The 122,208-nt window shown below is 32.0% G+C and overlaps 13 protein-coding genes, 2 long non-coding RNA genes and 2 pseudogenes across 16 annotated transcripts in view; 6 read left to right on the plus strand and 11 right to left on the minus strand.

Annotated features, from left to right (window-relative positions):
* Positions 1-1,180, plus strand: part of LOC122609531 — a 3,205-nt gene extending 2,025 nt beyond the window's left edge. Inside the window, exons 4-5 of the mRNA XM_043782567.1 lie at positions 1-90; positions 171-1,180. The exon at positions 1-90 is cut by the window's left edge and continues 332 nt beyond it. Of these exons, the coding sequence (XP_043638502.1) occupies positions 1-90; positions 171-977 (897 nt within the window). The 3' untranslated portion in view covers positions 978-1,180. The remainder of the gene's footprint in view (positions 91-170) is intronic.
* Positions 1,181-8,193: 7,013 nt separating this feature from the next.
* LOC122609514 (wall-associated receptor kinase-like 1) lies at positions 8,194-8,991 on the minus strand. Its single transcript, XM_043782554.1, has one exon. It carries the CDS (start codon positions 8,989-8,991, stop codon positions 8,194-8,196), a length of 798 nt encoding a protein of 265 aa, XP_043638489.1.
* A 389-nt stretch (positions 8,992-9,380) lies between these two features.
* On the minus strand, positions 9,381-12,967 carry LOC122609515 (wall-associated receptor kinase 2-like). The gene is made up of 2 exons (XM_043782555.1): positions 12,063-12,967; positions 9,381-9,537 (listed from the first exon to the last, which is right to left on the minus strand). Exon 1 carries the CDS (start codon positions 12,965-12,967, stop codon positions 12,167-12,169), a length of 801 nt encoding a protein of 266 aa, XP_043638490.1. The 3' UTR covers positions 9,381-9,537; positions 12,063-12,166.
* A 7,807-nt stretch (positions 12,968-20,774) lies between these two features.
* LOC122608670 lies at positions 20,775-21,638 on the plus strand. Its single transcript, XR_006325282.1, has 2 exons — positions 20,775-21,072; positions 21,201-21,638. It is a non-coding gene; the product is annotated as an uncharacterized LOC122608670 (long non-coding RNA).
* Positions 21,639-26,080: 4,442 nt separating this feature from the next.
* LOC122609516 (wall-associated receptor kinase 2-like) lies at positions 26,081-34,867 on the minus strand. Its single transcript, XM_043782556.1, has 3 exons — positions 33,956-34,867; positions 27,896-28,108; positions 26,081-27,583 (listed from the first exon to the last, which is right to left on the minus strand). Exons 1-3 carry the CDS (start codon positions 34,851-34,853, stop codon positions 26,403-26,405), a joined length of 2,292 nt encoding a protein of 763 aa, XP_043638491.1. The 5' UTR covers positions 34,854-34,867; the 3' UTR covers positions 26,081-26,402.
* A 4,813-nt stretch (positions 34,868-39,680) lies between these two features.
* On the plus strand, positions 39,681-40,913 carry LOC122607457. The gene is made up of 2 exons (XM_043780434.1): positions 39,681-40,078; positions 40,591-40,913. The coding sequence occupies exons 1-2, from the start codon at positions 39,722-39,724 to the stop codon at positions 40,879-40,881; spliced, it is 648 nt and encodes a 215-aa protein (XP_043636369.1). The 5' UTR covers positions 39,681-39,721; the 3' UTR covers positions 40,882-40,913.
* Positions 40,914-47,363: 6,450 nt separating this feature from the next.
* LOC122606578 lies at positions 47,364-48,331 on the minus strand. Its single transcript, XR_006324949.1, has 2 exons — positions 48,237-48,331; positions 47,364-47,975 (listed from the first exon to the last, which is right to left on the minus strand). It is a non-coding gene; the product is annotated as an uncharacterized LOC122606578 (long non-coding RNA).
* On the plus strand, positions 47,409-48,844 carry LOC122606577. Its single transcript, XM_043779419.1, has 2 exons — positions 47,409-47,806; positions 48,321-48,844. The coding sequence occupies exons 1-2, from the start codon at positions 47,450-47,452 to the stop codon at positions 48,762-48,764; spliced, it is 801 nt and encodes a 266-aa protein (XP_043635354.1). The 5' UTR covers positions 47,409-47,449; the 3' UTR covers positions 48,765-48,844.
* A 1,093-nt stretch (positions 48,845-49,937) lies between these two features.
* LOC122606575 (pentatricopeptide repeat-containing protein At3g09060) lies at positions 49,938-52,622 on the minus strand. Of its 2 annotated transcripts, none has more exons than XM_043779415.1 (2): positions 50,499-52,622; positions 49,938-50,128 (listed from the first exon to the last, which is right to left on the minus strand). In XM_043779415.1, the coding sequence occupies exons 1-2, from the start codon at positions 52,562-52,564 to the stop codon at positions 50,092-50,094; spliced, it is 2,103 nt and encodes a 700-aa protein (XP_043635350.1). In that variant the 5' UTR covers positions 52,565-52,622; the 3' UTR covers positions 49,938-50,091. The 2 variants fall into 2 exon arrangements, with proteins under 2 accessions (XP_043635350.1, XP_043635351.1); XM_043779416.1 differs by having other exon boundaries at positions 50,454-52,622.
* Positions 52,623-54,621: 1,999 nt separating this feature from the next.
* LOC122606576 (laccase-4-like) lies at positions 54,622-57,296 on the plus strand. The gene is made up of 6 exons (XM_043779418.1): positions 54,622-54,797; positions 55,129-55,280; positions 55,370-55,614; positions 55,745-55,873; positions 56,012-56,938; positions 57,042-57,296. The coding sequence occupies exons 1-6, from the start codon at positions 54,687-54,689 to the stop codon at positions 57,170-57,172; spliced, it is 1,695 nt and encodes a 564-aa protein (XP_043635353.1). The 5' UTR covers positions 54,622-54,686; the 3' UTR covers positions 57,173-57,296.
* A 321-nt stretch (positions 57,297-57,617) lies between these two features.
* LOC122606846 (sulfoquinovosyl transferase SQD2-like) lies at positions 57,618-63,539 on the minus strand. Its single transcript, XM_043779724.1, has 11 exons — positions 62,995-63,539; positions 61,242-61,308; positions 60,849-60,919; positions 60,576-60,693; positions 60,420-60,493; positions 59,821-59,876; positions 59,289-59,372; positions 59,083-59,170; positions 58,832-58,909; positions 58,652-58,708; positions 57,618-58,322 (listed from the first exon to the last, which is right to left on the minus strand). The coding sequence occupies exons 1-11, from the start codon at positions 63,378-63,380 to the stop codon at positions 57,812-57,814; spliced, it is 1,590 nt and encodes a 529-aa protein (XP_043635659.1). The 5' UTR covers positions 63,381-63,539; the 3' UTR covers positions 57,618-57,811.
* Positions 63,540-72,873: 9,334 nt separating this feature from the next.
* LOC122608633 lies at positions 72,874-73,612 on the plus strand. The gene has a single exon (XM_043781724.1). It carries the CDS (start codon positions 73,019-73,021, stop codon positions 73,454-73,456), a length of 438 nt encoding a protein of 145 aa, XP_043637659.1. The 5' UTR covers positions 72,874-73,018; the 3' UTR covers positions 73,457-73,612.
* A 3,764-nt stretch (positions 73,613-77,376) lies between these two features.
* Positions 77,377-78,522, minus strand: LOC122608259 (annotated as a pseudogene).
* Positions 77,441-79,922, minus strand: LOC122608260. The gene is made up of 4 exons (XM_043781344.1): positions 79,870-79,922; positions 78,726-79,016; positions 78,543-78,621; positions 77,441-78,454 (listed from the first exon to the last, which is right to left on the minus strand). The coding sequence occupies exons 2-4, from the start codon at positions 78,893-78,895 to the stop codon at positions 78,389-78,391; spliced, it is 315 nt and encodes a 104-aa protein (XP_043637279.1). The 5' UTR covers positions 78,896-79,016; positions 79,870-79,922; the 3' UTR covers positions 77,441-78,388.
* Positions 79,923-84,708: 4,786 nt separating this feature from the next.
* On the minus strand, positions 84,709-86,864 carry LOC122607007 (protein ENDOPLASMIC RETICULUM-ARRESTED PEN3). Its single transcript, XM_043779924.1, has 2 exons — positions 86,170-86,864; positions 84,709-85,939 (listed from the first exon to the last, which is right to left on the minus strand). The coding sequence occupies exons 1-2, from the start codon at positions 86,636-86,638 to the stop codon at positions 85,002-85,004; spliced, it is 1,407 nt and encodes a 468-aa protein (XP_043635859.1). The 5' UTR covers positions 86,639-86,864; the 3' UTR covers positions 84,709-85,001.
* Positions 86,865-87,531: 667 nt separating this feature from the next.
* Positions 87,532-93,621, minus strand: LOC122607006 (glycerol-3-phosphate 2-O-acyltransferase 6). The gene is made up of 2 exons (XM_043779923.1): positions 92,943-93,621; positions 87,532-88,510 (listed from the first exon to the last, which is right to left on the minus strand). The coding sequence occupies exons 1-2, from the start codon at positions 93,564-93,566 to the stop codon at positions 87,635-87,637; spliced, it is 1,500 nt and encodes a 499-aa protein (XP_043635858.1). The 5' UTR covers positions 93,567-93,621; the 3' UTR covers positions 87,532-87,634.
* Positions 93,622-112,341: 18,720 nt separating this feature from the next.
* Positions 112,342-117,167, minus strand: LOC122609517 (annotated as a pseudogene).
* Positions 117,168-122,208: the final 5,041 nt, after the last annotated feature.

Below are 122,208 nucleotides of genomic sequence, written 5' to 3' on the forward strand. Positions count from 1 at the left end.
CATTTGGCTGCAAGATTGGCACCTTCAAACAAATTGAATCTTATATCAGGTGCCGCTTTGCAATTACAACGAGAACTCCAGTGGTTTAAGGTAATAAAGTTGTTTGACTTACTAGTAATTTGTTTATTATATATCTGCATACAAATTAACTAATAATTCTAATCTTGTAGGAAGTAGAAGGATTTGTACGTCCCTTAAACAAGATCCAAAAGAACTCTTGTGATGAAACACCCGAATTGGTATTTACTAGCCAACACAAGAACTTGGTGATCGAGGGAGAAAAATGGATGAAGGCAACTGCAAAGTCGTACACGATTACAGCTGCTCTCATCATCACAGTTGTGTTTGCAGCGGCTATTACAGTGCCTGGAGGAAATGATGACAAGACAGGGAAACCTAGGTTTTGCCCAGGAAAGGATGACAACGATGACGGCTGTAATTACATCGTTGTTGCATCAAATGACACGACATGGAAACCGCCTAGGTTTTGCCCAGGAAACGATGACAACGATGCCAGTTTTCATGCAAACATCACATACACACATATATCTATATATACATCAAATAACAAGACTAGGGAACCACATATTTCATGCAAACCAGCTTTCAAAGTATTTGCAACATCAAATGCCATATCATTATTCACGGCTGTTACATCGTTGCTAATGTTTTTATCGATCCTCACCACTCGTTTTGCTGAACGTGACTTTCTCTTCAAGTTGCCTAGAAGGTTGATCATTGGTCTTGCTGCCTTGTTCATCTCGACGACAGCCATGATCATAGCTTTTGGTGCATCATTATACCTTCTGTTTGAAGAAGATCAATATTCATGGCTTCTTTATCCCATAGGTGCATTGACATGCCTACCAATTACTTCATTTGTGACGTTGCAGTTTCCTCTTGTTGCAGATCTCATCAGTTCTACGTATGGTCGTCGTATCTTTGTTAAAAAGAAATCTCATGACTACTTCTACTGAATCTTTTGTAGATGTAGTAATGGTCATTCCCCAAAATGATTGGCCAGAGAAACAAGTTGATTGCGTAATGTTGTGTTAACTTACATATTACTCGTATTGTTTTGCGTCATTCTCGATCATCAAGTAATTAATTAATGGGTTTTTATGTTGTGATTAATTAGTGCATTTATTTAAGTGAAATAAAATTTACCTGTTTTGCCTCTCGTATTATGTATCCAACTTTACGAACCTCTGTTGTATGTACTTTTGTTTTTCACCATTAGTGTACCAGGTTATTTATGTCAAAAAAGAATACACACAAGGGCAAAGATCACAATAGCCAAAACATGAATACATGTCATAGCAATATGGTCCAAGTTTAAGACCCTGTTTTATTTTTTACTTAATACACCTAATAGTTAAAAACTTAATCATTCAGTCAAATTTCATATATATTTTTTTTTTTACTTAATAAACAAAAATAACTGTCAAATACATATATTTTACTTAATACATACAGATATTCTTAATGCATTTAGTCACTTAATACACTAATTACCTAATGACTAAAAAAAGAAACAGGCCCTTACGACATATAGCAAAACGAACAATAGAGTTTACAATGGAAGCTGCAAGTTGAATTCATCAAACATAGGAAAATAATAGTTCGATACACACAATTAATGTAGAATTATAGATTTTTAAAGCTTAGTAAATATATATAAGAGGAATAAGAAAATGTGGCTATCATGTATTCAAGTTCAGGATTAAAACCCCCTACATTTTAATATTATAATTAATAAAAAAGATGGGGTCAAACATTTATTCATTATATTATACTATACAATAAATGTTAAAAAAAAATTATGTGAGAGATTTTATACTTAAGCTTAGATACATGACCATCAAGCAAAAGTTACTGTAGTATATATATACAGAATTTGAATGCCTAATGCATGTTGTGAATGTTATATATATATATATATATATATATATATATATATATATATATATATAATTTTTTGCAACATTTTTAGCAAGCAATAATGACTCTTTTATGTTTTAACAAATTTGTTTTTAAAACTATTTGGATCAGTGGACCATGATCTCTAGAAGATCAATACTTACATCTTAACATAAGCTTTTATCTTGTACCTCTCCTAATTACAATATCTGGGATACTTTGACTCTATCATTCTTTTTGTGTGTAATAGGGTAGATTGTTATTGAAACTCATATATAACAGACACAAATGTTACATGCCATGATTGTTGCAAAACTACTGTATTAGCTAGATAATTTCACCACTTTCGTCAAAGAGCTAACATTTTCAAATCTGTCTCTTTTTTCTTTTTTTTTCTTTCTTTTTTTATGTGTGCATGAAATTGATTTGATTTTATGTGAGTTAATTTGGTAAGAATAATACAGATAAATGAATCAAAAGAAGTATATGAAAACCATGAAAATGTTATCATGGTACCTTGAACAGTATATACGAAACCTCCCATTTGACCCGGTACATCTATATATAAAATACTTCAACACGGAGCTTAATTGGAGGTTGGATATATGGTTAAGTAAATAAAATGATCACTATTTATAAAACTGTTAACACGTCATTTATACATGTGTAAGTAAAACGGAAAGAAAATGTGTGGTTGGTTCTTTTGGTCTTTTTGAAAAAAGTGTTCTCAATCTAACGTTTTCCTACATATATATATAGGGATGAAAAATATAAGACTGTCAGGACCTATGCTTAGGTGTTGAACACTTAGATACTTATTTTTTAATCTATAAAATTCATGGGAACCAATTATTTTTCCATTAAATCAAAAAGTATTATATTATTAGTATGTAAGCGGTTACACATCAATGTTTAGGTGTTAGACAACCTTATAATCACTTTTCCATATATATATATAGGAAAAGAGATGAGATATGAAAAATTAATACTACTTCCGTCCCATTAAAAACGTTTTATTTTGAATATTCAAAGCCTTTATTCATAACATTTGACTTAAATAAATATTTTTCGGTTATATAAAAAATTACACCAATAAAATCTCTTCTAAAACACAATCAGTACATGCAATAGTATCAAGAATAATCTACCACAAGTAAAATTGTTTAAAGTTAAAGTTGAAAAAGTTGTACATTGAAAATTCAAAACATAATATTTTCAGATAACCACCTCTTAAAAATATGCAATAACTGTTGAAAATGATTCATATCTTAAGTCACGTGAGTGAGAAGAGGTCTTCACATGTAATGCTAAAGATCAGGTCTAAGCTGAAATAGTTGAGGAATGCAGCTTTTTCTCAGTAGTTTATTTCTTTATATTTGAATAAAATTGTTAGTTTCTATCCGGGTCTATAGGATGTAGCCGTTTGACCTTTGGGTATTTATATGTTACTTCTCTTCTTAGTTTTGTATGCAATTTCTATATTAATAAAATACAAAAGCTGCCTTTGTTCTCTTTCATTATTAAATATATATTGTGAGTGTTGCAATCCATTTTTTCTACAGTGGTATCAGAGCGTCATACGATCTCTGCGACCTATTCATTTTTCATTTCCCTTCATACTCATTCACTCATCAATCGCTGAACAAACTAGCACCCTTCCTACTGCACCCACACCTAATCCTGTATTCAAAGGAGAAGGATACGACCATTGGAGTATCCGGATGAAAACCATTCTGAAGTCAAGAGACCTGTGGGACTTGGTAGAAACTGGTGTAAATGAAGAAGAAGCAGACGCAGCTCAGCTTAAAAATCAAATGAAACGAGATGCACATGTTATGGCCATTATACAACAAGCTGTGCATGATCAGTTGTTTTCTTGAATTGCATCAACAGAATCTGCAAAAGAAAGTTGGGAGACCTTGAAGATGGAGTACCAAGGTGATAGTCAAGTAAAGGCAATCAAGCTGCAAGGCCTAAGAAGAGATTTTGAAAACTTGGCCATGTGAGAAGGAGAGCTTGTGGGTGACTATTTTCTCGGGTAATGGCTATCGTAAGCCAGAAGAGAGCGTATGGTGAACAAGTTTCAGATCAAAGTATTGTTGAGAAGATCTTGAGGAGCCTCACACCAAAGTTTGACTTTGTTGTTTCTCCCATTGAGGTATCTCTTGACCTCTCAAAGCTAACCCCTGTTAAACTAATGGGCTCTCTCCAATCACAAGAAGAAAGAATGAATAGCAGATCTGGACAAACTACCGAAAGAGTTGAAGACCATGCACTACAAGTTATTCAAGAAATCAATCGACCATCAGCCGGTACCTATGGAAGGGGTCGTGGACGAGGTGCATTCAGAGGTAGAGGAAGGACTTTGGATCGTAGCAAAGTACCCCAATGTTATGTGTGTAAAAAATATGGCCGCATAGCTAAGGATTGTTGGTATAATCCCGAAGAGCCTCAAGTCAATGTAGCAACAGAGGCAAATACTCAAGTTCATGAAGACAACACAGAAGATCAACATCTTTTCATGGCTATTATAAGTGAAGAACCACATGCTCTCATGACAGATGACAGCAATGTAAGTGATAACAATAGTTTATGGTTCATTGACTCAGGCTGTTCCAATCATATGTCTGGGTCAAGGAATAACTTTACTACTTTAGATAAGTCATTTAAAATGCATGTGAAATTGGGGAATAAAAAGAAGTTGGTCGTGGAAGGCAAGGGTACAATCAAAATTAGTACTGGAAAGGGTACCTATAAGCTTCTAGGAGATGTGTACTTTGCTCCTGAATTAGAGTACAACCTCCTAAGTGTTGGGCAACTTATGAAAAAAGGTTACTCATTGCATTTCGAAGATGGAAAATGCATTATCAGTAATTGGGGAGCGGAGGTAATGAAGATTATGGTATCCTCCAACAACATGTTTCTTTTAGATGCAAGTAAAGCCCATGTTCAAACTACCAGTCCTCATTCAACCTCTCACTTATGGCACAAAAGGTTTGCTCACTTAAACTTTGACAGCCTTAAAGTCTTGCATGATAATCACATGGTTAAGGGACTTCCAAAAATAAGAAGCACTGAAGTGTGTGAAGGATGCATAATGGGAAAGCAGATACGACAGCCTTTCTTATCTACTTCATGGAGGGCATCTCAAAAGTTAGAGTTGATTCATGCTGACTTGTGTGGCCCTATGCAAGTTCCCAGTCTAGGTAAAAGTCTTTATTATTTTCTGCTTATTGATGACTTTACTCGTATGTGCTGGATATATTTCATATCAAATAAGTCTCAAGCTTTCCAAAAGTTTAAAGTCTTTAAGCAGCTCGTAGAAAAAGAAAGTGAGCATGTCATTAAAGTTCTTCGAACCGATAGAGGTGGCGAGTTCTGTTCAAATGAATTCAATACTTTCTGTGAAGAACATGGAATTAAAAGAGAGTTGACTGTGCCCTACACACCTCAACATAATGGTGTTGTAGAGCGCAAAAACGAAACCATCATGGGAATGACAAGAAGTATGTTAAAAGGTCATGATCTTCCTAATTATCTATGGGCAGAAGCAGTGACTATTGCTGTTCATGTTATCAACCGATCTCCAACAACTGCTATTGAAGGAAAAACTCCCATAGAGGCTTGGTCAGGAGTGAAGCCGAAGGTTGATCATTTGCGCGTGTTTGGATGTGTGGCTTATGGTCATGTCATGGTTAATGGAAGACATAAGCTTGATAGCAGGTCGAAGAAGATGATATTCATTGGCTATACTTCCAGTGGCACTGGATATCGGTTGTTTCATCCAGTGACAAAAGAACTCCAACCACGACGTGGTGGTGATATTACTTTTCTTGAAAGTGAAAAATGGGACTGGAAGGAAGCATGCAAACTTGATCAACAAGCTTATGAGAGGATGTTGGCTGACCCGTTTCCTGTCGACACATGTGAGTTAGGTTCCACTTCTAACTCTAATGATGTATCCTCGGGTAATGAAGGATCTAGTCAGAATGTTGAACCCCAAACACCTCTAGTATCGCAAGCTCAAAGTTCTCAGTCAAGTTTCTCAAGTGGTGGTGGTAACTCTGACTCAACACCTCCTTTCCGCTATAGAGATCTTGTTGATGTCTACGCTAATACCAGGGAGATTGAAACACAACTTGATGAATGTCAATTTGCTCTAAACATATCTGATCCATGCACATACGAGGAAGCTAAGTGCAATAAAGAATGGGAGCATGCAATGATAGAAGAGCTAAATGCCATTGAAAAGAACAATACGTGGGAGCTAGTCACACTACCCACTGGTAAAAATGTTGTTGGGCTGAAGTGGTTATACAAAACAAAGGTTGGGCCTGACGGAAAAATCCTTCGTTACAAGGCTCGACTTGTAGCTAAGGGATATTCTCAGAAGAAAGGGGTGGATTTCGAGGAAACTTTTGCTCCTGTGGCTCGTTTTGAAACAATAAGAATGGTGCTTGCTGTAGCAGCTTCAAGAGGTTGGTATGTGCATCAACTAGATGTCAAATCAGCTTTTTTGAATGGTGACTTGACTGAAGAGATCTATGTTGAGCAGCCAGAAGGATTTGAGAGGCAAGATAAGGAGGAAGTGACTAAAGTGTATCGACTCCACAACGCTTTATATGGATTAAAGCAAGCTCCCAAAAGTTGGTACTCAAAGATTGATGGCTATTTTTTGCAAAATGGGTTCAAAAAGAGTGACAATGAACCTACTCTTTATGTTAAACAAAGTTCAAACAGTGCATTGATCTATGTTTGCCTGTATGTGGACGACATTATTTGTACAAGCTCATGCTCTAAGATGATTGAAGAATTTAAGCAAGGTATGAAAAATGTTTTTGAAATGACTGACTTGGGGTTTTTGAGATACTTTTTGGGCATGGAAGTAAAGCAGACAAGCCAAGGTATTTTCATATGTCAAAGTAATTATGCTGTGAATTTAATAGATAGATTTGGAATGAAAGGATGTAAAGTAGATCAAATTCCTATGTGTCCATATGAAAAGTTTCAAGTTGAAGATGGTCAAGACAAGACTGATGGTACTATGTACAGGAGCCTAGTAGGTGGGTTGATATATTTAACTCACACTAGGCCTGATTTATCATATGGGGTTGGTGTCCTTTCCAGGTTCATGCATGCTCCATCAAAAAAGCATATAGGGGCTGCAAAAAAAGTTCTTCGTTACATTGCAGGTACAGTCAATTTTGGGTTATTTTATAAGCGTACTAGTGAAGTTGAGTATAAGGGTTATACAGATAGCGACTGGGCAGCAAGTTTGGAGGATCGCAAAAGTATCTCGGCTTATGTATTCACTCTTGGAAGTGCTGCAGTGTCTTGGTGTTCCAAGAAGCAAAACACTGTAGCCTTATCAAGTACAGAAGCAGAGTACATATCAGCTACAAGTGCAACATGTCAAGCTGTGTGGATGCGTAGAATGTTGGAAGATCTGGGAATTCATCAAGGTAAGGCTACTGTGATCAAATGTGACAGCAAGTCAGCAATTAATCTATCAAAAAATGCTATCATGCATAGCAGAACCAAACACATAGAGCTCAAACATCATTTCATTCGTGAGTTGGTCAATCAAAATCAAGTACTGCTGGAGTATTGTAACACTAATGATCAGGTTGCTGATGTATTAACCAAGTCATTGTCCAAGGAAAAGTTTGTGTACATGAGGTATCTTCTTGGGGTACAGGAGTATGAATCAAGAGGGGGTGTTGAAAATGATTCATATCTTAAGTCACGTGAGTGAGAAGAGGTCTTCACATGTGATGCTAAAGATCAGGTCTAAGCTGAACTAGTTGAGGAATGCAGTTTTTTCTCAGTAGTTTGTTTCTTTATATTTGAATAAAATTGTTAGTTTCTATCCGGGTCTATAGGATGTAGCCGTTTGACCTTTGGGTATTTATATGTTACTTCTCTTCTTAGTTTTGTATGCAATTTCTATATTTCATTATTAAATATATATTGTGAGTGTTGCAATCCATTTTTTCTACAATAACAAGCTAGATTACAAACGAGATAAATTTATTTAGAAGATCAGAAGTTTTGTCATCATCTAATTAAATATACAAATAAGTTTCAATACCAACATAATTCACGAAATCAAATCAAATATACCATTATTATATTAATATGAGATACAAATATGAAAAACACATCATGTGCATGCATGCAGCTGATGCGATATGATTTAATGACATGATGATCGTATTCCCTCCAACTCTGTTGCAACATCTTTCATAGTTGGCCGTAGTTTACCGTTCAAATTTAAGCATCTTTTTGCAAGCTTAGCAACTGCCATAAGCTGCTCTTTTGGACCATCCGACACTCGCTCATCAATGTTTCCAATATAAGCCCTTCCTCCATTGACAAAATCAATGTTGCCAGGCTTCTCGATTCCCCTGGGCCTGCTGAATATATAGGCTTCTTTCCAGTTAAAAGCTCAACCAAAACAATCCCAAAGCTATAAACGTCGCTTTTTTCTGTGAATTGGTTTGATTGAAAGTACTCGGGATCCAAGTACCCGTAGGTCCCTTTAACTATAGTGCTCAAATGAGTTTGATCCCCAATGACAGACTTTGATATTCCAAAATCGGATAGCTTTGCTTTAAATTTTTCATCCAAAAGTATGTTGGAAGATTTAATGTCTCGATGGTATATAGGAACGGAAGTGGTAGAATGCATATAGGCAAGAGCTCCAGCGACCTCAGTAGCAATTGTTATCCTGATACTCCACAAAGTAGGAAACTCGTAATTTTCATCGTGTAGGAATTGGAAGAGATTACCATTAGCTACAAATTCGTAGACGAGAATTGGGACTTCGGTTTCCAAACAACATCCCAATAGCTTTACCACATTCTTGTGGCTTATTTGGGAAAGTAAAAATACCTCATTGATAAATGACTCAATTTGAGTTTCATCATCCACCGACACAGACTTCTTTACAGCAACTATTTTTCCATCTGGTAACATACCTTTGTACACTGTTCCTTGCCCTCCTCGTCCTACTACTCTGTTGTCGTTGTATCGGTCGGTGGCTGCTTCTAATTCTCTGGCTCTGAACATTCTTATCCTCTCAATTGCATCCTAACCGTTTGATGTTTGTTGTTGTAACAACAATCCGCCGTTTCTTTTGAAGCGTTTCTCTCTAAGTGTCTTATCGTTCCTCTGGGCTACCCTTTGGGCTACTAGGTCCTTCATTCCAATTCCTACAATTACTAATCCAGTGCCCAATAAAGCACCTGATCGAACAAACACATCTTTTTAATTAAACTTGGAACGGCAGAAAGGAATTTTATATACATAAAAAGTTGCTAGAATGAGTTACATGCAGTTTGCAAAGGACAAAGAGCACTAACAATCAAACCGATAAACAGGACACTACAAATAATGTTGCACGGGTATTATTTGAGCGTAATAATTTTTACAAAGTAGTTTTGAAGAAATTACCTAGAATGTATACTACGGGCTTGTTTGAGCCTCCAGGACAACCATTTTCTTTTGTCGCATTACCAACAGATCCCGATGGACACGTACAACTGTAACTCCCTAGAGTATTATTGCAGACACCGTAACAAGGGTAGGTTCCTGGATCCTCGAATTCGTTGATGTCTATATAATAATGAAAAGAGTACGGAAAGTCAATCACACGACACCATTTAATTAATTGTTATTTGTCAAGTATAATAACATATAATAATATCTGTCCCTAGCAATTGTAGCCAGGCGCGCCATCGAATATTTCATAGTATATTGGATGCAGATATACCGATTAATTATTAACACATTTGTTACCGATCGATCGATCGATGTGCCAAGTTTTTGCTTTCAAGTTTTGATTATACATAATGGTTAATTAAAACAAAATGAAAATTTTAAAAATTGCTGATCAAATAATTAGATCGACATAAATAAAAGGCAAGTTGTTCAATTCTATATAGCATACTAGTCTTAATACCCGTACGATGTATGGTAGCTATATAGATTGTACCATAAAGAAATTCGAATATGCCTCATACATAATTCATGAGTATGAAATAAATTGTGGTTAAAATAAATCGATGATCGAAGTTAAATTATACGAGTAATAAACAGGTTTGATATATATATATATACAAGGTTTTTTACCCGCACGATGTGTGGATATTAAATTTATTTTTTAAAATTTTTAATATTGACATTGAAATCAATAATATATATAATGTTCAAAATTTAAATACCAAAAAAAAAAAAAAATTAAACTTAGTTGAACATATTTAGAAACCTAATGGTGTCGTGCTACTTGGATAGTGAAAATTAGTTTAAATGAGATTGACAGTATCTTGTGGCTGCATATTTGCTCTAAATATCGTATTTGATCAGGAATAATTGTAATTACAACCCATGTATTTATTAAAACAATTGCTATCCATGAAAGAAATGAACCCGCATAACCCGTAACTTCAATGAATCAAATTGTGATATCATTATTTAGTTAGAAATATTTAAATTCCTATAATGAAACGATTTTGATAATATACGATTTGATTAACTGAATCCAAGATCAAAAAAGTTAGATAAGGAATATTGCCTTTACAAGGAAAAAAAAGATATATAGAAAATTTAAACTCATATTTAAGTTTATACGGTTTTAGTTTTCTTTTTTGTATATAGGATTTGTTTCTTAAATATAAGGGATTTGGTTTCTTAAATTTGTATATAAATATCTTTTTTATTTAATATTTAATGAATAAAGATTGTCAAAAAAAATGTGATAATGACACATAGGATTAAAACATATGTGGCAAATTTTAAAAATAGCTTTATATTGAGGAGGGCTTTAAAAGGTTAGGATTCCTATTATTTTAATCAATATAAAGAAATTCGAATATGCCTCATACATAATTCATGAGTATGAAATAAATTGTGGTTAAAATAAATCGATGATCGAAATTAAATTATACGAGTAATAAACAGTAATTATATATATATATATATATATATATATATATATATATATATATATATGTTTAGTTAGATTTATAAATTTACCTTAAAATTTTACAATCACATTAAAATCGAAACTAATAAGCATAGTGGATGATTACAAATAGCCTTGTGATTTCGGATCGTGATTTAAGTTTTTAAAGTCTTTATGTTAATAAAAGAAAAAAAACAATTTTAGTAATGAGAAAACGATTTATCAAATAAGGTTGTAATGTATTTTGTATCTATAAGTCAAGAGTTAAAGTTTTACTCTAAGTCTAATAAGGAAATTAGATGTATATAAGATTAGAAAAACTAATTTAATAAAATAAATAAATTAAAAGGACATGTGTTGAGTCATGGATGCGCTGAAGACTTGCTGAGTCACGTACTCGCTGAAAGACATAGCGAGAGGCTCTTTCAGCGATCCCTCAGCGACCAAATTTATCTTTAAGTTAAAGATAAGTTCAATGACTCATCACCAACATTTGTAAGTCAAATATAGGCGAGAATATGAAGATAAGAAAACTGATTCCCAATGACACGTGTTGATTGAGCAGATAGAAGACATGTAACCTTGTACCAAGATGGTACTAAGGTGTTTCTCTTTCATACCGTTTTGGGAAAGAAACAAGATGAAGAAAAGAGATTCCTGCATATCTGATTTATCCTCCAATAGATGGTTGACAACCTTCATGTGTCAACATCTATTGGGTTGTCATGTGATGTCTTTTCTCTCCTATATAAGATATCACTTGACCTAGCGGCAACCTGGTTGGTGTGTTCCACATTTACACTTAGTGTGTGTTTTACATCATTTGTATTTTGTTAAGTATTTTTTGTGTGTCAAAAACTTAACAATATTTTCTCTTTTCTTTTCTTATAAACCGATCATGTATTCACTGTTTAAATAATATCACATATAATTAAACTGTTTATTTTTCTATTTTCTGTTCTTTGTGTAATTTATATCGGTTGTTAATTACATAATTGTTGCAATTGGAACTTTCAACATGTGTCGATCAAGGATTACGTCACGTGTCGTTTCAAGAACATCTCAATACTCTTTTAGTTTATTGGTAGATTGAGTGACAAATATCTTACTTACTAGAGTATAAATTATATTAATGATGATTTTGGGTTAATTAAACTTTAAACTAGTACAGACCAACCTTGGCAGCCGCCTGAATCGTGTTCAAGATATGGATTACCCTGGTAAACTTGTTTGCATCTGCAACGATACCCGCCACCTTCTTCTTTATCAACATCATAGCATTCACTGTACATGCCTTTGCATTCTGTAACCTCTGGTGAGCAGCTTTTGTTGGGTGCAATTACGTACCCAATCTACCACTACAGGGACAGTGTCCCATATCCTCTTATATAACCCCCTAATATTTGCTAAATCAGTAGCTCCACGAAACTCAAAAGTACCGTTCTCACCAAGAAATGCTAATCCAAATTGGTTGAAGGACGAAACATCTGTGTGGTTCCCAAAGCTATCTAGTTCAAGGCGCCAATCTCGGAGACCCTTTGGCATAGATATCTCACAACAGCCTTTTCCTGAGCACTTGCCGTCTTTAGCTATACCCGATTGGTCGTTGATACATGAAGTAATACAGCCACTTGAAAAGTCATCTTCCAATGTCGGTGCTTTTAAACTTCTGCCTTTGATCAATGAATAATCATCACATCCGACGACCGTGAACTTGTTCTTTTCCGATAAAGTGAACCGATCATCTTCTAACATACTCCAAGCACTCATGCTATCATATATACTCCCATCTGGATTGTACGATCGATAAGCAACCCCAATACTCCCAGTCTTGATGCGCAGCTCTGAATCTGAAATGCTGTGTACAAAATTTAAGTTGAGGTTTGATCCTAGATACAACTCTGGGGCCGTTCTATCAGAAGAAGTGTTGCATGTCAAGGAGAACGCGTCGTTTAGAGAACAACTTCTGTCGTCACCCTTGGCAATACCGAAAGGGAATGGAACTGTTATATCGCCACACTGCTTTTCACATCCTGGCCTTACACCAGCAAAGTTAGCTGTTGCTCCGTTGCTGGCCGCCATTACAAGAGGATTAATATTTATTAATAATGAAAATTGACAAATTATTATTATTAGCAGGCGGATCATGTAATTATAAAGAATACTCATGTTTGTTTGTATCTTTTCTATTCTAGCTATTATTAATTATTAGTTATGTTGCGTTACCATATCAGTCGTCATTGCTATTTATATAGACGTACTGCCAATTTCCTAAAGAAATAGCATGCAGTTGACTGCATATAACCTTTTTGGGGATCGAGTGAGGCTATCATTTTAATTTTATTTATTCTTTTGTATTTTTTTTAAATGATAAAATTTGAGTTGAGCGGTAGTAGTAAATATATATATATATACTAGGACTTTTTATCCGCATGATGTGCGGTTATTTAAAAATGTTGTTTTAGTTATACAAATATTTATAATAACTTTTAACAACTATACATTATTTAGGCATGTATATATAAATCTATATTATCATTAAATGGAAATTTTTACATTTATTAAAATAGATAAATTCAAAATATAACTTTTATTATTTATGAAAATCTTTGCATTTATATAAAAACATACGTTATCAAATATTCATATTAACTATCACATATTATACTTCATGGAATACTAATGAACATAGAATGAAGTTAAAATGTAAATATAATGTAAAATCATAACAATCTTTTATTTTTTGCAAAGTGATATGTGACTTATTAGAATTTCATCACACTCTTTCAAAGAAAATAGTTTCATAAAACTTACTTCATCAAATAATAAACTTCGTAAAAGTTGAAAAGCTTTAATTAGATATAGTTAGAAATCAAACTCAAATTATAATTAGATTACAAAGAACAAACCTATGATTCAAATTACGTTGAATTCACCTAGTAATTGATAATAGGTTTTATAAAACATAAAATCACCACCACGAAAAGGATAAAAAACTATATTATAATGTGATATATAATATTGATTATATTAGATAGTAAAATTAAGAAATAAATAATTTGAAAACAAAATATTTTTCAATTTTAAAAATAGATTTTAAATTCATACGGTTTCTATTATGATATAAAATGTTATTTTTTACTTTTATTTTTGTAAGATTTTGTTTATATATAGATTTTATTTTTATTTAATTTAATAGTTTTAGATAATATAATTTTGTAGATTTATATATTGTAAAAAATTATAGAGATGCCACATAGGATAAAGACTTATGTGGCAATTTTTAAAAATAGCTTTAAATTGTAGAAGGCTTTAAAATGCTAGGATAACTATTGTTTTAATATTTATATATATATAAAGTTATATATATATACTAGGATTTTTTTACTCGCACGATGTGCGGCTGCTTTAAAAAGGTGTTCAATAAAGTGAGATTTGAGTTAAACTTGCTTAAAAAAACATTTAATGAAACGCTTAATATGTGAACAAATGAGTTAATAAAATGGATCAATAATGATCGTAAAAAAAACATATGGACGAACAATTTATTTAGTTTCACTTAATTAAATTAGCAATAACGTATTCATTATCCAATCATTAAACTAATTGTTATATACACTTGTTTTGAACTAACTCTTCGTCCACCATCATAATATTTTTCTCATCATCACAATGAAAAATTGTATTGTTAAAAAACAAAAAAAAAAGAGATTATATTAACCATTATCATAAAATTCAAAAAAAGATAAAAGAATTAAACCAAAAATTGTACATAATTTTCATAGTGATATGAACGAAAGAATTAACATAACTATTTCAGAAAGTTATGATATTATATAAAGCTCTTAACTCATATAAGATGAATATAATTTAGTGGTGATAAAAAAAGCTTATAAACTTTAAATATTGCCACTAATGATTAATGCGATGAAAGTTCCAACTAACCAATGGCCTGAGCAAACTTTCATATAATCACCATAAAAAAAAAAAACAAAAGGAACCTCATATAAATGTTGAATAAAAAAGATAATGAAATATCATTAGGTATAGACGTGATTTTTTAAACTAAAGAGAAGATATCATTTTATCTAAAGAGAAGATCTTAGATTCTTACAATATATATATATATATATATATTTATTTATTTTAACATATATACGTTCATTTGTTTTCTAAATATATAGTTTATTTAAAGAAAAATATGGAGTTGGCACATATGATAAAATCTTATGTGGCAATTTTTCAAATTAGTTTTAGATTGCAAGAGGACTTTATAATACTTGATTAAATATTGTTTTATAAGAGTTATAGATATATGGTTGGGTTATTTATAGTTCATACATTAAAAAAAACTACAAAAATTACATGTGTTCACTTACACATGTGTATATAACTTACACATGTGTAAATCTCGTCGGAGATAGAAGGAAGAATAAGGAAGTAAGTTAACTTACACATGTACTTTTTGTACTTTTTTTTAATGCATGTACTAAAATTATCTTTCCCCTATATATCTATATATATATATACAAGGTTTTTGACCTGCGCGATGCGCAACCGTTAAATTGAATTTATAAAGCTTTTATTATTGACATTGATAATCAATAAGATTTATAATAAACAATATTTATATATAAAAAATATAAAAGTAATTGAATGCATATAAAAGTCGAACTATCGTAATAGTCAAATCCATGAAAAAACATGTACAAAGAAACTATTCAATTGAATAATTAAAACAAATAGAAAATCTAGAAAACTTTCAAAATAAACAATATGCAGAGGTAATTACTTCCACAATGAACAAAACATCAAATTCTAGTTTGCTTTACACTCAGTGATACAATCTATATTACCCAAATCTACAATTAGTATTGTGTAAATAGAATTATTAATTAACTACAAATTTAGATATATTTAAGAAAAAGAGAGAGAGAGAGAAAGACCATTGATTACTATCTTTACTCCATCTAAGCACCCTTTTGAGTCTCGTACTATAACACAATAAAATTTGAATGAAAAATAAACTAACAATAAAATAAAATATAGTTATAAAAAGACATCCATTTATCTTTGATATGTACGGGCAATTTTTTAACATATACCGTAGAGAACTTTGACCAAGATTTTCATAAAAATCAATTTGAACGACTATCAATAAAAAATAATGATTAGCGTTTTTTTTTTTTTCAATGATTAGCTATTTTGATAAGGGGTATTATTATTTGATCATACTTTTGGTTTATCGATTAGTTTTGATCAATTTTCTTCATGTATTAATGAACAAATTAATCATTTTTACAGAATGGCAAATCTTTTTTAAATATGTTAGAGGATTTAACTTTTCCGGATCTAATTAGTAAAATACATATCTTTTCTACTTTTCATATGTTTTGTACGGTAACTAATGAGTTGTTATATTATTGGATTTATGAAATTTTGAAATATTTCTTTTTGATATATATATAAATAAATAAATAATAATAAATATCGTGAAAAAAACATGGAGATACTACATAGGATAAATCCTACGTGACAATGTCTAAGGATAGCTTTGAATCGAGAAGAATGGCTTCAAACGCTCGGATAACTACTCTTTCATATATAGATACTCAACTCCGATTTCAAAAGAAACCCAGTTATTTCCGGTGTCTCCAGTCCGGGAAGCATATTGCTTACACGCACCCATATTTGAACCCAAAATCTTAGTTCTTTCAAGTATCTATTCATCTATTGATGGTCGGTATCCTCTCTTAAACTAAAGATGTAAAAGCTCAATAATTAACCAACCCAGGGTGTTTCAAGAAAAAAGATTAGAGAAAAAAAAGACGTAGTGTAAAGAAAATAAAATGAAAGGGAACTAGTCATTGTTCCTTTATAAGACAACACTTTCATAAGAGAAAAAAAAAAGTGCGATAGATACAAAACATGGTACTACATGACATTAGCTTTTTATTATTTATTTTTTTAGAAGTCAATTATATTCTACACAAATTTTATATACATTTACAAAATGTCCCCATAAAAGTTGAGCCTATAATGCCATTATTTATAGATTAACAGGTCCTCATATCCTTAAAACGATAACAAATAGTTTAGCTTATGTGTAGGATTGTTAATCCATGAATCATTCATCTAAATCCAAATGCCTTTGTTATCTATCCAAAAACCTAGTAGCATCAATCATGAATTGTTTATGCAATTACCATGTATACGTACAGATTTTGAAACAATTTGGTTAATTATAACTATAATAACAAATAAAATATAGTTGAAACTAAGGCCGCTAAATTTGGTGCACTCTATGGAAAGGAATCATATATTGAAATCAAAATCACAATGCTAGAAGTAGGAGTGGTTAAAAACCAAACCCATAATCTAAACTTCGACCAAATCATGAAAACCAAATCGAAAAAAATTTAAAAAAAAACAAAAACGGAACTTTTTCTTTCGGTTGTTGGTTTCATATGAAAAAAACCAAAAGTGTATATATTTTAGTTTATTTTATATTTATGTTATATTATTTGTTATATTTATTATTTATGTTGAGTATATATGTTAATGTGTTTGAACTTTTTGCACAAAACAATTAAGTTCAACAATATATATATATATATATATATATATATATATATATATATATATATATATATATATATATATAGGGAAAAGAGAATATAAGGATGTCCGACACCTAAGCTTAGGTGTGGAATCCTTCACATTCTAATATTTTATTATTTATTGTTTAATGAATAAATGTCTGGGCCCTATGATTTTTATGATTTAAAAAATTGATATGTGAGTGCCCGGTATCTAAGATTAGGTAACTAACAGCCTTATATTCTCATCCACGTATATATATATATATACTAGGTATTTTACCCCGCGCGATGCGCGGCTAATTAAAAAAGTTATTTTATGCATTAGTAAATAGTTAATCTACAGGTTTATCTTGTGGAAATCAATTATGTTATAGTTCATGCCTTCATGGTTAAATCCTGGAACATTCTGATCACCTTTTATCTTATCTGACATCACAATTGATATCACAGTCATTTAATTTACTTTGGTGATTACACACCTTTAATAATCCTAAATACAATTAAGAAATAAGGTATTTTATCTCCGTTAATCCAAAACCCATTTGTAAAACTCAAGTAACTATTGTTATTATCATTATATTATAGACTTTGTTTTGTGGTTAGAATAACAACCAATTTGATTACTTTATTTTATGTGTTTCCGCCAAGAGAACGAAGGAGAGAAACAACACAATTGTGTTGGACAACTTTTTATTCTTAATTTAATATTGAGTTTTGGTTTTTTTTATATCTTATGTATATAGTTTTGATTTAATATTTTTATATTATATTTAATAAAATAAATTATATTGGTTTGAGAATAAGTATTATAAGATAAATATTATGAAAAAATGTATGGAGATGCCAAATAGGATAAAATCCTATGTGGTAATTTAAAATTGATGTATTATCACAAACTTAATTAATAAACATATTCATGAGTATTAAATTAGAAACCATAAAAAGATGGTATAAATGTATAACATACCAATACTAATAGGTGAAGCCTAAATGGGGTTTCTACGGTTGAGTTAAGGTATGATGATGTTCATGGATATATACAACACAATGGTTGCCCGCTTCGACTACCATTAAGTGTACAGTCTGTAAAACCACGAACGGTTTGCTTTCAATTTTCGGTAAATTGCTTATAATATATTAAACGTTTGATTTGAGGTGATGAATAAATGACCATAACTCGTGGGTCTTTGAATGGTTATGCCAAAAATTATATACACATTATATGTTTTAAGCAAATATTATCAAATAAGGATATTCATGAATTTTACGTTGTATATAGCATATATGTGAATGATCACAATCCATAAACAGTTTGTCAAATATGTTTACCAAATTTAGATCTAGTGGATCTAAATTTTCAAACAAAGGGTGCTTCTTTTTTTATTTACGTACGTAACTTATTTTTTTAAATATTGTATGTATATAGTTTATATATATATATTTAAAATTTAGTAATGTATTTAATTTAAGATAAATATAGTAAAAAAATTATGAAGATGTCACGTAAGACAAAATCCTATGTGGCAATTTTTAAAGCTAGCATTAAGTTGAAAGAAGGCTTTAGAAGACCATGATTCTTACTGTTTTAATCCTAGGTATTTTACCCGCGCGATGCACGAGCTGTTATAATTAGTGTCCAAAAATATTTAAAAATAAAAGTTCAGATGTACATATATTCATGATTGGTTCATGTTGTTTTGTTGTTTTTATTGTTATATCACCATATTATACATAACCATTTGGTAGATATTTCTAAATTATACAAAATTCATAAGATAAATAAAAAAAAAGAAACATTAACGACAATCACTTGTATTTTTTTTCTGTGTGGCTCCATCCTAGGATTGGTAAACAACTATCACTTGCAAATCACAAATAGTAATTCTCTATAATCTTGAGATTTCATGATATAACTTCCAAGATTGCATTTTTTTCCCCATACACGTACGATGTTTTTTTTTTAAAGTAACAGGATTTCCATTGTTAATTTTGTATTATATAGTTTCATTTATTTATTTAATATTTACTGTATTTAACTTTAAAGTAATAAGTTATTCTTGTATTTAATATTTAATTTGATTAAAGATATATAAATATTGTCAAAAAAATTATAAAGATGCCATGTAGGTAAAATCTTATGTTGCAACTTTTTAGTATAGGTTTAGTTTTGAAGATGTCTTTAAAAAGCTTGGATTACTACTTTTTTTAATAATTATATAGATATATGTTATAAATGGAAAAGCACATAATCATCATTTCAGTTTAATAAAATTATACCAATTATTTCAACACCTTAAAAAATATAATTAGTAAAAAAAAAGCAATTGTATATTTAATTTCTTTATCATAATTTTTTTTGCTTAAAATGGCATATTTATTTAAAACTTAATAAGCTCAAAGTGTTGGGGGGAAAAAAAATCACGGAACCAAAACTAAAAATCGATCCAGATTGAGCTCAAAACCGAATGGTTGAAAAGTTGAATCAATCAATATAACAAAAACAAAAAATAAAAAATCGAAGTAATCGATAAATTTTAGTCTGGGCCGAAACCGAACTAGAAGTCAATGACATTTCATAACTACAAGATACAAAACCTTTTGGACTTAAATATATATACCGATATACATACAGTACCGAAATACAACACATAACATCAGAAAGTGTTAATAAATAAAGTTACCAATAGTAAAATAAGACAGATAGATAAATTTTCTAACCATAAAATATTATATATCTACAATAAATACAAGGCTCCAATAACTTGTAGACAAAGTCCCCGTAAATTATAATACTATCAATTATTGAAAAAACTAAGGAAACAAGAAAAGGAAAGGAAAAAGGAAAGTACTTGAGGCATTCATGATAAACTTACATGACTTTAAACCGACAATTCAGAGAGAGATATGAGGTGGTGGAAATTTCAAGATAAAAAAGATTCGACGGGAGATGGGGTCGGTACAGTTTCTTGATTTAAGCATGAGGCCGGAGAAGGAAGTGGGGAAAACTTAATAAGGATGGAGACTAAAGCAAGTGGCAATCTTAAAACACTTTCATATTGACGAAGGGATTTGTGAAATGTAGCTTAGGACAATGTTAATTAAATATACATACATGTTTGACTGCAAAAAAAAAACATATACTGTAATATTGTTACCAATTATCTATCAATACTTTTGAGTTTTTGCCCTTTCACGCTTTTTAGGATTTTCATCAAATCCATTTTAATAACCAAACCACCACTATTAATTCTAACCGTTCGATTAATAATATCAAAGATTCATATCTATACTGTTTGAAAATGTAATATGAGAATGTACGAAATTATCCCTCCTTCTACCCTTTCCTACTCAGACACGCTCTAATGTTGTCTGTCTCTACCTCCTGCATCTTAATTCTCAAATATCCCTCCTATGTGACTATGTCCATTCCCGACCGCCGTCAATCACGATGATCACAAATCAACATCACCACCGATCACCACGACGCTTGATCCGGCGACCCCTTCCCCGTGTCTCTCCCTCATTGATTCACCGACACCACCACCAAATGATCCGCCATCGTCACCGCCATCAAAATCGATAGAGGTATGATTTTTTTTACAGTAATCTGTTCATTACGTCATCAATCGATAAAGGAATATATTAACTTTTTTTGCAACGATCTATTAATAACCTGTTATTCACACTTATATAACTTTTTTACATCGATCTAGGGGAAAACCAATCTATCGCAACCACCGTCCATTTCCATCACTGTCCATCTCCACCGCCGTCCATCATCACCGCCGCGCCAACAGCATCGTTGTGAATCACCACTGCCGCCCCAATTCAATGTCGTAAAGCTTTGTCTTTCTCTTACTATCTTGTTCTATTTTGCAGACATGGGCATACACTTGTGTAAAACACGGGATGGCTGATGGAAAATGTTGTATTGTTCAATTCGGGTAATAATAAGTTGAAGCTTTTTGAGTTTTATTTCAATCTTTATTGAAATATGATTGATTAGAGGGTACACTTTGGTTTGTAAAGAAGCTTTTGTAAAACACAGGATGACGGATGGAAAATGATGTTTTGTTTCCATTGTAACATGTTGTGTTGTTTCCAATGAACTAATGTGGTTGGTTTACAATTTAAGGTCTTTGAGTTTGTGATTTTGGGATAAAAGATAATGTTCTTTTTCAAGAATACAAAGTAGTAGCTAGGGTAATTCATTTTTTTATGGCAATTTTTAGTTCCTATCTGCAACAGAAACAATCTTATAAGACCATTGTTTTAGTGGTTGATAAAAAGCGATGCATGTTTAATTCAGTTCCTATCTTATATTTAGATCTGAGTTTTTAAACTCCGTTGATGTTAATTGCAGGATCATTATGGATATGGAGTTATTTTTCTCTATAGTTTCACTTTTGTTGCAATTGAGTTGAGTAAATTTTCAGTTTTTGTTCTTATGATTTCCAGATGGTTCTTACGATTTTCAGATGGTTCTTGGAAACATGTTAAGCTACTTCAATTCAATTTCCTTCAACTTTTTGGATATCAAGTATAACAAGGTGTATTACATATGTAGATATCTGATTTTGTATAGTATATATATTCTTTGAGTTGGGAAAAAAAACAATTGGGCATTATGATACACAGGTAAAAGATCAATATGTTAAGGGGATGGGAATATAACGCTGTTGGGTATCTAAGCTTAGGTGTGGAACATTCACATATTATTTTTTTAATCTATAAAAATTATGGGGGCCCATGCATTTATTCATTAAACAAGAAATAATAAAATATTAGTATGTGAGGGGTTCCACACCTAAGCTTAGGTGCCGGACAGCCTTATATTCTCTTTTCCCATATATTAAGGGGGATGGGAATATAAGGCTGTCGGGTATCTAAACTTAGGTGTGAAACACTCACATATTATTTGTGGTATTTTAAAATCTGTAATTACTATGATTATAAGTTATTGCAAAGATATATCTTTTTAAAATCTGTAATTACTATGATTATATGTATTACACTTACATTTGTGGCATTTTAAAACTTTCATATTTAATTTGTCACACCACATTTGTCCATACTAACTAAATATGTGGCGGGAACAAATGTGGTGTGACAAATTAAATATGAAGGTTCACACTAAAATGTGTGAACTTTTAAAATACCACATTTCAAGTGTGGATTAATTTCTATACACTTTTAGTTTTTCATATTTTTACACACATAAAAGCGTTACAATTTTTTTAATTTGTTCATGCTAACTAAAAGTGTGGACAAATGCAATATTATTTGTAGTGAGTTCTTATGTAACTCTCTTTCTCTCTGTATATATATATATATATATACACAAAGTTTCATGGTACGAGAATTTTTTTTTAGCGACAAAAACTTTAAATTTTTTATTACATACTTCTTATTGTCATATATAAATGGTACATGTGAACAAATCCATTTGCATATAAATTGATCAGTTATACAAAATTTTCATTTGTATATCTCTTTAATTTGGAAAAAATAATCATATGAACTTTAATTATGTTTTCAATAGGAATAAAGTCTAAGTCATTTACATGCATGTGATCTAATGTATATTAGAAAAGATTTTCACAATTTTTGTAAAATTAAAGTTCTCAAATAATGAAACCTACCAAATTATAAAAATTAACTCCTCAAATTAATCTATAATACCTTATAAAAAGAATGACATATTCTATGTTAGGTAATTCTATTTTTGAATTATCAGATTTGCCCTTAGACTTTTTTATTTTTTTTCTTTATGTAACTACCCAAAATCTCTAACAGACCGTCTTCCCCATTACTGCCGCCGTATTGCGCAGGTACCATGCTCGTTAATTATTACGTCTTCCCAACAATCTTTTTCATTTTGTGCTTTGGACGATATCATTTGCAATAAATTTTAACTGTCGCAAGATTACCGATCACATGCGACAATAACATCAATTATTTGTTCTAATATATAACACACACATAGATTTTATAATTTATTAAACTAATTAAGGTTTAAAACATATCTTGAATATGTAGTATATTATCTTAAAAGTATTGCTTTTATGAACTAAAGTTTGCAACATTAAAAAGAGTGACATTACATCTTTAATATTTGATATATGCACCACTTTTTCTAAAATGTTACATTCTATTTTTATTTTGCAATATTTATTTATGTGTGGCTCTGTAATCAAATTTATCTAAAAGGCAACAATAAAACATATGTTGCATTTGATTCATTTTATACTAGTGATCTTCGTCAGATTAAAATCAAAAAGTGAGGATGAAAGCACACCAACCCGACATGTTTAAAAAAAAAGAAAGAAAAAAAAGAGAAAGGTAAAGGTAAAGTGAAAAAAAGAAAGAAGAAAAAAGACATCCATATACCCCTTATAATACAAACTACAAATCTATTTTAAGAAGTTTAAACAATTTTTTCAATATCTTCATATTACCCCTAATTCACACATTACCTCTAATTATAGAGTATTTTTAAATACAATCAAACAAACACTCTACCAAAATTTAACACACAGTCACTTTTTTCTCTTCTGCCTATTTACACTGCACACACGCATATCAATTCCCCCTAATGTTTTGTATTATTATCACCGTATAACCACCACAACGTGTGGATACCAACCCTCGTTCTTTTATATGACAACTTTCTTTCTATTAAAAATGTAGCTAATGAAGGACCGAATATAAGATATTGAACCAAACAATAATTTTTTATTTAATAGCAACTACATTCTATACAAATTCAAGGTATATTTACATCGTGTCCACCATAAAACTTACATCGTGCCACCACCCGGGTTCCAATCCGGGTTGGGATCTGATTTTTAGGAATTTATTTCAAGATGAACCGAACAGGTTACAAAAAGCCGGTCGACTCATTGGTTCCCCGCCGGTCAACGGATTACAATGCCATGGTTCTACCCGATTAATATGGGTTAGGAAACCTTTTAAAAGACTGAATCAGTATTATTTGTTGGACCAAAGACGTAAGGGGCATTCCCCCACCCTTTATATGTTGCACTCGTCCTTGACGTGGTTGTGTGAGAGACTGAGAGGTGTGCCAAGGGGTGTTTCATATGAGAGAAAAATTCAAAATAACCAAGTTAATTTATAAACCTATTAAAAGAGAATACTGTGAAACTTTGGAGAACATTTTGCTTATTACCTATCATCCACATCATCTTACCGTCGCAACGCGAGGATATTTTCTCTCGTTTTATTCAAAGTACATAACAATTACAAGTCACAAGGGCTGAACCATGCCGATTGTTGGGCTAATTTAGCCCACCTTTACTTTCAAGTGTATACCATTTTAATTACATCACCAAAAAGATAACAATTCAACAAGCCGATGTTATAAATATTGGTATATACCCGGTAATACTGTTATCAGAGGATACTCTAGTACAACGAGCCCTGTTATTTTTCCTTTATTTTCTCTATGTATTACCGCCGATATTATCCTGTATTGTAAAGCCGGTTTTCTCATTTTTTTTATACTTTTTTTATAAAAAAAAATTAAAATAATTTTTATGATATTTTGATGTTACTTTAATTTTGTTGTTTGTAAACTTTAAAAAAAATATATATTTTTTTATGAAATACTTATTTTGATATTATTTTTGAATGTATTATAAGTGTATTTTGAATATTTTTGTTAAACTATAACAAGTTTTGTATAACTTTTATAAAATTAAAAATTAAATATAAAAAAATACCCCGGTAATACCGGTACCAAATACCAGACTGATACCGGTATTTATAACATTCCAAAACACCAGATTTTGAAATAACTTACAAAAAGGCTAAAAAAAAGTCATTTTCCAGTTAATGAAATGCCAAATCTAAAGCAACTTATATCCTCTGAAGCATAATGTACAACCAGTTAAACATATAGTGCTTTGGCTTTGGTAAAAATTCTTTTGGAAAATACTTTGACACCAAAACAAGATAATGTATTGCATTTGGTTCAAAGAAGCTGTGCGACTGTTTCAAAACATAACATAAAAGATAATTGATATTAGTACCACAAAAGTTGATATATTTATCACACAGTAAAATTATTTCAGTATATTGTACAAGTCAGTAAAACATGTTGATGGTAGATTAATCAAACGTTGTGGTAGGAATATCACTTGGTTAACAGAAAACATAGCAAAAACGTACCATGATTAGCCATACAAACAATTTTCACCATTACAAAACATGACTAGCTTTTTTCATAAAACCGATTTCTTCATCGAGAACAAAAACCACCATTAAAGGATACTGTTTGTCTGCAAGTCGAAAAACTCAGACACGAATACTGAGTCATCATCACCAGAACACTCACCTGAAGGTTATGTTACACGAAAACAAGAGCTTCTAGCTAGACTTGTAATGCTCCAAGCCCAAAAACTCCGTCTTACTACCGATTACTTGGATGAAGGATCGGAATATATCTTACAAAGTTTGCTGAAGAAGCCAATCTTTAGTTTGACCAAGACGGATATATTTTTTAAGATATTCCATGATCACAAGCCCATGAGTTAGAAATTGGTTCTGTATTAAATAAACTCCATGTCTAAGTAGAATAAACCATTTACATGGTGCAAATTAAATAAACTTGAGTTTGGAGTGTAATCTAAAAAGTTCAAACAATATAAACGTAATACAGACATTACATGATACAATTACTTTAGTTACTACGTACTACTTCAATTCCTCTAGCTAGCTATACATAAATGACATACATCACATGATAACATATATATTACATACATCACATGATAATTACATCCTACAATATATAACACATAAATGACATATATAGCCGTCAAATGAAAGCTTTATTCATTATCTATATGTTTAAATGCCACTTTTGTATTCGGAGCATCATTCAGTACGTAGTGCTAGAAACTGTCTCCAATAGTATCACTTGTAGGCATCGGCGGAAGAGTATCGGGATCAGTTTGTTCCATATCAATCATATGACTGCAGCTCGTTTCATCGTAATTGTCTTCACTAACCAAATTAGTAGGCTTCCCAGACTTTCTCAAAGCGTCGAGCTCCATAGTCACTTCTTTCATGCCAGGTCTGTTCCCGCCTACTTGGTTAAGACACCTACACACCAGGATGCTTATTGCTTTAAGTTGCTCATAACCCGCCTCCTTTACCACACCGTCTTCAAGAATATCAAGTAACTTATTTTCCTTGACAGCCTTCAAAAAATTTGTTGCTAAATTTCGCTCCTCTGGACATTTTTCGATACTGAGGGGTTGTTGCCCTGTTAAGAGTTCTGCAAGAACCACACCGAAGCTATAGACGTCACTTCTATCTGTCAAGTGGCCGGTATGAAAATATTCTGGATCCAAGTATCCGAGCGTTCCTTGAACCAGAGTTGTTACTTCATCATGACCTAAGGGAACTAGCCTTGAAGCACCAAAATCTGCGATTTTTGCGGTGCAATTTTCATCCAACAAGATGTTAGTGGACTTCACATCTCTATGTATGATGGACATTCTAGTATCTGTGTGAAGATAAGCGAGTGCACCCGCGGATTCATGTGCTATCCTTAATCGAGTATCCCAAGACAATCTCTTTGTGCCAGTTCTTACATTATTATGAATGTGGCGATGAAGAGTACCATTTGAGACAAATTCATAGACTAACAACGGGACCTCGGTTTCCAAACAAAATCCTATTAGTTGCACCACGTGTGTGTGATTAATCTGAGTGAGAATCACCATTTCGTTTATAAATTCCTCCCGTTGTCCTTCATCTACTCTTTGGGATTTCTTGATTGCGACAACACGCTCGTCTGTTAGAGTTCCCTGGTACACGGTACCATTGCCTCCCTTTCCAATAACCTTACTGTCTGCAAAGTTATCAGTTGCTTTTTTAAGTTCTTGGACACGAAAAATGTACATAGAACTCACATCGACGCCACCCCTAGTTGTTAGCTTCTCTTTTAATAGTGCCCCCCCATTTCGCTCGTAATATTTTTCTCTTAGTTTTGCTAGCTTCCATTCCAGAGCCGTGAAGTACAAACCCAGTAATCCAATCACCATTAAGGGTAACGCAAGTCCAAAACCTACATATAATCAGCGACGAATCGATCAATGATTAATGTAATTTAGATGCATGGAATTATAAGAGTACAATTATAATCATAATTACTTTAAAATCATTTACGAACAAAATAATAACAACATACAAAATGTGAATAAATGAGTAACAGTAAAGTTTTTGTATACGAGTTTAAAGACACGATCACCGTCCGGCTCAGCTATACGACGTGGCCATCATGCTTAAGGTAAAAAAAAAAAAAACTACTCCTTTTATGTATGAAATAAGAGTTTTGTTAATGACAGTCGATATTAATTAATTAGTATTGAAGAATTACCTAGAATGTATACGGGCTTGTTTGAGCGGGGGACTGCTGCAGGTTCACAACCAGAGGTTGCATTACGAATGTATTCGGGAGAACAAACACAACCATTTTCTTTTGTCGCATTACCAACAGATCCCGGTGGACACGTACAACTGTAACTCCCTAGAGTATTATTGCAGACACCGTAACAAGGGTAGGTTCCTGGATCCGCACACTCATCAATGTCTGTAATAATGAAAAGAGTACGGAAAGTCGATCACACCTTTCAATTGTATAAGTATATAACATAAAATAATATCTGTCCCTAGCAACTGTAGCCAGGCGCGCCATCAAATGTTTCATCGGATGCAGATATAATTATATCGATTATTAACACATTTGTTACCAATCAATCTATCGTTGTGCCAAGTTTCGATCATACATAATGGTTAAACATAATGAAAATTTTTAAATTTAAAAATGATAATTACATAATTAGATCGACATAAATAAAAAGCAAGTTGTTATATATAAGAGATCAAATGAAAATGTGTTTTAAGCAGAAAATGGAGAAAAGATTATATGTATAATCAGAACGTGACATGTGGTTTTAAAAAAAATATGGTGGCATTTTGGTAAATAAATAAACTTTTGTGAGGTGTAACATTCCAATATTTTAAGGTAATAGAAAATTAACCCTTTTTGTAGTTTTGACATTAAATTAATTTCCTAGTATTTTGTTTTGAGATAAGGGGTTAATAGCCGGAACTTTAGTTGTTAGCGGGTATTATACCTACAAAAATTAAAATGGAACGTGGCATTAGGGGAGAATGCACAGCCATTTCAAACTTGATGATTCACAATTTCACTAACACTTATTCTTTCAATTCCCAATCCTTCCACTTCTTCTACTCTATCAAGATTTTCATGCAATTCAATCCCTCCCAAATCTAATTATCTAAATCTTCCTAATAGTTAACAAAGTGAGGGTTTGTATTGAATTAAAGAAGGCTGAATTTAGCAAGGAGAAAAGGGGAAAAATCTAGAAATTTAATTGTGATTGTTCTTGAGGTAAGAATTCCTTCATTTTTCAATTTCAGAATTTAGGGTTTTGGATATTGAAATTAGGGTTCTTAGTTGGAATTGGGAAATTGGTATTTTGGGGATTTTGATGATGAAGCCTAATGAAATTTTAAAAGGAGAAGCTTTGGGTAAATGCAATTGAGTTTTTGTAATGAAACTCAAAGTAATAAACATTATGTCTTGAATGTTTGGCTAAATTGTGATATGAAGTTGACTATAGAAAATTGTTAAAATGTTTTGTAATTTGCCAAACACCATGATAATAGAATGCATGATGAATTCAAGTAGATGTTTGTGAAAGAGTTGAGTTTATGGAACTCATGGATGTATATATTGTATTATGGTGGTGAAGATCATCTAGTCGAGCTTTTAGCCATAGTATCTAATAGCCATAGTATCTAATAGCCAAATTTAAGATGAGTGTATATGCATATAATCATGTTCTTGTTATGAGAGGTCATAGGTGGGTAAATTCCTATGAACCATTTGATCGTTGTTTGTTAGAACTAGTAGGTGGGTAAATTCCTACTAGTCAATTTGTTTGCAAGAGCTAGTAGGTGGGTAAATTCCTACTAGCCAAATTGTCCATGGCCATGTCGAAAATGATTGTGTGATGAAAGTTATGCTTGTGATTGCTATGATTGTAATGGCTAGCTTGCTAGGCTTTATGTGATGTTTGATGCACAATGTTAAAATAGCATGATTATGATTATATGTGTATGCACTCACTAAGCGTAGCTTACCTTTTTAGCTGTTTAACTCTTTTATAGGAGTTGGTAGTAGCAAGAGCAAAGAAGTGATAGAGTGAAGTTCAAATTGGAAGTTCTAGCCATCTCAAAGGTTGGCATTTGGGTAACTAGGGTAGATGATCCCTTTGATACATGTTGGCTCTTGATACATTTTCCTTTTGGTTAATCTAACTTTGGTAAAATTCTGAAAATTTGGTTGATGTGATGAAATGTAAGCTTTTGGTAAATTTGTGAATGACTTGACAATTATCCAAATTGGGCAATTGGCCCGTTTGTTGAACTATGTAGTTGTAAATTGTGTATAAAAGGTAGAATTTTAGTGTAATGGTGTTTTTACATATCTTGAATGGTTCGGAATGGTTTTTGAAAAGTTGGAAGTGAAATGGTGTTTTTGATTCAAACTATTTTGAGTCCATGTGCAGGAGAATTTGGTTTTTGAACAAAAAGGGTTTCCTGCAGGTGGTCTCACCGCACCGCAGTGGGAGACATTCCCAGCTCACTGCGCCGCAGTGAGCTTTTGATCTTTTGTTGCCGGGATTTTCCACTGCGCCTCAATGGAGGTATTTCGACTCACTACGCCGCAGTGGGTTTTTACATTTAAAAGGAATGGAGTGGGCTGATTTCAAGATAGTTTTCTTTAAAGAATTTTGATCCGAAGTCGATGTGACTAGACTTAGGAGTGAGTTGATGAATGACTCTGAAGGCACCTTAAATGTAAATGAATTCCGGGTGCAATTTCTGGATAGCTGTCAAATCGCGACACGAAGTTCTCAAGCGAAATTCACCTTTAAAAAAAAATATAAACAAGAAAGCCATTGTGGAGTTCACTCATTATATATATATATATATGATCGATGAACAAAAAAAAAAGAGTGGACTTGGTCATCGCTATTAGTTTTCTTTATCTCTAATTGGATTTCCTTTTCTAACTGGATTTTATTCCAAAGACATATTAGATTGTTAGTTTAGATAACTAGATCTAGCTTGTTCTAATCTCTCTATATAACTAAAAGAGAATATATATTTTTGATTATGTGATAATTATTTTTATTTGCCCACTTAGGATTTTAACTTAGGTGTCATTTTTTGGTTTTTTTAACACTTTTTCTTAAAACTAAGATAGTTATCTATTATAAAACTAAATATAAATATATTATCTATTACTTAATTAATTAATTTATCTTTACATATATACTAGATTTTAGACCTGTGACAAATACATAGGTTTAACAATATTATCAATTTAAGATTTAAGATATGGAACAAAAAAATACTTGTACACTAAATGTAAAAATAAAAGTATTTTATAAAAGGAACTGAGACATTCAAATATTAATACTGAAGGTTAAATCATATCAAAGTTGAATGGTGTAACAGAGTTTCTTTCATTCAAAAGAGAAAAAATATCTTAACTTTAATTACACAATTGACCGAGTTCCCATTAATGTCTTATAAATTATTAATGTTAGTTTGTTATGATTTAAAATTTAATAGACTATATTTAGTGATAAAAATTTGATCTATTTCTTAAAAGTTTGAGTTTTATATTTAAATATTTTTTGAAAAATATACCCATTGAAGTTCTTCTTATTTACTAAAAAACCTTCAAAAAAGGATAATAATACATATTTGAAGTTTTTTATACGTTCTGTATGCATATTTTTTTTTATTATATACTACGTAGAGCTATCAATTTGTAGATAAAGTTCGACATAAATGATAAATAAGATTTATAATATACTTAAAGTAATTACAAATGGTATTTCAAAATCAGGGAATATAGTTTATAAAAATCGTAATCTTAAAGTCTAACTACTAAGTAGAGTTTTTGGTTTGTAAAATAATAAAAGCTTTATTGATCCAAATCCAAATTTAAAGATAGTTAGTATTGATCCAAATTAAGCTACGTGTTGGTTTTTTTTTATCTTTTTGAAATTCTTTATTTTTTCTTCATTAAATTATTTCTTTTAAAAAAATAAATGATGATATCATCAAAGGTCAATTTGATGAAATTGAGTGATTTAATTGATTATTAGTTCAACTGTCATATAGTATATATTAAGATTAAGATAAGGATTAGTTATTATTTTTTTAAATACAAAAACTCTATATTTTATTATATCAATATTAATTTCACTTTCATTTTTTAATTTATTTTTATCTATTCTAAAACCACAATTATTATTTCATGAAACTATTAACTTTCATTGATAAAACTTTTATATAATTAAAATAGGATATGTTTTATATTATGTGTAAAAGTGTCATTTTTTGGTTTTTTTAACACTTTGAAAAAAAAATAGTTATCTATATTTTAAGAATTTATAAAAAAAAAAAAAAACTCAAGAACCATTTAAAACCACACATTATTTCTCTTTTTCCCTCTCTTCAACTAAATAATAAAATTTACTCAAATCATTCAAAATGTTTTATCTCACAAACCGTAAATCGTTAGACGAAACAAAAAGCATAGGTAGTCTTAAAATTTCGTCATCTTTCATTAGAAATCAATTCGATATACTTTTGACGACTTTTTAATTTTCATTTTCTTTTTGATACTTACACATAACTTACACATGTGTAGGTTGAACAAAACTTATGATTCGGAGCGGGCTTCGCCCTTAAGGATATTCATAAACCAAAGTTGGTGGGAGTGATAGGTCATTGAGGGTGATAGGTCAAAGTGTGATAGGTCATAGAGGGTGATAGGTCATAGGGGGTGACCGGGTGATGGGTGATCTACCTAACGCGCTTCGCCCTTAGCCGCTATGGCTCTGCCATAGATTGACGGGATCCGCCCTTGACCTTCATTGTTGTGTAAATATGTTCATTTACTAATTTAAATGTGAAAACAATGATCCTACACATGTGTAGGTACACAAGTATAAGAGGAAAAAAAACGAAAATTAAAAAGTCGTCAAAAGTATAATGAATTAGATATCTAATGAAAGAGTACGAAATTTTAAGACTACCCATGCTTTTTGTTTCGTCTAACGATTTACGGTTTGTGAGATAAAGCATTTTGAATGATTTGGGTGAATTTTATTATTTAATTAGAGAGGGAAAAAGAGAGAAATAATTTGTGGTCCAGAATGGTTCTTGAGTTCTTTTTTATTTGTAGGTTCTTAAATAACCCTTCATCTATCTATTATCTCACTTAATTAATTAAGCTTTAAATATAAATTAATTATTATTTCTTTAAATACAAGAACTCTATAATTTATTATATCAATATTAATTTCACATTCATTTTTTAACTATAATTATTTTTTCTATATATTCTAAAAGCATAATATTAGTTAATTTATTTTTTGATAGAAGTTATGGTTTGTTTAGGATTAAAAGTACGATTAATAAGGAGCTTATTCAACCTATGTGTTTACATATTTTTGATATGGAAAAAAAATCTTTGTGGTACATTTATTTAGATGACAAATATTAGTTAATTTATTTAGTCTCTTTATATTTGATGTGAATAATTCATGACTAATACGACTTGAGTCTTTGAGTATCAACTAAGTTTTTTGCTTATTTGTTATTTTTAATGTTTTCTTTTAGTATTTTATGATATTATTTAAAATAAATACTTAGTCAAAGCTATTATTTAAAGATTATATGATGAATTAGAACTTAAATATGATATAGTTGTTTTTTTATCTTTTGAATTTTAGAACATCTTATTTTACTTTTTACTTATTAAAAAAAATCAATCTTTTACTTAAGTTCAATTAATTATTTAAAATTTTGAAATTAACCATTTCAGTTTTTGCTTTATGTATTGAAATTTAATTTATGTTGATGATTTATTTATGAAGAACATTATTCTTTATATTTCATTTTTTGATTTCATTTGTTGTTATATGGGTGGGATAAATTTGAGTCTAGGTCTTAATTTGAATCAAGATGGTCCATAACTTACACATGCGTAAGTCGTAGTGACGGTAGTCGTCGTCGCTGGAAGATCATGGTGGTAGTCAGAGATGATGGAGGTTTTATAACTTACACATATGTAAGTCGTGGTGACGGTGGTCGCCATCGCCGGAAGATGATGGTGGTGGTTGGAGATGATGATGGTGGTCGGAGGAGGTGGTTGGGATTTGAGGAGAGGAAAGAAAAATGAATGTACCCTTTAGACTCAAATTAAGACCTGAACTCAATTTATCTTTTTCATATATCTGACTTAATTAATTACTGTACTTGCTAGAGTATAAATTATACTAATTACGATTTTGGGTTAATTAAACTTTAAACGATCACAGACCTTGGCAGCCGCCTAAATCGTGTTCAAGATATGGATTACCCTGGTAACCTTGTTTGCATCTACAACGATACCCGCCATCACCTTCTTTATCAACATTATAGCATTCACTGTACATGCCTTTGCATTCTGTAACCTCTGATGAGCAGCTTTTGTTGGGTTCAACTACCCAATCTACCACAACAAGGACATTATCGTTTATCCTGCTATATAACTCGTAAAAATCTTTTATATCACTCTCGCCATGAAACTCAAAAGTATCTTGCTCACCAAGAAACGCAAAGCTGCAAGGGTTGAAGGACCGAACTTCTTGTGTGTTGTTCCTTAAGGTATCTAGTTCAACCTCGCAATCTCGGAGACCCTTTGGTATAGATATCTGACAACAGCCTTTTCCTGAGCACTTGCCGTCTTTAGCTATACCCGATTGGTTGTTGATACATGAAGTAATACAGCCACTTGAAAAGTCATCTTCCAATGTCGGTGCTTTTAAACTTCTGCCTGTGATTAACGCATAGTCATCACATCCAATCACCGTTAACTTGTTCTTTTCAGATAAGGTGAACCGATCATCTTCTAACATACTCCAAGCACTCCAGCTTCGATACAAACTCCCATTTGTATGGTAGCAACGATAAGCAACCCCAATACTCCAGGTCCTGATGCGCAGCTCTGAATCTGAAATGTTGTGTATAACATTGCTTCCTAGGGACAACTCTGGGGCCGTTCCATCATCAGAAGAAGTAGTGCTGCAGGTCAACGAGAACGACTTACTTAGCGAACAGCTTGTGTCGTCACCCTTGGCAATACCGAAAGGGAATGGAACTGTTATATCGCCACACTGCCTTTGACATCCTTGCTTTGCAGTACCAGCAAAAACTGTTCCTCCGTTGCCCGCCGCCATTGCAAGAGGAATATTTATTGATAATATTGAAAATTGACAAACTATTATTAGCAGGCACATGTAATTATAAATTAGAATAAGCATGTTTGTATCTTTTCTTTTCTAGCTATTATTAATTATATATGTATGTACGTGGTGAAAACACCTACCTACTTTGCTTTATTAATAATAATAATTGTGAATATGTTTCATTACCAAATCAGTCGTCATTGCAATTTATATAGACTGCCAATTTCCTAAAGAAATAGCATGCAGTTGATTACATACATGAGTCAGTACGAGGAAAAATTTTCAAATAGGACAAACTTAAAAAACTTATGAAAAATAAAATTAAAAGGGGGCAAAATGTTAAAAACCTATAAAAAATTTATAAAAATTTATAAAAAATTTAAAAATACATGACAAAATTTAAATTTGGAGGAGGACATTGGACCCTCTTGCCCCCCTTTAGTACCGCCCCTGACTGCATATAACCTTTTTTAGGGATAGAGTGATCAGGCTTTTTGGTTCAGTTTTGGTTTCATAGGATAAAAAAAACCAAGTATATAGTTTAGTTTATTTTATATTTATATTATATTATTTTGTTATTTATTATTTATGTTGAGTAAATATGTTAATGTGTTTGAACTTTTGCCCAAAACAATTAAATTCAACGATATATATGTTCTAAATGGAAAAGCACATAATAAAAAACAATTAAATTCAACGATATATATGTTCTAAATGGAAAAGCACATAATCAATCATCATTTCAGTATGTAATAATTAAAGGGATTAGTTTCCTAGAATTAAAGAAACTTTGAATGAATGTCTATAATAGGTAATAACTAAAGTTGTGTGTATTATATGTAAACAACTTTGAAATAATGTTTATTATATATAAGAATTTCGTTTCAACCTATTACAATCTGACAAGTGACACCTGTATATGTTTGCCACATATGTTTTCTTACATACAATAAACATTTTTTCAAGTTGCTTACATACAATACACATAACTTTAGTTTTTTCCTACTATAGACATTCGGTCAAAGATAGTTACATTCCAGGAAACTAATCTCATAATTAAATTATACCGATTTCAACACTTTAAAAAATATAACTAAAATATAAGGTTTTTTTTTTCGTTAAGTTAGTTTCGATTCAGACGTGCTGGAAGCAATTTTAACCAGCGAATTGCTGGACCTCCAACCCCTTCCTCATGAAAAATACCTTAGAGATGAGAAACCCAAGACTCGAACCCAGAAAAACTCACCTCTGTGGCCCAAATAGTGGATTTAGAGAAATACCTCTGGCCAACCCACCTAAGTGGAGTTGGTTAACTAAAATATACCGTAATTAGTAAAAAAAAAATCAATTGTATATTTAATTTCTTGCTTAAAATGGCATATTTATTTAAAACTTAATAAGCTCAAAGTGTTGAAAAAAAAAGAAATGGAACCAAAACTAAAAACGATCCAGATGAGCTCAAAACCGAATGGTTGAAAAGTTGAATCAATCAATATTAAAAAAAAAACAAAAAACCAAAGTAATCGATGCAAATTTTAGTTTTGGGCCAAAACCGAACTGCCTCGTACGTCCCTACTCCCAGTCCATGACAATTCATAACTACTAGATACAAAACAAAAAAGTATTAATAAATAAAGTTACCAATAGTAAAATAAGACGGATAGATATATTTTCTGACCATAATATACTATATATATCTACAATAGTTATAAGGCTCCAATAAGTTGTAGACAAGTCCCAGTAAACTATAATACTATCAATTAATGAAAAAACTGAGGAAAAAGGAAAAGAAAAGGGAAAAGGCGTACGTGAGGCATTGAGAAACTTACATGACTTTAAACCGACAATTCAGAGAGGGATATGAGGTGGTGGAAATTTCAAGATAAAAAAGATTCGACGGGAGATGGGGTCGGTACAGTTTCTTGATTTAAGCATGAGGCCGGAGAAGGAAGTGGGGAAAACTTAATAACGATGGAGACTAAAGCAAGTGGCAATCTTAAAACACTTTCATATTGACGAAGGGGATTTGTGAAATGTAGCTTAGGACAATCTTAATTAAATATGAGGATGGTAATATAAGGTTTTCGGGTATTTAAGTTTATGTGTGAAACACTTACATATTAAAATTTTAAACTATAAATTTCATAAGGGCCTAAACATGTATTCATTAAACAAAAAATACTAAAACATTATTATGTGATGAATTTACACACCTAAGTTTAGGTACCATACAGCTTTAAATTTACTTTACCATTATATATACATACATATTTGACTGAAAAATGTCAAAAATATGCTGTAATATTATTACCAATAATCTATTAATAATTTTCAGTTTTTGGCCTTTCACGCTTTTAAGAACTTTTACAAATCTAATTTAATAACCAAACCACCACTATCTATTAAAATCGTTCGATTAATCAGATCAAAGATGCATATTGTTCATGGTACAAGAACTTTTTTTTTCGCAACAACGGTGAGAACTTTAAAATTATGTATTACTACTTGTTATTGTCATATGTGAATGTTACATGTAAACAAACCGATTCACATATAAATTGATCAAGTTTTTTAAAATTTTCATTTGTATATCTCTTTTGAAAAAAAGTTATCATATGAACTTTTATTATGTTTTCAATATGAATGAAGACATTTACATGAGATTTAATGCATGCATATTATAAAAGTTTTTCACAATTTTTGTAAAATAAAAGTTCTCATGTGAACCCTACCAAATTATTAAAATTAACTCCTCAAATTATCACGTCTTCCCAACAATCTTTTCATATTGTGTTTTGGACGATATCATTTGCAACAAATTTTAACTGTTGCAAGGATCACCAATCACATGCGACTAAAAATAACAACTATTTTTTTAATATATAACGTACACACACAGATTTTATAATTTATTAAACTAATTAAGGTTTAAAACATATCTTGAATATGTGGTATACTATATTATAAAACAGATATCCCTTGTTTACATTTTATATTTACTTAACACAATTTTTCTCTATTCAAATCTCAACCAATCATTTGTTTTCTCTTTCCTCTATAAATCATTTATTCCTCCAATTCATTCAAAATATTTTATCTCAAAAATCGTACATAGATAAATTATAAAAATTATATGGGTGTTCTTAAAATTTCATGCTCTTTCATTAGAGATGTCATTCGATATACTTTCGACGATTTTTTAAATCTGAGGGCGGAGCCCGTACGGCTAAGGCATTTAGCTATCACACTCTATGACCTATCACCCTCATCATTTCACTGCCGCAACGCGCGGGTACTTACTCTCGTTATCTCTTAAAAGTATCGCTTTTATGAAGTAAAGTTTGCAACATTAAAAAGAGTGGCATTACATCTTTAGTAATTGAAATGCACCCTTTTTCTAAAATGTTACGTTCTATTTTTATTTGCAATTTTTATTTCTATATTGCTCTGTAATCAAATTTATCTAAAAGGCAACATTATAAAACAAATGTTGCATTTGATTCATTTTGTAATAGTGATCTTCGTCAGATTAATATCAAGAGACAGAGAGAGAGAGGTAAAGTGCAAAAAAGAAAGAAAAAAAAAAGACATTCTTTTATATGACATCTTTCTTTCTATAAAAAAAATAGCTAATGAAGGACCGAATATAAGAAATTGATCCAGACAATAACTTTTTATTTAATAGCAACTACATTCTATAAAAATTTCTACGTATATTTACATCGTGTCCATCATAAAACTTACATCGTGTCCACCACCCAGGTTCCAATCCCAGTTGGGATCTGATCTTTAGAAATTTGTTTCAAGATGAACCGAACAGGTTACAAAAAACCGGTCGACTCATTGGTTCCCCGCCGGTCAACGGATTTCAATGCCATGGTTCTACCCGATTAATATGGGTTAAGATACCTTTTAAAAGACTAAATCAGTATTACTTGTTGTTGGACTAAAGACGTAAGGGGCATTCCCCCACCCTTTACATGTTGCACCTGTCCTTGATTGGAACATTTTTTTTTTATATACATATGCTAACGTGAATAATTGGAAAGAAAGATAGTTAGTCAGAAAAATTCAGAATAACGTGAATGATTGGAAAGAAAGATAGTTGCACCCAACTTGATGGGATACCTTTTACAAAGTCTTTCATACGAGAGAAAAATTCAGAATAAATAAGTTTATACACCTATTAATTAAGAGAGAATACTGTAAAACTTTGGAGAACATTTTGCTTATGCCTAACAAAACAACAAATCTAAAGGAGAGGGTAACAAAGTCAAGAATAGTTTCAGTCTTGTATTGTGTTTTATTAATCCATCAATAGGTCGTATCAATTTTGTTTCAGCGTTGTAGGATGATCTACGCTACTTGCTTTTTGGATAGTAGATTTGGAAATATGAGTCGGTCTGTCGGGTACTCGGGTGTCAAATAAATCAAGTTGGGTAAAGGAATCATCTTAAGCACTCATGTATGGTAGCTCTATTCAAAGTATATAACAAATACTAGTCACATGGACTGAACCATGCCGATTGTTGGGCTAATTAGGCCCACCTCTACACTCAAGTGCATACTTTTCAATTAGGCCACCAAAAAGATAATAACAAATCAATAATTCAACAAAAACCAGATTTCTAAACAACTCACAATAAGACTAGTGTCATTTTTCCAGTTAAAGAAATGCCAAATCAAAAACCAACTTATAACTTCTTAAGCATAATGTACAACCAGTTAAATATGTAGTGCTTTGGCTTTAGTACAAATTCTTCTGGAAAATACTTTGACACAAAAACAAGATAATGTATTGAATTGATAAGAGGTTCAAAGAAGCTGCTTCTGTTTCAAAACATAACAGAAAACATAGCATGATTTCATTGAAAGCCATACAAACAATTTTCACTACGACAAAACATGACTTTTTTCATAGAACCGATTTCTTCATCAAGAACAAAAACCACCGTTCAAGGATATTGTTCGTCAGCAAGTCAAAAGACTCTGATACAAATACACAGTCATCATCACCAGAACCCTCACCTGAAGGTGATGCACGAAAACAAGAGCTTCTAGCAAGAATTGCAATGCTCCAAGCCCAAAAAGTCCGTCTTACCGATTACTTGGATGAACGATCGGAATATCTTACAAAATTTGCTGAAGAGGCCAATGTCGAGTTTGACCAAGTAGGCGAAAATGCCCTCAAAGAACTTGAAGAAGCCAGTGCCAGGGTTGTTCCATCTTCTTTGATATGATATCCGTCTTTAACATATCTAAAATGTATTAACCAATAATGGAAAGTACTTGCATTCCTTACCAATTTAATTATCTCTTGCACCATAGGCTTTACGCAAGACAATTTCCCACATGAACAAGCAACCTCTAGCTACACATTTCGTCTAGAAGTGAAAAAAATGAGTTGGGTAATTTGTCAAAAATGTTTGTGTTGGGTTGGCTAAAACGGATTTTGTTCCTGCATATTAATTTTTTAGGGGGAAGGAAAACTTATTTAACTTTTTATTACACAACAAGAACAGATATACACGATGCTACAAATAAGTTTTCATTCTATAATAAAAATAATTCGACATATGTACTAGCTACATAAATTGAAAGACATGAATCAATAAAACGAAGCCTTGGGGATGAGAGTACTTACATGTTAATGAGCGATTTGCTTGTGTTCTCAAAGTATATTATTACTCCATAACTGAGTCAGGTTTTCCTTGTCTATTATTCACAGATAATGGGGAACATAGAAAGCCAAATGCAAGCGTTTGAAGAATCAGCAGAATCAAACAAGCTGGAGATAGAAGAAAACCAAAGGAAAATAGATGAGTTTGAAGTACGGTTCCAGAATGAAGTAAATGAAGGTCTATTCTTCAAAAACTTGGGGCAAAGTAAGCCTGTTGATAAAACACTGGCAAAAGAGGAAGCTGAAAAGCTCAAAGAATTGACCAAGCAAAATGCAGGAACGAAAACTAGAAGAAACATTTACCTTGCATTGATCGGCTTGATTAGCATCTCTAATTGATTCCTTGATCGCTCCGTCTTTGATTGGAGGAAAGGTGCAATTCTTGGTGTATTTTGGTTGGTTTGATTACACAATTGACCTACGAGCAAAAGATGTTAGGAGAAACACAGAAAACAGAAAGCAAAAAAAACGATGATGAGAAAGAGTGAAGTGACTTTTTGTAATTATAGTTTTGTCTTTGAGTAATTATAAATATGGCATGGTGAATAACCCAAAGTATTATCTCAAACTCTTCGGACTGATATATCATGCTAATTAACTTTTGCATCATTATTATTCTGGTGATATATGTAGTCACCAAAATGTCATTTGAATAAGATGATGCTAACATTGAAAAAAAAAAAAAAAAGAGGTTTGACTGAATGAAGGTATAAAGCCTACATGGAAGAGAGGGTATACACATGCAAACTTCAAAACAGTCTTTTTAGAGTAAGAGTAAAAATTTCTTATCATAGTGCAAGGACTAGATTTTTGTTATGGTAATGATTACCCAGTCAAAATCCTAGACCTGCATCGATATAGATAACAGTTTTGACCCATTTACTTAGCACGTTCCAATTATGCTTTTTCCAATGAGTAGAAACATGGTTAAAAGTTGGCCAAGGTGTATTTTTAACGCATAAAAACTCGTAAGTCATATTATTATACTTCAAACATTAATGTAACATTCAAATGCATGAGAACTGTTCCGTTCATATGACGACACCTAAAAGTTACCTGTTTTGACCAGTTAGGCCATTACCACTTTCCCAATCCCCCCGACCCACTGCCACTTCTAAATGTGTTTCGACTTCTTTGATTTCTAAGAAATGTTGATACAATTTAGAAGGAAGAAAAAGAGTGAGACTTGTAATGAATCTTTCAATGAGAAACAGGTATAGTATGAGATATAACCCAAAGTATGACCTTGCTACTTTGAGCTATACATCATACAACTTCACTTTAGCATCATCATACATTGTTGGCAACATCTCTTTGACCAACAACCTGCAATACTGATGCATCCTTCCTTATTTACTATACTTGCATACGATTCTATTAGTCTATTAACAAAAAGTAGATAAATGAAACCATGAAACCCAGTACTTCATGAAAACATTTTTTCGAAATGCATATTGTGTACAAAAGAGCAGTACTTAAAAAAAGACACCCACTCATATCCCCTTTTACGGGTTAATTTTATTGGTCCTTTCCATTCACATATTACAATGAAGGAATGATACTTCATTCTACAGATGCAATCAAATAATCAAAATAAATTCACATGTATCCAACTACAGTATATAACAAACCTTGTTCTTAAAACAGCCCTAAATAGAGACTAACAAGTCCTTATGTTGTACTAAAGTATATAATAAGTTACGTAATACTTTTGTATAAGGAGTACAGGAGCAAGATGCAACGCCGAGCACATCATATTCGAGCTTGGTCTTTGTATTGATAGCAACGACCAGCATCTCAACCATTACTCCAGACGAGTTGCGCAGCTCTTTGTCACTGAAATGTTGTGTATAACAAGATTTCTTCCAGAAACAACTCTGGGGCCGTTCCATCATCAGAAAAGTAGTGCTGCAGGTCAACGAGAACGACTTACTTAGCGAACAGCTTGTGTCGTCACCCTTGGCAATACCGAAAGGGAATGGAACTGTTATATCGCCACACTGCCTTTGACATCCTTGCTTTGCAGTACCAGCAAAAACTGTTCCTCCGTTGCCCGCCGCCATTGCAAGAGGAATATTTATTGATAATATTGAAAATTGACAAACTATTATTAGCAGGCACATGTAATTATAAATTAGAATAAGCATGTTTGTATCTTTTCTTTTCTAGCTATTATAATTATATATGTATGTACGTGGTGAAAACACCTACCTACTTTGCTTTATTAATAATAATAATTGTGAATATGTTTCATTACCAAATCAGTCGTCATTGCAATTTATATAGACTGCCAATTTCCTAAAGAAATAGCATGCAGTTGATTACATACATGAGTCAGTACGAGGAAAAATTTTCAAATAGGACAAACTTAAAAAACTTATGAAAAATAAAATTAAAAGGGGCAAAATGTTAAAAACCTATAAAAAATTTATAAAAATTTATAAAAAATTTAAAAATACATGACAAAATTTAAATTTGGAGGAGGACATTGGACCCTCTTGCCCCCCTTTAGTACCGCCCCTGACTGCATATAACCTTTTTTAGGGATAGAGTGATCAGGCTTTTTGGTTCAGTTTTGGTTTCATAGGATAAAAAAAACCAAGTATATAGTTTAGTTTATTTTATATTTATATTATATTATTTTGTTATTTATTATTTATGTTGAGTAAATATGTTAATGTGTTTGAACTTTTGCCCAAAACAATTAAATTCAACGATATATATGTTCTAAATGGAAAAGCACATAATAAAAAACAATTAAATTCAACGATATATATGTTCTAAATGGAAAAGCACATAATCAATCATCATTTCAGTATGTAATAATTAAAGGGATTAGTTTCCTAGAATTAAAGAAACTTTGAATGAATGTCTATAATAGGTAATAACTAAAGTTGTGTGTATTATATGTAAACAACTTTGAAATAATGTTTATTATATATAAGAATTTCGTTTCAACCTATTACAATCTGACAAGTGACACCTGTATATGTTTGCCACATATGTTTTCTTACATACAATAAACATTTTTTCAAGTTGCTTACATACAATACACATAACTTTAGTTTTTTCCTACTATAGACATTCGGTCAAAGATAGTTACATTCCAGGAAACTAATCTCATAATTAAATTATACCGATTTCAACACTTTAAAAATATAACTAAATATAAGGTTTTTTTTTTCGTTAAGTTAGTTTCGATTCAGACGTGCTGGAAGCAATTTTAACCAGCGAATTGCTGGACCTCCAACCCCTTCCTCATGAAAAATACCTTAGAGATGAGAAACCCAAGACTCGAACCCAGAAAAACTCACCTCTGTGGCCCAAATAGTGGATTTAGAGAAATACCTCTGGCCAACCCACCTAAGTGGAGTTGGTTAACTAAAATATACCGTAATTAGTAAAAAAAAAATCAATTGTATATTTAATTTCTTGCTTAAAATGGCATATTTATTTAAAACTTAATAAGCTCAAAGTGTTGAAAAAAAAAGAAATGGAACCAAAACTAAAAACGATCCAGATGAGCTCAAAACCGAATGGTTGAAAAGTTGAATCAATCAATATTAAAAAAAAAAAAAAACCAAAGTAATCGATGCAAATTTTAGTTTTGGGCCAAAACCGAACTGCCTCGTACGTCCCTACTCCCAGTCCATGACAATTCATAACTACTAGATACAAAACAAAAAGTATTAATAAATAAAGTTACCAATAGTAAAATAAGACGGATAGATATATTTCTGACCATAATATACTATATATATCTACAATAGTTATAAGGCCCAATAAGTTGTAGACAAGTCCCAGTAAACTATAATACTATCAATTAATGAAAAAACTGAGGAAAAAGGAAAAGAAAAGGGAAAAGGCGTACGTGAGGCATTGAGAAACTTACATGACTTTAAACCGACAATTCAGAGAGGGATATGAGGTGTGGAAATTTCAAGATAAAAAAGATTCGACGGGAGATGGGGTCGGTACAGTTTCTTGATTTAAGCATGAGGCCGGAGAAGGAAGTGGGGAAAACTTAATAACGATGGAGACTAAAGCAAGTGGCAATCTTAAAACTTTCATATTGACGAAGGGGATTTGTGAAATGTAGCTTAGGACAATCTAATTAAATATGAGGATGGTAATATAAGGTTTTCGGGTATTTAAGTTTATGTGTGAAACACTTACATATTAAATTTTAAACTATAATTTCATAAGGGCCTAAACATGTATTCATTAAACAAAAAATACTAAAACATTATTATGTGATGAATTTACACACCTAAGTTTAGGTACCATACAGCTTTAAATTTACTTTACCATTATATATACATACATATTTGACTGAAAAATGTCAAAAATATGCTGTAATATTATTACCAATAATCTATTAATAATTTTCAGTTTTTGGCCTTTCACGCTTTTAAGAACTTTTACAAATCTAATTTAATAACCAAACCACCACTATCTATTAAAATCGTTCGATTAATCAGATCAAAGATGCATATTGTTCATGGTACAAGAACTTTTTTTTTCGCAACAACGGTGAGAACTTTAAAATTATGTATTACTACTTGTTATTGTCATATGTGAATGTTACATGTAAACAAACCGATTCACATATAAATTGATCAAGTTTTTTAAAATTTTCATTTGTATATCTCTTTTGAAAAAAAGTTATCATATGAACTTTTATTATGTTTTCAATATGAATGAAGACATTTACATGAGATTTAATGCATGCATATTATAAAAGTTTTTCACAATTTTTGTAAAATAAAAGTTCTCATGTGAACCCTACCAAATTATTAAATTAACTCCTCAAATATCACGTCTTCCCAACAATCTTTTCATATTGTGTTTTGGACGATATCATTTGCAACAAATTTTAACTGTTGCAAGGATCACCAATCACATGCGACTAAAAATAACAACTATTTTTTTAATATATAACGTACACACACAGATTTTATAATTTATTAAACTAATTAAGGTTTAAAACATATCTTGAATATGTGGTATACTATATTATAAAACAGATATCCCTTGTTTACATTTTATATTTACTTAACACAATTTTTCTCTATTCAAATCTCAACCAATCATTTGTTTTCTCTTTCCTCTATAAATCATTTATTCCTCCAATTCATTCAAAATATTTTATCTCAAAAATCGTACATAGATAAATTATAAAAATTATATGGGTGTTCTTAAAATTTCATGCTCTTTCATTAGAGATGTCATTCGATATACTTTCGACGATTTTTTAAATCTGAGGGCGGAGCCCGTACGGCTAAGGCATTTAGCTATCACACTCTATGACCTATCACCCTCATCATTTCACTGCCGCAACGCGCGGGTACTTACTCTCGTTATCTCTTAAAAGTATCGCTTTTATGAAGTAAAGTTTGCAACATTAAAAAGAGTGGCATTACATCTTTAGTAATTGAAATGCACCCTTTTTCTAAAATGTTACGTTCTATTTTTATTTGCAATTTTTATTTCTATATTGCTCTGTAATCAAATTTATCTAAAAGGCAACATTATAAAACAATGTTGCATTTGATTCATTTGTAATAGTGATCTTCGTCAGATTAATATCAAGAGACAGAGAGAGAGAGGTAAAGTGCAAAAAAGAAAGAAAAAAAAAAGACATTCTTTTATATGACATCTTTCTTTCTATAAAAAAATAGCTAATGAAGGACCGAATATAAGAAATTGATCCAGACAATAACTTTTTATTTAATAGCAACTACATTCTATAAAAATTTCTACGTATATTTACATCGTGTCCATCATAAAACTTACATCGTGTCCACCACCCAGGTTCCAATCCCAGTTGGGATCTGATCTTTAGAAATTTGTTTCAAGATGAACCGAACAGGTTACAAAAAACGGTCGACTCATTGGTTCCCCGCCGGTCAACGGATTTCAATGCCATGGTTCTACCCGATTAATATGGGTTAAGATACCTTTTAAAAGACTAAATCAGTATTACTTGTTGTTGGACTAAAGACGTAAGGGGCATTCCCCCACCCTTTACATGTTGCACCTGTCCTTGATTGGAACATTTTTTTTTTATATACATATGCTAACGTGAATAATTGGAAAGAAAGATAGTTAGTCAGAAAAATTCAGAATAACGTGAATGATTGGAAAGAAAGATAGTTGCACCCAACTTGATGGGATACCTTTTACAAAGTCTTTCATACGAGAGAAAATTCAGAATAAATAAGTTTATACACCTATTAATTAAGAGAGAATACTGTAAAACTTTGGAGAACATTTTGCTTATGCCTAACAAAACAACAAATCTAAAGGAGAGGGTAACAAAGTCAAGAATAGTTTCAGTCTTGTATTGTGTTTTATTAATCCATCAATAGGTCGTATCAATTTTGTTTCAGCGTTGTAGGATGATCTACGCTACTTGCTTTTGGATAGTAGATTTGGAAATATGAGTCGGTCTGTCGGGTACTCGGGTGTCAAATAAATCAAGTTGGGTAAAGGAATCATCTTAAGCACTCATGTATGGTAGCTCTATTCAAAGTATATAACAAATACTAGTCACATGGACTGAACCATGCCGATTGTTGGGCTAATTAGGCCCACCTCTACACTCAAGTGCATACTTTTCAATTAGGCCACCAAAAAGATAATAACAAATCAATAATTCAACAAAAACCAGATTTCTAAACAACTCACAATAAGACTAGTGTCATTTTTCCAGTTAAAGAAATGCCAAATCAAAACCAACTTATAACTTCTTAAGCATAATGTACAACCAGTTAAATATGTAGTGCTTTGGCTTTAGTACAAATTCTTCTGGAAAATACTTTGACACAAAAACAAGATAATGTATTGAATTGATAAGAGGTTCAAAGAAGCTGCTTCTGTTTCAAAACATAACAGAAAACATAGCATGATTTCATTGAAAGCCATACAAACAATTTTCACTACGACAAAACATGACTTTTTTCATAGAACCGATTTCTTCATCAAGAACAAAAACCACCGTTCAAGGATATTGTTCGTCAGCAAGTCAAAAGACTCTGATACAAATACACAGTCATCATCACCAGAACCCTCACCTGAAGGTGATGCACGAAAACAAGAGCTTCTAGCAAGAATTGCAATGCTCCAAGCCCAAAAAGTCCGTCTTACCGATTACTTGGATGAACGATCGGAATATCTTACAAAATTTGCTGAAGAGGCCAATGTCGAGTTTGACCAAGTAGGCGAAAATGCCCTCAAAGAACTTGAAGAAGCCAGTGCCAGGGTTTGTTCCATCTTCTTTGATATGATATCCGTCTTTAACATATCTAAAATGTATTAACCAATAATGGAAAGTACTTGCATTCCTTACCAATTTAATTATCTCTTGCACCATAGGCTTTACGCAAGACAATTTCCCACATGAACAAGCAACCTCTAGCTACACATTTCGTCTAGAAGTGAAAAAAATGAGTTGGGTAATTTGTCAAAAATGTTTGTGTTGGGTTGGCTAAAACGGATTTTGTTCCTGCATATTAATTTTTTAGGGGGAAGGAAAACTTATTTAACTTTTTATTACACAACAAGAACAGATATACACGATGCTACAAATAAGTTTTCATTCTATAATAAAAATAATTCGACATATGTACTAGCTACATAAATTGAAAGACATGAATCAATAAAACGAAGCCCTTGGGGATGAGAGTACTTACATGTTAATGAGCGATTTGCTTGTGTTCTCAAAGTATATTATTACTCCATAACTGAGTCAGGTTTTCCTTGTCTATTATTCACAGATAATGGGGAACATAGAAAGCCAAATGCAAGCGTTTGAAGAATCAGCAGAATCAAACAAGCTGGAGATAGAAGAAAACCAAAGGAAAATAGATGAGTTTGAAGTACGGTTCCAGAATGAAGTAAATGAAGGTCTATTCTTCAAAAACTTGGGGCAAAGTAAGCCTGTTGATAAAACACTGGCAAAAGAGGAAGCTGAAAAGCTCAAAGAATTGACCAAGCAAAATGCAGGAACGAAAACTAGAAGAAACATTTACCTTGCATTGATCGGCTTGATTAGCATCTCTCTAATTGATTCCTTGATCGCTCCGTCTTTTGATTGGAGGAAAGGTGCAATTCTTGGTGTAATTTTGGTTGGTTTGATTACACAATTGACCTACGAGCAAAAGATGTTAGGAGAAACACAGAAAACAGAAAGCAAAAAAAACGATGATGAGAAAGAGTGAAGTGACTTTTTGTAATTATAGTTTTGTCTTTGAGTAATTATAAATATGGCATGGTGAATAACCCAAAGTATTATCTCAAACTCTTCGGACTGATATATCATGCTAATTAACTTTTGCATCATTATTATTCTGGTGATATATGTAGTCACCAAAATGTCATTTGAATAAGATGATGCTAACATTGAAAAAAAAAAAAAAAAAGAGGTTTGACTGAATGAAGGTATAAAGCCTACATGGAAGAGAGGGTATACACATGCAAACTTCAAAACAGTCTTTTTAAGAGTAAGAGTAAAAATTTCTTATCATAGTGCAAGGACTAGATTTTTTGTTATGGTAATGATTACCCAGTCAAAATCCTAGACCTGCATCGATATAGATAACAGTTTTGACCCATTTACTTAGCACGTTCCAATTATGCTTTTTCCAATGAGTAGAAACATGGTTAAAAGTTGGCCAAGGTGTATTTTTAACGCATAAAAACTCGTAAGTCATATTATTATACTTCAAACATTAATGTAACATTCAAATGCATGAGAACTGTTCCGTTCATATGACGACACCTAAAAGTTACCTGTTTTGACCAGTTAGGCCATTACCACTTTCCCAATCCCCCCGACCCACTGCCACTTCTAAATGTGTTTCGACTTCTTTGATTTCTAAGAAATGTTGATACAATTTAGAAGGAAGAAAAAGAGTGAGACTTGTAATGAATCTTTCAATGAGAAACAGGTATAGTATGAGATATAACCCAAAGTATGACCTTGCTACTTTGAGCTATACATCATACAACTTCACTTTAGCATCATCATACATTGTTGGCAACATCTCTTTGACCAACAACCTGCAATACTGATGCATCCTTCCTTATTTACTATACTTGCATACGATTCTATTAGTCTATTAACAAAAAGTAGATAAATGAAACCATGAAACCCAGTACTTCATGAAAACATTTTTTCGAAATGCATATTGTGTACAAAAGAGCAGTACTTAAAAAAAGACACCCACTCATATCCCCTTTTTACGGGTTAATTTTATTGGTCCATTTCCATTCACATATTACAATGAAGGAATGATACTTCATTCTACAGATGCAATCAAATAATCAAAATAAATATCACATGTATCCAACTACAGTATATAACAAACCTTGTTCTTAAAACAGCCCCTAAATAGAGACTAACAAGTCCTTATGTTGTACTAAAGTATATAATAAGTTACGTAAGTACCTTTTGTATAAGGAGTACAGGAGCAAGATGCAACGCCGAGCACATCATATTCGAGCTTGGTCTTTTATTATTGATGCAAGTGACCAGCATCTCAACCATTAACCTTTAGACGAGTTGCAAGCAGCCACTTTGTCACTGAAAGTGTCATAACAAGATTTCTTTTCAGAAAACAAATCAATCTGCAGGAAATCAGACACTACAAAACTATAACTGATTCTGGAACTTACTTCATGACCACAGCAATTCAACATACATTTATTTAATCACCCAAGTGACTTCCTTAACATAGCTGATTCAAACTTAAGAGTCGGATAATCTTACATATACCACCATAATCATTCTAACCTCAACTCCTTATCATCTCACCATGTATACATAAGTACTATGGTTATAAAACTCATTCACTTTCGAATGGAATAACTACAAATAACAAATTAAATAAAAATAAAAATAAACTTACTTTTACCACAGTTAATTTCCGCATTACCACAACAAAGGTTGTTACCTCAAAACTGCCCTCACAAGTATATTCCATGTAACAGCAGATGGTACAATCTCCCTCACAATCGCATCATTCAAAAAACAAATCGCATCTGGTATCTTATTACAAGAACAGAGGCCCTTAAGTACAATGTTATACGAGATGATATCAGGCTTAAAGCCACTTTTCAATATCCGGGCCCAAAAACTTGATGCCTTTACACAATCCCTAACTTTGTAAAAACCTTCCATTAAAGTGTTGAAAGTAACAAGATTTGGAACACATTTGTGTTCACCCATCTTTAAATACAGCTGCAATGCATATTCAACATTTCCTACCAAACAAAGCCCGTGCAAAATAATATTGTACATAATTACATCAGGTTTAAAACCATTGTCGATGACCTGATGCCACAACTTAAGAGCCATCTCCACCTTTGTGTCTTGACATAAACCACGCATTAACAAACTATTAGTGATCTTATCGGGTGTCAATCCCTTTTCCAGCATTTCCCTCACAAGGCAATAAGCTTCATCAAAACGTTGTGCTTTGCATAATCCATCAATTAGTGTATTGTAGGTGACAATAGTTGGGGAGCTACCCATACTCACCATCTTATCAAAGAAGCCGATAGCATCCTTGATTTTACGAGCTTGAATAAATCCTTTAATTAGTGTGTTACAAACATTTGTGTTTGGATTATAGCCGTTCTTAACCATTCCATCTAACACGGAAAGAGCATCATTCAACCTCCCAACATTACAAAATCCGTTGATCATTGAAGAAAATGCATAAACATCAAGATTATTATCATTTATATCTTCTGCTTCTTTTAAAACTGTAAAAGCCTTATCTACATACCCGTTCTGACATAAACCATGGATCAAAATGCCATAGGTAGTCGAATTCACACTGAAACTATTTTTTTCATGCAATTGCTGCCACAAAGAAATTGCTTCCTCCACCTTCTTATTTTCGAACATCCCCTTAATAAATATATTAAAACTAATTACATTCCTACAATCATCCTTCTCCATAAGATCCCACAATTCAAAGCATTCGTTAATCATCCCAGAACGACAAAACCCATTAAGCAACACATTATATACTGCAGCATCAGGACACACTCTTTTCGTTACCATCTCCCTAAAAATCATCATACCCCCTTCAACATTCCCTGACTCACAAAACACATTAATAACCGCACTATACGTAAACAAATCCATTTCCCTCTCATTCCCCTTCATTCTTTCCCAAATCCTCAAACTCTCCTCAACTTTCCCACACTTACAAAAACCACTAATCATAACATTATAACTACTTACATCCGGATACACATCCGACGACCTAACTAACCTCTCCCACACCTCACACGCTTTCAAAACCTCGCCTTTTTCAAAAAACCCATCAATCAAAATATTAAAACACATCACATCTGCTCTCACACCTCGTTCAGACATTTCATCAAACACCTTAACCGCGTCTCCCATCTCCCCATTCTTAACCAACCCATTAATCAACGTCCCATAGCTAACCGAATCCGGCCCCATTTTCCGCTCCCACAACCACTCCAAAACTTCCTTAACTTTCCCAAATTCCCTCTTTTTACACAACATTTTCATATAAAGATTGTAACTTTCCAAATTTGGAACAATACCCATTTTCCTAAACCTCTTAAAAAACAAACCCGAGTGATCGAACCTGCCTGATTCAATCAAACTATTAAGTACAGTATTATAAGACCTCACACCAGGCTCACACCCAAAAATTTCTTTCATTTTTCTAAAAATTTCCAAACTTTTATCAACCATTAAATTATTAGCATACATTTTAATTACAATTAATGGAATATCTTCATTACAAATGCATTTCTTGGATTGAATTAAAGATAAGATTGCTGGGATTTTTGTCAGGCTATTTTGATTTGGGGATTTTGAAATTTTTGTTAAAATGTGGTGATAGATTGTAGGTGTTGGATTATAATTTGGATTGTTGTTGATAAAAGAATTGAAAAAATTGAGAGATGAAATTAGGGTTTTTTGGGATTTTAGGGTTTTAAGAAGGGGTTTTGGACTGTGTAATTTGGCCATGAAAATGAGGGAATCAAGGTTTGTTTTGTCTAGTCATGTTTTGTGTTATGAAGATTAACGTTTGACTGGTCTAATCAGGTGTTTTTTAAGTGATGATCGGACTTTTAGAAGAACCGTTTCTATCTTTTACACCGGTTTGGTTTTTTTTTTGTTTGTTTAAATCAGTTTTTATATTTTTTTTAAATAATTTTTTCCTTTATTAAAATAATGTGTATCCTTTAATATTATTTTTATTATTTGAATTTTTAATTTTTCAATAAACTCAAATCAGTTCAACAGTCCGATTTCCCAATCCACCTGGGTGAACTTGATTGTTCGCTTTGACCAGTTCCATTATAAAAAAAAGGTTTTAACTAGTACTAAAATGATGATATACTCAAAAACATTTTAATTTTTGAAGTCATATATAAAATCTAAAATCTATATACACATAATGTATAATGTATAGTATATTATACGCTGATCTATTAACTAGTTGTTGACTAACATACAACTATACTACCTTTTTTTTATTAAAAATATAACTATTGTTACAGCTTTAGTTATTTTATACAAAAAAAATGTTGTTTACATACTTGAATTTGTTAGAGGACATCAGTCTTTTTATCCGGCTTGATATGTAAATTTGAATCTTCTGAGTCAGTCTTTGTTTGGGGTCATGATTGTAATTAACGCATATGTGTCTAAAAACAATCTCATGATGCCTACAACTCTCGTTGTGGACACGCGATACATTAATATTTTTGTTTCAAAATCTGATGCATGAGGCATATAGTTTTAAAGAACTAAAAGATTGTTTTTTTATATGTATTATATTGCAACACAAAGGTAACAATCAATATAGTTAGATTATACTTTTTTATAATTTTTTAGATTGTCAAAACATAATCATTACCTCTTTTTGGTTTTGTTATCATAACAACTTTATAACGAATTCAACTAATTAGTGGTTGTAGTTGATATTCCCCAACAATAAACCATATTATTCTATTTCTTTTTATTTACCCATATTAAAAATCTAAAAGGGTGTTTTGTATTCGATACTGTGTTTTAAGCTAGTCACTGGTGTATGATGGGTTAGCCGAGCATATGTCAAAAAAATTTAGGTCAACAAGAAGTAACTTTATTGTGAAATTGATTGATCTTTTTTAATTTTAAGCAAATAAATAAGTAACATTAAGTATCGTCTTTTACAAATTTAGGTTTCAATACCGTTAACAATGAAAGAAATTGAGATTTAAACGATTTTTAAGTGTTATCTATAGCTAAGGTACACATATGAAACCGGTCAAAGTTATTATTACAATTGAAAATACATTTCAACATTTGTTAGTGGTCTATATTCGCAGCAAAATGTGGGCACGATTTCCTTGTTACAATACTACAAACAAATTAATTGGTTATTGGTGTACAAGTTGAATTGCTTTATACTGAAGTTAATAAAATCTCTATTATTTTTCAACTAATTTCTTTAACTTCTGTTTGCTAAGAATCATCAACACATTTGTTTCTTTTTTTTTATACTAAGTCATAAAAACAAACATTTTGATTGTTCATTAAGTAACAAGAAAACAAACAACACCTAAGTTATGTACACATTCTTTTTCTATCTTAGATGGAAATAACCGGAACCTCTTCCATTTAATTAGGTGTTTTTAATATATCAATTCACTGAGTTTTTGTTAATGTTAATCACTTGTTATTAACATGACAATAAATTAGTTAGTTATATATATACTATCAAACATATATCTTTTATGTCTTTTTCACGGTTAGTGAGCATATTAAAAGCATAATACATATATCTGGAAAACAAATTTCAGGAAATGATTGTAACAAATATTTAATACTTACTCTAACCAAGAATTTGCTTTCATTTAAAGAAAGAAAGCAACCAAACAATTAACGTGTTATCTCTATCAATAACCAGTAGCCCACACCTAATTTATTAACCAGCAAAAAAATGACATGACAACGATCATATTACAAACCTTATTGACTTATATATATATAAGCTTGAGTTGGCTTATAATGGTCATATATATCTCAACATTCTCTGTACTTAATACATTCCATCACTGGCAACTACTTGATCATTAATTACATCTAAAACAAAACATCAATGGCGGGTTTGCATTTTAACGTTGGTGGTTGGGTTCGAGCTTTCATGGTTGTCGGGTTCATGATCTTGCCTCTTTTGGTCGATGGCAGAGTTCGTCGTTACAACTTCAACGTTAGTACTACTGTATCTTTTTTGTGTTGAGTAATCGCATTACTTCTTGGTTACTTTCAACTATTTATATATATGCTATTTTTGGAAAGGAGAATACATTGTCATGCATGCAGCAATGGAACTCTTTCTATATTTATGTACAACTTTCACTACCTAAAAATTGTATAACTAATGTGATTAAAAAAAAAGCATTTTGTATACCTTTAAAAAGTATTTACACTTGTAGAAGTATAAGTTGCATAGTCTTATAAAGCAATATATATGTTACTAGCTACTGTATGGAAGTGTCTACAAAAGTGTATACACTAACTAATAATTAAAATATATGTAGGTGGTGATGAAACAAGCGAATAGATTGTGCTCGAAGAAGCCTATCGTAACGGTTAATGGTCAGTTCCCAGGACCAACACTTTACGCTCGAGAAGGTGACACTGTTCTTGTTAGAGTTGTTAACCATGTCAAATACAATGTCTCCATACACTGGTACATACAGATAATTCATCCTTTTTAACCATCTATATGTTAATTCGGTCGTTAGTAGATGATAAAGTTTGTTTGTATGTATTTGCCAGGCATGGAATACGACAACTACGAACAGGATGGGCTGATGGGCCAGCATATATAACACAATGCCCGATTCAGCCTGGACAGAACTATGTTTACAACTTTACCATTACAGGGCAACGTGGCACGCTTTTTTGGCATGCACATATTCTATGGCTTAGAGCAACCGTCCATGGTGCTATTGTCATTTTGCCTAAACTTGGAGTTCCATATCCTTTCCCAAAACCTGATGTTGAACAAGTTGTCATCTTAGGTGAGTCATCTATATATAGTCCGAAAACATAGCCCCTCTGGTAGAGAAAATTAGTACTGCAAATCAAACTTACCAATACGGATTTTTGAGTTAGAAAAGGGTCTAATATGATCATGTGTGTTTATTGCAGGTGAATGGTGGAAATCAGACACAGAAAAGGTGATCAATGAAGCTTTAAAATCTGGTTTAGCCCCAAATGTTTCTGATGCACATACCATAAATGGCCATCCAGGACCCATCAGTAATTGTCAAACACAAGGTACATATACTACATATACATATACACATACTATAATATGGAACTTAACAATAGTTTTTCAAGGCAAACTTCTAAGATGACCACCAAATAAAACGATTCAAGTTCTTTAAAGTATAACAGAAGTTCTGATGTTTACAGGAGGATTTCAGTTAAGTGTTGAAAATGGAAAGTCATACATGCTACGTATAATCAACGCTGCACTTAACGAAGAACTCTTCTTCAAGATCGCAGGTCACCAGCTCAAAGTGGTTGAAGTCGATGCCACCTATGTAAAACCCTTCACTACCAACACAATTGTTATTGCACCGGGCCAAACCACTAACGTCATAGTCACCGCCACCAAAAACTCTGGCAAGTTTATGATGGCAGCATCCCCATTTATGGACTCACCAATTGCAGTCGACAACAAAACTGCTACAGCCACACTACAGTACACCGGAACCCTTGGTACCACCACCACCACCCTAGCTATCCCACCTCCTCAAAATTCCACAGTCACGGCTAACAACTTTGTAGATTCCTTACGTAGCTTGAACTCGAAAAAGTTCCCAGCCAATGTACCATTAAAAATCGATCATTCTTTATATTTTACAGTCGGGCTCGGGATCAACCCTTGCCCGAGTTGTAAAGCGGGCAATGGAAGTAGGGTAGTGGCTGGTATTAACAATGTTACATTTGTTATGCCCACCACAGCTTTACTGCAAGCACATTACTTTAATAAGAAAGGAGTTTTCACTACTGACTTTCCAGGTAACCCACCCATTGTGTTTAACTATACTGGCACCCCACCCGCGAATATGGCAACGACTAGTGGGACTAAGGTTTATAGGTTGAAGTATAACTCGACGGTTCAGCTTGTGTTACAAGATACAAGTATTATTGCAGCGGAAAACCACCCGATTCATTTACATGGGTTTAACTTCTTCGCAGTGGGTAAGGGGTTAGGCAATTATAACCCTAAAGTAGACCCGAATAACTTTAACCTTGTTGACCCGGTGGAAAGGAATACAATTGGTGTACCTTCGGGCGGATGGGTTGCTATACGATTCCGAGCCGATAATCCAGGTAAACTTTTGTGCATGTCTTTTCTTTTCCTGGAGAATAATAGCATTATCTTTTTTTTCTTTTTTTTTTTGTCACTTTTACATTGTTTTGCCCTTTATTACAGGCGTTTGGTTTATGCATTGCCATTTAGAGATTCATACAACTTGGGGCTTAAAGATGGCATTTTTGGTGGATAATGGGAATGGACCAAATGAGTCAATATTGCCACCTCCGAAAGATCTTCCTAAGTGTTGAAAGACTGGGGAGTGAATATTAGAAACATTTCGGTTATTGTCTAGAGGATTTATTTGTTTCTTGAGCAGATAAATGATTTGCTCAATCAAAGACACAATAAAACTTGATGTATTTTTTCTTGCAATACTGATATATTAAACCAAATTATTATGTGTCTCGTGGAATGCTTTACGCTAGCTCCATCTTTAATCTTTTAACCAGGCCAAACCAAACATTTTTTTTCAAGGGTCACACAAGACATGGGCCAAATACAAATTTGGTTAAGCAAACTCGGTCATAGGCTAGCTCGGCTAAACCTACTATAGCCTGTTATAATGGCCGAGCCATGCATAGCCATAAACAAAATTTAGACATTTTTGAGACCACCATAACCAAGATCAAACTTTTATGAGATCTGGATCTAGAACCCGGCCTTGAGACTATCTTTGTTAAACAGAACAAAATATACTTGAAAAGTTTGTTATTGGTATTATAAAGAAAAAAAATTTCTGGATAGTCAATTAACGCATTTCTAATATTTTCAATACTAATCAGAACTTGCCTAATAGATACAATAACACCACCTATGGAGATTCTTGTGGTTTATATCGTACAAATCATTATAATTAATAGAATTAATAGTGGTTAACGAGTTCATGGTCACAAATCACCTGCCTTTAACTTCATATGTGTCTGAATCGGTAACAAGATCTTTGAAATCCATTGCAATGGTTTCAACAGCTGAGCTCTCTTCTTCCTCCAAAACCATATTGCAGCATTGTATTGTTGGTTACGTATAACTTTTGTAGCTGCCCGCCAACCAAACTTTTCCATTTCCAGTCGGGCAGCCTGCCCTATGATTTCACGCAACTTGGCATCATGCAAAAGTGGAACCAGTTTGTTTAAGCAGTCGTCAAGATCTCCAGGAGTGTAGAGGTACCCGGTTTTTCCTTCCTGTTCTTCAGGGATAATGTCAGGTATACCACCAGCTCGTGCAGCTACCACAGGTAGCCCAGATGACATTGCTTCTAAAACAACAAACCCGAGGGTTTCAGATTCTGACGGCATTACAAAAACATCACCACTTGCGTATGCTTGAGATAGCTCTTCGCCTTGCAACATTCCTGTGAATACCACCGGCATGCCTACAAATAATTTTTCCAAATCTTCCCTGCCAAAGATCATAAGCTTCTAGATCAAATTCAAGTTTGTACTTTACGTGATTGATACAAATATCTCTGAACCCATGTTTGTCACTTAATAAAAATTTGACCCTTTCAGAGATATTAAGGCTTCCACATGGTGGTTGTTATCGGTAGCCCACAACATAACTTTTAAAAAGCTCACTATAAAAACACCAAGGGTAATGCGGCTTAAAAGAAGCCTTTTCAGTTTCTTAAATATTTGTTTGTACAACTTTCACAATTTTAGGTTTTCAAATTTAGGAAGTTGATATCATAAATTAAAGAATTAAAATTGACAAATTTTGTAACTAATTACCTGTGTGGACCATCACCAACAAAAGCTATCCTTGCTTCCGGGATCTTTTCCATGACACTGTATTTTAAAAAATCGACAAAAATTACTGTCAATGAACCCTTGGTAGATGATTGACTTGTGTTTGGACAACCAATCTCACAACTACTACGACAGTATATTAAAATATACTAATATAGATACCCTTTGAGGAAATCTAAGCTCTTCTCGACTCCTAGACGTCCAACATGTACTATCAATGGCCGGTCAGGCTCACCATTCCTGTTTAATGAGATCAATGTAATTCTCAAAATTGATAAACTGATGGGGTTTATAGCTGTTTTAAAAAAATTGATTAATCTCATAACATGTTTGAAAGTTGGAAGGTTTCGGTAACAATATGTAAAGTACAATGACCAAAGGATGAAATTTAAGTGTAGAAATAAGAATCATACGTTAGTCTAACTCGCATTTCATGAGAACGGAACTTTGGATGGAAACTTTCTGAATCAACGCCCTTATTCCATAACCGGATTTTGTTAGCTGAAAAGCAAAACAAAATTTGTTCATACAACCCTTTGTGCAAAAAAGGTCCATATTTGAGAGTAGCTCTTTAGTTATCAAAATTCAAATCTTTAGTTAGCCTTTTGCAAAGAATTACCTGCTGTCACTCTTGCTTGACGAAGATCCTGTGCAATAGCAGCCGATGGCACCAAGGTGAGGTCAGCTGCCCTGTGAAGAAACTCTGATAGGAGAAGAATATTGAAATCAAATTCTTAAACTAAAGCTAGAGAGACGTTGAAGCTAGAGGTGGCACTATGGGGCAGTTGAGCAGGTAACAGAGTCAAATAGATTCGGGGCAAAATACGCTCAAGGTAAAACAGGTCAGGTTAGATTGACCAGTAAATAATTTTTGTCTGATTAAAAAGTAGATTTATAAGTAATGTATTAAGTATGACTATAACACTACATAGTTACAAAACACTCTAAATTAATGAAAATTGAAAAGATACATTCTGGGTGATTTTCAAACCACTGGTCCATTTGACTCGTTTGCATCTTACCAATTTTATACTCGACCCATTTAAGATAAAACATAACCAAACCTGTCCTGCTCGTTAGTATATGGGTCAATATTACTGTCTGTGGCAAAACATAATAAACACAAGCATATAGTAAGAGTCATCGCATACTTATAACTAACCACATTGGCTTGACGAGCCAGCTAAATGTGTATCTTGGTATGTAACTGCAACAAAATTACAAAACATATTCAAACCAAAGCATTTGAATATGTGTATTCTAAGATATGCAATCACCGTCCCATGGATATTCCAATGTGGGATGACACGTGAGAGTTGCAAGTCGCCAGTATTTTGACCATAATCATCAATAAAATCTATTAAGATAATATCGCATTAACTAAACAAAATTCCTAAACATGTTAATGGAAGAGTGTTTTAGGGAGTCTTTGGATGTGCATTTTGAAAATCACATGGTTAGGTAATTTTACCATTATCTCAATAGTCAATATTCTTAGACAAGCTCATTACTTGATTATCTAAAATTGATTTTTATCAGGAAAAAATAATCATAAGCAGTTTAACCAATCATCCAACACTAATCATTGCGACTTTGGATGGCAATAATCAGTATAAAAACGCTTCCAAACACCATCTAAGACATTTAAAACATTTTTTACTAAACCTTGTATTGAATCACAACTTGCCCTTTTTACAGGACAGGCAGTGCATTATGCATATCATTAAATGATAAAGTAGCTTATGCTTACACAGGTACATGTGTATGATAGGACATCACAATAGGAACACACAGCAACTTGGCAATAAGGAGTGCCCCAAAAACCTAATGATTAGCACAACAACCATATTAGAATGTAGAAAAAAATACGAGCTTAAAGATCAGAGAAATATTAGTAAAAACTTACCATAATACCAGGAGATGATGCATGAATGATGTCTGGCTTAAACTTTTTAACCTCATTGATTATTCTAGGGCTCAATGCTAGGGAAAGTGGCACATTTTGGTACCATGGAAGAGGAAAGCTGCACGAGAAAGAATCAATAAATTTTAAATATAACTACATATTCCAAAAGTGTCACTTTTGCAGTGTCAAACACTGATATTATGCTGATTATTGACTTCTGTGAACGAAAGGCATTTTAGACGTTTGATTAATAAAAAGAATTAAGAAACCAACCTTCGTGAGCCAACTAACTTTGCTCCATGGAACTCTTTAGGCACCCCTTCATGAGTTGTTACAACCATCACCTATACAAGTGGATTATGAGTTTACTAAATAAAAGGTGACAATTTGTAGATTCCATATTATTTACTTACTTTATGCTACATAGAGGCAAAACTGTGATAATATGCGATATGGTTTTATTTCATTTCCAATTCGGTCACTGAACTCTAGAAATCATTAATCATAAGTGTCGGACTGTCAGTTAATATTATATCTCTCTGCCTTTCAATAGAATAGTGTAGAAGTTAAGGTAAACAAGAGGTAACATGTGTTAACAAATAAAGTAAAAAAAGGCGTGCAGTTTTCGATGGTTTAATTTGCAGTATTAAATGATAACGAACTTACCTCGTCTCCCATCTCTCGTAGATATTTAATGAAGTTTTGGAAACGATTCTTGTACCCAGAAACGTACCTATAATCCAAAGGAACCATAAAGTTTGGTTAGTATATAGGCTACACCAAAAAGTAAAATCGACCTCATTAGCCGTGAATGCATATATTGTTGTATGCTTACCAAATAATCCTGCATAAACCTTTGAGGTTTAAGAAGTATCATTAAAAAAACAGATAACTAAATTAATGTTAAAAGTATAAACATAAAGTCTTTATTGGCATAAAAGTGTACGATGCACGTGCATGCTCTTAAAATCAATTTGTAGATCCTAGATGCAGTTAACTGCAATTTATGGTCAATCACTTTCCAGACACAAAGGCATAATTCTAATGCTTGGTTCGGTCAAATATTAGAAGCCTCTCAAATTTTGTATAAAATGAACAAATAAACTAGTAATTGCAAGCAAATGCTTTCTGAGCACTGTGCCTTGTAAATATATTATGCAAATTAGTATTAGCAAGCAAAACAAGATTTTTGTATTTTATTTTTGTCCGTAGGATAAAGGTTGTCTGAACAACACACGAACTTGCAGAAGTCAATGAATAGGTACAAAAAAAGTTCCTAAAGGGAAACTTTATGTTTATGCTTCCAAAGTTTTCGTTGCACAAAAGACACATTATAACCATTATAAAAGACGTTTCTTACTGCTGACAATTGCTGTGTTACATCAAAATACACAAAAAATTAACTAGGCAGCATATAATTGAACCGGCAAATTACCACTTTAAACCATACAAAGATGCATATAGATATCACTTTGGATCAGATCACATCAAAAAAAACCCATGATTTCTTTTATAGATTACATGAAAATTATAATATATCCATCAAGACTGAGGCAAAACACACACCATGATTGTGAAATACACAATCAAGCAATTTTTTCATTACTACCTTAGAAATGGAAACTATTCATCAAATCAAGTGTTCACGTGTTTTCTCGTGTTTCAGTAGTGGCTAGTTGTATCGGATTAGGATCTTCTCATGTTCCATCGAAAAGAAAAGATATATATTTAAGACCTACTTTTGGTTCATGTTATGGGGCCCACTAATTTGTATAGTTTGAATACATGACCGCTCATGTTGGCCTCAACATGCCAGGATCTAAATCTACTTATGTTTATAAGTATCTCAAATAATCCGTATGGTAGTAGCTACAACAAACTTGATTATTTAAACCATAAGACTAAAATTATATAAACAACCCTGTTTCATGATTTAGGATATACAAATGCCCAGAAGCATTTATCTAGCATGATTATTCGCGACACATAATCGGTTTCAAATAACATAGCACATTCAAACACTCCTCCTAAAGTTGTAAAGGGGTGATATGTACACATCACAACTTAGCCATACACAACAGGTACAAATGGTATACGACACAATATACAGCTTATTAAGGGCAATATAATTAACTTTTGTTGTGTAAATACAACTTCCCAAAGTTATAGAACATCGTTAACTCCGTTAAGCAAGCTCATAAATAAAACTATCTAATAACATGAAAACTTAGTAACAAAGACAACTTCACAGGGTCAACAACAGCAATATATCAACAATATCAAGGTTGGGGGTTCTATTCATAGTTTCAGTATATTGGTAGTTAGTTGGAAACAACAATATAATAGATTATCAGATAAAAAGCCAAGATTGAACAAAAAAATAGCAAAATTTCGAAACTTTTTCGAAAGAGGGACTCACGAAAAAGGAGAGGGCTCAACAAAGATAGCAATACGCCTTGGTTTACTATTAACTTCAGATTCAACTTGAGAAGGAGGACCCTCTTCTTCATCATCATTATCTTTACTAATTTCCACAAATTTCAAGTCTTCAGATACACAATTCAAAATGGGGGTTCTTGTTTTTTGTTTAATACAACAAAAAGATTGAATCTTTTTTGTTTCAAAAACATAAACACATGAAATTCTTGAAGAACTCAAATTGGGTGTTCTTGTTTTTTGTTTAAAGTAATAAAAAGATCCAATCTTAGAGCTAATTGGCTTTGTGGGTGTTGTTTCATTAGCATTAAAATATGAAATTCTTGAAGATTGAGGTGATAAATTTAAAGAAAGCGATGGTGTTGGCATGTTGATGATGGTAGTGGTGGTGAAATGTAAATTTGAGAAATTGGGAGGTTTTATTTAGGAAATTTGGAAAAGGGAATCAAAGGGATTTGTGTGATTGGATTAAAGGGATATTCCTTTTTTGAGAGTGAATGGTTGATGATGAAGAAATTTGGGGGGATAATATTTTTTGTTGACGGTTTATAAGAGCATATGCTCGTAACATGTTGCTATTTGAAGATGGAGCTATCAATAGGTAACGGACAAGGTAGTTGACATGGGAAACATGTGTGTTATATCTTGTGTGGCAGCTCTTTTGAGGTTTTCATTTTTAAGACCAAAACTTGTAAGACTCGAATCAACCTCAACAAATATGAATACTCCAAGTTTCTTATAAGCTTGTCATAGATTGGTAAGTCATGTATTACGTTCGACTCATAAAAAAAATATATCATTAGCAAGACTATTTTTACGATTACTTTATAAATTATCATTAGCAAGACTATTTCTACGATTACTTTATAATTGAGGGTGTTAAACTGTTAATAAAAATCATCCTAACCTCCCAAAGAATGAATCTATATCCATTTCTTTAGGGTCATTTCCCCTTACAAAATAGACCCACGGGTTTTAATATTTACGATCTACATAATTGGTGTAGCACCTAACTTTTATTAGGGATAATTGCATATATCCCCAAATATGACATAAATTACAAATTTCCCCAACTAAAATTTTAAATAACAAATATACCCATTATTTTTTATTAAATAAACATATTTATCTATTTATATCCATTTCATCAATTAATTTTTATCTTATGACCATTTTATCCTTCTTTACTTAAACATTTTGACAGAGCACCAGCCACTAAGATCAAAAACAAAAACTTACGAACTCCTTTGGAAGCCAAATTCTATGTATGCAGTTAAAAAAATCCCTATAATAACTAAAGTTTCAAACTTATTAAAAGTCCACTAGACCATCAAAAATCAATCTATAATCAACCTATCAATCCTATAAAAAAAAAAAAAATCCATCGCTATATTATCAAGGAGTCAAACACCACAATCGATATAGAATCAATTCTGATTCAACTAATTCTTTTGAATCCTATCATCATCATTATAATCAAGTTTTATAAATACATTGTTTTATAGAACCCATTAATCTATGTGTTTGACCTTCAACAACAATCATATCCTCCTCCAACTGCGGTTGTTTAATACCCGACACCCCCAACTTCTATCCCACTGCTGCTATGTCTTATATATAGATTGAATGTATGTATGAATCTATATATTGATGATGATATACACCCATGTAATTTATATGCACAAATTTTTTGTTGTTTGAATGTATTCACGTACATATATGAAGTAAGAGACCGACGGTGGATGTTGGGGATAAATTGATAATGTTGGTGATGATAAAGAATAAAGATTTGTTGTGTATATCTTTGAACATCTTTTATGTGTTTGTAAGTATATCTGCTTGGCACAATTTCTTATTTGATAAAGGGTATGATTGTCTAATTCATATTAAAAAATAAAATTGAGTATGTTTGTAATATAAATTTTTTGTTGGGGAAATTTGTAATTTACATGTTATTATTAGGTATATATGTAATTGGCCCTTAAACTAGACTATAATACAACTTAATAAACACATTAGTAAATAACCATCTTAAAAAGTTAAAAGTGATTACCTTAAGAAATTAATAAGCTCAAACCGACCCAAATACAAAGAAACTTGGGCCTATTTTGAGAAGCCCATTTAAAAACATCTAAGTATCTAACAATTCAACCCATTAAAGAGCAAGGGATCAGGCAAATTAAAGGGCTATAAGCCTATAAGTAAGAAGGAGTCAGACGAAATGATTAGCCCATTTTTATTTTTTTTTTTAAAAAAACAGGGTAACTTGGTGGTGGGATAAGATCTTGTAACTATAAGGTCATGGGTTCAAAACCTATATAGGGGGTTTTCTCATATTTATTGAGTTTCCTACTGAATTGGTGTATTGACATTATTGCTTAGTAGGGATATGATCGGGTGGTACCTTGATGGCACAACGATACTCCAGTGTTCCGTCAGTGATCCAAATTTGCCGTTCAAAAAAACAAACAAAAAAAAAAAAACAGGGTAAGGGTAACGATACACATACTATGTCTTTTTTTTCGTACAACATCAATCTACGTGTTATACATCTGATGATATAACATATAAGAGGGTTGGCAACCCACCTCTCATTTCCTTTTTCACCACTCACTTCTAACCAATCACAACATGTCACCTCAACTCCACCACTCACTTACCACTCATCCAAATTTTGTTGGCATCCGACCACTCACTTCACTACTCATTTTACAATTTTCATTTTATTTAAACATTAAATTTTCATTAAATTAAAAACATTACATAATAAATAAAATTAAAAATATATTGATTAAGCAAATCCATCTTTTCACGAAGATACACGAGATACTGACTTTCGTTGCGGTTAAGAACCCTATTGGGAGCCGCCAATCGGTCGATCTGGGCTTGGTAAGCCGCCTTATTTTCAGACACGCTCTGAATGACGTTGTTTACTCCAGTGCGGTGGCTGGATGCGTAATTCAGGTGGACTTGGATCGCCATTTTAACATCATGGAGATTCATTGGACTGTTAGCCATGAGAAGGTGGATTGTGGTAAAATGAGATTTGTATTTAGGAGAAAGTATTTAAAATTAGAGAGTTGTGTGTGTAAATATGTAGTATGTAGTATATATAGGAAAGGTGAAAAGGTTAAAAAAAAAAGCTAAAACATTCAAAATCCAACCGTTGGAACACACAAATTCATGCATCATTTGAGTGGTCAAGTGTGTGGTCACACCACGCAGTTTCATGCCACGACGTGTGGTCGTGTGTTGAGTGGTGGTGCCACGCCCATAATCCATCCACCATCCATCTATTGCCAACCCTCTAAGTTAATGACATAGGATGGGTAAAAGATATAATTGTCGCCTATATACGAATATAAATCAAGACTAATCAAATACTCCAACCAATTAACAACCCAACTTTGTAAGATATTTGAAACAATCAAAAATTCATACAAACATATTTGAAACAAACAAATGAAGCATTGTCTCATGTAAAAAAGGAAAAGATTTTGACAAGTAAGTTTTCTTCCTACCCAACTACCAACATCTTTACCCATCTCCAATGTTCTTTCTGGTTTTTGGTAAAGAGATTAAATAATGATTGTATTTATAAACTTTTAGAAGTTTTGTTTTCTTTGTTTTTTATTCAATTAAAAAAACTTAAAAAGATGAAAAGAAAAATCACCTCTAATGTGGTCTTGTGTTTAGCATCTTAATATCTCTACAATAGTTTTTATATTCAAATCTCATTAAATAAAAATCTTGAAAATGATTAAGGAAAGGTTTGAAAACGATCTCGAGAATAATCTAGTTAGACCGTGTGGCATCTCTGAAAGTTTGAATCTATAATTTTATCTATACTACTTATTAAAAAAAATACCTCAATGTTAAAAGTTACATGAGTGGAAATGTCTAAAATGCCCTTCCATATAATATTTTTATCAACCACCCTTAAGATATGTAATATTTTTACTTAGTACTAAAATATTTTTACTTACACTACCCCTTTATATTAATGATTAAGTTATACTATCAATCTTTTATTTTTTAAAATATTCACATTAATAATCTACATCAATCGACGTCTCATCTACCACAAATAGTCGCATCTACCACCACATCGTCGCCGTCACGACTACCGTCGCATTGCGCGGATAACGTGCTAGTTAATTTTAATGTAATTTGTATAGAATAGGATTGAATCTTACATTAATTCTCAAATCTATAAATCAAATATATGAACTACTCAAAACTAGCCTAATGCCCGCACGATACGGCGGTGAGATAGTGGGGTTATAGGTCATAGAGTGTGATAGGTCATAGGAGGTGATTGAGGTCATAGGGGTAGGTGATAGGATGATCTACCTGACGGACTTCGCCCTTAGCCATACGGGTTCCGCCCTCAGATTTAAAAATTCGTCGAAAGTATATCGAATGTCATCTCTATTTTTAAGAACACCCATATAATTTTTATAATTTATCGATGTACGATTTTTAAGATAAATTTTTTTGATTTAATTAGAAAAATAAAATGATTTATGGAGGAGAGAAAAACAAATGAGTGGTTGAAATTTGATGAGAGAGGGAAAAATGAATGGTTGAGATTTAAGGATATTATAGGTACATTAGGTGATGATATTGAAACTAATGGATAAAACTTAAAAGAGAGGGGTGAATAGATGAGGGTAAATACTTTATAAGGTAGTTTAAATAGATAGAAATATTAAAAAATATCAATTGTCACGTATCGTTGGGATATACCCCCTTTGTCCCAATTTAAATGTCTCATTTTGACTTTTGAGATCTTTCTTTCACAACTTTGACTGCAAATTGTTTCGTGTATGTTATATAATAATTGATGTAAAATATATGTATAGATTGAGCTTTAAATATATTTTTTATTGGTATAACTTTCATTAGGTATCATACTATACAAACAAAAATATTCACGGTCAAAGTTTAATAATATTAAACTTAGGAAATCAAATTTGAACTTTTAAATTAAGACGGATGAAGTATTCGGGTACTGCTACAAGCCTACAACCAACGCCTTTTTGTTTTATACAGTATCAATTATCAATTATATCTAAGTACTTTAATAATTAATAATTAGTAATAATCTAATACAAATTATTACATCATTTTGAAAGGAGTACATTGTTATGTTCTGATATGACATTTTGATACACCTAAACTTAATGATAGACACAGGTGAATTCGAACAAGACCATATTGATCGAACATTGTTTAAAACATATTATATATACTTAAAATCTGTTGTGAAAAAGGCAAAATGTAAGAAAGAAAGACATAAATGATTATATGAGAAGGGTAGATAGAGAGCATATAAAAGCAAAGCAGTGGCTGCAGGAATCGACATAAATTCGGTCTTAAAAGAAACGCCATTAACCACCTGAATTGCATATATTGTCCCTTGTCTCTTTGTCTTCTTACTTTGTCGCTTCTAACTAACCCCACACAGATAATTATAAACACTAGCACAATACTTATGAAATACAGTTGTTACGGTGGTATGGCAGTGACGGCGACAGTTGGTGATGTTAATATTGACAGATAGTGATATAGATAATTAATATAAAAATAATTAATTTAATGAGGTGATAGAAATAGTTTAGAAGATTTGGAACTGATGATATAAATTATTTTATTAAAAGTATAATAGGTTATTTTGGATTTAACTCTTTCTAAATGTTGGTTCATTAAAGATGTTTTGATCAATTCACAATGAAAAATTTTCTAACTTTTTTAAAAAATGAGAGGTAGAGAATTTTTACTCTTTTCGTAAGTGTCATAGTTCACTAAATATTTTTGTTTGTGTTATATATATATATAACACTTTATATAACATATACGAATTGATTGGGTTTTAAATGTACTTTTCATTGATATAACTTACATCAACTAATATATAATACAAACAAAGACATTTACGGTTAAAGTCGAAAGAAAAAGACTTGATCAGCCAAAATAGGACAATTAAAATGGGACAGAGGAGATACAGTAATAAATATAAAATAATAAATATGACTAAAATAATAAAATTTGATGTTGTATATTAAGGTTAAAGGAGAGTATATGTAAAATAAAAATTTATGCGCCATATGTTAAGGATGTTTTTATACCTACGAAACTAGTTACATCTATTATAAATCTTAAACATATTGTAACTAACAACAACAATATTAACCAAGATAGATGTTTACCCATGACTGCTACTTATAAACATCATTTGACATAATTTTGTAATTTATCCTGTCTTGCTGGAGACTCTCAATGTAATAGTTTTAAAAAAATTATCACATGCCATATAAGGTTAAAATATCGGGATGTGTAACCCCACCAGGGAAAAATGTGTAACCCCACCACAGAGGGTATTAGCGGCAACGTCGTCGCTAATACTGTGGGTCCTCATGTCTATAATAGTAAATCTGAACGAGAAATTAGTGGGGGCCCTGTCAGTGTCAGAGTATTAGCGGCGACGTCGCCGTTAATACCTTGGTTGGGTTGACTTTTGCTTGGTGGTGTTACCCTCTGCCTAAAATATAAGAAGAAATGAAATTGAAACTTGGTAATTGAAATGAAATAAAGCTAATTGATATCACATTTATTTCAAAAAAAGAATCATATAAACTGATATCACATGGTATTTTTAAAATAATAAAAACGAGAACTACTCGACTTTAAAATAATTTATATCACACCAAATGGGAATAAAATAATCGTTGATTTCCCACCCTCAACAATGATTGAGGTTTTTGTTTAACCAACTTATATCTTTTTAGACAACCTCACGTTCGTATTGAGAGCAACAAAATACTTATGATGATATATACTTTCGAGCATTAGAATACCATATTGATTAGATCGAAAAATTATATAACACGATTCATTTAAATACCCCATGATATCTTCAAGTACGTATTAAAATTATATGCCTCGTATTCTTAGATCAAGACAGCGCAAAATGATTTAAAAATTTTACATACACGATTTACCTAACCATTTTGCATCAACGTTCGTGTAAGTTCAATTCGTGTATAAAGTATTGATCAGCCAAATGAATAGTCTGACAAATATTGTTTATAAACAAAATTATGAGTAAAACAAGCTTGATTGAGATTTTAAAAAAACTTTTACATCATCGACTATTAATTCTTTAAACTTTGTTTTGTTATTTTATTAACCATTTCCAATCTATAACTTAATTGCTAAAAAAACTATTTTTTTTAAAATTCAAAAATAGATACTGGTAAGTTAAAATTTTTAAATAGCCAAATAGGTAAGTAAGTTGATACAAATTGAAAGAATACTATATGAATTGACAATGTTTTGAGATTGCTACGTTTGCATGTCTTTGAAACGTTAGATGTGTTTGTTCAATTCGGTTTTTGCAATGAAACCCATTATTCGAACTAAAAATCAACTAATATAGATTATAAAAAAAAGCTCAAATAGTTATGCTTGTGACATTAGATAAATTATCGTAAGATTAAAAAGTTCTGAATTCATTAGTTATTTTCTATAGAATTTTAATATTAAAAGTTTGAATTTTTCTTGTTCTTGCTATAAATAAATTAACTACATTAAAAAGAGAATTTGTTATAAGTAGTAGCTAGACAATGACATGCTATCTTAAAGTTGTTGATACATTATTATGTATTGTAATTAAAGAGTAAGTGTAATATCATATTCAATAATTAAAAACTAGTGTTATTATAGGTTGATTTTGTCAAATACATAAGTTGTTTTTTTTATATGTAACTTCTTTTCTCTCTATATAACTAAGATAAAATAGGTTTTTCTTTAGGTATCATTTTTCTTTTTCGTACCTATTAAGCTTTTTTTTTATGTGTCATTCTCTAATAATTTTAATGTTTTATTATATATATTGACATTTAATTATATATTTTTTAATGCTTATGGGGTACTTTATTTGCCACGTCATCATTTGCCTATATGGACTTTTTTTATAATTAATCTTAAATAGTAAATAAAAAGCAAAATACAAGATTAGAACTCATGACCTCTAACTTTTAATATTATGCAAAAACCACTTGATCTAACTTAATATTTGTTTATATTCTGCAAACTACGGTAGATATTCATTGAATATTAAACTAACTAAAAATCATTGATAATATATTGTCGATCTTTGTAACTTATCTCATTCTATTTTCCTTTGTATTTAATTATCTTTATACGTGGAATATAATATACTTTAATATAATGTAAAACTAGATTATATTGATAATTACATCTAATATTTACTAACCGATTATATTATCAATGTTAAATTAGATATTTACTTTATCAATTTCACACATATATTTTTGATATTTAAATCTATATTTGTAACTTATCTTCATATAACTAAGATTCCGTATTTTGATAATATATGAGCGCAAAGATGTTTATATATGCTTTATAGTGCGTCTTATTATTAATTCAATGATAATTATCATTGTGCCGTTTTAAAATAATAATAAAAAAAATAATGATCATTGTTTTATATGAAATTGTTTTTTATACTATATTTAATATATATAGATCATAGAAAAATGAATTTCATGATTTATAAATATTTACGTTTCATTAGTCATGCTTTAACATTGATAAATATATATTATATATTTATAAATTATAACTTTATTATTTGCATCAGTTGTAAATTGACTATTTTTTATATCATAAACTATGAATAATAATGTAATTATCAGTTAATTTAGTTTACGTTATCGGTCAGTCCCGCATAACGTGCAAGTATAATCTAGTTTATCTATAAAAAGACGGCAAATCTGTCTCTGGAAAAAAAAAGAATATATATATACTCCGATATATTAGCTTGAATATACACCAATCTACCTAACTACTATATAAAAATATTTATTTTTATTTTTATAACAAAAAAATTTCCAAACGCTTGATATTAAGTAAGATCCATATCTTTAGAGGGTTAGATTTCGATTCTTGTAAGTTTGTGTGGACTATTATCAATGATCATATTCAACGGGGATGTTATTTGCAAATTTTGTTAATAATGAATATATGAAGCAAAGAGTGATTGATTCATGATTTGAGGGTCAATTTTTTTTTTAAAGGAAGCAACATATAAATGGTTAATACTCCTTAAGTAGATGCATTCACGTTGATTCTCTGATAATGTCCTAAAAGATTTGCCCTCCATGTGTTAGATTAGTATAACATTGTTAAGACCCTTCATTACATTTGAATGTGGCAGGATTCGAACCTGAGAGCCCCTTTTACCCAAGAAGGAAACCATAATATGAAAAACTCTCTAACCACTGGGCTAGCATTAAAGGTCATTTACCTTGCAACTTACAACTAACACACGACTCGACTCATTTTCTCAACGCAATTTGTAGATCAATAAATAACATAGAGCGATGATTGATGTTGAATGACTATATATGCACGTTAAAAAATATCCATGACTCGATAGAAGTGCTAGCATTTACCAAAAGAATGACAAATGAGCAAATATTAACAAAAATGCAAGAAAATAAGTTTTTCTTTTTTAATCTTTTTGATAATTAACCATATACCTAAATATCATTAATAAATTAATTTATATAATTTATTTTTTACATCAATTACTCTTATATGAGTTACCTGTAATACTTATTGTTATTACCATCACACGTCGCCACCACCATCACGACACAACGACACCGTTGCCGTTATCATCATCGTCTCCGTATTGCGTGAGCATCAAATCTAATTTTATTTATGTGTATGCATACATATTTCGTGACAAAGTGTAAAATATGAAACTATATATACTATATATTACTTAAAATAATAATATTATATTTTCCAAAAAAATTTAGTCAAATTCACACATGTCATCCTTTTTTCATAAATAGTGTGGTACCGTTTCCCACTCTTCATATCTAGTCTATTTTTTCAATAAATACTATATCTCTTCTCATTTCTCACAATATCTAAATTTTCCAACCAACTCTCTTTAAACAACAAAAATGGCTAGAAGAGTAAGTTTCAGCCCGGGCATCGATGGTATGCCATCACCTTTATACTTCACAAAACACAATCATGATATCGATAAACCCAACATGATATCAGAGCCGATGATTAAAATATGGGCTTTTCGGCCACGAAAGAACTCAGGTTTTTCCGCCATGAGATTTCTAGGTAGAATCAAAGCTAAAGTTGCACGAGCATTCGGTTTGGTGTCATCTTCTTCACGTAAAATATCATCATCATCATCGGATGATTCTTCATCATGCAAGAATATTTATTGTAGTAGTTTAGAAAGATCAAGATCGTATGTTGAAGCTTTGGATTCACATAGAGCTCAAGCCATTGAAGATTGTATTCAATTCTTGCATTCTTCTTCTTCTTCTAATTCTTCTTCCTCTTTTCAGAGGTCTAAATCAGTATCTGCCTTTTCTTATTAATATTTGTTTAAAGAATTAAAAATATTTATTTCATGTGGTTTATTAGTCTAGATAAACTGTAAATCAATTAGAAAATGGTAGAAAAGAAATTTTGTAGTACTAGTTTGAACTTTTCAATGTTCTTGATTTTTATTCACCGTAAATTTAATCATATATAGCTAGTTTACACTTTACAGTCAGCAATATCCTTACTATATTTTATCTTATTATTTTGTTGAATGAATTATCTTGCAATTTAATTTAGATATTCTAGAAATAGAAATAACTAGGCAGTTGCCTACGACAAAAACTATTCATAAATATTGTTCATATCGCTACTATCTTTTGAACGATTGATTGTGAAGTGTTGTGGACTTGTGGTTCTACTGTAGGTAGGTCAATGTTGATTTTCTACGAGAAATAAATTTGTTGTTTTTGTAATCGGGTATAACTTAAACCATACGTTAAAATCATGAGGGACTTTTTAACATGTGTAGAAAATGATTTGAGTGAGTTTGTGAGAGCAACATCATCCAACAAAGATAATGTTAATATTATAAATCATTTTCCTTTTGTAATTTTGTGTTTAAAATGTTACCATGTTTTTATAAATCTCATATTTGTATATATCTAGCACAATTTATAGCCATATGGTATCATCTAGAATATTAGTTGAATTTTACTGTAACATGATTGCTATCTCTGCTCCCTAATAAAGCAAATCTCCCCTTATTAAATATTGTTGTCTTCTCCACTACTACCGCCAAATTGCACGGGTACCATGCTCGTATCATTTAATATAATTGCATCCACATTTTAGTATGGTATCTAAATAACATTTTTGTTAAAAGTTTTCAAAATAGCCATAGTGCTTTGATTCGTCCTGCTAAGAGTTATGGTCAAAAAAGGAAAAGAAGAATTTATGTTTGCTATTTTTTGACCGGTCTTTATCTTATGTCGTGAATTACATAACCCCTTAGGTCCACTTTAATTACTTTTTCCTAGCTATTTTTGAGTTCTATATTTGGCTCTTTGGTTTGTTTTTAACGAATCAATAGTTGCCATGTGTCTTTGTTAAAATCTTGCCAATATGAAAAATGTAATGTCAAAAACTCAAAATCTTGTCAAATTGTCAAAGGTTACTAAACCCAAAATACAAAAACAAAAAGTGGGTCCTTGTACTTGATTTTGTGAAAAAAAAAAGACAAAGAGAAGCCACAATCGGTCATATAGCCGATAGTATTTGCCAAAAAGAACCAATTGCACTTGTTAATACACATGCTACAATGTTGTCAAAGAGCCAATAGAAATCAAAAGAAAATAACTTATGTTTTTTTACGACTGCACCTTTACCCCTAAGTTTTATTCTATTTAATAGAAAAATAAATATTATTCAATTAATTTAGTTTTTTGAGAGGCATCAACTAGCTTATAGTCCGATTCCATCTATACTCAATTTATCATAATTCTATGTGCTATCATAGCATCAAGCAAAACATTAATAAGTTAGATAATTAAACTTGTATGATATCTTATTATAGATAAAACATATCTGTTTATTATAAGAGTATATATAACTTGCGCTTAAAATACGATGGTTCAACACTTTAATTACTTTTTCCTAGCTATTTATAATTTATTTTTTAAAAATGTAATCGAATGTGTTTGCGTATATTGACGTAATAATTCAACAACTCCAACGTAACTACTCTCATATGTGGGGTACATTTGCATCGATTATCCATCATGTTCCTTCTATAAAATTATAATATAACTGTCAAAAAGTGTTACAAAAATTATCTACTTTATTACGAGTACTATTTTTGCAGGATTTTTCGATAACGCTGATAGTTCATGTTGGATGTTGTCTACTTCTTTTGGTTTTTGTTTTAAACAATGATTTTTCTTCATAATCGTATTTGGAAGTTTTGATACCAACACTTCAACATTCAAGTTATACGAATCTGAAACTGAACAGTCGCTTTAGTCGTTGGTAGAGGTAAAACTTCCTATATTACATCCTCAGTATTTTGCTTATTACGAGATGAAGTATTGTCGATATTAACATTGTACAACTTTTATTAAGCATGTAGAACAGTAAATCAGAGTAGTCATATAGAACCTGATTAGAAATGTCATTTACAAGGAAATGGGAAAATAGTCAAATACCTGGTAAATACCTGGTAAATGCGGAATTTCAGTTATTAAAATGTCAAATTATTTAATAACTAAAGCCAAATCCAGGAGATTTGAAACCCAATTAGTTCATCTAGTATTGGTCATTTTTTTTCCAATTTATAAACTACTAGGTCTTGAATTATACTTGTACATAATTAAGTTAATATTAGTCCATTCAATTGAATATTTTCATTTTGTAAGATCGCAATTTGTCATCTGTTTCAGATTATGAACTTTCAAATTCATTTGAACATTACTTGGTTGAAGAGAATGAGAAAGACTCCAAACATTGATTTTAACTTTGAGTCTATTTCCACTAAACTACTCAAAATAGAGTGGTAAAGTTACGAAAAAGAAACAATATCAATCTTTGCCACTTGGGTTTGAGGGAATTCTGCAACACCCATAGAAACCGAGAATCATCAGAGCAAATGGAAGGTAAACGCAATGAGAGATGCTACTCACAGAACGAGTAAACATAGAAACATGAGAACCAAGCTAGCTGGAGATCTGGCATTACAAGTTGGCTCGAAAACTGAATCAGTCATATCCCACTGTGAAAGATGGCAATCTAATAACCAATTCGGCATGAAGTAATGGACAAGTAACAGCTGCCTATTCACTTCAGCTAAAAAGACATACAGTCAGCTGCTGTTTCCATCTAAATGTTTAAATCTAAAATCGCGATATTGTTGGGTTTTACTATACTCATAATTCCTACATATCTGGGATTGTATTATGAAAATCAATGAGTTGTAATACACACACCAAGTCATAAGTCATCCCTAATAAAGATATCAATTTGACATCAACTACAATTTCAATCTATTATTTAGCATAGTACAATAAAGCTGGAAATTTTACTGACAACATTAAAAGATAATGCCAATTATATTTCCCAACATGATGGTTTTCGAGTACGCCTTACAGTTTAATCAACCTACATCCCTTACCACTAACTGGACATCCAGCAAAAGAAGAAATAAATCAACTGGCATTGATGATAACAAATCAATTGACAGGAAAGAGCCATTTATACCGAATATGAAGAGTTCTAAATTGCCATCAAGTCATCAACAGTGATTGACTAAAGCCTGTGTACCTTTATTCCTTAAACAACCTTCAAGACCTATGCCAAGATTAATGCAAGTTGTGAGCATCAAATGATGACTACTAGGGCCTCCAAATTAAAGGCATGACTAAAAATTGTGGATGTTCACTAATTTAGGTTATTATGACATCATTCACAGTCCCCAATTCAATCCTTACAGATAAGTATAACTAATACCGACTTGGATGTACTCAAAATGTGGATATAGTGATCTATATTGCATCACTATACCTTTTCCACAACTGATTCCTGAAGATTTGATCCAACTGACAAATTACGGAAATCGAACTACAAAGGTTTCCCGTTATCAGTTCATCATGTTCTTTTCATGACATACATGTGCATCCAGTTAAAATGCAGAGCCAGTTCTAACCTATTCTAGCAACAACTCCAACGGTAACTACATACATTGATCTTCTTCAAGCTTCAGATAAACTACCTAATTATACTTTACCAAGGTAAAGCAAACATACGTTAAGCCAAGGTTCTCTAATTTCTATGTCTCTTCATGATACACAAAGGTTTCTAACCAGTTTTGTTATTTTGAAGTCATAACTCACTACCAAATATGAACCAACAAAAAAATATACACATGTATAAAGGCAAATCGTAAGCCGTATGTGGGAAGTCATAGTGCGTAATTTATAACTAATTGAAGTAAGAGTCTGCTTAAGAACTTCTATTCACAAGTCACAAAAGTAACATTAGATACTGCCTAATTTAATTCATGTTACATTTACCATCAAATATATCAACAGCTGCAAGTTACTAAAGTTCATATTTTGTGAGTAATCATTGACTTCTAAAACTGTTAACGACATCACATGACACAAGAGCCTCTAAATACATTGCTGCAAGAATAGCCTCAAGTACAGATAAATATACAAAGAAAGCTAGTGCATACCTTTAAGCAACAAGATGATAAACGCCTATCTGAAAACAAAATCTTTGCACCTTGTTTGGTTGGTGTATGCCCCAGCACCCCATTATTGTATCATACAAACACATAATACCATTTGTACCTTCACAGATATCATGAAACCAAAACTGTACCTGAAAAAACCGAGCTTTGCCAGACCTCAAGGTCTTCAACTTCTTTGCTGATAACAAAAAGTCGTTCTCCACCCCCTTCGATCTTCTTAATTATCCCTCTTTCCGAATCCTCCAACTTATCCATAAAGTTTCTAACAAACGATTTTTCAACAATCTCGGCATTATCCACACCATTTTGTGCAACTCTAGACCACACTTCCAGTCCACCATCTCTCCCAACAAAAACTTGCTTTTGTAACAATGCACCACAATATTAAGCATACCTCCGCTAGTATTCCGCAAACTAGGATTATAATCTCTTAAATAAACCCAAGGATCATCACTTAACTTCCGCAAATCGGCCATAGCCAGATCACCAGATTTCGAGCATACCTTACACATAGTAAGTTCATTCACATCAAAACTGACATTGGCAAAAGAGTCTCAGAATCTACTACTTCGTCCTGAACCTGGCTCATTCGTCTCCCAAGCAACCTTTCCCGACCTCTGATCATACAACCGTATACAACCAGAAGACCCAAACGCTCCAGACATTATGACATTCTTAATTCCTTCAAATAAGTTAGGGTTCCAGGAAGACGAATTACCAGGTTGCCTCCCTATCTCTGCCTTCACTCGGGCTTAATATATTCATGGATCTGTCGGATCAGTCCACTCGACCGATCTGTTGGAAAACTCTAGGTCAACCAGGGAGATTGATAACATTAATAACAGCAAAACCAAATTAGCTATGGCAGTTTCTATATTAAAACTAAATAAACTTACATTTACAGCTTGATCAGCAGACTTGCAGGCCTCAACAGTAGCCTCAGCATCATTGCTAAGCCCAACCATGTCACCATACCTAAAACAGCAAGGAACATCTTAATTAGCATATATATATATATATATATATATAAACAATGACATGACATGCTAAGGTTGTATACATAAACTTATGAAACTTACGGAGGATTGGGGGACACAAGGGTCTCATCATATATGATCCGGTCATATGTATGCATCGGCAACGCATGTTTTGTTAATGTGAATTCCTCCATATTCATTACTCGAAAAGGGGAGTTGTCACGACCACCCTCCGAAATCGAAATGCAAATATCCCGGGCATTCCTAGTCATGCATATGCTGTAGGGGCTATCACAAAGTCGCCGAGGCGGGAAAAAAGACGTCCGTCATCAACATTCAACTTCCACATACTTCCCTGTGTTAATGGTCTGAGCCAAGAACCTATTTGATAACCTACACACAAGTGAATGAATCCGTCGATAACCGTTAACATTGCATGATTATGAAATCTCGCTTCACTTGGAAGGAAAAGTGGAAATTGTATCTCCCAGAAGTCTTCCGTGTTCACATCAAAACAAATGATACTTAGATCATTCGAATCTTTGTACACCAAAAAGTAAAGACAGTGGTCAAAGAAGGTTGCCCGAGTCCACGGTAATGGTGCAAGAACGGGTCGGGGTCATAGTTTCCAGTAGTGATCAGGAATTCAATATTTCTCCATGAATTCATTCTATGGGAATAGATATAAACCCTGCAGGACCGAAGATCCACATAAACCTTATATATATAGAAGCTTGTAGTCATCATTGTCGGAATAGAATCCGATGACATCGTATTCAATAGAGGGCAACTTGTAATAGGCACCGGTGAACGGATTCCATAAAGCTAGACTTTTGACGGTTTCGGACGAGGCTACACATACCAATCCATCCAAGCTCGCTAAAAGCAAATCAAATCTCGGATCGGCTTCGATTGAAACCGATGGTAAGAGAACCGTGATAAGAGAATTTTATAGGATTTGCTTTTGTGATGGACGATTTCCAATGTTTGGAAACAGACTTGAAACGACATATACACTTGGCTGCAAGTTTTGGTAAAATCTCATATTCTATTATATTATTATCTATATCTGCAGCTTTCTTTTTCTCAAATTCTATACTATTATTATTACTCGTATTATTATTGTTATCAATATTAATCGAAGGAGGAAGCTCATGATTCTTCCTTTGGGCGGCGAGTACGGTTGTCGCCATGTATTATTGAAAAAAGCAGATGTAAAAAAAACAGAAAGAGGATGGATTCTTACTTGGGCAGGGACGGAGGATATTGAAAAATTCGATCAAAGTTCCTTGATACAAGAGGCGTGTCTATTTGTTGGTTTATTTAAAATTTCATATATCTCATTATTAATATAAAAAATATCATATATGTCCAATTAATTTTTGAAATATCAAAAATATTATTATTAAATATGAAATATATCAAAAATGTCAACTTTAATAAAATATAAAACACTAAACTCTTTTAAAATTATAAATAACTTTTACAATTTACAATTGTACCCAACCTTATTAATCCTAATTACATGGCATAACATATAACATTCTAATTTACTTCGATTCGTATAATCTGTGTGACCAAATCAAGTGCACAACATGATCAAAATTATTGCTACACCAAGCATGATAATTTTTTTCACCAAAGTTTTTCCCTTAAACTTCTAATTTGTATATGTTGGATGGGTATTCAAAAAAGTTTCCTTTAATTTAAGTAATGACCAGATATGATCCAAACAGGATTCCATTACCCTTATATGATAGAAAATATAAACAGACCAAAAATGAAATCTAGCTTCAAATGAATCATTGTTCAATATCCGCATGGGGAATAATACATTCTTCATGGATAATAGTTTAGATATGAGCAAGTCTGAAAAATTTTACTAGCTAGCAAGATGATGACAATGATTGGAACCAAATGCGTTTGCAAACTTTGAGTTCATTATAACAATGACTTTTTTGACAAGTTAATTTTAATTGGGCACATAAAGAAGAATATAATTGTAAAATTTAAATGTTATATATAATTTTTAAAAGATTTTAGTGTTTAATTTTATTAAAATTTAGTCATTTGGATATTTTTAATATATTTCATGTTTAATAATGGCCTTTGTGATATTTCAAAATTTAATTAGGCATGTATGATATTTTTGACATTAACAATGGCATATATAAAAATTTCCCTAAAATATATAATGTTTACTTTCGTTTTTTTTTAACCAACCTTTATTTTCGGTTAATGGGTGTTTGTGACTATGATAATGTGTTGTGGTAGGGGACAATACAGTAGAGGTGTCGTTTGATGTAAAAGTAATTAATCTAAACGATTAATGAAAATATTTTAAAAAATAAAAAACTAATAGTGTAATATAATTATTAAAAATATTTTAAACATTTTTTTTTATTTAACTTTTAACATGAGGATTATTTTTTTTATGAGAAAGCATAGATAATACGGTTGTCGTGTATGTAATATTTGTTATTGATACAATAACATAATATAGTAATTTATAGATAACTTTAACTATTGCATTATAAAATAGTCATTTCATTTCAATAACTTATTAGGACGTTTATTTATATTTATATTTGTATTTTTTTTTTATTTCTAAAATGGCTACTAAACTTTTTTTAAATTATATGATATCATAATTTAAATAAAATTCTTCTAAGAAAAAAATATGGACTTACTATATCGTAAACTTTTTCAAAAATACTTATGAAAACAACGCATCTTTATTTATTAAAATATTATTATTATTATTATAATTTAATATAAAATTAGCAAGTAGTTTAAAAAATATAAATTGATGGTGTACTGTGTACATGTGAATATGTGATGCGAATGGGGTTATTAATGATCAACCATATGAGAACCGTGTGGTATTAGCGCACATATTTTATTTGATGAAATGTCTTAGCGCGCAGTATGAGAATAATAGTTAACATGTTTGGTGATTCCATTAACATGTTAACTAGGAATGATATTGATCGGTGTAAGTGGTTAAATAGACCAAGAGATCGACGAGTAGGATTGAAGATTGAAAGAACCCAAAGCAATCTAAAAGGTAAAGAGCTATGCCTCAACTTGTGCTGTTAATCTGTTAATCGTATTATTACCTTGAACAATTGCTGTAGCATCAAAATGCTAAGAATATACCGATCAAGATCCTTTAAAGTTATAATCAACTTCATAGGTAAAGTTGAGTGGATCTTAACCTTTAGATTAAAATTAAAGGTCAAGATTCAAAGTTGATATTTGAATCTTGACTATTTATTTTAATCCAAATGTCAAAATTATCAACTTCACCTATGAAGTTGATTAAAACTTTAGAGGATCTTGATCCAAAATATACAGCCATACACATACACATACAAAACATTTTTAATAATCTTTGTTTAATAGAGAACACCAATGAACACAGATTTTTTATGTGCGAATTGAGGTGGGATAGACGTGGGCAAAAAGATCGGATCCGGTGGAACCGGAACCGGTTCCAATCAGCGCGACGAACAACCGGTTCCGGTTCTTGGTCAACGTTTGACTGGATTTTTTTCCGACTTTTTTTCGGGTTTTTTTTGTCCAAAAACCGATTTGGAACTGATTTTTGGATCAGAATGTGGAACCGGTTCCAAATCGATCGGTTCTTGAGAAACCGGTTTTTTTCAGTCCCAAATCCAGATAATCCGAACTCGTTCTTTTGGAACCGGTTTTTTTTGCCTATGTCTAGTTAAGGATATACATTGCATTAGTGAAGTTATCTTATGTTTGGGCCTCAGGTTTAGAAATTCCTGTCTTTCTTATGTTTTTTGGATTACTAACTACTAGGAAAAAAAAACTGGTAGCATAAAGGAAAATGGTAAATACATTATACAAACACTTTTAGTCAACCAAGAAGAATGGCCATTCAAATCACCAATAAGTTCAAATTGTATTACTCCAAAGTAGGGATAGAGCAGATTATCCAAGTCTCAATCCCATCTCGATACCGTCCTAATCCCGATCCGAGAAGTGGTACCGAATGGGACTTGAGGTCGGGACCGGTATCCATTTTTCTTAGTTCACGGGACTTGGGACCGCGGTATGAGGATTTGGTACCGAAAAATGGTACCGAATGAGAACAGATATCGGTATCAAGTTTTTGAAAAATTCGGAACTCGGTACGTCGGTACCGAGACAGAACTAGTCAGATGCCCATCCCTACTCCAAAGAGCAATGATCTAACATGATGTCAATCATCTATTCAATTTCAATATTTTTTTTTTCGAAAAGAATGAACTCGACAATAATTCTTATTGCCAGCTATACTAAGTTATACTAGTATTTGTGAATCCTTATACAAATATGTGTTACTATTAGTTCATTCAGTTGCATTTTTTCACTCAGTAAGATCTCAATTCCTCATTTGTTTCAAATCATGAAATTCCATATTAATTTGGATATTACTTGGTTGAAGAGACTGAAATAGAAACCAAACACTGATTTTAACCTGATTCTATTTCACTAAACTTACTCAAATAGAGTGTTCCCTTACATAAAGTTACGAAAAAGAAACATAATCAATCTTTGCCGGTAGTTATTTTTTGAGTTTGTGGGAAACCCACACCCATAGAATCCGAATATCATCCGACCAAATGGAAGTAGATGTTACTTAAAAAAAGGGCAAAAATAGAAACATGAGAACCAAGCTGGAGATCTGAAAACAATCATAAAATGTTCAATCTAATATGAATAGTAACATCCCACAGTGAAATATGGCAATCTAATAACCAATTCGGCATGATGTAACAAACAAGTCTCACCTGCATATTCACTACAGCAAAAAAAAAAAAAACATACAGCCAGCTACTGTTTCAATCTAAATGATTAAATCTGACATCAAAACTTTCAAAAAATAATAATAATCTAGAATCGTGATATTGTTGGGTTTTACTATACTCATAATTTCTACATGTCTGGGATTGTATTACGAAAATCAACGAGTTGTAATACATGCACCAAGTCCAAGTCATAAGCCTTCCCTAGTAAAAATATCAATTTTGACATCAACTACAATTTCAATCAATATTTGAAAATTTTACACAACATTAAAAGATAATGCCAAAAATTTTCCCAACATGATGGATTTGGAGTACGCCTTACAGTTTAATCAACCTACATCCCTTACCACCAACTGGACATCCAACAAAAGAAGAATTAAACCAACTGGCATTGATGATAGCAAAGCGATTAACAGGAAAGAGCCATTTTTACTCCAAGAATATGAAGAGTTCTAAATTGCCATCAAGTCAGCAACAGTGATCGGCTAAAGCCTGTGTACCTTTATTCGTTAAATAATCTTCAAGTAGTATGATAGTATTAATGCAATTTGTGAGCATCGAATGATGATGACTATTATGGCCTCCAAGTTAAAGGGCATGACTAAAATTGTTGACGTTCTTCAATTTATATCGTCATGACATCCTTCACATCCCCCATTTCGATCCTTTACTATAAGTATAACTATTACCAACCTGGATGTACTCAAAAAGAAGAGAACAGTGATCTATATTGCACCACTATACCTTTTCCACAAATGATTTCAGAAGATTTGAACCTACTGACAAATTGCAGAAATCGAACTAGGTTGTCCTGCTTATTAAATCATCATGTTCTTTACATAACATGCATGCGCATCCAGTTCACAGCAGAGCCAGTTATGACCTATTTTAGCAAACAGATTCAACGGCAAGTACACACAATGCTATCTTCTTCATGCTTCATATAAACTACCTAATCATACTTCACCTCCATAACCAAGGTAAAGCAAACAAACTTTAAGCTAAGGTTTTCTAATTTCTAGAACTCATGAATCATGATTAATAAATCCAAAACACAAAAGTTTTTAACTAGTTCGGTTATTTTAAAGCCTTAATTCACTACCAAATATGAACAACCAAAAAAATATAAAGGCAAATCTGAAAGCCAAATGGTATGTAGGAATGAATTAAAGTAAGAGTGTTAAAAAACTTCTATTCACAAGTCAGAAAAGTAAAATTAGATACTGCCAAATTTAATTCGTGTTATATTCACCATCAAGAATATAAACAGCTGCAAGTTCACTAAAGTTCGTATAATGTGATTAATCATTGAATTCTAAAACTTATTAATGACATCACATGACAGACGAGCCTCTAAATACATTGCTGCAAGAATAGCCTCAGGTACAGATAAATATACAAAGAAAGCTAGTGCATACCTTTAAGCAACAAGATGAGAAATGCTACTAAAATGCCTATCTGAAAACAAAATCTTTGCACCTTGTTTGGTTCGTGTATGCACCAGCACCTCGTTATTGTATCATACAGACACGTAATACCATCTGTTCCTTCACAGATATCATGAAACCAAAACTGCACCTGAAAAAACCGAGCTTTGCCAGACCTCAAGCCCTTCAACTTCTTCCCTGCTAACAAAAAGTCGTTCTCCACCCCCTTCAATCTTCTTAATTATCCCTCTTTCCGAATCCTCCAATTTATCCATAAAGTTTCTCCTAAACGATTCTTCAACAATCTCGGCATTATCCACACCATTTTGTGCAACTCTAGACCACACTTCCAGTCCACCATCTCTCCCAACAAAAACTTGCTTTTTGTAACAATGTACCACACTATTAAGCATACCTCCGCTAGTATTCCTCAAACTAGGATTAGCATCTCTTAAATAAATCCAAGGATCATCACTTAACTTCCGCAAATCGGCCATAGCCAGATCACCAGATTTCGAGCATATCTTACACATAGTAAGTTCATTCACATCAAAACTGACATCGGCAAAAGAGTCTCCAAATCTACTACTTCGTCCTGAACCTGGCTCATTCGTCTCCCAAGCAACCTTCCCCGATCTCTGATCATACAATCGTATATAACCAGAAAACCCAAACGCTCCAGACGTTATAGCATTTGCCGCAAGCAATCCTATATCCTTCAAATAAGTTAGGTTTCCAGGAACAATCGATTTCGACGAATTACCAGATTGCCTCCCAATCTCCGCCTTCACTTGAAGCGTAGATTTATCGATATCAAGCACACAATTCTCCTTATGATATGAATCAAATGCCGCGAAAACCGAATCAGGCGACTCAGTTATTGCAGTGACTCTGGCTTTATATATTCGTGGATCTGTCGGATCAGTCCACTCGACTGATCCGACTCGCCGTCCGTTGGCAAAATTATAAAAATGTACGCCGGAAGCAACATCACAAGCTACGGCTGCCATAAATGATGTCGTCACTTGCTTTATTGATGTAATTGAATCTAAATGTGTTCGTACAGTACCTGCATCATGCATGAATTATATTCTATTTATACATACAAAAATCACAAAAGACAACATACTGAACCAAAGTAACCGAATATATCTAATCTAAATTGTATATACATGAACAATACCTAAAGTATAAAACTAAACATCTAAAGTATGTCGTAAATCGTAATCTGCTTAAACAAAATACCTAGAATACATTCATATATACAAACCTATAGATACATATTTTGAGAGAGAGTACCTGTGTGAGATAAATTCCAGTCGTAGACAGAAATCTGACCCCCGTGACCAATCCAAACGGATCCATCATCAACAGCGTGAAAAGCGGAAACAAGGCCATCAGAAGCAGGTCTAATAACATCAACAACAGAACAATCAATACCTGAAAGAGGATTAGGCAACAACGCTGATTTCAAAACCGATTCGATTCCGTAATAAGAAGCTTCATCGGAAAGTTCCTGATCGGAAAACCGCCGTGAAGTTGACGGCAGCCGGTTTGAACGGAGGAGAGAGAGCAAGACGGAAAATATCTCTGGATCTCGGTCAATGAAGATTGGAGAATTAGACGACACGTGGCGGTTGGATAAGGCGGAAAGAAGTGAGTCTGGACCGCTTGATTGGAGTGTAGAGACTGTGGTTTCAAACAGCTTGCCGCCGACGTTTAGTTTGATTCGATCGGTTAGACTCATGTTTGAAAATTGGGATTCCATTTCCTTCTTTTTTTTTTCTTTTTTTTTTTTTTTGAGAATTTGTGATAGGATTGGAAGTTGGTTAGTTTTTGGGGGAGAGTGTTGACCTCTACACTCCTTCAATGAGTTTTTTTTTTTTTTTTTTTTTTCCAGCTTTGGTGGCTACAAAAAGTATTTTCTTTGAATAAATTTTATATGAAAACGACAATCATATCCGATCTCTCATTTGAGTCATTGGTGATGTATATGAAAGTATGAGTATTTTGTTTTTATGAGTGTTGACCTCTACTCCCTTCTATGAGTTTTTCTTTTTCCACTTTGGTGGCTAAAAAAATTATTTTCTTTGGAGAAATTTATTTATAAAAATGAATATTGTATTATTTTTATAAAAGAAATTTTTAGATAGTTAAAATGTTTTTTAGTTATTTGTTGAGTTGATCAGAAAATTGTATGGTATGTAGCATTGTTGAGAATAAAAAAAAAGTGTGTTCATTTTATTTTGTGATTAACATTTATTCAATTATGACATATCTTAATTAGTACTCGTAGTTTTTTTTTTTTTGAAAAACTTTAAATTTAAGACATACTTTATATGCTTTACAATTTATAAAGGTGTAAATTGTCTATACATCAATACTTTTTCAAATTGGGCTAAAACATTGATAGCTAACTCGTGGAAGTCCATGAAGTGACCCATTAATGGCTCAAGCCAGCCATATGGCCCATATAACAATAGCAGTCCATACTCCATAGTAAATCGAAACAATCTGCAACCAGGTTCAATTCTAACTTTCTAAATTAGTAGTAATTTGAAAGAAAAAAAAAAAATATATATATATATATATATATATATATATATATAATCACATCCTAATATACAAACAATTTATAAATTATAATAATAAATGCGAATATAAACAAGCCTTAATTTTTGTTTAAATAAATCATTGAAATCTTATTTGAAAAAATAAAGACAAGAACAAACTATCCAAATCAAATCTTGTTTTTTTGGCTCTATTATTGTGACTTCTTTCCCTTTTTGTTATCAACACGACCATCTGTTCCAGCCATCATAGCATACTTGTCTTTCCTTGTCAAATTAGTGCATTCGAACCCAAGTGTATCCCCAATCACCCTTTGAATATAATTTGCAACTTCAAATGCCGATTTACCTCCTTTGCAAGTAAGTTCAGCTGGTAGTTGATTTAAGAAAGTTATCTCATATGTTGGCCTTGGATTCATGAACACGAAATATGGGTCGAGAAACTTGTGCCCACGAGCCGTTGTCCCATAAAACACGCTTTGTTTTGTATTAATAGCAACGGGCACAATCCTATCCGTGAGCTCTGCAAAAAGAGCGCTAAATCTTAGCAAAAACGCCTCTCTACATGTAGTCCCTTCGGGGCAAATAACCAAATCACCTTCTTCTAACAACTGCTTAATATGTGCCGCGTCTTTATCTCTTTCCCTTGCCAATGCCACGGCTTTGATTGGTGAAATTAACTCTGAAAATTTACTAATGCTATATGTCACACAACTAATTTTCCTTCCTAAAGCGACGGCAGTGACCACAGGGTCTAAAATCGCGCGATGATTGCACACAAAAAGCACCCCACTTTGGCCTTTTGTGGGAGGGGGTGGAGGGGTGCCCTTAACAACTAGTTTGATTCCAAGGATCTTGTAGTTGTAGTACACAATCCTTTCGGGTAAAGGGATGTTTAGGTAAACTCTAAGAATCGATAGGAAAATGCCAATCGGCATCCATAAGAAGGTGAGCAGCGCCGTTAGTGGTGTTGGCCTTTGCACTAGACGCCCTTCATGAAAAATAATCGGACTTAAAAGCTTGTCTCTTGGTAAGGGCTCGGTTCTTGTTCTTGGTACCATATATCCTTCCTGAACCATATATATAATGTAATTACCACAAGTTTACAACAATTTACATATATAATTAAAACCATATATATATTTTACTACATCATTGGCTTTAGTTAGATTTGATTATTATTTGAACAACCTTATTATCCAAATATACTTTACGTCTATTTTAATTATATTTATATATGCAACTTGTGTAGTATTGAAACTTCGTTTTCTCATAAAACATAAAAAGGAGACATAATGATATATGGAAGTAATAAGGGATGGGTAAAAATGTCATTCTCGCTCTAGACTTTCCCATGTGCTTAAGGATATTACATGTTTCCTTTGTTATGTAAATTCATATCAATTCAATTCAATTGTCACTCGTGTCATGGGACCTCAAATTCATGCAATAACTAATACAAATTAATAAACGCAATTGAATGAGTACACAAGTACCTAATGAGTAGACACTCCATTAACTTTTATTTTGGAAATCAAATGTTGCATGAATTTACATATATAAAAGTCTTTAATTTTCATATATATACTAAAAATAGATGCTTATTTGTGTAGCTTAAAATAGTATGTAAATTTATATGTGGGAGTTACTAGTTGGTTACAATAAAATACCTTTTGTAGTAAAATAGATAAGAAAAGATGGGACAATATATAACACATTACATGTTTATTAGGCAAACGTGCATTTGTTTTTACCACTCGCTCTCTGATCTGATTAAATAGAATTTTGATACGACTGATGATAAATTCACATTAATTTGTTATATACAATAAATACAAACATGTTTATATATATATATATATATATATATATATATATATATATGCACATTAATTATTATTATTTTATTATATACGAGTATATATAAGAATTAAGCTAATATTACTGTGAAAAGCATAAGTACGTATTTCATGCCAGGGGTCTTGTGCAACTTCCACTTGTTCCAAGCTAGAGATATTGTAACAATAAACCAATAATTGGTTAGGAGTTAATAATCACCAACTCATGTGGTCCTTTTGATATATTATAGAATAACTAAACATAAATAAAGACTTCGTTTATGAACGTACCGATGATTTATCTAAATATTTTTCGCCCTTATATGCCTAAATATAATAATATACAATATTCAAAAATCGTTGACTGTGATTCCTTTAACGGAATCAACCAATGAAATAGACCAATAACCAAATCATGTTGAAGGAACTTTTAAGTTTAAGAGTATTATTTGAAAGGGGAAAACAAAACACCGAGACTATTATTTTTAAGACTTATTGCATGCATCTATAAACAATTTGCACAGTACTTTTTTATGTATATAATTTATGATTAATGTACAACCATTTACACACAGCATAGCCTTTTAAACATAACCAAATAAGCGATTCATTGAATGTTTTAAAAAATGAGCTATATGTTTATTATAAAAAGTACAATTTTATACAAATGCTATGAGTCTTTAGCTATATTAAATGTGCATTTTTAAGATTTGAAAGGCTAACATGCATTATGTGAAGCAAAATTTTGATATAATATACTAATTACAAATATTATGAAATTAACATGAATATACTAGTATAGTATCACGCAATACGACAACGACTGCGGCAACGACGATCTGGTCGTGACATGGCGGCGACTATTAGTGGTGGTGGGTGGCTGCGTCAAGTGACACAGGTTAATGTAAATGTAACTGATATCGATGTAGTAATATTTAGAATACAGGGATTAAAGGTGTAGATTAGTAAGATAAGTGTTTAAATTATAAATTAGTTTATTAAGGATAAATTGAATAATTTCTCATAAGTCTTTTTCAAAGGTGTTAATTAAAGCTACGCAATTGGATCATTTTCAATGTTTTAATTTTTTTTTTATTTATAAAGGAGTAAACTAGGCTGTAATGTTATTACTTTATAAAGTAATAATATTATATATATATATAAATAGTTAATTGAGAAAAATTTACAAGAGGGTTCATGTAAAGCAAAACGGCCATAAAAGCTTTCACCAAACCCTATCAAGATACATAATGTCGTTGAATAATGAATTGAATTGTTGTACCTATATGCAGATAATATACAGCTATATATTCATAATTTAAAATTGAAATATATACATTTAGATTTTATTTACCTATATGCAGACTTTAAAATATAAATAATAACATTAAAACAACATGACCTAAACAACTATGTTCATAAGGACACTTAACTTGAAATGATATTTTAATGGTGATCGATTTATACAAGCAAAAATGCATGAAAAAATGGTGTTTCGGTGATTTGATCGATGAACTTCTAGTGTCGTCCTCCAAAAATTAGAAAATGGAATTTGAGTCACTGTGGTATTTAGCTAGCAAAAAGTCTATTCTATTCTCAAATTTAAAGATTGTTAACTTTTAAAACAAAATCGTTAATATTAACTAAGAATAAAGTAATATATAATTTGTAAATATTTAATGAAAGATGATATAATTATGTAAAGACATACATAAATATAAATAATAAGATAAAAGATAAATATGAGATGTGTGAGTTTCAACATTATTTCAGATAATTTTAATCAATATATCAACTTATTATATTATAGTATGCCATCACCACTTCGGTGGGATGGCAGAGGCTTTGACCGGCCTCTTAAAAAAAACCAGAATCCTGATGTATTATGGAAGTAGTCTATAAATTAGTTTAGATATAAGATTTGCTATAAAAAACACTATATTAATGTACGTAGCTTAAATGTACGAATTTTGACAAAGAAAAATGAAAATCCTTTGAAGAAATACTCAATGATCATTCACAGTGGTTGTCAGAAAACAAACTGATATATGTCTATATGTTTTAAATGAGACTTATAATGAATCTTGTTATAAAATAATATAGTACGAGCCAAAAAGGAAAAGAAAAACACTTTTTTTTTATACATGTATCTTGTACAAAGTATCGATCATATTACATGTTTATTTTTATACATAGCTTTCTTGGCCATTCAAAAGTATGTGGCATTTTGAATATGGTAAGGGTATTGTGTACAGGGAGAAGTGAAAGTGATATTGTTATTCATTCAAGTTATGTGAAATTCTTTTCACATATTAATTTTTTTAATCCATAAAAAACATGAGGGACAAATATATATTAAATATTAAAAAATTAATTTGTAAAAGAAATTTAACCAAACTTGGATGCAGCACCACATTTACTTTTCCTTTAGGTAAAATACTAAGTTATTATTTTGTGTAGCCATGAATATTTGTCGGACAAACTTAATTATACGTGCATGTTATAATTCATTAAATAAACAGAACAATAACATTACTATATATGATTCGGAAAAATTAGAGTTAAATCTTGATGTTAACTCAATTTGAGGTTGTGTATTTTTTTTTTTTTTTTGAAAGGTAGAAGAAGATGTCTGAGTCAATGTGTTATATGTACCTAAGTCACTAAATTAACATATTAACCAAAAATGGAAAGAAACTATAAAAAGTTGAAAAGGATACTTATAACTGATATTATGGGAATGATTGCTTTTAATGATATCACTATTATTTGTATCTTGTATATATATTGTACAATTATTATAATTAATAATTAGGTACCCCTAATCAGAATTGAAATACTACGTATTATTGAGATTTCATTTTGGTTTTCATTTTTGTCTTATTCACGCACTCGATCAAAGTTAGCGTATATCCGTCTTAAGCAGTTTTCGATTTAATATTATTGGATTAATGTTTGCTGATTATATATCGATCGGTGGCCAATTTGATTTGTTGGTGCGGCCAACAAATAACATATGGTATGGTAGGTGTTTTTTTCCCGAAATCAATATAAAGTATAAGATAACGAAAATTAATTAAAATAGCTAGTAGAAGTACGTACTATATATTTTTCTGAAAAAGTCATGTACAATGCACATGACTGATTTAACTACAAATATTAACTCAACTTTGACAAAAAGTACTAGTTGGTAACCAACAAAAAGTAATCGAGAATATACGTGCCCAATTCCCGACGTAAAAGAGATGAAATATATAGTATACTCGACATATGTTTAGTAAAAGGGAAACGGTAATATAGAGTTTTGTATTTACTTTTCCCTTAGCAATATATACTCCGCTGATCGATACTAGCGTAAAAAATATAGAGTAACTTCAGGACGACGATCTCTATATATTATGAATTACAAACAAGATTAATTAAATAAATAATACGAGTAATTATACTACGTATGGTTTATATGTAGTTTTAATTCTCATTTCGTAATAATTAATGCAAGATTAGATTCTAAATGTATTTTAATCCTCATCAAATTTATATGACAAACAAATATATTAAATTTTGACTTAAAATAAGAGTTAAAATTTTATAACGTATCAAGAGAGATAGAATAAAAATAATAAAAATAATACGAGTAATGAATTGGTGAAATAATGAATAATACCTTGCAAATGGACATGAAATGTTTGTCAGTCTCACCATCTCCAAGACCCAAATCAGGCAAGTTAGAACCTTCAAATTCTTGTAAAATGGCAGCCTTTTTTAGCTGACCCACTAGCACACCTGGCACTTTAACAAACCCAGTGGCTCGACCTTTTTTCGAGACCTCAAGTTCTGTCCCCAAAACTTTATCAGCCCCTAGAAAATTCTTCACAAAGTGTTCGACCATAACCCTTGGTGTAGAGGTCACCACATACCTTTTCCCAAACGAGCTAAACACTTTCCATGATTCGGGTCGTACATCACCCACATAAAATCTAGGCAAAACCGAGCTTGATACTAGCTCAATGTCTCGAATTCTTAAACCGGCACATGATATGAAAATGTAGATACTAGTTGCAATTGATTGAGAAAAATAAGAAGTTATGTAAATAAATGGGAAGGCTATTAATAGAAAGAAAGCTCGGAAAATGCTTCCGGCTTCTAGTGCAATGAGAAAGTAGTAAGGGAACGGGTTGGGAGAAACAAGAAGGGTACCATTGAGATCAGACGCAACGGTCTGATTAGATCTTGATTTCGTACTGCATTTTGAGATCAGTTCGAATTCAAGATGGGGTGACATTGTCATAAGAATATGGGAAGAAATTAGTTGTTTAGGTTTGAGTTATGAAATGATATGTGAAGGGGAGGTTTTAAAAAGAAGTTGGGAGATACATGGGTCGAGCTAGCTAGTACCGGCCATAACTCTTTTTTAAATTTTTAATTAATATATGATATGCTTTGTGGGTTTTTTACTTTTATCATGCAAAAGTTAGATACGTGCATGTGAGAACATAAAACAGTTGGATATTCGATTTTTAAAGTCAATATATATATTTGACCAACCACTCGAGGTAGCCAAGAGCTTTGAAAATGGTTCGTAACTAGTTATGGCACCTCAATTTTTAAAGGCTCAATTTCGCTAGACTAATGACGACCCAATATAATCTAATCTGTGTGTATAATTAAAATATTTAAAATGAAACAATGTTTATTAGAGACTCCAAACATTACAATATTTTACTTCTTTTATTCATCCCAATGTCATTTCAATACTTCTAAACTGACCCAACAATTACCACATTTTTGCTGACGACATTTCACTTCACGTTACGTACACATGCCACATAGGCATATACATCGAATGAACCCCACAAGGCCACAACCTCTTCTTTGCTCTTCACTTAATTGTAAGTAAGTAAGTAACTGCTAATTGCCGTTTTTCACGGGTTTTGAACATAATAATTGTGCATTAGGAGCTCGCTTTTTTCCATTAGTCAATTGGACTTTTTCACAAGATCTCGAAAAAATCTAAATAGTTACATCCAATTACAAACTACACGAAAATTGTCTCTTTTTTATGGAGATTTACCCATCACATATGTTTCATTCTTTGTTCTTTTTAGTTTATCGAATAAAAATTCTTATTCTTACTTGTTACGTAAACCAATTTACTAAATCATTTTGGGCAATGTTTTTCAACAAAGTGACAACACGCATATCAAGTCAGCAAAGAAAATGTGCATAAATTTTATTTTATTTTTTAAGAATTTGGGCTATTTCTATTACGAAGCATCCCCATTCCCATGTTCTTTCACTATTCATTCGGATTTCTTGTTTGACTTCATTGTGGCACAATCTCATTTATGGGTGTTAGTAGGTGTAGGAAGCTTGGTTTCTCGCGTGATAAGTGGTTTAAAAACCCGCTCCTTTATGTATAAGTTTGTTTCGTTCCTGGGGGCTTATTTAGGATTGCATACAGATCGAGCCAGCTCAACATTTTTTTTGGCCTTAAATGAAATCGATTTTGGAGGCTCGTTATAAAATCTTTAGCAAAATTCTCCTCTTCTATTCGGGATAAGATACAAGTTTGAAGTCCAAACCAAATAATGATAGTGATGTATAAACATATGAATAAACTTGCTTGAGATAAATTACTACTAATCAAACTAAAATCAATGCATAAAAAGATAATGTCTTTAAGTCATAGACTAGAAGAAACTATACACTTATAAGAAGATTGAATAATATGATCTCATTGAAGATATATTGACCTATGATTGGAGCAGTTTTTTCTTAATCCACTATACATATACATATTTGTGGTGTCTTAATGGCTACTACCTTATGTTATAAAAAATACAAGTAAAATAAGCCATGTAAAAATAACAAAAAAAATCTAAATTTAGGTTAAAATTTGAGGCCTTTTAAATTTGGAGGCCTAAAGCACTTGTCTAACCCAATTTAATTATTGAGCCGGCAGTGATTGCATAAAAAACATTACAGAGTGGAAACTGGTAGCTAGTTCGGCCTCTATGGGTGAAGGTTTTTCTCGTGTTTTGTAATTGGCGTGAGTTTTTTGATTTTTTTTTGCAGTCATTACAGTTCAAGCCTCAATAGGTATCTAAAATTCCATTGCTAGTGTTTATTTTCCTTATAATGTAATTGTAAATATAACTTTGTCAATAGGGTTGGTGACCCATTGGTAAGATCTTTGACCTTGTGAGATCCATATGAGTTCGAGTTTCACTTCCCATATATGTGAAGGTGGATTAATATGAATTTTTTAAGAGTTCTGGATTTCATCCCAGATGCGTGTAATTTAAGATTATGAGTAGATTAAATGTCGTTTTTTAGAAGAAAAAAAAACTTTGGTTTGACATTTAATACTGTACTTTGCAAGATGCTTTTTTTACTTTTAGTATATATATATATATATATATCCCGTTAAAAAAAATCATTTTGGGTTCAACCAAACCAAACACCAATTTACTCTGATTTTTTCAAATTGAGTTCTGTTTGATTTTTCAGTTAAATGGTTCAAACCGAAAATTGAACACCAACCCCCTACTCAAAGGTTAACTGTTAACTTTTTTTATAATTATACTATTTACTTCTATAATCAGCTAGAATACTTTGATGGTAGTGTGTAGATTGTCGATTTTGATTGAAAACTTTTTTTTGATCTCTCTAATTTATTTTACAGAAAACTATACTAGCTAGCTAGCTATCAGAAATATTATCATCTTCCTATTATATCACAATAATTAGCCCACTTTCCAGTTAAAGGCCATAGTTGTCATATGAAAACTTTCCTTAATTGTAGATGTATAGTATATATTTCATCGTATCAAATGGTAAATATTCGGGCGTGCCTAAATTTTTTTAGGGTTGTGCATTAGACAGTTGTATATTTAATATAAATTTCAAGGGTGAGGTTTTGATAGAGTAGAAATAAAAAAAAATCCAGGGGTGAGTTTTTGATACAGAAATATACAATTTGTTTATTCACGTTAAGTGAAGCCCTAAATATTGCTTCATTTAGCATTTTCCATTTAATTTAAAGGGATATGTAGCTGTTAAATATTTAAATTTGGATATTGAATCACTCACATTTTAATATTTTAATATATAAACAAATGAAAGTCCAATCATTTATCCATTATATAATAAATATTAAGATGTGAGTGGTTCTATACCAAAGTTCAGCCACATATGACATGTTCTCAATCTTAGATGTGTCTATTATGTATATGTATATTTATACTACTGTTAGATACCTAAGTTTAAATAGGGAATTCCTCATGTTGAATTAAAATATTAAGATGTGATGAGTTATATAATATTTTTGGATACCTAAGCTTAGATATGAAATTTCTCATGTTGAATTAAAATATTAAGATGTGATGAGTTCTATATCTAAAATTAGATATCTAATAACCACATAAAATTGGCTTGTGTCTTAAAAATGTTATTATAAAATTTATACGTATTATTTGGATTGAAAACATTTCTTTAACTAGTGGTTTCCCTCGTCTTTTTGCTTTTTGGAGTTAGATAAGGGGTGCAAGGTAAGTGAAAGGTGCATTAACAACAATTTTTGTTGGTCATGGCGAAGACCTATTAGTGGTGGCAGTGAACTTGAACAATATGATAATATGGTAAAGCTACTTCCTAGTAACTTTAATGAGGATGTGGATGATAAGTGGAACTAGAAGCTTAACGACAAGTCGGTTTTTATTGTTGCTCAACTCCGCAATCTAATTGATCATAACTTGATCTCGACTTGTACTGCAGGGCCTATTAAAACTAGATGGAACTCGTTGATCCCAAAGAAAGTGAACTTGTTCGTTTAGAGATTGTTACGTGATTGTCTACCTACCTTCCCCAACTTATTTGCCAGAGGCATTGACATTACTACGGTTCGCTGTCTACAATGTCAGTCCGGAATTGAGACTGCCCTTCATCTCTTTCAAAATTGTAGTCTTATTACTGGTACCCGAAGATTGATTAGTAGTTGGATCGGTTTAGATGTTCCAAGGGGTCTCCCTGCTGATGTTGTTATGTGGTTGGAAGGCTTGTATTGTTCGACTAGATCGTTCAAGATTATAGAGACTATTTTGTTCGTATGGTGGTGTATGGTGGTGGCTTATATGGAAAGCTCGAAATAATGTCGTCCACAATAATGTTAGGGAGAAGGATATATAAGGATATTTTTAATACGTTGATATCTACGTCCTACCTGTGGATTGCAAATCGGGGTAAACGTTTCGGGTTAGATTGGATACGGTGGGTAGAAAATCCTTTAAGGCCATGAAAATTAAGTCTGCCTCTTCCCATTTTGCTGGAGCAGCCACAATATGGTCTCATTTTTTGTCGTCACGTCTATCAATGGTGGAATGTTACTGGTTATTGTCAAAAAGTTTCGTTCCTCTTTTCGGCCTTGTATGGGATGACACTAAAAACACTAAGGAGTGAAAACCGATGGCACTACTTCTGTCGGTGGAGTTTTTTCTCATGTCTTGGTTTATCTGTAATTGGTCCTGAGTTTTTTTCTAACCCCTTTTTTCATCCTCACAGTTAAAGCCTTGAATCACGTTGATTACGTTCTATTAGTTTGTCACATTCTATCTCCTTTTGCTTGTAATTTATGTTTGTATCTTTATTATGTGATCTCTAGTACTCTAGTACCTTGTTAGTAGATCACGAGTATTAATAAAGTTATTTTGCCGTTCTAAATAAAATATTTATACGTAGTAAAAAGGTTTGAGTAATAATTATTTAGGTACAATATTTTTTATGATATTGGCAAGACCTTTTAAAAAGATTTGAGAAAATAATTAATCCGACCTCCTAATTAAATAGCCTAAAGATTTTCCTAACTATAAAATGACGACAAGTGGCAAAATCAATAGATAAGATAAGAAAAGAGAACTGATGAATACCGCATGTCAAGGTTTTAAGAAGATTTTTAGGTTGACTCTAAGGATGATATATCATTTCTAAAAAAGTACTTCCTAGTTAGCTCAAGTGGTTGAGCACATGTCTTATAAGCAAGAGGTCTTGGGTTCAAGACTTGGGAAGTACATAAGAAGTCTTTCGATGAAGACTTGGCTTGGGTATACCCAAGTTCAAGTCTGAGGATACAGGGTTTACCCCTATTGATCGTCGTGCCTTCGAGCGGATTAGTAGGGGGTTTCCTCCCATCCGGTATTTGAAATAGGCATTTCTACTTCGAGGTAGCTTTCTAACACGAACCCGGTTAAAACAACGTATGTTAGACTACCCGCTTTTCGAATCGCGACACGAAGTTCTCAAGCGAAATTCACATTTCAAAAAAATATATCATTTCTAAAAGATGTGAGTATTTTATTTTAAACAAAACGTTTCTATGATTTAATATAGTTCATTAAATGATCATTAACACGGGTCTTAGATGCACAACTGCACAAGTTAACCTTAATTAAAAATGTTATCTAAAGACTTTCAATTGCTAGTTTTTGGTGATATATCTCTTAACTTATGATAAAAAAAAATAAAATTAAAAAATGTGACATAATGCAAACTTACAACTTAAAGTGTTTTCTTTTGACTATGCGTATGAATATTTAATATTAGCAAAATGTTCGTACGATGTGACGGTGAGATGATGAAGATGATAAGTCAAATAGTGTGATAGGTCATAGGAGGTGATTGATTATAGGGGTGATAGGTCATAGGGTGATCGGTGATAGGGGTGATCTATCTGGACGGGCTCTGCCGTTGGATTTAAAAATTCGTTAAAAGTATGTCGAATGACATCTCTAATGAAAAAACATTAAATTATAAGAATACCCATATAATTTTATGACTTATCAATGTATGGTTTTTGAGATAAAAGATTTTGAAGAAATTAGATTAATAAAATGATTTATGAAGGAGAAAGAAACAAAATGTGTGGTTGAGATTTAAGGGTATTATATGTATATAGGAAATGATAAATCCTCCTAACTAAATAGCTTAATAATCCACCTAATTATGAGTTGATGACATGTAGAATAATCAGGGGCAAGATTAGATTAGAGAATTAATTGATGACACATGTCACCTTCTTAATATTTTAAAATAATTATTAGGTTATTTCGTCAAGAGGGTTTAACATTTTCGTACTTCGAATACAGATCCCATAGATGAATAACATGGGTGTTTTTATTGCTCAACAAGTTAGCAGCTAGCTGCATGGAATGAAGGTCCACCGACGTCAGATATTAATTACGTAATTTCTAATAATTATAAACTCATGATAAAATGTAACATGCGTTAAATTAATTAATTAACATGTTAGCTGTAAAATCTGCATTTTTTATATACATATATCTTAAACCTTGAATGTTTGTAGGTGGATATTTATTTTAATACGATTTTGTTGTAAAGTTAAAATAAAATATATAGATGATCGATTATCATATATATCTTAATCAAGTGTCAAGCTAGCTAATTGATAATTTACTTTTTTCGTTCTTATGATGCTTTATAACCTAAAGGTATCTTATTTAAGTGTCAAATAAATTTGTGAGGGTCAAAAATAAGAAGTCAACAAAAATAATTGGAAGGGTTGAATAAATGTTAATGAGTAAATTCGAAAGGGTTGATAATTACTTGAAGTAACTCGATCATCTTACGGATATTCCCTAATGCTACATTTGTGGTTGCCGAGACATAGTTAAGATACTCGCTTCTAATTAACAGGTAATAATTATGGTTTAAAATATGTCATTAAAAAATTCAAACCTTATTGTAGTTATAGTTTCAGCTTATTAATAGTTTCTTTGACGTTTATGAGAAAAATAAAATTAAAAAAAATAAAAAGTGATAGAGTAATTCAAAGTATCTGCATAAATGATGTCATATTCTCATTGTATTTAATGTCAGGTTAATAATAGAGACAATAGTACTAATTTACTAATAAGCGCAAATAATTCTACTTTTGGAGCGAGGTATAGTTACTAGTCCTATAGATTTATGCATTTCATTATTGTACATTGATATGCACATATAAATATCTACCTTTTATTGAGCTATGAATCACCTTCATACTCTATATTTTTTTTTTATTACTATGCCTTTTTGCGTCAATATGTATTTTTATTTACGATTCCCCGCACCCCCACCCCCATAAATTATATAAAAAAAAATGAATCTCGAAGTTGGAGGCTGATTTCGAGGTATATTGGTCACTAATGATTTCAAACTCGGAGTGAGCTAGGACATGGTAACTTGTACAATACAACTATGCTTTGACTTACAGATGGGCCGAAAACACAATTTAATTTGTAATTTTTAAATTTGTTAAACTTCGAATCATGCCACATGCAAATGTGGTGAGGGGGTCTTAGCAATGCTATATTCATCTAACACATGAGGAGCAAACCCTTTAGGGCATTGCCAGGAGATGAATTGGTGTGGGCGCATCCGCGTGGGGGGTGTTAGTCATTTATCCGTTACTGCCTTTCAATAAAAAAAATTATTTATGTTTAATTTTAATTTGTAATGTGGTGAACTATTTATTTTTATGTTTAATTTAGTATTTATGTTGAAGTTTAATTGAATTTAGTATTTATATTTATATTTATATAGTTAAATTGATGATTTAATATAAAAAAAAAAAAAGAAATTGGGTAAGTTTAATTAATTTTGGTATGTATTTCTAATGATTTGGGTAGAATTGGATACAATTGGGTAGGTATGAGTTGAAGGGTTTTGATTGGAAGATCATTTGGGTAACTTAATCGATTTGGGTACCACTCATTCCCCCTTATTGTAATATACCGGTATATGATTGATCAAAACCAAATGGATGGAAAACACAAGTATCAGATTTTAAAATGTGTGTCAAAAATGAATTAAGTAGCTAATTCGCTTTAAAAATATGGGGTTTGCTAAATACAACCTTTAGAGCTGTGTTTAAGGTGCATAAATTATTTATATAATTACCATGAAAATCAAGGATGGACTTTTAATATAAAAAGTACAAGTTGTATTATACACGTTAAATACAGCCATATTTAGCATTTCCCTAAACATATATGAGATCCTATTTCACAACGCGTGCAAATCTTGATTTTACCACCCCATACATCATGGGTCACTTCAATCTTTTCTTTATAACATCGTAATTTAAAAGGTTACCTTATCTTATTTGTGGTGTGGTAATACTAACTAATATATATCTATACTATCTAATAAACCAAACTACTTATTTTATTCCTTAAACTTTCTGTCTTTGAAATACAAAAATATTATTCTCTTTTATTTACTAATTTAAACATTTTTATCTAATATACCTATAATACTCTTAATGAAATAATTTTCGGTATAAATCCTTCAACACTCAAAATAACTATAATACCACCTTTAAAATCAATTACTTTTACAGTCACCATCATCTTCGCCCCCATCACCGTCCCCACTGTCGTCACAACCGCCATCACTAACCTTACTGTCATCGTATTGCGCAGGCAGAAGTCTAGTACTAATAATCGGAGTCAAAAGTTTATTTCAAATGAACAAATTTAAAACGTTAATTTTACGTTTTGTTTGAATTTACTATTGATATTGATTGTAACTTTTTTCTCACAGATGAAATTTCAAAAATACTTTTAAAATTAGAAAAGATTTTATTACACCAAAATAGGAAACGGGACAGCTGTCTCCGTCCTTGGTAGTAAAGTAACTCGCAGTGTCATTTTTTACGGGTTTTTGTTCCTAATACCGTCTTTGACGGTGTGTGGGGGAGGTTGATATGTAGACAGTCTTACCCTTGCCAAAGGTAAAGATACTGCTTTCAGTGTCTACCAAAGGTAGAAAAGGAGCTCCAGCCTTGCTGGGCATAAGGATCGAACACATGACCTCTGTTTTCAGAGGCAATAGCTCCAACAACTGATCCAACCCAGTTGGTAACGTAGATAATAAATTGTTTAGTTTTTAAATCGAATTTGATCTTTTATCTAGTTTTACCTTTTTACGTTGAAAGATATTACAATATCCACGGTGTAATTTTAATGTTACTGAAAGTCGTCACGTTAATTGACCTATTTAACGAGGAGCGTAAGCCCACTAGGCTAAAAAAAAGTCAAACCCCGACCAGGTAGTATTAGCGGTGACGTCGCCGCTAATACTGCGGCCCCCCATGTCCTTAATGGTAAATCTGGCAGAGAAAATAGCGGGGCCCCTGTCAGTGTCAGAGTATTAGCGGCGACGTCGCTACAAATACCTTGGTCAGGTTGACTTTTACCTGGTGGTGTTACCATGTGCCCTATTTAATTAGTTTGACATCAGAGGGCCACCAAAAATGACGGAATGGGTCTACAAGCTCAGTATTCAAAACATGAAAATTCGACCACAATATTGTAGTGGTCAAGTCAAGAGACATGAAAAAAACAAACAAGAACCAAGCATTACTTCTATCTTGTTGGCGGTTAGCTAGAAGGTTCAGGAGTTTGGTGGTTATTTATTGATTGATATTTGTTGAAAATTGTTGTAAATAGATTTAACTTTTAAGGGAACTAATATGAAGAAAAAAAAAAGAGTAACTAGATTGTCCAATTTAATTTATGTTTCAACAGATAGAGATCTTAGTTCAATTATGCCTTTGGCCGTTGAAGTTCGATTCGCTTTAAGAATTTCAGGATACCTTACACAATGGTATATCCAACAAGTATACTAATCACTTTACTAAACTGGTCAAGTACATCGAACCAACAATACATACTGGAATCATTTTTTTTTCCAACCCAATATATATTAATTCAATATATTCATTTCTTATAATATTCATCCATGTTGAATTAACAAACATTATAATTAAATATACATACGCACCCGCATTCTAAATTAAAACAAAATAGATTGCCTTACATTTACAATATGCTTTCATAACACCTCACATCATATTGGTGGAGCATGGCGGCAGCATATCGAAAAGATACAATAGTAGCATATTGATGCTTCAATATGCTTAATAAAGCGAAAATACTGGTAGGCATATCGTCACTGGAGATATGATGTTCATAATTAACTTAAGAAATTAGTCAAGTATATACCTTAATTAGTAACTTGAAAGAAGCGTTTAATTTGTCCTATGCCTCCCTGGTGAGTGGATCGAGACTGATGTTAAAGCTAAAACACGTACAATCTATTTGAACGATCGATCAACTTTATTTTGTGACACTTCTATTACTATCATTAACTGACATAATGACATTCAATCCCTCATGTTAGTTAACCCATTTAATTTGTGCATAGTCAATGATGACTAGTGCAACTGGTCACAGGTATCTCAGATTTTACTCAAGGTTTTGAGTTCGATCTTTGGAGATGACAAGTCTTGGGGTTTTTTCTTCCGAATACTTGTAGTGGCTCATGGTCAACATATCGTTGTCTAGGGTACGTGCAAGACTTCACCATTTACGATGAGGTTTTCCTGATGTCGCATACTGATTTAATGTTCGAAAAAATTACGTATATATATATATATAGTAGGATGATGTCGACCAGCTGATAAATGATGCATCAATTCGTAAATAAGTCTAGCGCAATGAAACGTACGTATCTAACTGATCATAGATCAACTGATATCGCCACCATGTGATTACATGGACATACAGATGAAGGTTGCAAGTCGACGGTACATGGGATCAGAGGTTTCCATCTATTTACCTTTTTTTCCCCATATTTTATGACATAATTACCAAAGTACAAATCATCATTCACTGGAAAGATCAGTTAAAGTTCGAACAGAGACTAACTACATATAGCAAATATTAATTTATGCTTGCCCTCCATACTGCCAGATACTAAATTATCCTTTAAAAATATGGATTGACTTGGACTTCAATTTAATGTAGTTAGCTAGGTGAAGTTGCTATAAATGATATCTATGGCCTTTAATCGATCGAGTAGATACTACTATTTTGCATTTTCGTACATGCTTTCAATTCTCCTAAAGCCGCTCTTATGTTCAACCATTTGTATGATCGATATGGTTAAAAAGTTTTATATAGAAAAAAGATGTATTGATCACACATCCCATGACTAATTAAAAAAAAAACATGCAAATGAACAAGAAAATCAACTTTATTAGAATAAAATGATACATCGTTCTAATATATATATATATCTATACTATATTATAAAAGAAATAACCTCTTTTATTTATGAAAGTGTTGAAAATATGTAATATTTTCATTTAACACCCCTTAAAATATTTCAACATATATACACTACTCCATAACATTAATGATTAATTTACACTACCAATCATTTATTCTTTAATATATTTTCATTAACCATTTACATCAATTACCCACACCACTCGACGCCGTCTCCACCACCAACACTCGGCCCCCCATTACAACGGCATTGTAACGACTACCGCCGCATTGCCCGGGTAACGTGCTAGTATATATATGTTGGGAAAAAGTGCATTTTTCCACCACTTTGGACATCAATAAATATATAGTCGTGTGACATATATCGCGAACTGTTTAGTGGGTTTTGTAGTCTCTGGCCAAGGCAACGTAACAAACTAAGATGCGTCCAAATTGGGTTAAAGGTGAATGAGATATCGAGTCTCAAAGTTGTGTGTTTGGTGCATAAGTTGGAGTTGGAAAAGCTTTGTCCCACATTGGTGTGGGATATAAACTTTTACTAGTTTATAAGTGGAGGTGTCTAAGCTATGTCAAGATCTTGTGTCGTGTTTTACTCTGGCTCCTACCCGCGCGCAGGGGGGGGGGGTGCAGAAAACGGGTTTCTGGGTTAACATTCTCTGAACCAATGCGTGTACGCGCGACCTGCGGACACGAATGCAGCTCGAAAAACTGGGGCCCGTGCGGGGCTCCACCCGACCCGGTTTTTTACCACACACACATTCTCTGCAATTTCGGTCACGAAACAGCAACCATCCCTGTGCTCCGTTCGTCTTTCAGGCAAGTGTTCAACGTCCGGCAGTATGCTGCTTTTAACCGGTGTACCCTGGGAACAGACGGCGAATCTGTTTAAGGGAATTGCATTTTCTTGTTTTGCAGGAAGCTTTCAAATTGCCTCTTTTATTTAGTTCCTCCATTCTGTTCTTGTTTAATTCCTTTATCATTATTTAATCGTATTGTAATATATATATATATATATATATTTAAGGAATTACATATTGTTATTATACTGTTATTTCCAACAATATATATATATATATATATATATTATTCATAAATTCTCTTTACTTTATCATTTATATATATATATATATATATATATATATATATATATATTGTCATTTATAATTATTAAAGATTATATTAGAAAGTTAATTTAGGAAGATTTTGTCATTACCAAACAATACATTAATATATGTATTTAAAACAAAGGTAATAAAAATAAAGGTACAGAAATGCATACAAAGAATAGTAAGAGACCATTTTATTTCTTTAGACCTGTTTTCATTGTTTTAACGGGCCAATTTCATTTTCTATTGGATCCCTCTTATATTTTTAATTTTGTGCTTGACAAATTATGTTTTAATCTTTTAAATTGCTTCCAATTTGTTTACAAAGATTACTTATTTTAATTCATATTATTATTTTTTAAGTTTGTAACATTTTTAAGATTATCTCATCTTATTACAAGTTAACTATTACATAGTATATATACACATAACAGTAGGATGTATGTTTTGAATATATACACCTAACCATCTCCGAAAATTTTTTTTGTAATACTTATTAGTTTCAATGTTATTTCAGTTGATGTTTTATTATTTTGTTTAACTTTCTATTTTCAATGATTTGAGAAATTAGCTTTAATTATGTTTGCATTTTTATTTTAAATATTCTACTTTCATATTTATTATCTTTTAGAATTTATATAATATATTAACCTGTTATAAAATTATACTATCGATTTTTTTTTAATTTATAATTGCTTACTAATTAAAAAATCAATATCAACTCAGGTTTTGAGCTATATAATGTTTCTAAAAGCATGTAATACTTTTTAAAATAGTACCGAACACAATAAATATAATGTCTCCCGGGACAACGTCCGAGTAACGTATCTCGTTGGTACTAAAAAGGTAATGTAGTCATTTTAAATGCATTTTAGGTATTTTAAAGGAATAAAGGTAGAAAAAATTTGAAAGTGAAAAAGGATGTTTGTTTTATATAGTAGTAAAAGATAAAAGATAGTATCTTGACTTCCCATTAATTTTTTTAATGTTTATGGATTTTTTATAATAATCCCATTAATTTTTTTTAATGTTTATGGATTTTTTATAATAATAATAATAATAATAATAATAATAATAATAATAATAATAATAATAATAATAATAATAATAATAATAATAATAATAATAATAATTGGACGGTTGAACAAGGGACAAGTAGAACATCAAGTCGTTGGCAGTCCCTATTATAATTATACTGGATCATAAATTAATTAATATATGGATTACTCCTCCCAACTAAATCCAGTAACACCTCAGAAATATATATAACATTTTCAGACGACTAAACATTAGCTTCTCAATAGCTAGGTAGCATCGAAACGGATACGGCAAAGAGGTACGGGAACGGAGAACAGTAAAACTGAAAAATCAAGGATACGAGTATATATGACAATAAAAAATATACAAATATAAATTATATCAACTTTTTTTATAGAGAAATACTTGAGACTTGAGAGATTATGTATAATTGTATAATACATGCTTGATCATTGCTCACTCATTGAATGTTTAATGTTTAATAATTGTTTTTGGAATAGAAAAAATTTAATGTTGATCAAATTGTATATAAAATAACATGTTTGGGTTTGGGGAATAGAAAAAGTACATTAAAACCTTGATATTAATTAGAAACCGTATGGAAACTTCAAAGAAACGTTTCGGTATCTATAGAAAATTCAAGGAAACGTTTCATATGTGTTTCGTACGCGGAAACGTTTTCATGGAGTTTCGAAAATAGGTACGGCTACATGTTTGGAGTTTCAGTACATCGTAGCTCAACAGTATATTATTGTTCCTAGAAAATTATAACTTTTTATGATTGTTTTTAATTATGCATAATTAACAGCATAAAATAATGCGGGCCAAGTGTGGATGAACAGGTTTTTTCCCCAAAGGCCCAAACTCGTATGAATATAGGCTCCTCTCTCCATATTCCGTAATCATGTTTCTATTCACAATCGTGCTCGGTTTAAATTTGCTATACTCTACTACTCCTGTAACTATATATAAACGGATGTCAAAGAAATTGACATAGTACAAAACCTAAAATTGTCCTTACTATGATCTCTCGTGTGATGCTACCTCATGATAGGTGGTTTTCATCGCATTTTTTTTTTTTTTAAAACATCGATTGGATGACAATTCAATTATCGTTCGTTAATGTGGATGATATGATGCTCCCTCATGGGCGGTTGTCATCGTGTATTTTATCATAACGTACAATTGACTAGATAACAACCTTTAGCTGATATAGTACTTGGTATAAATTCAACGTGTATATTGTGAATAACACTTTGCAGTGACGGCTTATGATTTTTGAAAGCCTTACACAAGATCAATTTTAAAGGCCTTTAATTCGTTAACATACACATTAAAGTATAAAAAAAAAAGTAATTCAAATTATGTTGTTTCACTTGTTGAAGTACCAGAAAAGAAAAGGTTTAGAGTTTGATGCAAAAGCTTGTTACTCCAATGTTAATTCTATGATGATGGAACCGGCTGGTTTAACATTATAGTGTGCTAAATAATGAAAATGAAATGACTTTTGATTTTGTTGAGTTAATATAGCATCACATTATCATCATGTCACCTTTTTTAATGATATGATTAGGGGGGCTCATTGTCTATATCTTCTTTAGCATTAGATCAATAACTACTATTCTAGTTCACCTAATTTAACAACTTTAAATGCTTCTATTTAAGCCAAGTCCTTATCATCAATAATCATAGGCTTGTCTTATAGGATATAAGTTCAAAATTAAGTAGTGATCGGTATTTTTTAACACTTCTCCATTATTTAGCTATAAATAACCGGTATATAGATGCATAGTCGTCTCAATCCATCATATGATATATGAAGTAAAATTATGATTTTAGTCCTTAATTTTTGTTCAAGGACTATCTTACATAAAAATATATAGTATCATGCATATTATGTGGTTAACTTTCTCTTGGTTATTACTTCTATTTATGGATCGTAGGACATTCAAATCATTATTCCAATTTGTTTAAGATGTTTAATCCATTTAGAGATCACTCTTTTACAGTTCCAGAGGGGTTAAACTAATAGTATATGTCAAGACTCAAGAGACCCGTAATTAAACTATCTTCAATACGTTTTTCGGATATTTGTAGTGTTGAAAATAAAATGATGAAGATTTAGAGGATTTATAAAAAAATATGATGTGAAAGATGATGTGACAGTTAAAGGGCCTAAAAACGCACATATCATTGGAGATATAGTTAGGTGTTAAAGAGTACGAGAGCAAGTACCCGTGCGTTGCGACGGTGAGATGGTGAGAGTGATAGGTCATAGGAGGTGATATGTCATAGAGTGTCATAGTCAAATGCCTTAGCCGTATGGGCTCCGCCCTCGGGTTTAAAATTTCGTCGAAAGTATATCGAATAACATCTCTAATGAAAGAGCATGAAATTTTAAGAACACCCATATAATTTTTATAATTTATCGATGTACAGTTTTTGAAATAAAAAATTTAGAAAAAGTTAGGGGAATAAAATGATTTATGGAAGAGAGAGAAAGTTGTAGGCATTAATGTATGTTATATCATGCATTATGTACATTGTTGAAATTAAATATTAAAAAGTTGAAAGTTCAAAAGTAGATTTGCTTTATAATATAGTATAGATATGTGATTAATATAATTTACTAGAGGTACAGTTCTTTTCATGTGTATAAAACATATTATGAGTGGTCAATCAACTTTATATACAAATGGATGATAACAAAATAAACTTTGGTCTCATGTCCAGTTAATTGCTAGAATTACATATTACATACTACTTGGTTGCTATTTTGATCAATTATCTTCATTTATATCACAAGTTCAATGAATCATGGATGAGGTAACTACATTATACCAGTTAATTTGTTCCTTTTAAAGTATTGCGAAATGACCAATAAGGTGTAAGTGTACTTTGATTCTTGCGTCTCCCAATAATAAAACGTATAGCCTTTGGAGAAAATCATGATTTCTCCATTAGGTAACTACAAAAGGCTATTTAAACTCCACTGGGTTAACCCAGTGGCAAAGGGTGTTTCACTAAACCCGTTATGCGGGGCCCTGAGGGAGTTTATCTAAAGGTTTCGAGTTGGAGCCTTGATAGGTTCTCCTCGACGGTTTTTCCAATAAAGGAGGTGGTACGGTGAGAAAGACTATTTAAGATCCGTTTAGTGCGGGACCCTTTAGTTGTATGATTAGCACACATCATACGCGTCTGAGGTAAAATTCACTTGTTAAAAAAAAAAAAGTTAACTACAAAAGTACAAAGCATATATTTTGCTAATCTTTTAAAGTCGATCGTTTAGGTCGTTACAAATTTCACAAACATAGTAACGAGACATTGACAAGAGACGAAAGATTGCAGCATGGCCAGCTCTCGTAGTGATACCGAGACAGGCTATCAGCGAGCTGAGTGAATTCCAATAATGTGTTTGTTTTTCAAATATGAAAGGATTTGATTTTGACTAACAGATCTTAATAACTAAATTGCACTAAGTTTTTGCTTTTTTTTTTTTTTTCTTTTTTTTTTTTTTGTGTGACAACAAACAAATGGTGGCCTAAAAGGCTAAACCCAAAATGTTTTCTTTATGATCGTTAAAGTGTATAACTACCCACCTAAATATGTAACTCATATTTAATACTTTTGATGGACATACAAATCACAATCAACATAAGATCGAAATACCACAAAAAAAGAAACCAAAAGTTCGGTTTGGATGAGAAATGCGGTAATCACATAAATGATCTTGTACTATGTATATACAACAGTATCATTTTCTTGTAGTCGTTCTTTTTGATATTGGAAGGAGGGCCAATGATAATTATAGTTTAGCTAATTTTATCACCTTTAGTGCATCATTAAACCAAGTCTCTATCTTTATTAATAACTAAACCAGCTGGCGAGACCTATTGAAGGGGATGTCTTGGGTCTCGATCTAGCACAGTTATCGTATCTTTTAACGGTTGATAGTCACGAGTTACACGATTACTATATTACAAGTTATTTTTGTCGATCAGACGATAAATCATATATGTTGTTCGATCAATTTCAGGTCCACTTAAAATTTCACTTCACGTCTATCGGTCTATAGAATTGAAGTGAAAAAGTGATTTTGGAAGCGGTAGTTTATGTTAATCGATTGAAACTGGTGGACCCATATACTCAAGTACTAAGCCCAAATGAAGTGGGCTCGTGAACTCAGCCCAACATTAAGTCGAGAGATGGAAATTTGAAAGTCAGCTGAAAAGAAAAACTTGGGAATCAAGTTTAACTAATGTATAAAAAATACAGTAGAAAATAAAAATCCGGGGGAGGATAACATCAATATCTAAATCTTCTATCGATTCGAATAAATAAATAAAGAGAGGGAATTAATTGGAGGAGAGGAGGTCGGGAAGAAGGGATGGCGGCCCGAACAGAAGATGAAATTGCTAAACAGAAACAAAGAATTTGGCTGCTAGAAAATCGAATACGCCATGCGATCGGCAAACGTGTCATCAGAGCTCTCTGTGAGGAATCCCCCTATCTCTGGAGCAGGACAACAGTCGAACATGCTGCGTAACTCGCTGAACAGGCCGAGAAAGAAGCTTTTGATGCTCTCGGAGGATCATTATTTTATCCGCCTGCTGGAGTCGAGATTTTGGAGGATTATGGTCAGGAAATCATTAACAGAATTATGGTTATTGCAACTGATGGATTTGACGATGATATGTTAAAACTGGTCAAACCCGGTTGTTGACCAGTTTCGGGTTTGGGTTTGTTGTCAGGTTCGGGTTCCAACCCGGCTTTTTTTTACACCTCTAGATGGTACTGTTGGGCTGTCTTATTAATTACCCGAACCCGAGCATATGGGTCAGAGTGCTGTGAATATCTCGAGCCCATGAGATATAATAATTAGAGAATAAACAAAAGAGTTATTTTTGTTAATGTTTCCTTATTAGATAAGTATGAAAAGTTATTTAATTAGGAAATTAGTATCCTACTCTAATTCTATGTTTACTTGTTGATCAAGTCGTGATCACCCCGATATAATCAACCCTTAGGGATCATTGTGATTATGAGGGTTATTCAGTTTTGAGTTTATTTTCTGAATAAATTGGAGAGCTTATTCCAATATTTGTGCGTTAGTTTGTTGTTCTATATTTGATCGGGACTTGAATGTACTGTATAAAAAGTCCATATGATAGACTTAACATCACGAAATTGACTTCAAAACATGTTTATTGTTATATATCTGATGATGATCTTTAAGAATTTTAGAATCAAGTTAAAAAAATATACTGGATATGTATTTGCACTAGATATTTATATTCACCATTCTTTTGTGATATGTTTAAACTTCAAAGTAAAAGTAGAACACACATACAAGAATAGCTGGTGAATTAAATTGTCTCAAAATGCCACCAGGTTTCCTCTAATATCAAGAATTTTGATTCTTATTCTCTATTCTACAATCAAGATGTAATTTACAACCTCAGAACCCCAAAAGATCCAGTTCTTCTGTGAACAAAAGGTTGACCGAAATCATCCATTGCTAGCCTTGGCTTTCGAAGCGATCAACCACCATATCTTAAACCATACTTACAAGCTTTCTATCAAAAAGGGTGTAAAAACAAACATCGGCGCTCAAGATTTTCAGGACCCCTTTACAACTTGTTAACACGGGTTTTCAGTCCTTCATATTCACATCACCAAGATGTTGCTGGTTCTCATTTCTGTGTAGCTGGAACTCGAAATCATGGGTTCAGAAATCACTTGTCGTTCCACCCATTAAGTATGTTTTGGCAAATGACATATATTACTGGCCTCACACAAATCTGTTACTTTTCTTTGGTTGCTGCCATGAGGATGATGAATCTAATGAATTTTGAAGTGGTACTTCTTTCAACCATTTACTTGTATATTCCGGCAACCTATAACACCAAGAGAACAAGAAATCAAGAATTAGTAATGACAATACATAAAACATTTCAATAACGATAATCTTATAGAGAGTCTAAACGGTCAAGAGTCGCCACAAGTATATTTTTTATGTACAAAATGGGTATTGGGCAAACCAAACTGACCCTTTAGACCTGGTACCCAACCAATCCATTTTACCATCTCTACGTCTGATATTCCTTATACGAGGGTGTTGAGTCACTTTGAATACAAAGAGTGTATCATAATTATATCTTCAATCCATCCTTAAAATAGAAATAGTAGCAGATATGTGTGCCACTAAACTTTAAAGAGCAGCTAATAGTCACTTCAGCTGATGTGCATTTGATCGTGTTAATAAACACACACACACACACACACATATTCACTTCTTTATATAGAACTCAATGACTTCTGTCTTTCGATGGTATTGCGTCGTTGAATTATAAACTTTGTTGTCAGCTTTCCAATTTGTCAAAAGGTTGTCAAAATAAGGTTAGTAAATTGAGCTTCTACTCCTAAGCAAAATTATATATACCAAGACTCAACTTAATCTACTGTTAGCAGTACGACTTTCCAATCCTTCATCAGATTCTTCACCTTGCAGATTCGCCTCTCTTCTGCTGGCCTGTCAAATTAGAACGCCTCAATTCAGGAACCTGTAAGGCCATTATCTTTCATATACATTTGACTAAACTATGTTCGTCTGATCAACAAAATTTTTTTGTATAGCGACAACAATGCTCTACGACATTTTTTGGTAGAAATGACAAGTGTATTTGCAAATCTACTTACCCCTCATAAGTGAAGTTAAAGAACTAAAACAAAATAGCGTCTAATTAACAGACATCAACATGAAACTTTTAATTGCATGAGAGTACTTGGATAATGAATAAAAACTAGATGTGGCAACTTTGACCTATTTACCAATCAATCTGATTCGTGCTATGTTCTCCAACGGGTCAAAAAAAGTAAAATAAAAAAAAATCAGCTTAACGAAAGCGTGCATAAAGTGTCCTTTAAGTGTACTTTTAAGCATCAAACGAGCTAATCATTTAATTACATTATTATTTCATATAACAAACTCTTTGTAAATATCAGACACCAATATTTCTCAAATAGTTGAAAACTTTTAACAATTGTCGATAAACTGAACAACAGTCACATGTTTTCACCCGTTAACCCCACCACCCAATTTGCTACCTCTAGAGTCTAGACTAAACAATGGGTCGACCACCAACTATTACCTTCATCAAGAGCATAGAAGAAACGCCAAAAAGTAGGGAGTAACACATGCTATCTGGCAGTCTGCCCATATACCCTTTATCCAAGCACAACTAATGTTTTTAACTGAATGGAATATAACTATATATGAAGCATCATAAATATGGATTCCCACCTCAGATGAGTTGTCGACATCTTTAACAAGTGATTCATCTGAATCAGAATCCCATAAAAAACCATTTTCCATATCACAAGATTGGTTATCAGCTCTTTATTGTTTCAGAGCGGGAAATTACATATGCTGCATATTTATCTGTAATAAAATGACAAGAGCATATGTTATAGTCTAAACTTTAGGTAGTGAATTTTATCCAGTGAAAGGTGAAATAAGAGAAGAACGAACACATAGAATTTGATCAGATGACAGTTCTATTTCAAGAAAACAAATTTGATAGGGGGATCTTTCAAATCAACAGGTAAACCACATGCATGAGAAGATTGCGGATATTCTCACCAGCCAAGCTGAAAAGGGGGTTCACAGCAGCCTGTTGCTGTGCATCCTTTCTTGTCTTGCCCATCCCAATACCAATTTTCCTGGCCGTAAACACCACCTGCATCGTCGAGACATATTCAGCACATACCATATAATAGGAAGAATAAATATCAAATAGCGAAAACGGCATTAGCAAATTATTTGAACACTTGCAAACAACTGCTACAAAACAAAACTTGTCCTATTTTTATTTTCTTTATTTGTTTGTTTTGTAGCACCAAATAGAAGTAGGCTAGAAATACTAATGGCGTACTCTGCTCACCTCATAAGAGAACTGCCACAATCCCTGTTGGAGCTCAAAATTGATCTGTATTCAACCTATAAATAAATATAAAGATTTCACTAAGCACAATAATGATAACCAGAAAGAAAAGCTTGTTTTCCCAATAGAACAAATTGGCATACCTTAGAACCGCATCTTTGTCCAATTTCCTGCAGCACTCCAATGGATATAGATGGTTGTGGAAGATTCGCATTCCCACCGTCAAGGGGCCCTCTTTTGTTACTTAAGGATGACTGATTGTGTTGTACACCTTGGCCTTCCAGAACGAAGAAGAAGAGATAAACAAGAACAATAAGTATAACAAAATTTATTTAACTGTATGTTATTTTTGACGGAAGTCCTCAACACAAGACTTCCAAGTTCAGAACACCACTATCAATAACCAAAAGAAGAAATATTTTGATCAGTTACAAGTACACAAGGGACCAGTCCATGATGTATTAAATCTATTACTAATTATGAAATTTTAAATTTGATCCATTATATATCATTGGGTAAAGCCCTACTTAATGAAAAATCCATTGTTGTGTATACATTGTAAAAAAAACACAAACTACCCGATTGGCCCTAAGATACAAGATAATAATCACACACATTTTCCCCCATATAAGATAAATTTTCTAAAACGAACATTATAATATGGGGAAATGAGGATTTATCATTTTCCTATAATATGCTATGGAGTTTAATCAAAACAAATTACTCGTATTATGTTTCCGTTAGACAAAAAGAAGACGATTGATGGCCCCTTAAATACCTGAAAGCTGACTAGCTTGAGGCAAATTCTTCTTTTGCAATCTATATCCATGAACTGCCTGATAAAAGCAAGACAAAAGTAGATGAACCACTGAACTAGATAACTACAAGAATAGTCAACAAGCCTGATGATAAAGGTAATGTATAATACCTCATCACCCCTTGCCTCAGATACAAGCGCTTAAGAACCTGAAGAGAAAGAAATATCTGTACCATGAGACGGTGGATTATAACCAGCTCGCTGTTTGTTCGACATCTCAGGTCCTTGCTTTGGGCCAAGTATGCTAGGTTCTGCAATATAATTTCTTTAATTAACAAAGCATCAACCAATATACATAGTCTTACATGTGGGGAAATATGTTTTATGATTACATACTCTCTAAAGGAACCACGGATCTAATAGACGATGGACCATAGATACTTTTAGTTGGGACTGATGGCAAGAATCTTTCAGATTTTGGATCCACATTTCTGTTATCCTGAATAAGGTGATAATAAAGAAGAAAAAGAAAAGAAACTCAGTATTTTGACTGCGTTCTTGTTAGAACTCTTTCTGAATAATTTAACTCTACATGCATATAGCAAATGAAATCAGATTGTTACTGAGCCCGTCATTACATATCTTTAGAAAACCTACCTGCTGGCTCAGTCTGGGTGCAACTTCAGGACCAGTGATTCCTTCTGTCATTGGGGCATTTGTGTTGCCATTTGGTACAAAACTGGCATCCTGAAACCAAGCTTTTACAGAATAAGCATGACTTCTTCCAGATATCAAACATGGAAGTGTCTTATTTACTCACCTTGGAAACAAGATAGCTGCAAACATCTGGTACAGATGGTAGATTTGAAACTTCATCTTCATAGAAGTGTTCAGCAAGCCGCCTCAGCAGAATCTCGTCAAAATCCCTGACCAACAGAGCATAGGTAAAAAAAACATTCTTCATGTGTACAGAAAATCAAAAGGCAATTCTGATTTATAAATTGGCTTTCACAATTTTAATAGGCATCTTACTTAAAGAAACCACCTCTAACATTGCATGCAACATTCCTAGCCACACAGAGAACTGGAACCACATTTGCAGTCTAAGAAAAGAAATTTCAAGAGATGATATCGTATTAGTTTAATAAATCAAATGGAGAAATCAATGTTGTAATTTGACTATACCTCTGCCTGAGGAGCATAATAAGGAGTGAAGGCGGGTACAACATGAACTCTAGGCTGGTCCATTTCTTCCCAAACCTTTAACCTATCATCAATTACCATGGCCATCCTTGGATGGCAGTTCCGATCTTGGAAGACACTAACCAAAGACTTACGTGCACCTACAAAATAATAGAAAGAGAAAGGCTTAAAATTTTAGGAATGTAGCAACTAACTGATAATCACGATTTATATCATAGACCAAATTGTTATATGTGCTCGAATATTACATTATTGAGTGGATTTCACATGTTTTTGCATAGTTTTGATTTATATGCAGGAAAACAGGTGTTGGAAGAACCATGGGTTGATAGAAAGATACAAGAGTTATAGAAACTGGTGCACGGCAAGAGTACGCTAAGAGGAAGAATGGGAATGCTTTATTACAAAATATACACACAATGATTACTCTTAAAACATACTTTTTTTCTCAGTCAGTTAGCATGCTTACCTGGTTTGACACAATTAACACTATTCAACAATTGCTTCTATCCAAACAGGTGTGACCCCGGGTCTAGTAATCTCCACATCTCCAATGCATAATCTCTTTCAGCCATCGTGCAAACATACACTTCAAATCTTTTGCATCCTTCCACTATTAGATAGCTTCTTAAATCCTCGCACAGGTCGTAACCTCGCAAGCACACTGGTATCACGAATCTGTACATGCAAATAAATTATGAAAATGATTAACATAAACTTAATAACAAATACATACATATCCATACATGTGAGTGAGTGCGTAACTATAATGATATATGTAACATACACTGACTATGAGGCAATAGTACTTGCGAAATAGCAACACAGCACAAGTCCAGCCCCATGTAGGTCCAACCAACGGGAATTACCTTTTAAATCTCTCGTGTTCCATCTTTCATTCTCCACAAGTACTATTCCTTTTGTGTGATCACTAAGATATCACTTCCCTGATAACGATAATAACAATAAAAACAAAAAAAAAAAGTACCAAAAGAACAAGGGGATCATCAATTGTTAGATACCAAAGTGTTAAAACTAATGATATAATTACAAAGTTATTAATTTGTAGCCACTAAGATACTAAAATCTATCACAGTTATCCTAGTACTCTTATTTCTTTGTCAACATTTGCCTTCTTGAGATCCTCACAGGTATCTCGATCAGGGCAATTCCCAACGAGTACAATTAAAGAGCCAGATAGAGTTTAGAGAAAATTTGAATTCTAGAGAATTGGAAATTTTGACACCAAGCAGATGACCAACAAAGGCATAAAACAGTTTGCTTCAAGCTACTAGATTTAGTAAGTAATCCATATTTCAAGATTCAACAGTCCCTTTAGAAATATCACAATCTGAGGGACTAGCGGTAATCCAGTTATCACGATGGATGTCGAATGTCTTAAAATCAATCCAAAATAATCTAGTTGAGTCACTAGCTTGCTACTAATTTCTGTAATCTTATACCCTATAAATAACTGCGACTTAAAAGTGAAAAGGAGAAATTGATTTTTAAAAAAGGAATCAATGAGCTAACCACATGATAGCTAGAGAAAGTGTGAAAATTTTAACTAGAGAAGGAGGCTCCAATGCATCACACTCGCATACATAGCACATAAATTGATTGCATAAATTGAGCCAAATAACATGTTAACATCACTTGTGCAAATTCAATTGGTGAGCAATAACACAGGAACTCCTATTTTTACATGCATACGATAAAACAAACTTTTTTATGGGAAAAAGTATTGTGAGAACTTGATATATCTCTTGTCTTTCTTCACTTTCCTCCCTTTCTTCAGTTGGTTTGAGGTCAGGGGCTGCCATATATAAATACCTCTACTCTTCATTTTCTCTTTCTCCACTTCCAACTCGATCTATCTTCTTATTCAAAGCTTTGCCCTCAAGTAAATCATTTTGCAGCTTCTGGACGATAAAAAAAAACTATTAATGACAATCTTTAATGTTATGTCACTACGATATATATATAAAAAAAAAAGAAAAGAAAAGAATGCACCTCATTCTCTTGATCGGTATCAGCTAATTTCTTTTCTTTTAAATTACGTGCTTCCTACAATAAAAGAGAAAAAGATGATTATTTAAGTGTCAGTAGGACACATACACTACACACACACACAATTGTGTTATGTCACTTAAACATAGATACACACTAACCTCAAAAGCAGAAGATTGTTCGACTTCTCTAAGGACACATATCCTCATTCTTTTCATAAATTCTTTTACTTGTTCGACTTCTCTAAGGACATCAACCTGTTCAGCAGTAAGAATCATACCTGTTGTGCGTTTAATTCGGACATATTTTGGAGTTAAAAGTATAAGGGTTGGGGTTTGGAGAAATGTGGGTGATTGAGATGGATTTGGGCGTACTATATAATATATTTGTACATAAACGTTGTATGTTGTTTGATCGCCACTTTGGCTTATATAATAATATTAGGGTATTTTTGAACTTAGTATATGGAGTGAGTATAAAATTTATTACCGCAAGTAGTGGGTTGAGCCGGTTTAGATGACGTGGGCGTCAAAGGATTTGCCGTGTGGGATGTTTTTAGTGGTGGGTAAATTCCAGCAACTGTGTGAAGATTGATCGGTCCTTGCTGCTGTCATCAAATCAATCTCTATGTTTTGTATTTTTAACTTTTTTTTTTTTTAACACAAAATCATTTATCTACATTTCAAAAAATTTTTTTAACGAAACCGAAGATAAATAAGGTTATCTCCAAATAAAAAGCTACATATATTTATCTAAATTTCATTTTTTATTCAATATTCATTTATTTACTAGTATTAAGTTAACTGATTAATAATTTTCAATTATAATGTAAATATGTAATAAAATAAACTTTTTGTGACACCATCACACACCTACATCTTTACATAACCAAATAAGTAATAAACCGTGTTATATGTGTTCGTGTATTACACTCATAGTATATATGTGAATAAAATAAAATAATCGATCGTTTGATGTAGAAGAATACGACTTGTATGAAACTTAATAAGTCGTGTTATATGTGTGCGTGTAGAAAAAGTTTGCATATGGGATTTTCTCAATTAACATCTTCTTCTAGTGAATATATTAGATTTTAGATCCGTGTCCAACACTAAATACGAGAGTTATGATATTATCAGTATTAGAAGTTCATACATTTAAATCATAATAGCTTATAATTTTAAAGATATATGGTTCCAAGTGTTATATTGATGGAACCGTTTGCCGTAGTCATTCCACAAGGCACATGGCCACATGCTACAATAATTTCTCTATTATATAATGTGATATTATTTTAAAATATAATTAAGAATTAAAATATATATATATACATACTTGTGATCATGTACTTGAATTCAAGTATATGTATTTGATCATGACACGGGCCCATAACATGAATAAGTTTATTTCCAATCACATGTCCTATGATAATTAGATAACAATTATGATTGTTTTCATATTTTTTATAACAATTAGGACTTTTGATTTAAATGACAATTATAACTTTAAACATTAATGCGCAAAACTAATATATAAAAAGGGAAAAAGTTGTGTATTTTTTTTATTGAGATATATAATGAATATTGAATGAAGTTCATATTGATTTGGATATAGTATTTAAGTAACTCTCTGTTGCAAATCATACTTTTAAAACAAAAAGGCGTTATAATGAGACTTTTTCTACAAATATTAATATAAATATTAATATAATAATATATTTTGTTAAGTCATTAGGTTTTGAAATAATTTTTTCTAGACAATATTTCATATGTTGGAATTTTTGTAATTAATTACATGATAAAAAATTTTAAAACATCCTCTCAAGTTTATGGCTAAAAATAAATATAAATTAAGTATTCATGGTTAAAAAGCGTAAATTATTGATGAAAAATAAAAAAGTGTAAATTAATGAAATTGTTTCTACAAATTAATTTAAATACTAATATATTAATATATTTGGATAATGATTATTAGGATTTTTAATTTATAGTTAAATTAAATGATGACATAAGCGAAACTCAATTTGATAAAATTGAATAATTTGATTGGTTAATAAGTCATTAGTTTAATTGTCTTATAGTATATATTAAGATTAAGATTAAGATTATTTATTTGAGACGTCTCTTTTCTGTCGTTTCTTTCTTCTCTTTTTTCTTTAGAAGTCGTATCACATTATCACTTTCGAAATTAAATGGCTAGCTTGTGTATATGAAACTTAATTGTGTTTTTAATAATAACTAGGTAATTAACCCGGGTTTAACATGGGCCGCTTAATTAAAAAGTTAAAACCAAAAAGTATATAGAAATATGTATGTAATTTGTTGTCGATACATTATAATTTGATATTGAGATAACAAGATACTTGTAAATATAAACATTAATATATAAAACCCAATTAAGGTGATGAAAAAGTAAAAGAACTAAGATAAATCAATGGTAGATATGGATTTAAAAATAAAGAGTTAAGATAAAGTCGATCATTTTTCATATTAATTATAAAAAAATTAAGGTTAAACAAATAATATGAAAAAAAGAGATTATATATATAGGGTCTAATAAAAAATATATTAAAAGAAAAGAAAAATGATTATGACATCATATATGTTTAAAAAATAGTTTAGAATAAAATGTTGGCATGACACATAAGAAAAAAACTTCTAGAAACAATTTTATTTTATTTATATAAGAGAAGAGATAAGAGATGTGTTTTCAAAAACTTGTATATTTTGTGAAAGTACATAAACATGCAACAAATATAATTAAAAGCAAATTAACGTGTATCTTTGGCATTATTTTCTCATAACATTTTTAGTTTTTTTTCTCATAAAAATGGAATGTACCTATATAACTTTCTTTTTGGTGGCCAAGATAACATTTGTTTGCAACGAAAATCAAGAAAGAGAATGTTCAAAAAGTTAATAATAGCCAAACAACTAAATTACAAATGTGTATAATTACATTAACTTTCTATTTTGCCGGCCACGTAGTTTGATTTTACCTATAGGTTTGAAATTCTTTCAATTAGCCCATTTTAAACATCCATCCATTTCATAAACATTCTTCAAGATCAATTAAAAAATGACGTCTTCTGAGATTACACAAGTATTAGAACAAGAAGATGATGAAGATTCATATTTTATCATCAACAAAGAAGCTTCAAAATACAAGATTATGCAACTTTTAAAGTACCAAAAGAGTCGATACAATTCATCAACAACATCATCTTCATGTTGTTCAACTTCTTCGTATTCATTATCTTCGAGGGGAGTTGCTTTACAATCGTCGGTTTCATCTTATGACCAAAATCAAAGTCGAAAGCTCTTGAATTTGATGAAAAAAGGAAGTAGATCTTTAAGAAGATTATTTGATATGGAGCATACAAGTTTAAGTAATCATTTCGACTTTTATAGTTGCTCGCCAGAGACCAAGACTATCCCGTTATGGGGTAGTGATTCTGACGAAGCTGTTCATGATGATCCGTGGTTGGGCATCATAAAATTTGATCGCGGATTTGCTCAAGAGTTGGAAAAAAATCAAGAACACGAAGAACAAAAAGAAGAAGACCAAAAACACAAAGAATATGCACTTGGAAAACAAAAGTTGGCTAGGAAGAAGTCTTTTGGCAAATTGCCAAGCTTGTATTATAAGTTTAGGTTTAGATTTAGGTTCCGATTTCGTTTAAGATTAAAATGGAGACTTAGGATTTGCTCCCGAATTTGGAGAGTGAAAAGAAAAACAAGATACA

Source organism: Erigeron canadensis, chromosome 7 (genome assembly GCF_010389155.1).
Source record: "Erigeron canadensis isolate Cc75 chromosome 7, C_canadensis_v1, whole genome shotgun sequence".
In the NCBI taxonomy this organism is placed as follows: domain Eukaryota; kingdom Viridiplantae; phylum Streptophyta; class Magnoliopsida; order Asterales; family Asteraceae; genus Erigeron; species Erigeron canadensis.

Bases quoted from the DNA above. Each gene is read 5' to 3' on its own strand.
- LOC122606846 (XM_043779724.1), bottom strand. From the start codon at position 63,380: ATGCCAACACCATCGCTTTCTTTAAATTTATCACCTCAATCTTCAAGA. The intron at 60,920-61,241 runs GTAAGTTCGTTA...CCACTTGTATAG, and splicing joins TACGAGAGATGGGAGACGAG to GTGATGGTTGTAACAACTCA. The intron at 60,694-60,848 runs GTTGGTTTCTTA...TTTCTCGTGCAG, and splicing joins AAGTTAGTTGGCTCACGAAG to CTTTCCTCTTCCATGGTACC.
- LOC122606575 (XM_043779415.1), bottom strand. From the start codon at position 52,564: ATGGCCAAATTACACAGTCCAAAACCCCTTCTTAAAACCCTAAAATCC. The intron at 50,129-50,498 runs GTAACAACCTTT...TGACACTTTCAG, and splicing joins CTTGTGAGGGCAGTTTTGAG to TGACAAAGTGGCTGCTTGCA.
- LOC122609514 (XM_043782554.1), bottom strand. From the start codon at position 8,991: ATGTTCAGAGCCAGAGAATTAGAAGCAGCCACCGACCGATACAACGAC.
- LOC122608260 (XM_043781344.1), bottom strand. From the start codon at position 78,895: ATGACTAGGAATGCCCGGGATATTTGCATTTCGATTTCGGAGGGTGGT. The intron at 78,622-78,725 runs GTAAGTTTCATA...TTGCTGTTTTAG, and splicing joins CTTGTGTCCCCCAATCCTCC to GTATGGTGACATGGTTGGGC. The intron at 78,455-78,542 runs GTAAGTTTATTT...TGGTTGACCTAG, and splicing joins CTGCTGATCAAGCTGTAAAT to AGTTTTCCAACAGATCGGTC.
- LOC122606577 (XM_043779419.1), top strand. From the start codon at position 47,450: ATGATTTCATTGAAAGCCATACAAACAATTTTCACTACGACAAAACAT. The intron at 47,807-48,320 runs GTTTGTTCCATC...TATTATTCACAG, and splicing joins TTGAAGAAGCCAGTGCCAGG to ATAATGGGGAACATAGAAAG.
- LOC122606576 (XM_043779418.1), top strand. From the start codon at position 54,687: ATGGCGGGTTTGCATTTTAACGTTGGTGGTTGGGTTCGAGCTTTCATG. The intron at 55,281-55,369 runs GTACATACAGAT...TGTATTTGCCAG, and splicing joins TACAATGTCTCCATACACTG to GCATGGAATACGACAACTAC. The intron at 56,939-57,041 runs GTAAACTTTTGT...CCTTTATTACAG, and splicing joins ATTCCGAGCCGATAATCCAG to GCGTTTGGTTTATGCATTGC.
- LOC122608633 (XM_043781724.1), top strand. From the start codon at position 73,019: ATGGCTAGAAGAGTAAGTTTCAGCCCGGGCATCGATGGTATGCCATCA.
- LOC122607007 (XM_043779924.1), bottom strand. From the start codon at position 86,638: ATGGAATCCCAATTTTCAAACATGAGTCTAACCGATCGAATCAAACTA. The intron at 85,940-86,169 runs GTACTCTCTCTC...TGCATGATGCAG, and splicing joins CTGGAATTTATCTCACACAG to GTACTGTACGAACACATTTA.
- LOC122607457 (XM_043780434.1), top strand. From the start codon at position 39,722: ATGATTTCATTGAAAGCCATACAAACAATTTTCACTACGACAAAACAT. The intron at 40,079-40,590 runs GTTGTTCCATCT...TATTATTCACAG, and splicing joins TTGAAGAAGCCAGTGCCAGG to ATAATGGGGAACATAGAAAG.
- LOC122607006 (XM_043779923.1), bottom strand. From the start codon at position 93,566: ATGACAATGTCACCCCATCTTGAATTCGAACTGATCTCAAAATGCAGT. The intron at 88,511-92,942 runs GTATTATTCATT...TATATGGTTCAG, and splicing joins ATTTCATGTCCATTTGCAAG to GAAGGATATATGGTACCAAG.
- LOC122609515 (XM_043782555.1), bottom strand. From the start codon at position 12,967: ATGGCGGCCAGCAACGGAGCAACAGCTAACTTTGCTGGTGTAAGGCCA.
- LOC122609516 (XM_043782556.1), bottom strand. From the start codon at position 34,853: ATGGCGGCGGGCAACGGAGGAACAGTTTTTGCTGGTACTGCAAAGCAA. The intron at 28,109-33,955 runs GTCTGTGATCGT...TCATTATTACAG, and splicing joins CGATTTAGGCGGCTGCCAAG to ACATTGATGAGTGTGCGGAT. The intron at 27,584-27,895 runs GTAATTCTTCAA...GATTATATGTAG, and splicing joins CAAGCCCGTATACATTCTAG to GTTTTGGACTTGCGTTACCC.